General features: G+C 39.0%; 1 protein-coding gene across 1 annotated transcript; it reads left to right on the plus strand.

The window, feature by feature from the left end:
- Positions 1–25,848: 25,848 nt before the first annotated feature.
- Positions 25,849–95,613, plus strand: cntn3a.2 (contactin 3a, tandem duplicate 2). The gene is made up of 23 exons (XM_056237674.1): positions 25,849–26,266; positions 40,522–40,659; positions 44,812–44,941; positions 53,660–53,835; positions 58,367–58,459; positions 61,465–61,668; positions 62,624–62,726; positions 63,200–63,384; positions 66,774–66,910; positions 67,120–67,249; positions 72,489–72,639; positions 74,579–74,706; positions 79,000–79,169; positions 82,127–82,244; positions 83,587–83,745; positions 84,115–84,264; positions 86,131–86,201; positions 86,500–86,734; positions 88,505–88,614; positions 89,033–89,219; positions 90,127–90,239; positions 90,596–90,761; positions 94,878–95,613. Exons 2-23 carry the CDS (start codon positions 40,605–40,607, stop codon positions 94,976–94,978), a joined length of 3,072 nt encoding a protein of 1,023 aa, XP_056093649.1. The 5' UTR covers positions 25,849–26,266; positions 40,522–40,604; the 3' UTR covers positions 94,979–95,613.
- Positions 95,614–144,179: the final 48,566 nt, after the last annotated feature.

Consider the following 144,179-nt stretch of genomic DNA (forward strand, 5'->3'; position numbering starts at 1 on the left):
CTCGGACAAATATAGATAGCAATTAAAACACATCAATCACAGCATTCGAAAAAGTCTCCTCTACATTTAACAACACCTTTTGTCTTTACATATTTCTGCATTTTGAGTATCTCTCAGATGTTGCTTTACGACTGGCAAGGACTGTTTTGCATTTCTTTGAACTTTGACCTTGAGTGAGCTACTTCCTTTTAGTGAAGTTTCAAAAGTAAATGGAATGGGAAATTTTGTTCATTTAAATGAAACCGTTTGAAGATTATTTTATAGGATAACTAAATGGTTCTTATATTCCACTGCATGTAATATTTCTCAGGACAGGTTTATTTTTGAAAGTCGATTTGTGTATAGACATGCTGTCACACTATATAGGGTAAGTTGTTACAATGGAACCTGCCATTAAAGGGGTAGTTCACCCTAAAATGAAAATTAAGTCATAAATTACTCACCCTGGTGCCGTACTCCCCTTTTTTATGGACCACAAAAGGAACACTTTTAAACAATGGCTGAATCCCAAATGACCCCTAAACCCTCAATCACTATTCCCTACGTTAGTCCACTAATACAGTTCACTTGGTGTGGGGTGAATGAAAACAAGTGAGCGAATTCGGACAGTCGTTGAACTTATATTGGCTGTACATTCGGTGTTGCGGTGCAATGTGGGATTGAATGAGTGCACTCGATAATGTCCACTATGGTTTCAGACATCATTACAAATGTCTGTCAGCTCAGATAATGCCCTAATTGAGGGTATGGGAGCGATTTTCTGATTCAGCCATTGTGTCTCTCTTGCGCATAAAATGGCAGTGAATAGAGACCAGCATCAAGCTTTTTTTTTAAAAGACACAAAGGTATCACAAAATTATCCCATGGGACACCTGTCGTATATTCCAAGTGTTCAGGGGTATACGATATGAAATTTGATATATTATTTAACGAAAATTCTGACCTTGGTCGTTGGTCTTCTGTGTATGGCCGTACAACGTGTTCATTCTTATATTAGCGCTGCAGTTCACCCAGAAGAAGCACACAAGTTGTGAGAAATCAAGATTAAAAAAATAAAAATAAAAAAAACGACACAAAATACAACGCCTAGAAATTCCCAAAAAAGTGTCTGTGTACTTTCTTTGTATGTTGTCTCTTCTGTTGAACTAAAAAATGTGAAGAATGTTTGTACCCATTGACTTTCATAGTAGGATACTATGGAAGTCAGTGGGTGCTGTCAACTGTATGATGACTGACATTCTTCAAAATATCTTCTTTTGTGTTCAGCAGAAGAAAGAAACTCATACAGGTTTGGAACAACTTGAGGGTGAGTAAATGATGACAGAATTTTAATTTTGGGGTGAACTGTCTCTTTAATGACATGCTTTGCCTCCAGTAATATAGTAGGCCTACTGCCCTCTAGTGTAAGTGTAAGAGACAAACCACAGGAGCAGCATGGGAGCACTTGAGCATGTACAGCACATCCTGGACGCAGCACTTCCATTCAATATCAACAATCACACACGCCTCCAACATAGTAGAAGTGCTCGCGGCTTTAGTAAGACCAGGCTGCTGTTAGAGATAACACAGTCAGGAGACTCGTGATGCCTGCAGAGTCTCTGATGGCGGTTGGCACATCTCACTCACTCACGTAGAGAAGGACAGACTGAATGTGGGTTTAGACAAAACTGTTGAAGCTTTTGAAACCTCAAGCACTGTGATGAGGCAGAGAGGGGAGGCACAGCATTGAAAAACAGTATAAACAAGGTAATACACTGAACAAAATTATAAACGCAACACTTTTGTTTTTGCCCCCATTTTGCATGAGCTGAACTCAAAGATCTAAGACGTTTTCTATGTACACAAAAGGCCTATTTCTCTCAAATATTGTCCACAAATCTGCATGTCTAAATCTGTGTTAGTGAGCACTTCTCCTTTGCCGAGATAATCCATCCACCTCACAGGTGTGGCATATCAAGATGCTGATTAAACGGCATTATTATTGCACAGGTGTGCCTTAGGCTGGCCACAATAAAAGGCCACTCTAAAATGTGTGTGTGTGGGGGGGGTCTGTGGGGGTCCCCCCAGCTCATCTGCATGCTCGTCGTCCTCATCTGGGTCTCGACCTGACTGCAGTTCGTCGTCGTAACCGACTTGAGTGGACAAATGCTCACATTTGAAGGCGTCTGACACTTTGGAGAGGTGTACTCTTCACGGAAGAATCCCGGTTTTCACTGTACAGGGCAGATGGCAGACAGCGTGTATGGCGTCGTGTGGGTGAGCGGTTTGCTGATGTCAACGTTGTGGATCGAGTGGCCCATGGTGGCGGTGGGGTTATGGTATGGGCAGGCGTATGTTATGGACAACAAACACAGGTGCATTTTATTGATGGCATTTTGAATGCACAGAGATTCCGTGACGAGATCCTATACAGTAAAACTGCACATTTTAGAGTGGCCTTTTATTGTGGCCAGCCTAAGGCACACCTGTGCAATAATCATGCTGTCTAATCAGCATCTTGATATGCCACACCTGTGAGGTGGATGGATTATCTCGGCAAAGGAGTAGTACTCAGTAACACAGATTTAGACAGACTTGTGAACAATATTTGAGAGAAATAAGCCTTTTGTGTACATAGAAAAAGTCTTAGATCTTTAAGTTCAGCTCATGAAAAATGGGGGCAAAAACAAAAGTGTTGCGTTTATAATTTTGTTCAGTGTATTAAAAGTGTACACGAGTCATTTTTTTCAGTCAGCTATAAATAATAGACATTTCTGCAACAAAAAAAAAAACACTCATCGTGAGATGAAGACTATCTGTGTTCACATACTGTATAGCCAAATGTCCAATAAGGCTGTTCTATTTTCTGTTCGACAGCGACATGTTAACCAGCAGTGCAAAAAGTTGTTTTGTTGAGATTTGTTGCTTTTTAAAAAAAAAAAATGTAGGGCGGGACTTGATTTTGTCTATGGGGAATTAATTGGCTGGTTGTGGTTTGCTATTGCTGTGATGTCCTGTGATTGACATGTGATTGACAGGTTGCCCCGCCCTCACAACAGTTAACACATTAGGCTTGTTCGACTTGAACGGGCACTGCACAGACCGATCGGTTTATGACATCAAAGTAACGCGAGAGCGATTGAAAGGGATGCCGTCTGCTCTCTAATCGCTCTCGCTGTTTTTTGATGTCATTCACCGATCGGTCTGTGCAGCGCCAGTTCAAGTCGAACAAGCCTAAAATCAGAGAAGAGATGAGCTACAAGAGGGAGGGGAAGTTATTTTGATAAATGATGTAGAAAAAAATCTTATCAAACAAATTATAAAGTGCACAGATAAATCATTTCTAAAAAACACTGCAATATTCCATAAAAAATGTGAACAAGATTTGATTTCAAGTTTTTGATTTGGTGACTTTAGGTATTATCTTTCTTCTAGTCATGGCCAGTTTAGTGCAGCAATAGTAACAGAGTGCAGTGATCACCTCTTCTATAATCCTTTTCTCTCCGTTCCAGTGAAATCACAAAATGAAGTGCAACTACTATACTACATCATTTTTGATGTACAATTATAGCCTACCGATATACAGATGCAATTTTGACTTGTTTGTTTATAAAAAAAAACTGTCAACATTTTTCTCTTTAAAAAAACTCCATTCTAGTGGTGATAAGGGAAGAGTAAGTGATAAGGGGTGAATGAAAATGAAGTAATCAAGACAGCTTTACTTAGAGCTGTCTGCTCTCTTTAGCTGTCATGTATCTCAGTCTCTCACACTCTTACATCATGCTGCAGAAGGTTATCAACTAATTTAATTCCAGGCAATGTGTTTGTGAATTCCGAGCTGTCAATAACACAGAACTCGGCACAGGCACCATGGGCGAAGTCATTGCACACTAGAGGGCACTAACTTGCTTTGAGTTGGTCTTTGACAGTCTTATGCCTATATGCTTAGATGAAATGAGATTAAATATACATTATTGAAGCAAATCCAGAACTTACCCTAAGATAAGAGGAAAAAGTGACCCATATATATATATATATATATATATATATATGAAGGATTATTGCATGAATACTGCATACTTTGGTTTTCCGTTCTTTATTTTTGAAAACTATTAGATGTTTTAAATATATTATTTTCTAAGTTAACTATGTTACTCAATACATGTCCAGCTATAAATTATTATTATTATTATTTATTTATTTTTAATTGAGGCTGAAGGCGAGTTGAGGACCTATGTGCAGTTTAATTGACAAATAGTGAGCCAGATGCACAACAAACAAATCTAGGACATGAACTAGAGCAGACTTGAACTTGACTTGAACAGCCGGTTACAAAGACAAAGCTAAGGCACAATGGAAACATAAGGGATATATACTGTATACACACAAGTACTAATGACTTATCAAGACACACCTGAAAGTAAAGAACACAATGAACCAATAAGAACATGACGCAAGAAAAAAAGGAACTAATTAAAACAAGAAAAATGAAGCAAGGAAAGCACATGACAAGACAACATGAGGGAATTATTTTCAAAATAAAAGACATGACAACATGAATGTAAAAAAAACAACAACAGATGTGACATTTCATTTTAGTCTGTTTAATATTGATATTTTATTTGGCTTTGAATGGTACAACAATACAAAATGATCATGTTTTAAATATTGTGTTTTAAAGTGTTTTTGGACTGTCCCAACATTTTGTTTCAGGGTCCCTTAATATTTTTCATGCCCTATTTTGTCTTCAAGAATGCGTGCACGGAAAAAAAAATTATTATTCACGGCACAGCAGAACACAAATATATAGTCAGACAGAGCCGACAAGTTATTTAATAAAGGATTTTGTGTGTTAATAATTAATCTACAATTAAAGTACACCAGATGAACATTCAAGCCGGCCATTGTGCAGACCTCAGCCCGCTCCTTCTGCAAGGCGCTGAAGCATTTAAGACTGGCTTCAGAGCATTCGTATTAGCTGCATGCTGATGAAACAAAAGCACTCCCGGAGAGTGGTCTCTGATCTGCCTTTCCGCTATTGTGTTTTTTGCTGAACAGGACCTCCAATGCTGCTCGTAATTATTTTAACAACTAATTAATTAATTCGTTCCATTGTTCTAATTTTAACCAATCAGAGGCCCGGAAAATCATCAGTAATGATGGCAACACTCTATATCTTCACCTAAAATTTTCGTAACCGTCTCTGAAACAGAAAAGAGAATAATTGTTTTACTGATGAAAATTAATTATATTAGTGCCACAAATTTCACTGGCACTTGTTCCATCATTGTGTATTTGCAATGAAGTGCTTGTAACCTTCATTTTCAGCAAATAAAATGTTTGATCCAGGCCATCTGTTGCTTGAAAGACTTACAATTCAGTATTTGTTTAATTCATAGCACTTAAGGGAAGAAACCATGGTTACAAGTGTTTAGGTGGCAAATATGATTATCTCTTCAATCCTGCATTATATACTATTCATTGGACAAAAAGCTTATTTTCAGAGCTTGCTAGCATAGCCTATATTAATTATTTCTTCTCAGTAATGCACTGTTACACTATAAAGCATGTTTACATTCGGTCATTGCAAATTATAGTAGTTTTATTTTCTGTTCATGGCTTTCATAAACTGATTTACATGAGAATTGGTGGTGCTCCAGTGTTCCAGTGCCTTAACAACCACCGCGATACAGCAAACAACTGCATTGAGGAGGCCATTCATGATCTTATGTGACCGATCATTGCTGCTGTCAAAAAGCTTTTAGTGTCAACCCTTTGGTAAATATGGTGAATGAAGCTGCTCTGAACATGTAGGCTAAGTGTGTGGCAGGATGATTGACAGCTCTCCGGCTGCCTTGTAACCTCAGTTTGATGATCGGTTGCTCCAGCATGTAGGGAATAGATCATGTGTAGCCTTGATCTAGTCTTTTCAGAAGAAAACTGCTTTCATGTCAAGTGGGTTGGATGAGACTTTAATAAATTGTAGCTTGAACAAAAGATTTGTTACATAAAGAATAACTTTAAGTATAGAATATTCCTTGGTTTGAATAAGCCAAGGCATCTCAACTCTGGCCCTTGAGATCCACATTCCTGCAGAGTTTTGCTCCAACATTGATTAAACTCAACTACCTTTCTAGGGCTGCGTCCAAAAGCTTAAAAATGCTGCCTTCGAAGGGTGCGTTGCAAGGAAGGCATCAACGTCCGAATCCAATGTTAGCTTTACTTCCTTTCTCCTGAGATACCCTCATCTGATCGATTTTTTGAAGGCAACATAGATGTATCCTTCGCTGCCTTTGATATCCTGTGCTTTCCATTCTGTGACAGTTGAGCTAAAAAAATAAAGATGGTTGGTGATCAGTTTGTGTGTAAATGTGTTTTTGACCAACATTTTCCACTTTTGATGTCATTTCTAGCGAGAAATTACTATTCTAGTCTAGCCTGGGAAAACCCAGACAACTTCCGGCAAATTTAGATTTGCTCTGAAAGTTAGTCTGGCAAAGAGCTCATTCAAGCCCATTTCCAATCCGTCGAAATCGAGGCACCAATCAGAAACGTTGGGGCGGGCTTTACATGATGACGACAGCGCTGGGATTTTTAAGCAGATTTTAGCCTACATTACAAAGATGGATGCCGCCGTCGAACATCACTCGTTCGAATCAGCTATCGCATCTGTTTTAAGCGATTTGAACGTTTCCTTTTTGTTAAAAACCGAGCAAAGAACAACACTGCCGCTCTGCATACGTCATCTCCTTCATCGCTCTGATTGGTTTTAGGTCTATCCGCGACGTCCGTTGGTGACGCCCCTCTGGAAATGATTTGTCTATGACGCTTTGCCAGACCATAACTCAGTTATAACTGAGAATGGTCTGGTTTTAACCAGGCTAATTCTAGTCATTAAAAGGTCATTAAATACAGCCCGCGCTATTTTGTTAGATCATTATATACTGCCTCAGTCAGCTGCCTAAGCTTTCGGACGCTAGGAATCCCGAAGACCTTTGCTGCGTACTACCAAAGACTATAGAATTACACAAGACGCGTCAATCGTATTGTTTTGAATGGGGAAAAGTGCAGCGCTCAATATGGCGGAATAAGTCCCGCCTTCTAAATAAGAGCCAATCCCTGATTGGTGAAGTCATCGCGACACTGCAGCTGCCGTTAGAAGCTTCGTCAGAGCCGTTAGAGTCAGTCAGACGCGCGCTTTCACTCGTTCCAGCTTGATCCAGCCTGAAAAATTTTGTTTTCTGTCATGATTTGTGCGTTTAGAAACAAAATTTATGACACAGTTGTTGTCAGATTTCATTGGTGATATCAAATAGGAAATTTAATCATAAGCTTGGCGAACAGTTTTAGAAAGATGGGCGCCGAGTGAAATGACTTGTCTTAAAGGGACTTTGGTACTACTCTCTTGAGGTACTTATTTTGAGTAACAATTGCTTCACGACCACTAAAAAAGTAAGTTCTATATAGTATGAGTGTGTGTAGTATGAATGTAATTCGGACGTACAACATTCACCATGTTGTCATTATCATGTGACGTACCAGCATCAGTTACGTAGCTTCACTGCCATTCATAAATCCTCTCCTATGGCCTCATGGGATAGTAAAGTGTCCACCGTATCAGAATCTCGCTGGAAGACGTAGGTCATCCAGCTACTATTTGCCTACTCTTTTATGAGTACTGTGAATTCGGACATACATCTTTTGTCACATACTGTTTTTCGCCTTCTATATAGTAGGGAAGTACTGTATGCGATTTCAGATGCAGCCCTTTATTAGCTTGTTCAGGTGTGCTTGATTAGGGATGGAGCAAAACTCTGCTGGAAAGTGTTGAGATCCCCTGGATTCACACAAAAATAGTGGGATTTTATGGGAGTGTGACTTTAACGAATTAAACCCTGTGTTTGTTCTTTTCCTTCCTTTCATCACATTCAAACTGAAAACAAACAAGCCTAAAGACCATATCATCTTCTGCTTATATGAGTAAACATTTCATTTGACTCATACGCACAGAAATGAAGTGGACTTTAAAGAACTTTAAAGAGATCTCAAACCACCAACTAAATCAAATATATTTTTTACATCCTTAGAAGAAAATGTGAGTGCTGTTCGCGAGTACAAAAGTTGCCCTACAGTATAGGGTGTTCTGGGTAGTTCTAAAAAGTCTAAAAGTGTGGTCGCATTAATACAATTTTGAGGACAAAATTTTTTATTCGATGGCATTGTCTATTGACAATAGTTTAGTGGTGTGTTTGAAGCAAAGCTCACACAGAAGTTACTTTCAAACCAAGCAGCTTTCTTTTGGTCAATGCGGCAAATTCGCTCTATGCTAAATTCTGTGTGTAGAAATCTTTTACCCACATGTGCAATTCCAGATCACATGGATTCCTATTATAATGACTTAAGGCCTGTTCACACCAAGGACGATAAAGATAAAGATTTAGTTCTAAAAATCGTTCTCAATATTAAATAATGCAGAGTTCACACCACACCTAACGATAACGATAGAGAAAGGATATCGTTGGGGTCACTTTCGGAACGATTTTTTTTTCCCAGCTGTTGGACGATAAAACACTGACAGCCAATCAAAATCCATTCGGGCTCGCACATTTATAATGGCAGACGACATTGCAGAGAAGTTAATCGCCGAGGTCCAGAAAAATCCACCACTGTTTGACAAGTCAAGCCCCTTTTCAAGAGAATGGATATGGAAAACAATCGTTCATACTAGGGGTGCACGCAATTTAAATGCAAAAAAATCAAAGCGTTTCAATCTTCTGTATAGTATGATTCCCGATAGGGATTTCCTGGAAAGACGTGCGTTGTCTACTTCTGCGGGGCATATTTGGCGTGTCTGTGTGAGCGCCCTCTGGCTTTCAGATGGAGCAGCATTTACTACTGATCACAGAGCCGTGCTGCACTGACAAGCTGCACATTAAATAATCGCAGCCTTTGCCAAATCGTTCGCGGTTTCATTGCGATTAATCGTGCATCCGTAGTTCATACCCTCTGAATAAATGGTGAGAAGTATTACCTCATGTATCCAGCACTCGTTTCAACAACAATGTCTTGCTTCCTTCGAAGTTGCAGTGAAAAAGACTAGGTGTTGTTTTTTTCTACTATATTGACTACGTCAGCTAAATTCACTGATAGATTATTAGATCGATTACACTTGCTTCACTCAAAACATAGCATGCTGAGGACAAATGCAATTAGAACAGCAAAAACATGTTCAATGGCGTTGTACACACTTTGAAACCGCCGCTCGCGAACTAAGAATAAACAAACATTTACTGTTCGCTGGTGTGGATGCAAATATAGTTATATCATGGTTATCTTTATAGTTATCATTCTTGGTGTGAACGGTCCTTTAGTCCTAAAAAATTCGCTGAACAATGGGAAATGTGACCAAGTGGTTTTTATCATGTTGCTATACAGTTGCTAGGGTGCTCTTGGTGGTTTCTTACTGGCCCAAGTCAAAAGAGCCCACCCCAAGTCTATTAGATTTTTTTTTTTTTAACTACAATAACTATATATATTTATATATATATTCTTACCATTTATATCAAATGTATTTCCAGGATGTTTCACATAATTATAAAATGTAACAGGAGGACCTTGCATTGTGACAGCAGAGATATTATTTTTGGAGAGCTTTCCAGAACAGCTCACCATACATAAGAAAATAATAAAACTATTTTAGAGAAATAGATGCAATACAGTCTTTCCTCATGCAAGCCTCAAGCAGCTCAATGCTTGCACCAGTATCCCAACCTTGCACCTCTCACTGAGCCCTTGGGTCATTTAATATGGAGATTATTCACGTAATTAATCTCGACTAGAATTTAATCTTGTGTGTATCAGGTTACTCAAAGTTGCATCACACAAAAATTGCGGGCGATAGACTTTTGCACCAGACAATATACAATTTCCAGCTGTGAATGCTTTTATGAAACAAAAACTCCAAAGCTAGATTTAGCTCCAGTGAATGCGATCTGTGAGGCCTGTTATTGTTGTAACACATTAGCATATTGATCCTACGGTCTCAACACTTTGTGCTCTACAGCCTCATTGTTTCGCTGTTTAGAAATGCATCCACAAACATCCTGCCTCAGCAGTGAAGTGGGGAAAAGAGCAGTCTGTTGAAAATAAGTGCTGAAATATTTATCCATGATGCATATTCAGCTTTTTTGACCACAATTTGACTGTGATCCATCTCCATGAGCAGGTGGATTAATAATTGAGCCCTAGTTAAATAACTGACAAATGAGATGGCCACGTGAACAAGGGAAGATATTCTCGAGGACGAGGTGCAGACGGGAAAAGAGAAAGAGAAAGGCGGATTTCAAAACACGAGGAGCAATATAACTGCCAAAATTAAAATTAGTCGCATCCAAACCGATCCAGCATTTATACCAACTAAATGTGTTTTTTAGAGCACATTTAGAAGCGTCCCAATTGCAGAATTTCTGTTGGTTTAATCGCCCATGTTGACTTAATGCAATTCCCCCAGTCATTAACACTCAAATGAGAAGCTTATTGTTGCAATTAAGGCTGATTATTTACTGGTTTTAATGAAAAAGCTGGTTTTATATATAAAAGTCCACCATTCTAAAGGTTGGCGTTGGTAAGATTTTTTAATGTGTTTAGCAAAAGTCTCTTATGCTCACAACGACTGCATGTTTTGATCAAAATTATAGTACAAACAGTCATTACAATTTAGTCTTCAGCAGTGTCACCTGATTCCTCAGAAATCATTTGAATGTGCTGATTTTGGTGATTTGGAAAATAATGTTGAAATGATGATACTTTTTTTGATGAATAGAAAGTTTAAAAGAACAGCATTTATTTTAAAAAAAAACTTTTTCAACATAATACAAGTTATTACTGTCACTTTTTCTCAATTTAATTTTTTTCTCTATTTCTTTCCAAAAATTATATTATATTATATTGACAATTGAGGCATGACTGACAACTTAAATTTACAATGATGTGCATTTCTACTTTCTAACCATGTTAGAGCCAAGCACTTTGAGCAATTACTGTAGAAAACAGCTCTGGTTTTTACAAAACCACGACACCAGGTCTGAATTAAACAGTGTTTGGAGAAAAGATTTCAATTAAGAGCGGTTTGATTAAATCTCAATTTACTGGAGTCAACGAAGCTTTGCCTGACTCCCAATCATGTTGTGCCGTGAATCTCAAGGCCAGATTGACATTTGGAAGTGTTTAGACCCGCCACCTGCTCCCTTCTCATTTCCCTCCTCGTAACGGGAAACGCAAGCACAGACGGAGCCGCGGTCTGTCTGGGATAAGTTATCGTTGTCATGTGCCTCCGCGGGCCACGTGGTCCGACTGTCATCCAGCATCCCACCAACTCCACGGACCAAACCGAATAAGGATTTATGTCTAGGATGCTGTCCTCTCATTAAAGTCCACGATGGACTCTCTTGGAGAAGGTAAATTCAACCTGCTCAGCCGTAATAGACCCCTCCACCATTGCAGAGCACTGCGCAATGAGAGGCAGAGAGGGCCATTAGTCTTATGCGGCCCGACTAGCAGCAGGCAGGATAATGAACTAAGGAGAGGGTTAGGGCACCCAGAGGAAATAAGGCTCACACTGCAGAGGTAAATTCTCCATAAGAGACAAATACTGTGAGGAGCATGGGCCTCGAACCGACAAGGAGAGACATAAAAAAGTTTCTCACTGCTTATTGAGTGGGAATATATTTTCACATACTTATTTATTTGTTTGTTTTATTCCTTCATTTAGGGGGATTTCAGATGTTTTACCAGGGAAAAAAAAGCTTCGTCTTGAGAGCATATTTTCATTTAAGAGCGTATAGCCTCAAGGCAAGGCAAAGGCAGAGTGCTGTGACGGGAGTTTTAAATTGCAACACGTCTACAGTGTGTAAAGTGTCTTGCTCGGTTTGTTTATGAATGTGTATTATATCGGCACTTAAAGCCGAAAGTTGTACCTATGACTTCGCATTTGGGAACGTTATTAAATTGCTGTCATTTTTAATAGGGTAGGAAGTGATATGGGGGGCGCTCATCCGGATTCTTCAGATTTAAGGCGTATTACGCCCCCCCCCCCCCCCCCCCCCCCCGAGAAAATGAGCTATATCTTTTACTGTGAAAATAAAGAACGGTGATAAAGCAAGAGACTGGAATTTAGGAATATATTCACACTGTACTAAATATGATGCATGATGTTTTCCATTAGGCAAACCCGTCTGTGGAAGGAATACGACTACAGTCAAACAGCGATTCAAAAGGGAAATTACCATCTAAACCCATTTTCAGAATACATATCCGCCTCCGGCGTGTACAAATAGATAGTTGCCGCAGTGCTTTGTGGGTTCCTCGAGAAATGGTCCTCCTGTGGTCATAACCTAAGAGGCAAAGAACAAAAATGAGATGTATGGACAGGATTGCGCAGTGATGACCTTACGTGCATTTCCTTCAGTGATGCTGAGTAAGCTTTGCCTGGAGCGCGGAGGTTTCTCCATTCCCTTCCAAACTGGATGAAGACCAAGTCCCTGTCTGCGTTTGTTTTTGTCACCCTGTTCTCTACGCCAGATGGTTTGACAGTCTTGCCAGGAGCTGTTATTGCCTTCATAGATATGCTTCTCTTGACAGCACGTAAGTAAACTTAAGCTAAAGGCAAGAGAGGGTAATTACACATAGACTAAGCTGAGCTCCATTCCAGTGATTATGGCACTTGGCACGCATTGCTGCGAACTGGATTTGATGGGATTGAGCTACAGAATGTTGCAGTTGTTTCTGTATTTTGTAGCGATGTCATTGGTTATGCTTGTGTATGCGAAAATCATTAATCTTTAGAGAAAATGATCCCCCTCCACAGTTCATGTCATGTTGCACATGCAAGTGATTAAGGTACTGTTGTTGCGATTTATAATAGATGTGTATGCTTACTTAATTCCTCACTATTCTACCACATTATGTAGTGTGAGTAGTGTGTTTACTCTAGGTATGTTTCCATTCACTTATTTTTATGAAAAACGCCGGATGGAAATGCCAAGATACGCATTAATTCTAAAAAATGCCCTTAAAGGTGCCTTGTGTAAAAAAATCAATTCAAAATCCACATATTCCATACCAGATGGGGGCAGTATACCTCCAGAAAGTTGGCCTACTCTTGTCTGTTTTTTAGTTTCGGGTTGTTAATCTTCTAAAACCGTCAAATCGTCCGCTTTGTCCCGCCAAAGCCTATTTTGATCGGTGAGTGATGTAGAATAGAATGACTGCTGCGCTTGACAGGGCGCTCATAACGAGCAGAGAGAGAGAGAGAGCGCCCCGGCCGCGCGCGCGCACTCTCACGTCTTCAAACAACACGAGCGCAGTCCTCCTGCTCTCTCTCTCCCTCGCGCATATTAATCAAATCAATTGACACGATCGTAAGACCGCAGTTCATTTGGAGATTTTTAGAGATTAGAGACTCAATGAACAACATCTCAACACTAAATTATAATGGCCGGTCTCATATAGACGCGATTGACATCAGGTTCAAGTACGCCCACAAGCCGTGCGAGTTATTCGTGTATTGGAGTTTGGCTGGTGGTTATGTATGTTGCCCGCATACCGCCTCCCATGGCCGAAACTGGTATTATGACACCGGTCGGGCCGGGGCTAGTAATTTAGCATGCTAATTCAGGTTTATATCTCGGCAGCACTATAACTTGTCATTTTTTTAATGACATCATTGCATTTATTTCTTCTCATTCTTTTGATACGTGTAGCTCATTTGTTGGATATTTTTACCTCAATTTTTACATATGGCACCTTTAAAAAATGTATGCGCTCAATTGAGGCACATTTTTTTATCTGATAGGAAGACGTGCATAAACTACGATGGAAACGCATTTACAGAGTAAGTCCCTCGATGCACAACAATGAACTCACGTGAATTTGCCTCAACAGTGGATGTGATTGGATAACTGGACTAAAAAATAAACAATGCACACCAGAAAATGCTCCTAAGTGAATTTAATAGTTGCTCACCACGTGTAACGTTTCGGGCCCAAGCCCTTCATCAGACACGTCCAAGTGATCTGAGGGCGCGGGCGCTTCGGTCTGCGCAAGCGCCGGAAAGCGCCGGAAGTGATCTCTCGTGCGTGTACGTCACTCATTGTTTACACAGAGATTTCGGAAGTGTTACCTTTCATTGTGAAGATCTAAACATATTTAGATATACAGGAAATCGCAATGGAAGACGATTTCGATATATCAACAGACAATGTTGAATTTTTTTCGCAAACGCACGAGAGATCACTTCCGGCGCTTTCCGGCGCTTGCGCAGACCGAAGCGCCCGCGCCCTCAGATCACTTGGACGTGGCTGTGGTTACAAGAGGTAAAAACGATATAAATACTGTTCGTTTTCTCACACAAACCGCTCGTTTCGTGTCTTAGGCCATCAATGTGTGCTTACATTTACGAGTCATTAAATCATGTTTAATTTGGACTTCTCTGTGCATGCTCTTTGAGGTGGTGACCATAGACCTGCATTATATGACTGATAGACAAGAACGGTTTGACCTAAAAATATCAAAATTGAAACTTCTGCGGAAACAAAGACACCTACATCTTGGATGCTCATGAGGTAAGCTAAAACATACCAAAAATTAATTTCAAAGTGAACTATCCCTTTAAGGTTAGGTTTAGGGTAGGTTATGGGTTAGTACAGTTAATACCCAGTTATTTCAATTACCATAATAAGTGTATATGTACATGGGGAACAGGACTGTAAAATAAAGAGCTAATTCCCTGCCAGAAGCATCTCAAATGATTGCATTTCCAAACAGCAGGCATCTGAACGGAAGATAACATGACAGTGATTATATTGTGGTCAGTCATTTATGATGTAGGGTAAAAGAGCCAAAGTGGCTTTCTCGATTGCAGCAACTTCCCTTTTTTATTGGAAAATGGCTGCTTTATTTGAAAATGTTTGGTGATATTCCAGTTTTGACCGTAAGTTAAATTTGCGAAAGGAGAGGAGCTAAACATGCTTAATCTAGCAGCAACACAAGAAAAAAAAAATCCCTAAACTGGAAAACATTCGAAAGCTTTCATTGAGTAAAAAAAACGTTAATTAGAGATTATATTACCCTTATGAAATGCTTAACTATAGATTGCTGAGTACATAAAGCGCACAGAGTACTGTACATAAATTGGGAGACAATTGTTTGGAATTTTTATTCTATTTATTATCTCCTTTTTTATCTTTATTTGTTGTCTTCCTAGCCTTGTTTCGGGAAGCAGACACACCCTGTCAGTTTAAACCTATAGACTAAAAACACATCTCTTTAACCTGGCACATTATCCATTTCTATTATTCAAAATCAGTTAAATGATTGTTAGGCTGCATAAATAAGGTCAACCGGAACCAGGAACACTTCCCATAAGACCCGATGTACTTGTTACATCGTATAAGAAAGGCATCTAAGCTAATATTAGTCTGTCTGTCTCATCCTTAACCCGAGGTCCATATCCAGATCAGATGGTGGACCTGCACCTAGACACGACCACAACACAGCCCTGAATGTCAACAGAGACCATGTCTTCTAGACAATCCCCTGTAAAGGCCTCGTCGACATGACAGATCCTCAGCAGAGACCACAAGAACCAGACAGGTCCTCCCCACAGACCCTATGGCCAGCTTCGGCTCCATAATGTGTAGTGAAAATTTGGGTTGAAAAATTGTCGTGTGAATTAAACCTTCGGTGTCAGTTGCGTTTCTTCACCACTTATTCACAGCTCCTCATCTGTGGCCTCAAGGGATAGTAAAGTGATTTAAAACCTTCACCTACTGTTTTTCGAATACTATGCATTTGGAAATACTAATATGTTGTACTGTTTTTTCAATATGTAGGGAAATTTTTGATTTCGGCCTCTGCAACAAAAGTGGTGTTTTGTTCCTGATTGAATCAGCATCTTTGAGTGAGTGAATGATTCAATGATTCACTCATAAAGACATTCACTTTTTTTCGCCACATACAGGAGAAGCAATATAACCAGCCAATAACTTACAGAAGGAGTAACTGAAAACCCCCACCATTATGAAATCAAATTTGAGGACTAGAATTATCTGCTGTAAACAGTGTTGGGGAGTAGTTAACTACAAGTAGCGACGCTACTAACTTAACTACATTTTTCAGTAGCTTGGCAGTAGCTCAGTTGCTTTTTAAACAGTGTAGCTTTTCCAGTAGCTAACTACTTTTAGCAGCAAGTAGCGGTGTAGCGCGAGCAAAAGCTACATTGTGTTTTGTTGAGCCTGCGCGAATCAGCGCGATGCAAGGATATTCTTCTTCTTGTTAGATTACAAACTAATTTATTTTGCCATTACCGCCACCTGTTGTTTATTCACGCATCTTGCGGCTAACGGTTCACTGACGTACAGAAGACCTCAAGCACAAATTTAAGGACGCACATACAGGTGATTAATGGGCATTTTAAAATGTATTAATTATCCTGCTTTATTGCTCTCTATGTTACATCAAATTTCTATTTCTGATTTTAATTACAATGAACCGCCATGATCTGTCCGCGTTTGGTAATGAACATAAAAGATATGGAGCCAGATCAGACTCATTAATAATTCACGCAAAAAATACGATTCACACATGCGTAGACAATTTCACATGCGTGAAACCTAATTCACGTACACACAAAAAAATTCACGTGCGTGAAAAAAAAATATATTCACAAAAAGCAATTCACATGCGCAAAATAAAATTATATATTCATAAAATACATTTCACAAATGCAAAACACAATTCGTAGATATACAACTGTGCACAAAAACCTTTGAATCTTTAAAATGTACGAGTGTGTCCTTGAATTTGAATGTGCAAATCGTCATTCACATACGAATCGCCTTGGATGTGTGTGTGTGTATTTTTGAGACTTTCCTGGCAGCGCTTACTCGTAAAACAGAGCAGTCGTACTCTTCAGCCAATCAGATTTCAGCTTATCAATCGACCAATCAGTATCACATGAGGGCGGGCCTACCTGCATGTTACGTCATCAGCTTTCGACCAGTTCATGGCTGAGCAGAGGTAAGTGCAGTTACTCGTTCATTTCTGTGTTAACTGAAGTTAAAGAAGCTTGAGATCAGTTGATGCAATAGTTTATTAACTGCTGTTCAGTCCACATGTGAACATAAACATTTATTTTTAGTACTGATGGATTTTCATGTCCTGTCCACCACACATTCAACTGATGATAATGTATGTAATGACGTGCATATATAGGAGACATGTTTTGTTTTAAGCATCATATATTATGTAGTTTTATTGTTTCAGATTTCCGAGACAGATGATGTATGAAGTTGGAGACAACCAGAACTGTGATCTTACCATTCCTACTGTAAATCTTTGAAAACAGTCATGTTGCAAGCCAACCATTTTGACAGTTGTTTCAACAAGAGGTTGAAAGTGATGCATTGTTACTGTATTCATTTGTCTCCTGCGGACTATATGTACACGCTCTAGGAATACAGCCTTGCTATGCATGCATTATTAAATGTTCTTGTCAGAATGAAAAGATTCAAAGACATAGTTCAATTTGATGTACACGTTTTATTAATTTTAACGTTTCCGAAATTCTTTGGGAATAAAATATATATAAAATGACTTCATCATGATTAATGTTCCTGTTACATATGAAGATCATGAACATTCAGTACAGAGAAATATACATCTCTTCCAGAGTTGTGAGATCCAGTCAGAGTCTACTTTGCTTTTAAAGTATATAAATATAAGTGCAATACATCAAGTGAAAAGTGAACAAATGAATTGTGTTTAATCCAGTCATCAGTAGACCTCTCTGTTAGGACATATCAGATTTTGTCCTGATATTTAAAATAGTAACAACCTATAGTACGAGAGGTGCAGACAGAGGACGTGGGAAATTAAGTGATGGTATTTGAATAGAGTTTACTGAGTAATCTTAGTCGCATAATCTTAATTGCCTCTCTATGATAAGTACCTTTGTCTTATCAGCACAAAATCAGATTTGCCTATTTTACTAAGCAAAGTAAAATTAAAGCTTCACAATATTGTCCTGTGAGACCTTAAGATGACAATAAAAAACCTTATTTAAAAACCTTAAGATGACAATACAGCACAAAACATAAGGAAATGCATGTTGAATATTGGTAACACTACAATTGTCACAGTCTGTCTTGTCTCCGCCTCTTCACTACACTTCCCAGCATCCCTCTTGTCTACACACCTGCTTGTCTTCATCGTTGTCACCTGTGGATTGTAATTATCATCATTTGTGTCACCTGATTCTGTTCATCAGTGTGTGTATTTAGTTCCTCCTGTTCAGTCTTCCTTTGTCGGTTCTCGTTAATGTTACCCGGTTTTGTGAGTGTGTACCTTCTGCCTGTCGTCCTTGTATTTGTATCCTGATATATTCACTCAAGTAAAGAAGTTTATATTGGATCTTCTGCCTGCCTCGTCTTCCTCCTACACCACACCGTGACAGAAGAACCGACCACTCTAAAATGGATTTCCCCGCTGTCCTCCTCCTGTGTTTAGAGCAAGGGAAACAATCTTTGGAGGAACACACACGGACCTTTCTAGAGACTGCTCATCTAACTCACTACCCGGATGTCTGCCTCTGCACGTTTTTTAAGGTGAGCTTGAATGACGTATGCAGAGAGCAGTTAATCGGAGAAGGTCCACGGGATAACTTTGCTGCCTTCGTGGACTGGGTGCTGGCGAGCTGTAACTCTCCCTTCACCATCTGCTTGGGAGAAGATCTCGTCAGCGCTCTCCCGGAATCTCATCCCGCCGAGATCGTTTCACCGCTGGTCCCGTCCAGCCCAGTCAAGCCTTCACCGCTGGTCCCGTCCAGCCCAGTCAAGCCTTCACCGCTGGTCCCGTCCAGCCCAGTCAAGCCTTCACCGCTGGTCCCGTCCAGCCCAGTCAAGCCTTCACCGCTGGTTCCGTCCAGCCCAGTCAAGCCTTCACCGCTGGTCCCGTCCAGCCCAGCAGAGACCGTCCAGCCAGAGACCGTCCAGCCAGAGACCGTCCAGCCAGAGACCGTCCAGCCAGAGACCGTCCAGCCAGAGACCGTCCAGCCAGAGACCGTCCAGCCAGAGACCGTCCAGCCAGAGACCGTCCAGCCAGAGACCGTCCAGCCAGAGACCGTCCAGCCAGAGACCGTCCAGCCAGAGACCGTCCAGCCAGAGACCGTCCAGCCAGAGACCGTCCAGCCAGAGACCGTCCAGCCAGAGACCGTCCAGCCAGAGACCGTCCTGCCAGAGACCGTCCTGCCAGAGACTTCTTCCCCGCTGGTCCCGTCCGCCCTGCCAGAGACTGTATTCCCACCCAGCCTCCCTCTCCCACCTCCCTTCATCTGCCACCTTTCAACCCGTCCACCCCTGACTACCAGCCCTGCTGATCCAGCCTGGTCGGTGGATCCCTGGCCTCCGCCTCCAACCTCCTCTACCAGGACTCTACCTCGGCCCTTCGTCCCATCTGCTCCCCCTTGGCTCTTACCTCCCTCAGCTCCACCATGGCCCCTCAGTCCCCCAGTTCCGCCAGGCTCCCTCGTCCCCCCGGATCCACTTTGGTCCCTCGTCGGCCTTCCCTCACCTTTGGACTTCTCTCCTCTGGCTACGCCTCGTCCTTTCGTCCCCCCGGTTCTGTTGGACTCCTCACTCCCCTCAGTATCCCTTTGGTCCTCACTCCCTCTGTCTCCACCGTGTCCTTCTGTGTCCCTGTCTACCCTTCAGTCGCCGGAGCCTACGGTCTCACCATGTCCCTCCAGTCCCTCAGCGTCACCCTGTCTCGTCGGCTCTACGGCTTCACCCTGGTCTCCTCTCTCACCTGCTCCGCCGCTGTCAGTCGGCCCCCTGGTGTCGTCAGCCCCGCCTCCGCCTTGCCTCCTCCCTCCATCTGCTCCGCCTTGGCTCCTCCCTCCATCTGCTCCGCCTTGGCTCCTCCCTCCATCTGCTCCGCCTTGGCTCCTCCCTCCATCTGCTCCGCCTTGGCTCCTCCCTCCATCTGCTCCGCCTTGGCTCCTCCCTCCATCTGCTCCGCCTTGGCTCCTCCCTCCATCTACTCCGCCTTGGTTCGTCTGCAGCGCGAGGTCGCGCTTTCCGGAGGGGGGGTGTAATGTCACAGTCTGTCTTGTCTCCGCCTCTTCACTACACTTCCCAGCATCCCTCTTGTCTACACACCTGCTTGTCTTCATCGTTGTCACCTGTGGATTGTAATTATCATCATTTGTGTCACCTGATTCTGTTCATCAGTGTGTGTATTTAGTTCCTCCTGTTCAGTCTTCCTTTGTCGGTTCTCGTTAATGTTACCCGGTTTTGTGAGTGTGTACCTTCTGCCTGTCGTCCTTGTATTTGTATCCTGATATATTCACTCAAGTAAAGAAGTTTATATTGGATCTTCTGCCTGCCTCGTCTTCCTCCTACACCACACCGTGACAACAATATGGTACAATAACATTACTTAATGTATATTAACTAACCATGAGCAATACATTTGTTGCGGTGTTTGATAATCTTTGTTAACATTAGTTAAAAATATAGCTTTTTATTGTTACTTTACAGTGCATTAACTAATGTTAACAAGATTTTAATTAAGTATTAGTAAATGCTGAAATTAACATTAACAAAAAATAATTAAAGGCTGTTTACGTGCAGTTCATTATTAGTTCATGTTAACTAATGAAACGTTATAGTAAAGTGTTACCAATTAAGACATAAAAACAAAAGTATAAAAGAGAATAAAGAAACAACATGGATTAAGATGTTTGTGACTGCTATCCAGATGTCACACCAAAGGTGAGTAATCCTGAAAAATGCAGGGAAACAAGTGTTAATAATAATTTAACAACATACACAAATAGCAAATAAACACTGGGTGCTCATTAAAAAGGTCTATTCACCATTATAAGAACAATCTCGATGAGGCCAGTGCTGAGAGAGCTAGGGTGGGTATTGACCACAGATGATTGTTTTGCAATCATTAGCGTGATGATTGTAGCTGAGAGCTGTCTAAAATACAACAAAACAAGCATCATCCTTCTTCATTTTTGACACGATATGGGACATCTGATTACAACAACACTTGCTTACATCAGTTAATAGTTCATAAACTATTGCTTCAACTGATCTCTAACTTCAGTTAACACCGAAATGAACGATTAACTGCACTTACCTCTGCTCAGCCATGAACTGGTCGAAAGCTGATGACGTAACATACAGATAGGACCGCCCTCACGTGATACTGATTGGTCGATTGATGAGCTTAAATCTGATTGGCTGAAGAGTACGACTGCTCTGTTTTACCATAGACAGTAAAAGAAATGGACAGAGCGATCTCATTGGAACTCAGTTGAGACAGTTGAAGCCCACTTTTAGCGATTTTTGAGAACTTCCGTTCCTGACGCGCAGACTCAGACCGACTCAAACTAAGCTTGATGACGTGAGCAACCTGTCTGACAGACGTTAATCTTCTAGTAGCTGTGCGTGAAAACTGCCAACGTTAATCTTGCAGAGACGGGGAACTTGAGCAAAGAGTTCTTTGGCGTGAGTGAGCAGGAGTAAGAATTCCGTTGCTTTTATGGACTCATTATCTATGGGCTTCTCCCTTGACGGGACGTCCCCCCGATTGCCTGCGAGCTTCTCCTGCTGTCTGTACGGTAACTTCTGTACAGCGCGACAGAGAGTCGAGTGGTTATGACGCAATCGTTAGCCTATTTTTACTAAATCTGTTTCTACGGGGCCATAGTGTAACATAGAAGGTAATGGAGCCCTTTATACATTGTCGTGTTTCTTTAGAAATAAATAATGGACAAATGGAGTCTTTAAACGCCTCAGATGTAAAGTTATTCGCTGTCAAAGTGACGCAAAAATGAATGGGAGTCAATGGAAATGCTAACGCAAGTGAAGTTCTGCTACAACATGGCGGCACCCGTCCGGCTTCAACTTCCGGTCGATGGATTACCCCCTTGTGTTTTACGAGTAAGCGCTGCCAGGAAAGTCTCAAAAATACACACACACACATCCAAGGCGATTCGTACGTGAATGACGATTTGCACATTCAAATTCAAGGACACACTCGTACATTTTAAAGATTCAAAGGTTTTTGTGCACAGTTGTATATCTACGAATTGTGTTTTGCATTTGTGAAATGTATTTTATGAATATATAATTTTATTTTGTGCATGTGAATTGCTTTTTGTGAATATGTTTTTTTTTCACGCACGTGATTTTTTTTGTGTGTGTACGTGAATTAGGTTTCACGCATGTGAAATTGTCTACGCATGTGTGAATCGTATTTTTTGCGTGAATTATTAATGAGTCTGATCTGGCTCCATAAAAAGACCACTAAACTAAAGTTTGCGCCATCGTGTTTCAGTTGAACAAAAAATGTAATCTTAGTTTGTTTATCGCACGACAAAGGCTTTGATCTAATTAAATTGCTGTATAGATTTGTTGTGACTGGATCCGGAGCGAACCGAACTGTGCTCACAAGCAGCTTGTGATTCAGGTTCTTCTTTCACAGTAAATTCTGCGAGCTCCATCACTGCATGTGAGCGAGTTTAACGTGCATTGTCAGTGCCACATGTGAGCTGTTGTTCAATGTATTTTCTTGCCAAAATGCAACCATCTCACAATCACAATCGGTATTTTTGAGAAAAAGTCTATACATGCAATTTACGTTGGATGCAAGGGCGTAGATTTGGTTTGAACATTGGGGGGGTTGAAGTTTGGGTATGCCTCCTGATATTGTGATCATGGTATAAATAATGGGGGGGTTGTAATGCATAGATTTAAATATTGGGGGGGTTATATCCCCCCCATCCCCCCCACAAATTACGCCCCTGGTTGGATGTATAGGCCTATTTTGTTCTTGCAATGTTGTATTTGTTGCAATTTTGCACTTTTGACAAACAGTCTGAGATATTTGAGTGTTGTGTGTAATAAAACAATAAAAATCATAATTGTATTGCATTGTTTTAAACACTAAATATTTTACTTAAAACATTCCTCAGACACTTATTCAGTTATTTATAATATGTTGTTCAAAAAAAGCAAAAGTAGTTTCAATGTAGCTAGCTACTTTTTGATCGTAACTTGTAGTGCAGCTAACTCCTTTTCCAAAAGGGTAGCTTGACTGTAGTTTAACTACTTTAACTAACGAGTAGTTTGTAGCTTGTCAAACTACAGTTTCAAAGTAGCTTCCCCAACACTGGCTGTAAAAGCACAGGGTGCTATGCTCTATATTAAAATGATTATAGTGTAGACAATGTTACATCAAAGAAAAATCTGCTAAGTACTGTACATTATAGTCAAGTCACCTTTATTTATATAGCACTTTATACAATACGGGTTGTTTAAAAGCAGCTTGCCACAGTGATAACAGGAAAAATTATGCATTTCGGCTGTTGTTAAGCTGTCAGTTCGAAGTCAGTTCGTGTTGATTCAGTTCCATTGTAAAGATCATCAATTATCTATTTATCTATAAAGCAGTTCTGCAAAAAAAATATGCATCGTTCTGCTCAGGTTAGTTATCATACATCAGCGTCAGTATAGTAAGATCAATAATATCGACAGTGGCAAGGAACCCAAACTCCACCATGTGACAAAATGGAGAAAAAATGTCACCATTGCTTCTATTGCACAACGGCAGTGGTTATAACCAAGAATGAAAACCTAAAAAAAAAAAAATGTCTGACAAAAATGATCTCCCAGCCACACAGATAAAATACTCAAAATATTTCTGACACGGTAACAAATTCGAACCTGTTTCAATTGGCACGTGTAAATCGGGGGCCTAATGGCTTCCCGGCTTAACACGCACAAATAGCAGTCATGCCTCCCAGCTTCCTCATTAGCATAGTTAATCCTGTGTCTTGAAGAGGCTTGAGCAAAATATTCCTCGCAGGCAGCTTCGCACAACAAGCGCCACTGATACAGTACATGAATAAATTACGGAGATAATTAAAGGAAATGTCAACGCGGGACTGGATGGAGCGTTATTAATGATGGCTGGGCTGTGTTAAAGTATCCTGGGCTGAAGTAAGCATGATTAATGTGTGTTTAATGGCAGTGGGGAAGGAACACGGCTTCGGCTTTAATAAAGAGAGCTTATTTTACAGGGGTTTGTCTCTGGAATTGACCTGTTCTCAACACCCGGAGGAGAGAGTTCGACCTTTCCAAAGATCACCTAATCTTCCGCTCTTGTTTCCAACAACAATTATAATGGGGTGATATGGATGGATATGTCTGGGAAGTGCTAATAAAACGCTGTGTTTTTGGTGGGCGAACGTGCGTGTTTTACACTCCAGTGCAGGCCTGTGGGGTCTGCTGATCGACAGTGATGTTTTTATAGAAGTTCTTGACTTGTGTGCAAATGAAACGCAGAAAGTAGCTTAACTAAAGGCTCAATTAAACTCGCTCTCCTCCTTGAATTAGGTTTGTGCGCGCGCTGAGGTGAAGGGACTTGTTTATTGCCGAGACCTGAATAACATCTGCTGGTAAAGCTTGTTAACCCTTCTAAAGTTGTGTAAACGTGGGGAGAAAAGTTCACACAAAAGTGACACTCGTCTTGACACAGGTCTAGTTACACTTGTGGAAGAGTGGCACTCACAGAATCGTGTTATTTGTCTATGAATGGGATTCACTAGTCTCGTTTCAAGGTCAATTTAATCACACTCGGATATGTAATCTTTCTCAAGGCATTGAGCATAACTGCAAGCCTGTCATGTTTCACATAACAAGTTCAGTTGGCTCTCTGCTGCAGGTTTCAGAGATAAATCAGTCAGTTTTTTATGTTAATGAAAGTTTCAAGATCAGTGCAATGGAAGCTATACAGCCCACACTGTAAAACATCTTCTGGAAGGGATCCTAAAAATGGGGCTTCATGTGGAAACATCCCAATTATGCTGCCAAAAAAAAAAAAAAAATTCCAGTATAAATAATTAAACATCCCAACTTAAAACAAAATACATTTACATATTTATTTAAGAAGCACAATGACATACAATAATAATTCATTATTTCAAGGAAATAATTATTTGCCAATGAGATAAGAAAAATTTACATGATTCAAAAGGAAGACACGTTTCTTTTTCTTACCCTGCAAAGCAAAAATATCACTAAATTTCATTCTATTTCTCTGAAAATAAGACTTAATGTTTTATGTTGTTGTTTTTTTCATCTGAAATATATCATCTTTCAGGAACGTTTAGATATTTACATCAGAAATCAAGACAAAAAATACTAATTAAGAAATACTACTAAAAGCTTAGAATAGAATTAAGATCTTTTTTAGGTCTTTTATGCTCAGCGAGGCTGTATTGGTAAAAAAAAATACAGTAAAATGAGTAATATTGTGAAAAATTATTACAATTTAAAATACTGAAGCTATGCTATTCATGCCTGCGATCAATTTTCAGCATCATTACTCCAGTCAGTGTCACATGATCCTTCAGAAATCATTCTAATATGCCGATTTGATGCTCAAGAAGCATTTCTGATTATTATCAATGTTGAAATGTATTTTGTTGATGTTTTTGCTGCTTAATAGTTTTGTAAAAACTGTAATACACTATCAAAATTTTGAGGTATTATCACACACTCAAAAAAAAAATACTCAGCAAAGACTCAATAAATTGATCAAATCCAAAGGACATTCATTCATTCATCAAAAGAAAAAAATCGTTAATATGGAACCATTCTGGAATCAGAATCGTGAAGGGGAATCTAAAACTGTAAAAAAAAAAAAAATCCTAATTAGTCATAACGGCGAATTGTGCGGTTAGGTCGGAAGGTGGCGCTGTTGTTCATACAGTGTCTCACTCCAGTCTTTCGCTATCATTCTGCTGATTTGCTAGACCCAGCGCTGGCTGGACACGCTGAATGTAAATCTGGCCGCAAACAACGTCTCATTCTTTCTCTGTGTGGCTGTGAACCCAGCGAGGTGAGCTTGGCACAGGCGCTGGACTGTCTAGCTTTGAGCGCAGTTTGCAGACACACTGCGAGGGAGCCGTGCTGGAATATTATATTCAGAGGTGAAGTCAGAACCGAAGGAGAAAGGGCGAAACCTTCCTACATCCTGAGCTTTTCTTCTGTCTCTCTCTCTCTCTCTCTCTCTCTCTGGACGCAAAGACTTGGGCAAAATGGTTTTCCCGAAATCCCAGTGACTGCGATGTCAGCATCTCTCATCTACCGCTTGTGGAACACAGACTGAAGAAATACACGTACTGCGAGGAGGGACAAAACACGTTATTCGGGTAAAGTAGATATTTTCAAATCAGTATTTAGTGTTTTATTGTTATAATTATTCTGTCTGCTCATTGTTTCACCTTGCATGGGGTTTCAGGTGCAGCCGTGTGTTTTCATTACATTTGTTGCTGCATTAGAATTCACATCGAATCAGTGCCGATTGAACCAGCAGATGCTTAATCAGCAGGTCAAATAGGAGCAGCTCGTGTTGGTTTACTGTTAAAGTGTGTGTGTGTGTGTGTGTGCTGGATGATGGTGATTGACAGGGTTTGATTTGACAGATAGGGATATAAGGAGCTCTGCAGCAGTGAAGTTCAGGCAGAGCTTCAGCTGCAGAAATGCACAGGTGCTCTGCTGGTGTGTCAGGAAAACCCCTGGAGAGAGCCTGACATTCAGAACAAAAAGTGCCTAACGCTTTACATTACAATGTCCTTGTTACAACAAACTGCATGTAGTATAACACTACAGAGCTGCTTGTAAATAGTATTATTTGCTGTATAAATAATATATATATACACTGTAAAAAGCTGTCTAAAATTCTTAAGTACAATCAACTTGAATGTCATTAAGTCATTTCAACTTAAATTACATTAAACTGACTTAAAAAGATTAGTTGAATCTTGTAGGCTATAACTTACACAAGTTAAAGCAATGTAAAAACAAATGTTGCTATAACGTACTGATCATATTAAAGAATGTGTGTGTATATATAAATATATAGCCAAAAAAAATGTTTCCAAACATGCATATTTCCCTGCAATGAAATATGCATACAAAATAGTACATTTTCGACTAAAGGTATTTTGTTTGTTAGTGAAACCACTATAAAAGCCCATCTAATTTTCAGAAAGGAGGTTACATTGTAGCTTTGTGAAGTTTTTGGAAATAAGGCTAAATGAGTAAGAAACAGAGGAAGAAAAATACACCCCCCCCCCCCCCCCCCCCCCACACACACACACACACACACAATAACTTTTCTGAATCATGTACTCAATTGTCTGATGTAGTGTTGTATTTGCAAGTAGCTACATAGTACAATAACTCTAACTCTCATGTTGGTTACTTCTTATAATCATGCAACATGAATACTGTAAATGTAAAGAGTGGGTTGAATGTGCCCAAAATGCCTGTTTGTGTTTCCTGAAAGTGGGATGAACTTGTATCAGCGAGGCATTTCATTTTTCATTTTATACTTCTCATGTGATGTAACACTTCCCCATGCTCCGTGGTTGAACCGATATCAACCACTTCCTCCCGAAATGATCCTTGTAATATGGCTTTGCATTTTTAATGTGAACTTTTGGTTTTTAATTTCACTTGAATTATTCATCTGAAGCATGCATGCAATTTGAGATGATCATTGAATCGCATGGAGTCAAGAGAAGTCAAGAAACGTCCCTCACTTTTCACACCGCTTAGAAGTGCCAACTGCCAAGTGTCCTTTCATCTCACAGCCACAGATTTAATACGAATCCGCGATAAAATCCAGCCAAGGACTCTATTCCGCATACACATGCTAAATGTGCGTTCTGCATTGCCGTGTGTGGAGAGGAGACTCTTGGATTTAATGCAGCATTTCGCTCATTTCATTCCACACGTGTGGTGTAAATATTCTGTGGACCTCTAATAATATTATAGCTGTGAAATGAAGTCATTCATCGCCACAGTTATGCCACAGACAACTTGCGTAAAATTCACACCATGGAGAATCTTCAAATGACCTGCTTTATATACGTGCGCTCCCCTCAATTTATTCACGCCAAGAACTAAATTGCATTTCTAAATAATCTGTTGCGGAGTGAGTCTATATGGCACAAAAACAAGCAATTCAAGTTATTTGTTAGCGTAAGTGCCCTTGTGGGTTGACATTTTTAAAAACGGTGTTGTTCTCAAAAATCCTCATGCACAGGGAGCAGCCATGATGAGACTTATTAGTCGTCTAGTCATGTAGGAGTTGGAAGAATTCTGTGTCCTGAGACCTCTTTCCAAAGCTGCCATTCGTTATCCTAATGAGTGTCTCTGACTTTGGGCTTAAGGGAGCAAATAAATTAAGGACAAACGCATGCCTTCTCTAATTACAACAGATCAGCACTTAACAACACAATGTGACAGAAAAGTCCTCAAAGACACATATAGACGAAATATGTGTGATTATTATACGATTAAAAGTGTTTAGTTTGTTAGTAAAAGCACTTTTTTTATTTACAGAAAGGAGGTCAAAATGGACATTATAAAATGGATAGTTCCGGTCCTTGTTTCTGATTGGTTGAGCCACGTTTGAAGCCATTGTACATTACTCTGCAATCATACACCTGTGATAAATATTAAAAGAAATACAGGTCCTTCTCAAAAAATTAGCATATTGTGATAAAGTTCATTATTTTCCATAATGTAATGATAAAAATTAAACTTTCATATATTTTAGGTTCATTGCACACCAACTGAAATATTTCAGGTCTTTTATTGTTTTAATACTGATGATTTTGGCATACAGCTCATGAAAACCCCAAATTCCTGTCTCAAAAAATTAGCATATCATGAAAAGGGTCTCTAAACGAGCTATTAACCTAATCATCTGAATAAACTAATTAACTCTAAACACCTGCAAAAGATTCCTGAGGCTTTTAAAAACTCCCAGCCTGTTTCATTACTCAAAACCGCAATCATGGGTAAGACTGCCGACCTGACTGCTGTCCAGAAGGCCATCATTGACACCCTCAAGCAAGAGGGTAAGACAGAAAGAAATTTCTGAACAAATAGGCTGTTCCTAGAGTGCCGTATCAAGGCACCTCAGTGGGAAGTCTGTGGGAAGGAAAAAGTGTGGCAAAAAACGCTGCACAACGAGAAGAGGTGACCGGACCCTGAGGAAGATTGTGGAGAAGGACCGATTCCAGACCTTGGGGGACCTGCGGAAGCAGTGGACTGAGTCTGGAGTAGAAACATCCAGAGCCACCGTGCACAGGCATGTGCAGGAAATGGGCTACAGGTGCCGCATTCCCCAGGTCAGGCCACTTTTGAACCAGAAACAGCGGCAGAAGCGCCTGACCTGGGCTACAGAGAAGCAGCACTGGACTGTTGCTCAGTTTTGCATGTCATTCGGAAATCAAGGTGCCAGAGTCTGGAGGAAGACTGGGGAGAAGGAAATGCCAAAATGCCTGAAGTCCAGTGTCAAGTACCCACAGTCAGTGATGGTTTGGGGTGCCATGTCAGCTGCTGGTGTTGGTGCACTGTGTTTTATCAAGGGCAGGGTCAATGCAGCTAGCTATCAGGAGATTTTGGAGCACTTCATGCTTCCATCTGCTGAAAAGCTTTATGGAGATGAAGATTTCATTTTTCAGCACGACCTGGCACCTGCTCACAGTGCCAAAACCACTGGTAAATTGTTTACTGACCATGGTATTACTGTGCTCAATTGGCCTGCCAACTCTCCTGACCTGAACCCCATAGAGAATCTGTGAGATATTGTGAAGAGAAAGTTGAGAGACGCAAGACCCAACACTCTGGATGAGCTTAAGGCCGCTATCAAAGCATCCTGGGCCTCCATAACACCTCAGCAGTGCCACAGGCTGATTGCCTCCATGCCACGCCGCATTGAAGCAGTCATTTCTGCAAAAGGATTCCCGAGTATTGTGTATTAAAGTATTGACTATTGAGTGCATAACTGAACATAATTATTTGAAGGTTGACTTTTTTTTTTTTGTATATTAAAAACACTTCTTTTATTGGTCGGATGAAATATGCTAATTTTTTGAGACAGGAATTTTGGGTTTTCATGAGCTGTATGCCAAAATCATCAGTATTAAAACAATAAAAGACCTGAAATATTTCAGTTGGTGTGCAATGAATCTAAAATATATGAAAGTTTAATTTTTATCATTACATTATGGAAAATAATGAACTTTATCACAATATGCTAATTTTTTGAGAAGGACCTGCATGTTCATGGACTAACCGTTTTATAAAAGCCCCGTGACGTCGTGGTTCACAGTGAATTTAGAACAGCTGTGTTAATTTCACTGTAAACCACGGCTTCACAGGGCTTATTGCTTTATTGTAGCTTTGAAGGTCTTGTAATAAAAGCTAAATGAGGTCAGTATTTAAGAAGGAGAGGAAGAAAAATAGTATTGAAAGAATGCCTTTTTTTTACATTGATCAAAAGAAAGAAAACCTTAACACTGGTTAAGATTTACCCTGTAAAGCCTTGCATATGATATGATAGTCAGAAAGTTTTTTTTTTTAATGGAGCACTTTATTAAAAAAAATTTAAAAGTGTGTTGTCATATTTGATACATCAGGCTTTTATGGCTCATATAATATGATATAGGAGAATATGGAGCTCATACTCAAAGAGGAAAAAAACTCATTGATATTATTCAGAGGCCTAAACTGAGCAAAAAATAGGCAATTTGGTGCAGTTGCTGATATTTATTTGGCCAAAAAGAAACATAAAATTCTGATATACTGAGATATTTATAGCAGTATAGCAGACTAAGGACATAAAATGCATGTATACATCAGTTGTGACTGTACCTCTCAATAATATGTCTTATTATGATGATATATAAATACTTAGTTTTATTATCAGATCCCTGTTGTTTATTCTGGGGGGCAAAACATATAATGCAATGCAACTGAGAAATGAACAAATAAACGTTCCTCAAAGCCTGTTGAATTATAGTCCAGCCAATGTTCATTTTGAAATATCAATGTAAAAAAAAGAAGAAAAAAAGTTGCTGCCTTCAATTTTTAAGTACAATCAATATAACACTTACTTTGATGTTTAAGTCATTTAAACTTAAATTACATTAAACTGACTTGAACTGAGTTGATTCTTGTATAACATAACATAAAAGTTGCAATTATTTTGATGACTTTTGATGAGAAAAACTATTTTGTTTTACAGTGTAACAATATGAAAGTTATTCTTACGTTTACTGTTTAAAAATCAGTTAAGATTTCATAGAAAAAAGACGGGTGTACCACAACCTGAGGGGGGACGTTTTTACAATTATACTAAAAGGCCTTTTACTTGTTAAAAAAGTATAAACTATCAATCAGACGACAGGAGGCATGTAGATTGTGTACAACAGGATTTCCAGCCAAGTTTTAATCATGTTGATAATTTACAGGCCTTAGAAATTCATGTATCAAATCAGGCTTTTTATTCTAAGTCCATGCAAATAAAATCCATTGCATCTCTGTTCTTTTGTAATTGGTATAGTTTTGTGTTTTCCCTAGAAACGGGTCGGCCTTCTCTCAGTTGCTAGATTGGTCATCTCACTTGTTGCTATACAATCCAGCTGTTCATCAAACATAATTTAAATAGACATCACATAGAAAAACAGACCTGTTACAGTAATGCAATGATGTGCTGCAGACTGCACATTTATCCCAAATCTCACTCGTATCAGCATTGGCACACAGCAGTTTCTCCGTCGGGAATGGTTTTGATAAGCTGTCTTCTATGCATTTGCTTAAACTAACATGTCACTATGAGATGCAGTTGTCATTTGTTTTGATGTAAAGTGCCTACAGGCAAAGGGACAGAGTGAATGATGATTATCACGAATCTCGCGTCCCTGTGTACCGGTTCCCTCGCCGCCAGCCTCATTTGCTATTTTGATGATGTGCTCCGGTACCCGTAGAGGCCACTCTTTGGTTCGAGAGAAAGAGAAAGCAATTGATAGGCCGTTATTAATGGCTTTGTGTTTCAGAGACAAAGCTTTACTCGTCACCACTGAGATTAATATTGTGAGGTCCACTACAACTGTGCCTCAAATCGGGCCTCGCTCATCGCTGTATCTCTATATGTTGGTGACAGTTGGTGCTAGTAGGTCAGTAGGGCTGACAGATATAGATAGATAGATAGATAGATAGATAGATAGATAGATAGATAGATAGATAGATAGATAGATAGATAGATAGATAGATAGATAGATAGATAGACAGACAGACAGACAGACAGACAGACAGACAGACAGACAGACAGACAGACAGACAGACAGACAGTTCGGACCGTCGGACTGACAGACAGACAGACAGACAGACAGACAGACAGATAGATAGATAGACAGACAGACAGACAGACAGACAGACAGACAGACAGACAGACAGATAGACAGACAGATAGATAGATAGATAGATAGATAGATAGATAGATAGATAGATAGATAGATAGATAGATAGATAGATAGATAGATAGATAGATAGATAGATAGATAGATAGATAGATAGATAGATAGTTAGATGATTCATAGAACTGATTCACAGAAATGGATCAAACCATCTTTAAAATGCCATTTTTGCTACTGATGTTTCAAGTTCCAAGACAGGGGAATGATCTTTTAACTAGTCTTATGAGATAGGGAATGTAATTACCAAATAAAAAGTTCATCTTTTTTTAACATATCTTTAATGTTCAATCCATAGCTTAGCCCTATTTGTCAGTTATTATATGCTGTATGTGTTTTTACATGCAGAAAACGATCAAAATCAGCTCATTCTCACCAACAACAACAACACACACAAAACATTGACATGATGAAATTCAAAGCTACTCTACTATTCTTGGTTATGACATCAAAGCCACGAACAGAAAGGTGAATTAGTCATGCGGCACACACTGAATTAAACACCAGAACATACGTGTTTACATGAAGAGTGAAATCAGAGCAAAAATCCATGCGCACCGGTTTTGCTTTAAACAGTAATGAATAACAACAGTTTGACATGACGGACATGCTGTCAGGTTATTAAGTGTATGATTGTGCATGTCAACACACTTGACTTGAACGTTAATATTAGACATTATAGATTGATCTATTATTTCATTGAGCTTCTATTATTAAAATCAATATCTAAAATAATGACATATTGCAGTTTGATGTCATCCTAACTAAACCAGTCAATTTTTCAGCTGCATTTTTCCCCCCCCCATAAATCCTTGGATAAGTCACACCTGATGCCATTTATATCTGTGTGCTTACGTAAGGGACATAATAGATATTCATCTCTTGTTTCAGCCTCATTTCACATGTCATCCACCCCGTAAAATAATGAAATAAACGAATACAAATATAACATCTGTCCCGCTAAACTGCGCTCAACAGCTTCGTAATTGAGAAAATCAGTCAGGCCGGCCAGCGACACAATAATCCCTCTTAGAGGACCATCATAGCAAGATCTCACCCGCATATTATACAGAATAAAGTGCTGTGCCATGAAGACGTCAGTTAACTAACCTATAAATGCAACGTTATGGGACTGTAACAGATTTATTTGTCACACAAGGACTGTCTGTCTGAGTGTGTTGCTTATCAGAATGCTTCTTTTTGTCTTAATGTCTTTGATATTTCAGTTTTCTGAAGCACTTGAGGGCTTCATAAAGCAGTTTGTTACAATGCTATTGACAGAATATTGTCCTCAGGAGAGAAGAATACTTTACCGTAGTCAATTTACGGCGACACGCATTTCCCCATTACTTTCGGCGTCTCAGCAACATCTGCTGCGTGGGGTTGACGAAGATCTGGACGCATGCGTTTTTGTATTGAGCCCTTATTATGTCGGTCGAGGAACAAAGCAACATAATCAAAGAATCAGTAATGGAGTGGAGATGGCGCTTTGAAACAGTCTTCGCTTCAGAGAGTTCGAAACATTAAGCATCATCGATGGGGTTTTACATCTTGGAGGGATGTTGAATTGTTTGTATAAAAGGCATTAAATTAGGCTGCAAATAACAGAGCTCCTAATAATAAGGCGCACACTTTCATTAATGGGAACGGACTAGAGGGTTCTGTGTGAAGAGAATGTCTCACAAGCTCACTTCAAGACTGCTTAGCAAGACGGAACATGACATGCAGTGTTCTTCGCTCAAAATCCAGAGTATTTAAATCCCATTTTACACACTTACTCCTGCTTAAACCAGCCTAAAACTTGAAAGATGAGAGGAATCCTTCCTGAGGCCCCACGCTCTGACAACTACACAAGATGGCAATAATTATCATTCTTGGAGTGCCCTTATAAGTCTGCAGTGGCCTGGATATTACTCGGCTTTGTGTGTCAGTGAATTGTGTGAACCGCTCCTCTGAAGTGTATTATGAGAAAATTGACATTGAGCAGCATCTTAAAGCAGTGGTTCTTAACTGGTGGCCCGCAACCCCAAAAATGGGTCACAGCCAGGACTGTCCTGATCAAACTCTGCGGTATGTGGGCGCAAATTAGTCTGCCATTTGGTAGAAACTAGTCAAATAAGGCAGATGCCAACATGGACAGATTGTGTGACGTGCTCTTATCCTTGAAAATCATGAACAGAACTACACGGTTCAAAAAATATGACCTGCACAACATTAAATATGCATTGCAGCTAGGATAAACATGACTTCGCGCCGTCCAGAGCATGTTCAGTGAATATTTGATTCTGAAACCATCAAAATTGAGGAGATTATGCAACCAAAGAGTTTGCATCTCACAATTTTTACTTTTTTCTTACAATTGGGAATTATAAAGTCTGAATTGGGAGATATAAACTCTCAGTTCTGAGAGATAAAGTCAGAATTGCGACTCGGGAGATATAAACTCGCAACTCTGAGAAATAAAGTTGCAATTCTGAGAAATAAAGTCTGAATTGCGAGATATAAACTCACAACTCTGAGATAAAAACTTCCAACCCTGGGAAAATAAAGTTAAAAAGAACAAAAAGTCCGAATTGTGAGAGATAAAGAAATTACAAGGGAATAAACTCGCAATTCTGACTTTTCTCACAATTGCGACTCACTTTTTCTCGTAATTCTGACTTTATAACTCGCAAGTGCGACTATATATCTCACAATTCTGAAAAAAGTCAAAATTGCAAGATGTAAACTCAGTGAGATAAAATGTCGCAATTATAATTTTTTATTTCGTGGTGAAAAACAAGCATCCGTAGAATTTTACTGTTCAATTTAAAAACGTAAATGCTAAATGTAAATTGTTTTAATAATATGAACATTTAGTATTTCATTCATAATTATTTGTGTAGTCAATATAATTATTCACACTTTTTTAGAAAGAAATTAATAGTTCTATTCAGCAAAGACACATTCAATTGTTCAACACATTCAAAAAAAAAAGTAATACAACCAGTTAAATGTCCTCTGTCTTGCAGTCTCTCTGTTCTCGCATCAACAGTACTACATCCTTCCTTTTGTCTTGCTTTCTCTGTCTTTGGCTCAATAAATTGATTTAAAATTTTGCTTGGCAGATTGGCATTGTAGAAAATAAGCGAATGAACACCATCCAAACCCCATAACTCACTGGCTCTTGTGAATAGTGTGTCATTTTTACAAAACCAGCACAACCTGCAGACCATCATACTTGTAAAGTGTACATCCTCTGTCTCAACCAGTAGGTGATGGCCAACTGGCTTACGACATTACCATATAACCGGACCAAATCTCCAGACTTTGTAATATTTTTGTAATTGATTTTAGGGTAAATGGATTTAAACACTAAAATAGAGTTCAATAGAGTCGAAGGTATTGAACTTTTATTGATAACTGAAGGTTATCAAACTGAATTAAAACGTTTTTGTGCCTGTCACTGCATGTTTAACTTCTATAGGCTTCTCTTAACATCTTTTTTTTAAGCAATGGATTATTGGAGTATGGAGTACTCCATTGGAGTATAATGGAGTATTAAGCTTTTTTTTTTATCACACGTGCAGTCATGCTTTATACACAGCAGCTTATAAAAGAAGCTTGAATGCTGTTAGTATGAATGGGCAACCAAAGTCAAGTTCATACTTGAGTATCGCCAGTAAGTAACAGTGACAAAAGTAAATATTAATGATGGCGACATCTATAAAACATAAAAATTCATTGCAAATTGTGCAAGTTCATCCGTCAAGTCTTAAAGGGGGCTTGAAATGCATTTTAACATCTTTATATTATGTTTCTAGAGGTTAGCTTAGTATGTTAGCAAAGTTGTTTGCACCGAAAAGTTTAAATATTTGTTAAAAAATTATCCTCATTTTCACTCTCTGTTAAAAACTGTAAATGTTCAAAATCACCCCCTATACCCTCATTCATTATTCCCTACATCAGTCCATTATATAGTTGACTTGAGGGAGTGAATGAAAACGAGTGAATGAATTCGGACACTGAGTGCGCCGGAAGGGCCGCTGCTTTTGCATAGTTTGTGTTTGCTGTTTAATAATCATTTGAAACTGGCAGCTCCAGTAGTGATGAAAAGATTTATCTTGATCTCTATCATGGAAACTATGGATAATCCTTAATTAAACAATTGAATAATCAATTGATAAGGAATTTATACCTGTATGATATTACACTGTACAATATTCAATTTGACTATGGTTTCTTCACACAATATATTAATAGATACAACGATTCAACTCAAGAAAACATTGTTAATCCATGTATGTACTGATTTGATTAGCAACACTCTAACAACAACAACACACTTGGTCTCTTAATTGCATGAGAATAGACATGAGAAAAAAAAGTATTTTCAACATGTCTACTTCAATGTTGAAACTATTTGCAGCCAATTTTTCCTTGCACAGACCACAAAATTGATGGGAAAAAATAGTTTTTTCACATAACTATGTTCTTCTTTTGAAAGGTGATCTGAACATTCATGGCTTTAAAGTTGGCATGAAACGTAAACTGCGATAGTCTTTTTTTTCCCTGTTGTGATGTATAGTTGAAATGGCTTCTCAAACAAGAAAAAATGTAGGGCGGGACTTGATTTTGTTTATGGGGAATTGTTTGGATGGTTGTGGTTTGCCATTGGTGGATCTCGTGTGAGTGACAGGTTGCCCCGCCCTCACGCCAGTAAACACGTCATCAGAGAGGAGAAGAGATGTCTCTTTAAGAGGAAGGGGAAGTTATTTTGATTAAAGATTACGAGGGCACATTAATTAAAAAAAAAAAAGGATGTGCACAGATAAAGCATTTATAATAAATACTGCAATATTCCCCCAAAAAATATAGTCAATTTTGATTTCATGGTGACTTTAAAGGTGTCCTATTATGCCCCTTTTTACAAGATGTAATATAAGTCTCAGGTGTCCCCACCGAATGTGTCTGTGAAGTTTCAGCTCAAAATTCCCCACAGATCATTTATTATACCATGTTGAAAATGCCCTTTTGCAAAAAAAAAATGTTATGCCGTTTTTATCTTTAAATGCAAATGAGCTGCTGTTCCCAACCCTGTTTGCCAAAAGAGGGCAGAGCCTTTAAGGCTCCTGCCTCAGATAAAAACGAACAAAACATCTGTTGCCATGTGTGTTGTTGGTTTTGTTCATGCTTTCATGTCTTTTATTTTGAAATTTGTCTTGGTCTTGTTTCCTGGTTTGTCATGTGACTCCCTTGCCCCACATGTGATCTTTTCATAGTACTTGCATCATGTCCTGATTGGTTCATTGTTTTATTGTTCACAGGTTTTCCTTGTTATGTGATCAGTCCTTGTGTATTTAAGCCCTCATGTTTGCCCTGTTACTTTGTTGGGTATTGAAGTAAGTTGCTGGCTGCCTCATGTTTCAAAGTGCCAGGTCTTTGTTTACTGCCAAGTTAAGTTTTTATGTTCTTGGATTTTGGGTATTCTGTAACATAGCTGATGTCGAGCAGGCGAAGACAATGATGTAGCGAACCAATGTGCAGTTTATTTACAGTGAAAATCCAATACATGAACAAAACTTAACTTGTGGAGGAGCTAAGGGGAAGGAGCTAAGCTAATAGGGCAGATTCTGTCGCCAGTCGTGGGTGGGGCATAAGCATATGTAACGTCACTTTGGATGACAGTCCCGGGGTGCGTTTCCCGTACAAAGACATAACTTTCTGCTTAACTACCATAGTACGTTGTATCGTTGAAGAAATTAACTAGCTAGTCACGGCTGTTTCCCGAAACCATACTGTCGCAAATTGGTCATTCAACCACGTTGGTTAATGATGTCTTGCAGGTGGTGGAGTAATAACTACATTTAATTAGCCTGGGAAAACCCAGACAACTTCCGGCAAATTTAAATTTGCTCTGAAAGTTAGTCTGGCAAAGAGCTCATTCAAGCTCATTTCCAATCCGCCGAAATCGCGGCACCAATCAGAAACGTTGGGGCGGGCTTTACACGATGACGACAGCGCTGGGATTTTGAAGCAGATTTTGCAGCCTACATTACAAAGATGGATGCCGCCGTCGAACATCACTCGTTCGAATCAGCTATCGCGTCTGTTTTAAGCGATTTGAACGTTTCCTTTTTGTTAAAACCCGAGCAAAGAACAACACTCAGAGATGTTTCTCCGCCGCTCTGCATACGTCATCTCCTTCATCGCTCTGATTGGTTTTAGGTCTATCCGCGACGTCCGTTGGTGACACCCCTCTGGAAATGATTTGTCTATGACGCTTTGCCAGACCATAACTCAGTTACAACTGAGAATGGTCTGGTTTTAACCAGGCTAACATTACACAGTTATTGAACCAAAATGAATCAACACTGATCTGAATTGAAATGAATAATGACTGTTTACTATTGTTTTTTTAGAGCTGCTTCAGCAGAATTGAAGTCTGTTTGCATCATTGAATCATTATTTTCCTGTTTATCACTGTAAAGCTACTTTGAAACAGTATTGTATAAAGCGCTTTATAAATAAAGGTAACTTGACTAGTATTTTCAGCATGTCTGCTTCAACGGATTTTTGATAGTTTAGAGATTCCTTAAAATAAAATTGTTGTTGTCAAAATCTACTTCTTTTCCACTGCTGGTACGGCTCGGTATGGCTCAGTACAATTCGGCTCGGCGCGGCACGGTTCGGCTCGCTTAGCTTTTCCACTGCGTGGTACGACTCGGCTCAGCACGGCACGGCTCGGTTCGCTTTAGCTCGGTTTGCTTTTCCACTGCAGTTAGTACCGCTTCAAAGTGGGTGGGATTATAGCAGTACCCTCAGATTTCTGATTGCTTAAAAAAAAAAAACTTGGAGGCAAAATATTTTTTAGTGAAGTAGGCTAATACTACCCACCGGATGAAGAAGGGTTGGCTCTCAGTCTCCACAGTACATAAAATATTCATTTTATTTTATTTTATTTTTCGTGTTCGCATTTATGAGGAAAAAACAATGTTATGGACGTGTTCTCCGTTACGGACGTGAGCGCTCTGAAAGCGACACTAAAAGATGCTTTAAAACTTTCACACAGACATCGAACAGAAAGCACAAAACCTTTCTTTAACCTGAATTTCGTTTTGTATTAATTGTATCTTAATTTTAATAAATGTTTCATTAACCAATTGCCTGGATTTAATAAATAAGAACGAAGCCAATATAGCAGACGATAGATAGGAAACAGAGGCCCCGGCGCGTGAATTGGAGTCTCATAAATGAACCGAAACTCAGCATATAAGGTAGCCTACTTGCCTCACATGTCTACTTTTAAACAGAACAATTCAAAACGAAAGAAAACAGACTAGACTGCTCTCTGCTTATGTAATCCTTATGAAATGTGCATTTCTCTCTGGCACGTTCACTAGGCTATACTGAAGATCGCGAGTCAGCATCGTCAACTTCATCTTAGCCGACAAAGAACACACTTGTTTATTAATAAACAATTAAAATATCTCCTTGCTATATTTTACATATTCATAATCATTACTTTTGCCGGTTCTTTGTGAAGAACAGCGGTGGCTGTTACTGGCTATTTAAATCTAGCGGGTTGATGTCTCGCAAATACAATGACGCTGGTAGTGACGATTCTGTCTGACCAATCCGTGATCTAGAGTGTGTTCACGTCACATTTTAGTATCGGTACGGTACGCTTGGAACCTCGACAGAGGTGGTACCATTTAAAGCGAGCCGTACCATGCAGTGGAAAAGCGCCATAAGTGAGCCGTACCGAGCCGAGCCGTACTGTACCATGCAGTGGAAAAGCGCCATAAGTGAGCCGTACCGAGCCGAGCCGTACTGTACCATGCAGTGGAAAAGCGCCATTGGTTACTCCAATAGATAATTTACATAGCCGATGAACATCTATTTGCGTCATGGAGAGAGTGTTTGTTTTCTGGTTCTGAGTGCAAGAGATCTTCTCACTCGTGATCTTTTAAGCCACATTAGCTGCATTAGTGCTGTAATTTTTGCCCCATAATGTGTATCGTTAGCACACAGCAGCCACCGCTCATTACCTCATGGCTTTCTTTTGCATACATTTTTTTTCCAGTTAATTGAGAAAAATAGACTGTACTATAAATGATTTCTAATTTCTCTCATAATCTGGTCCTCAACAGGTCAAGTGTTTTTCTCTTCGAGGGAGCAGCCGTTCACTCACGGCGCACTGGATTCAAGTAACACCCGCCCCTGGCAGCTGAAGATGACGTTACTATGGAAACAGTTTTTGCTGCTATCAATCATGGAGTATCTTGCAGGTAAAATGAATTGGCAATTCCTTCCTTGTGTGGCTCTTGTTGCGTATTCACAAGTATGTCTCTATCAACTTTAACTTAATCATTTTATAGGAAGACTATACTGATGTTTTGATGCTCAGAGTTAATATAAATGAGAAGTGCTCCTCAAAGAGCCACGGACCGTTGCATCCGATGTTCTCCTCTAGTTCACTGAAGCATTATGTATGTGGTCAACTTGTCTGGTCATTTATTGTTTGGGTGTGAACTCACAGCAGAAAGGAACAAATGTGATGTTGCAGCATTTGTTGCTATCAGCCCATATCTTGATTATGAGCAGAAGACAGTAATAGACCCTGACGCAGAGAATCAGGCTTACAGGAGCAGGACGTGTTTTGGATGTGGTGGAAGAGCTTTCAATTAAGCTGTGCAGTCACTTTGAAAATGAATTGTGTTGCGCCATAGAAGGTTTTGGAGGCTTCGATACAATGTGTCCTCCAAGGAAATTGAACTAGTATGTCACAGTTTATGGCTTCACTCCCTATAGATGTGGGAGGGGAAATTATTTCTCTGAATATGAATTCACTGGAAATATACAGATTTATAAATACCAATTCAACCTTGAAATTCGAATGACGATATTCTGAATAATTGTACTGGTTGCTCTTTTCCCTTCTGAGTCTTTTTAGCTTGGAACAGGAAGAAAAAGCACCATAAAAGTGGTCTGTACAACATGTGTGCTGTATTTCAAGTTTTCTGAAGCCATACGATAGCTTTGCGTGAGGAACAGATTGCAATTTGAGTCATTCTTCACCGCCTGTGAGCTGTTAATGGCTGTGACGGGATCATTGAGTATGTGAGTTGAACTCGAGAACCAATTTGATTTATGAATGAATCATTCAGACTGGTTTTGCCAACTGAATCAACCGATTCGTTGAAAAGATCCAACTTAAATATATTTTGCTCATCGAAGTCCTATTGAATCATGCAAGTTATCCTTTGTCAACTGTGGTAATTCCAAGTACTTACACTTTATGTTTGGCTGAATTTCACCGGTTGCCATTTTTCAACATTGGAAGTTCTCATAACAATTCCACACGTCAAATTATGTTAATATGCAAAACTGTTATCCAGTCATAGCAGTGGGCTTTTACATCCAAATCTTGAATGCAGCATACCCATCATAACGGAGCGTTTTAAAAACAGGATAGAAAATAGCCTATTACTTCTAAATGATCAAGTTTTTTTAATGCAAAAATCATTATAAGTGGACCTCAGAAAACATTATAAATGTATTTAAAGTCCCCCTGTAGTCAATAATTGAATCCCTTCATCTTTGATCATCAAAATGACATATTTAAAAGTTTTTCCTTGAAAAAATTAATTGTTCATGTCTTAAAATAGCTTGAATGTAACTCTACACCCTTGCTTCATTTAGTATTCGTGATTCTATGAATATGTAAATTAGCCCCGCCTCCACTCACTCACACCAGCACACGTTGACGTGATTGGTTACAAAGGTAATTTGTGACGTCAGAAACACCAGCGATTTCAAACCGTGTTTTTGTGACTGTCTTTGGTCCACTGCAGTTTTAAGGAGAAAATACAATGGTGTTGACTCATGAATTTGCACATGGTTTGTCTTAAAGCACATTAAAAACACCACATAGACATATAAACAACATTAAAAGCTGGATTTTCACCTCAGGGGGACTTTACAAAATGCAGTTCATGATCCCTTTAAAATCCCAAATACTTAAAATGAATAAATCAGTGTGTAAGAATCTACTAAACACACATCACATTCAGTTGCCTTTTGCTTTATTTCTACAAAATAAACACATGCATGCAATTCTTTAAGGTAAATCATATTTTATAGTAAAACATTTCTGCAGTAAATAAATCTGAAACACTAAACATTATGCTCTATTCCACTGTATGTTATTTTGCAAGAAAATATTGTTTATTTATTTGTTTCACATTCATTTATGGTTGTATAAACATAGCTGTTTTGGTATAGATACTTTTATTACGTTTATTTTCTTTATTTTATGTTTCAGAAATGACAAAATATTTTTTGAAAACCAATATAAAACTGAACGGAGACGTTCAGTTTAGCTTACACAGTTTAGAAATGGATAAGAAACAGAAATACACTCTATTGTTAAGTATAACTTCATTGTGCACAATGTAAATGTCATATTAGAGCGCCTTAGTTCCCATTTTCTAAACAAATATCACACGTAAATGTGATTTTGCCGCTATGAAACCATCTTAAGTAGAAATTGAGTGATGTGAGCATAGCACTTGATTAGAACCCCACCTGGTGTGATCTCTCCACATATGGTCTGTGTTTCTGCACTATGTATGTGTGTTGCTGTGCAATTCTGTCATTTGCACAATATTTACCCTCAAAATAAAAAATAAAAAAAAAGACTTGAAGTCACCATGAAATCAAAAATCTAATTTTTTTCACAGAATGTTTTTTTTAAACGATTTATCTGCAAATATCTTTTTTTTTTAAGTAATACACCCTCTTTAATCAAAAACATAATTAACCTCCCCTCCTCAAAACAGCATCTGTTCTGTTCATGACGTATGTCTCGACTGATTAAATCATCCACCCGCCACACACCCGAACCTATGATTTTCTCTGATTTAGATATCCCCACCTGATCGTCACATTACAACTATTCTAATGATGGTATGGTAACATATTACACTGAAGTAGGCTGTTCTTAAATGTAATTCTTCTTTGGCAAAATTACATTTCCTTAATAGGGGCTTTACTCCCTTCAAACTTAAATTGGAATGTCACTGTTTCCGTCACTGCAACTTCCCGAACACACACACACACACACAAGAAATGAAATATGTTCAGCCCAAGCAAAGGCTTTTGCTTCACAGCCGTTATACATCACATACCCAGCGCTTGATTGGTCCTGGTTAACTACTTCAGTAAAACGCTCCCACACGGTTCTTTCCTTTCCTTCCATTTGGTTTGTTTTAATTCTCCTTTTTGAAATTTCTCTCAGATCTGTTGCCTCTAAATTGCTGCTTAAACAACTGGACCCCAATCTGCAAATTAGTGCCTGATGAAAAATTAAGCTTTAACTGTTCATATTTCCATCATTATGTTGAAAAACACAATTATCAGACAAATTTCTGTTACACCTCGTGGTGTTGATTACGTGGGCACATGCATAAAAAAAACCCAATAGGAATTAAAAGGAATTGTCAATTTTCAATTTACGGAGACTTAGACTTTTTACACGAGAACGATTCCGGGTGAAAACGTAAAAATATTTTATCGGATGTGCCTTTCGTTTACACGGCAACGGCGTTTTGGGGGCTCAAAAACGCAAAAGAGTGAAACCACCCTCCAGAGTGGAAATCTTAAAAACGCTCCACCGTCGCGTTCCCGTCTAAACGGTATAAACGCAAATCTGCTCACGGTGGCTCTCGTCGCGTACGCGTTTACGTCACATGCATGCGCCAGTACAGGAAAATAACAACCAACATGTCAGATTATTTCCATACGTCGGACCTTCAAGTTGCCCTAGAAGCTCTGAAAAACATACAAGAGTCTTTTTAGCAGTTGTACAAAATATTCTAAGATATTGGTGTTGTTGTGTGGCGGTGCTTCACATTGCCACCTAGCCGCCTGGAGTGCATACTACATCGAATTTCACACACTTTTGCGTCACCATATGCACGCAGATTTCCCAACCATAACGCTCGTCTAAACGCAGAATAAAAAGTGATAACGCAACGCCACTTTTGCGTTTTCTCTTCAGATCGTTTCCATGTAAACATAGCCTTATTCTCCCCCATCAGTCATTGGTCAGACATATTACAGACATTCATCCTGCCAACAAACTCACACCACTGGTTGAGCCAGCGTCAATATCTCTGGCTGCTTGACATACTCAAACAAACAGATCAATGTTTTGAGAGCATTACAGAGCCACAATGTTTAGCAATCTTTTAAAGGAATAAACCTACAGTATGGCTTACATATAACTGTCTCTCCTTATTAAAGGAACCGGCATTGTGCTGTTTAAACTATTCCATTAATATGAGATAGGAAAAGGTATATTAACATGAAAAAACTGATACACTCCAGCTCAAACTGTCCATTAAGATAAAAAATTGTATTCTGTTGTTTGCTCTCAGAGTGTCTGGATTATAAGTCTTTTAATGGCCCGAAATGGCGAATGGAGCCCAGTGATCTGACAGTGGGTTCACTGGAGGAAGAGGCTACGCTGACCTGTGACGCAAAAGGCATTCCTACCCCTCAGTACAGGTATGGGACTTTGCATTTTCTGCTTCTGTTTTTCGCACTCTAACTCTGTTCCTTTGCTTTCTAATGCCTTCATAAGGGCTTACAAATACTGTTTGTTTGCTGGTACCAATGTTGCCAACGATTCCACACTCTAAAAAACATAAAACTACTGGTTCAAATATAGTGTGAATGTGAAATATCCAATTTTATTAGTTGGTTTATGGTTTGTAATGGATCATATTTTTGTAGTTGACTTCTATAATCTTTTATAATCTCCATGTCCGCCATCTTGGGTAGATTTTTTAAACTGCTCTCTCTCATCGCATTATTAGCTTTTCTATGAAGAAATAACAAGGATGCTGCTTTAGAATTTGGCCAAATGAAAGTATCTGGAAGGGAAAAGAAACGCCGCCTACCATTTGGAATGGTCTTTGCATCCACAGTAGATCATGTCTATAAATGATTCTGCAACACCAATCATGCATGATGTCATGTTTATTCATGCTGCATTGTATGATATTATTAGAATTTAATGACCAAGATGTACAGAATTCAAAACGTTCACTCCCTCGCAACGGTGAGAGTTGCCCGCGACAACAAAAGTATCTTTCATTTTGGTATGTCTCAACAGTCCATTAATTTTTGCTGTATGTTCAGATTAGATATATGCTGGGGAGCGGTGTGTCACTTTTTGACATCTGCATTATCTGATGGCAATGGTTAGTCAGGAGTGTTCCTGTAATTTAATGGATTATGGATTTCACATCTCGAGGCTGTACCTCATAGTGTCATCCTGGGGCTCCATCTCAACAGAAGAGCCATAAAACTGCAATATTTACACCGGCTTCATGCTGGCAGGACTCGGTGAATGCATTGACACATGAACATCAATTAAACATGTGGCACATGTTGCGTGCCATGCATCATTCAATCTACTGAATGCAATGTGTACATCTTTTATTTAGAAGTGTATTTTGAAAACTTGCTTGAAACATGCTTCCTGTTTGGGATCTGTTTCTGAAAATACGAAAATAGCTTTTTCTCTAATTTATAATGCCCTGACTGAGATTTTGAGGTTGCCAGGTCGCTGTGCTGTTGGTTGCTTGTAGGCATTCCTCTCTCTTCCTAATCCTAACCAGACAATATGGGATACTATTCCAGCAACAAGCAATTTTTTTGCACACAACAGAGGCAACACGGCTACAAGATGCAGCAAAATCAATCACAAAATCACAGCCAATCAGAAGAGCGTGTGGGTGGAGCTCTCTCTGCAAGTGCACTGCTGTCTTGCACTCACATGCACAACTCGCCTATGTTCCTTGACAGGTTTCTGCATCCCTCAGGGATACGGGGGGAGTACTCTGGGTTCGGGCCAAATTCCGAGCTCGTAGCCCTCTCCTCGGACAGCACCTCAAATACGTATACTCTCTTTACTCTATCGGATTATTTGTTAGCATGAACTCGTGAAATATTATAAAAAACGCAATCAGTACCTGAACTGTCAACCACAAAGTCGCATAAATAGAAAGCATTTTAAAATAGGCAAACTCTGCTGATTAGGATTGAAAACTCTGACATAGTTATGAAGAAGTGCCTTTTATAATATTTTGCGGCATCACGTCCTGTCTAGTTAGGACATGGTGTTAGAGTTGTTGGTGCTCTGCGTAACTTTTGAAAATCTCACAAATTAGATGTATTTTTGGTGCAAATATATGTAATTCTATTTTCTCCATGAATCAGTTTCCTTACTGCTAAAATACGTGCATAATAAGTGACTTAAATAAACAACGCTAGTGAGTCAAAAGCAAGCACTGCTGACCTTGTAGTGCGATTCTCATACCAATGAATATTTGAATCAGTTATTTTAAGGCCAATTCATACTGAACCGACAGATGCCAACATACGGCAACAGACACTTTGTCCAGTTTTGTTGGATTCTGTTGCCGTTTGTCTGCACTTGTTTTTGCCAATTGAACATGTTGAGTCGGTGTTTGTCGGGTCATTGATGTACTGTAATCTGATGATTGTCTGCATTGGTAGGCGGAATTGGCCTTTAGTGAATCAAATGCAGATGGCGATTCCGATTCCCAATCTAATGATCCTACTGATTCAGTTCATTTTAGTGAATCAAACACATGTAGTTTACAACTAACAGTGAGACTTAAATCAGTGAAGTTACTGACTGGTTGTTCATTTGACAATATGTACAGTAGGTAAAGAAACGCATTATGTATTTTGTCAGTAGTATTTTATATTAATTGTTAATCAATGTTACCATATTTTTAGTTTGTTTAGTATGGTGGCCAATTATTGGATTGCACCTCTAAAAAAACTTAGAAGAATTTTTTATTATTTACTTTTTTATATATACTGTATATTCAATTGTTTTACTTTTTAATAATTCAGTCACTCATGTCGCCGGAAAGCAACAATGTCAGGTCTTTTTGTCACTGCAGAGTGCTTTATATGACATTCAGGGGCTGTAAGAGTATCCAAAATCACCCGGAAAGATATCTTAAAGACACAAATTCTTTGATCACCATCCAAATTGGCTGCTGTGCCCACCTCTGTTAAAGTGCTCTTTGTAGGCCTTTGCGTTCCTCACTTTCTTCTAATCATCTTTTTGCTCTTTCTCTCACTGAGCCGAGCATCACGCAGAGCGGTGCCTTAACCTGCACACCTCTCTTGATGTGCAAATAGGGCTGTAGCGCTTCTGCTCTGGCTCCTTCCTGGTATTGAGTTGAGTATATAAGTTGTCAGCTCTCTAGAATAAATTGCCCTGCTACAACTATGAGGTTCATAAAAACTGAAGCTAGATGCACTTTTAAATTACTCTTCCACTATCTCACCGGCCAGTGCGCCACTTGCTCCTAACTGTCAAAATATCATTTTTACCACCCAAGTTTCCTGACACCTTGGCAAAAAAATATTGACTAAGCAACTCCAAAGAATAAAGATTTGACAAACTTTATCAAATCCCAGTACTTACTGGCAGCATGAGATATCAACGGCAAAAGACTTGATTTAATCCGTGTAAATTCTTCAATGAACTGTGGTTGAAGACAAAAAATATATTTTTGAAGCGAGTCAGTCTGCGGAGTTTAAATGAAGCGGGTGCTAAAAAGATTTGTGCGAACGACAAGGTAATTGCTTGAAAGAATAGATCAAACACTGAGTTCTTTCAAATTTATATTGGAAAATCCAAACTCCTGTCCTGCTGAGGCTCGCATGAGAAATGAGTTTCCGTATTAGTATGCATCCTTCCTCAGTGAAAAGAAATACTGCTAAATGCCACAGTAAAGACCAAATAATTGATTCAGCTTCAAGCATTAAGAACAAAAATCTATTAGGTTTGGTGAATACTAGGGTTAATGATATAGCTTACTAAAATATATTTATGTGCTTGGAAAAAATTTAAGTAGGCTATATATTTGGATTAGAGGAGCCATCATTTCAACCAAAAAGCATAGGTGTCATTTACAGAGGGAACATTTCGCAATTTGTCCTTCAACTTATTGAAATAGCTTGCAGCAAAAATGTCTCTAATAAAGAGGAAGCATTTTCTGTTGTTGAGCAGAATGTTTTATTAGTGCGTGTGCCGTGTGATAATGATGGGCGATTGTTTGCTGGAATATTTTGCTGGGTGCTCTTTGTGGTTCATTGATGGTGGAAAGTGTTTCTTTATATTACTTCTTTTTTTGTGGCCACAATATATTCCAGTATAAAACTAAATGCAAACAAAAGTTCTGATTTACATCCACTGACAAACAGCAGCAAATTTGATTTCATTAGGATGGATGGATTTGGATTCCAAATTCATATGGGACACAGAAATAAAAAATTCTGTCAATTATTCACCCTCAAGTTGTTCCAAACCTGTATGAGTTTTGTTCTTCTGTGGAACATAAAAGAAGATATTTTGAAGAATATGGGTAACCAGACAGTTGATGGGCCCCATTGACTTCCATAGTAGGAAAAATATACTCTGAAGTCAACTGTTTGGTTACAGAGCTTCTTCAAAATATCTTCTTTTGTGTTCAGCAGAAGAAAGACTCATACAGGTTTGGAACAACATCAGGGTGAGTAAATGATGACAGAATATTCATTTTTGGGTGAAGTATTCCTTTAAAGATAAAACAACAAATAAGTAACAATTTATATAGGAATGCTATATTATCTACTGTAAGTCTGTTAAGATCTATTCACACACCAAGGACGATAACTAAAGTAATAGCTGTACCAATTCTACTGTATGAAAATAGGGAAGTCCACACCACAGCTGTAATGATATAATGACACAGACGAACAATATCGTTGAAATCACTTTCAGAATGATTTTTTTTTCCAGCTTTTGAATGATAAACACATTTTCACCCAATCAGAATTGAGAAAATCCACATTTTAGCAAAGTCAGACTAACTACCCATTCGCACTTAGAAAGACAATCACATTCTGTTTATTATAAGCGTGCACTGAAATTTTGTTGTCTGCTGCTTTAAATGCTGGAGATCTTTTGAGGACACAACTAGTTTACAACTATGTTTTTCATTTGTACTGCAACTATATTATATTATAGACTACTGATAGCAGCGGCAGGAATCCCTCCGTCACACACACAGACAAAGATCTGGTGGGAGGAGACGTGGTTCTGATGCCTTTACCAAACTGTGATGGCAACATCACGACTTGGACGGGAAAAAATCCTTTTAAGGGTCACATCTTCCCGGTTTTGGTTTGTTTACATGCTTTTGGTCTGTTGCGTTCATATATTATTTTGAACCTCACCAGAGTTCAATTGGAAGTGGACCGAGACCCATCTTTTCAACGGTCTCGGTTCGCTTGTTTGGTGCGCACCAGGGTTCAGATGGCAGCATTCACACTTATTCAAATTAATCGGTCTAAATGAGAGCAATCGAACCAAACATAACAAGTGTGGACACACCCTTAATTACACAGGCCAAACCAATCAACGCAATGAATACCAGGTGTGCCAATCAATCAAACAATGAAAAACCATAGTAACTGATAAAAAACCAAGGAAGTTGAACTAAACATGAACAAAACCCACCGAAAACCGAAGCAAACACAGATAAACCATGACATTATGAAAGTACACTTTGAAATATACTCTCAGTAAACTACTAGTTTAGTAGTTTTATACTGCAAGTACACTTAGAATACCTAATTATACTTCCTAAGTATATCTCGATCAAAAAATGTTGTAGCTACATGTATAGGCCTAATATACTTTTCTGTCAGTATAAGCCAAGTATACTTAAGTGTAATATTAAGGATATTTCTGAGAAGTACATAAAAAGTAGACTGAAAGTATACTTTCTTATTTTTAGTTTAAAAGAAGTATACTAGTAGCACAGCTCATTTTTTTGTAAGGGTACTATATAGTGACTTTCAAGTTGAGTTGTGTATATTCATACTGTGTATATTTTGGGTCACTGTAACTACATAATTTTTTACAAAAATTATATAAATAGGCTACTTCCATGATGTATATCACTTATTTCTGAGTGAAATACATTTTTGAATCAGGTTCAGTTGGTCATGCAATTTCACCACGCTGACCAACAGACAGCTGCTCGGTTTGATTGTGACTTTTTGTGTGAGCGGTGCTTCATGTCCATGAAATTTCGCTATTGTGATCACACCTTAAGTTTAATTCATAAGCTTTATGAAAACATGTCTTAATTCTCTCCTACTCAAAAGTCAAAAGGAATTTTTGATTAGTCCAATGACACAATCTGAGGTTGCGTCATTTTATATTATCAGCATAATCATCATGAATTTGGGTAATATTCAATATATCACTCAGTTCTAGTGTTCTAGCTCAGTTCATAAATGTGTGTGTGTCTGTGGAGGCAGAGATTGCTCCCCTGTAACATACACTGCTCGTCACAGCCAGAGATTGGTCTCCAGGGCGGTCCACAGGTGTTAAAGGTCTCAGCATCATGAGGAGAGCAGAGAGATGAGCAGATGAGCCTGGTGCTTTGGAGCCCATACCAGCAGTCATATCAATGATGCCACCCCCACCTCATACAAAATTGATATGAACAGCAGGGTCGAGTCAAGTTCAACCGGTCCGGAGACACAGCACTTTCCAGAAAAGCCCTGAGGCAAACGTAACCCCACTTCACAGCTCCCTTCACTTGATCTCCGTTTTCTTCTGCTATCACAGCCTGCGCGGATGTCACCTATTTGCCACTGTGTGTCAAGTGCCCTTGATCGGGGCTCACTTTCCTATTTTTACCCAACTGAAAACCGCTTATTGACGTCGAACGGCTCTTATTTGCATCTCTCGCGAAAGGTTTCGCATTAGAAGCCGCTGATTATTTGAAAAGAGCAGGAAAGCTATTTCATTCTGAGATGTCAAGAGCATTTTGTTCTTGGCCCTTACCCTGATCCTTGCTATGTTCCTGACATATACAGCTGCTCTTAGAGATAAACATGGTGAAAAGAAAAGATAATAAATATACATGATTGAAAACGTTAAGAAGCTGTGACTGGAACCAATGCATCAAGTCAAGTACTATTCCGTCATATATGCTCAGTTATGGATGTGTGGTTAACCTGTTGTGCCATCCTCTAAAGCCGCACTTGACAGCAAATGTGTATTCTTAAGAATAAATTTGTGAATTTCGGAGTGTGGGTGGTGGTAACCAGCTCATGTCCTTCCTTGTCAGTAATTTTCCCTCTAAACTGCTCCTTTTTTCTGTTCCTCTCATGGGAAAAAGATCCGTGCGGAAGGCTAAACAATGTTTCCATCTGAAATATTAGTTGTTGTTGGTTTGCAGTATGGAACTGAAAATATATATGTACCCTTACATACCCTGGAATCTTAATACTGTGTGTTACCTGAATGTTTTTTTTTTTTTTGTGATAGTTGTTCATGAGTCCCTTGTTTGTCCTGAGCAGTTAAACTGAGCACTGCTCTGCAAAGAAAAATCCTCCAGGTCCTGCACATTCTTTGGTTTTCCAGCATCTTCTGCATATTTAAACCCTTTTCAGCTGTGGCTGTATGATTTTGAGATTCATATTTTCAGACTATTGAGGGATTTATACACAACTATTACAAAAGCTGCAAATAATCACTGATGCTCAAGAAGGCAACGCAGTGAATTAAGAGCCAGGGGGTGTCAACTTTTGAACAGGATGATGATGTGTACGGTTTCCTTATTTTGCTTAAAGATCAAAAAAAAAAAAAAAAGGGGTACTGCCCTCCAGAAGCTCCAGAAGCTGCTTACATGTTTCTCAGAAGACAAAAGAAAATTACGCTGATCACCCAATTCAAAAAGTTTACACCTCCCAGCTCCTAATGCATCATGTTGCCTTCTTGAGCATCAGTGCATCAATGCTTCATCTGAAGATATTTTTTTTTATTCTTATCTGGGCCCTGTGTCCAAAGCATTTTCTCACGCAGCTGGCCTATTTTTCCAGTTGTTTTCAAAGGGAGCGCCGCATTTCTAGAACACCAGGATCGTGACGAGGCGTTGAGTGTCTATTTCACGCTGAAGCTCATCACTGTGACTTTTTACCGTCCAATCACAGTGTAGGAAGGGCGGGACAAATACCACACCGACCAACCGCCACATTCTGCGCGTACAACGTCAACAGATGACAACAACAAGCATATTGACGGAACAAAATCATTTAAAACAAGAGACAGAGCAAATCATTTACATTGTATCGACATTTTTATATAGAAACAACACAGAATCAAACTCTGTGAAATGAGATATTAGTAATACTTCTGCGAATATTCCCTATCATAAGCGAAGCGTCTCAACTGAAAAAAGAAACCTCCCAAAACGCTTTTAAACGCCTACAGCTAGGCATTTTCAGCTGGCTAAAAACGCTTTGGTGGACACGCGGCCTTAGTCTTTATTTAGTAAATCGTGAATAACTGGAAAGGTTATAGGGCCTTCAAATATTTTTGTGGACAATGGGGGGCCCTGGAGTCAAACACATTGAGAACCACTCATATATAAGACTGTTTTATTATTTACACCTCCATTAGCGTTTGCTAGTGAATTAACGCATAACAGTTGGCCCTTTTTCTCTCAGCATCTGTTCCTGGGGTGTGCAGACACATGGGAGTTCAACCCAGCTGACGCCCTGTCAGAGTAAATGACAAGCGAGGCCTCAGGATCCTCAAATGATCTTGCGCCCTTTGAAAATCTGTCCGTATTAGTGGGCTGGCCTCTGGATTGCATGCTAGCCGTTAGAGCCTCAGGTGGGCTTGGGTCTTAATGATAGGCGTAGATGAGGTGTGAGGAAGTGGAATTGATGATACTCTCCGGCGCTAATCATCACACAATGAAAAGGACAGCAAAAGGAGCTGCAGTGAAATCTTTTAGCACAAGAAGTCAACACGAATTTCCGTTTGCAATTCCTTTTACCTCCATAATATGATGCATTTCCTAGAGAAACAGGACACATTCAATGAGAAAAAATGTAGATGGGTTATTCTATACCACAATGCAGCCGGATTTTCATAGGCAGTTCGGGTTTTGAAATAGTTCTTTTCTTATTGAAATGAATCAGGGATGAAATGTAATACCAATCTGATTCAGCTTTGTAATGATACATTGATATTCCACGTGACATTTGTACATCCAAAACAAAATCAATTTCAAAGGTTATCACGAAAAATCACTCAAAATCAGCAGTTATCATAACACATTGAGTTGTGTGTGCACTATTATCTGTCTGTTTGTGTGTCTGTAGGTGGTCTCTGAACGGCACATTGATTAATCTCAGTACTGATTCCCGTCGGCGGCTATCTGGGGGGAATTTGGTCATTAGAAGTCTGGACCGGGCCCAGGATGGAGGAATATACCAGTGCACTGCCTTCAACCCACAGGGAGCAATTCTTAGCAGAAGATCTAGCCTCCAGTTTGCATGTGAGTCATCGACTGTGCGTTAGCATGCTATATTATTGCTTCAGCCGCTCAATGCAGGGTGACAGGTGTTAGAGTGGACGCTGCCAATACTGGACTAGCTTAAAGAATGAGTGAAATGAGTTAACAACACCTATAATGCAGCAAATGCAATCATAAATATAGATTCTACAGGAAAATGAATGATTATGAAGATAAAAGGTTGTTATATGGATTATATCTTTGGCTCTAGTGCACATACATTTTTGTATGTTTGTATAGACACTGAAAAATACGTTAGTAATATTAACGTGCATATAAACAACTTTAGAATTGTTAATACATTTTTTAGATTCATAATATATGGAATTTGTGTTGGTTGATTTTTATTGCATTTTATAAATGACACTAATTAAATATGTTCAACTCCATTACATTTAACACATTTAACTAATTTGACTCAAAATAAAAAAGTATATATAATATTATACTGAAACTCAAATTGTCGTGTACATTTTAGTACATGTCATGTACTAAATTGTGTGTACATTTATCTCCCTCTAAGGTTTTTTTAACATTTCTGAAGTGTATACATGAAAGCTTTTACATTTTAGTTCTTTTGCATATATCCAAAAGTAGAAAAATGTATGTTTAAACATTCTGCACACATTCGTTTGAGATCGATTGCTAGAAATGTATATATATTACATTTGCATATAACATATTTTTCTGCATCATTTTAAAGATGTCGCTGTGTGCAAACAGTGTGTGATTTCTGTGTGGCACTGACATTACTGAATGAAATTGCAAAAATAATGAGGTTTTCTGTCATTGGTAGTACAAACAGGTAGCATACAGTTATTCAATACATAGTTTAGTCATGAAACTCTAACCAAGTACTGATTGGTTCCTCTAACACCGTGGCATTAGCCATCGAGACGCACTTCCTATTCCACACAGCCACATATATTCGTACCCTATCCTGCAATCGTCCTGCTGCGCAATTATGAAAAATTCTGTTTACCCCTCCTCCTCCCCAGTGCCACATGTAGAGATCTGCTGTGGGGGGAGGGGCGGGGTTTAATATATTCTTGGAGCAGGATGTTCTTTATGCATGTTAGTTTATTTAACTAAGCTGAACAAATTCTTGTATTCGCTAAGCAGCAGCATAGCAGATCTCATCTGCCAAAAATCGAGCATATGTACATTCCATGCCCCATGCCAATAAATGCTGGTTAAATAATTCACTCCGAGAGTTGACATGATTGAACTAATAGTAATAAAAATAAACAAATGTTGTTATTAATTAATCAGGTCTGTGCGCTGTGTATGGACAACCTCTGCCAGTCATATAATTTTACAGCCGTGAATAATTCATTTTAATGGATAAAATGCATCTGGAAAATAGCGCAGGTCACAGTGTGAGCAGTATGGGGGAAAATTTCACAATCCAAGCTGCCCAAACCTTGAGGATGCGTCATGTTAAGTGTTGCATTAAGCGCTTTAAACACACTCTTTAAGCATATTGTTTAACGTGGCTTGCTCTGTAAAGTGCTTTGAGTGGTTACGTTTTTTTTTGTCCAAACCTGTAAGTATGAAAAGGGTGGGACAAGTATCCTTGTTCAAAGAAAACCTTCATTTTATAGTTTATAGCCTAAATGACTTCAATTGTTTACCGAAAGGTTATAACAAAAAGTTTTATTTTAGCAGGCTCTAGAAGATTTTCTGAGGCTCATAACAGCAGTAGTTAAGACGGGATATCAGTTTTTACTGACTTCTATTGAAAATAGCAGTTTTGGCTATTGATTAAAGTCTAGTTGAGATGAATCATGGTGACTCTTTTCATGGGGCCGCCTTCCACATTCGTTTATTTTTTTAATTTCCCCTACAATCTCATTTTTCCTTGCTTTGTTGACTTTGATGATGAAATGCTTATGGACAAATATGTGATTAATTTAGAGCTTGTTGGTGAGCATGACCGGATGACTCTACGAATACGCTTTCTTCATCTCTTGGGACGTGACCTCTATGGTTTCGGCCACCATTTGTATATAAAATGGAGTCAAGAAAATCTAAATCAACTCTTTTAATATCTCCAGACACCTGGTGCTCAACACAATCCATTGGTCTCCATGCTGGCCTTGAATGCAGATGTCTGGTCCTTCACTTTGTATGTGTCACCCCTTGGAGCTTGCATTTTATCAGTTGTATATACTGATAATAACCCACTGGCAACACATAAGGAGATACCTATGGGTGGGCCAAGCACAGATCATGAACAATATGAACCATCTCACTCGGTCAACAACAGGGAGATCAGAGCAGAACACCAGCTGACCAAAGCTCTGGCAGTCGACGTTGAGATGAGAGAGGGCGTTAAAAGAAAAAGAAAGACTTCCGGCAGGTCAGAAAGCAGAGAATGGAAAAGGAAGAGATCAAACCACCACTTCGATTCTGATTCTGTAAGTGATTCCCTCAGCTCAATGTTTTCGCATCCAGCATCACTGGAGAAACATTCAGAGATGATGACCTGAGGTGAGGTCAGATCTGCAAGATAAAGAACACCTGCTGACCTTTTTCCTCCATTACTTGGAGAAAAATTCAGAGATGATGACTGGCCTGGACCTTCTCACAGAAACAACAGTGAGGTCAGACCATCTAATGACCAGAGCAGCCAAGATGAGTCGAGACAAGGAGGGAGAAGAAAAAGAAAGACTTCTGAACCCCAAGACACTCAAAGCAAAAAGAAGATTCAGGCCAAAACATAGAGATGACTGACAAATTGAAGATATCTCTGGTTGGTCTGTTATGCTGTGGAGGGCATTTTGCTGGCATGGTTTGGGTTCACTTGTCCCCTAATGCCCCGATATACTGTACTCACGGTGAAGTTCTTTTTCATTCTTCACTTGGGGGTAAAACGAAATTTGAAATATGTGACCAGCGATATCGAACATCCGATGCCGCCCACACTGCTGAAAGCAGTGTTTAGATGAATTAGTAAAGATCTTCTGTGTGCTTTCCTCACAATAACAAAATAAACACACAACAAACATGAGAAAACAGAGAGCATCTGATCATAGCAACATGGATATGTTTGCACGAGATCTGCAATTCGGCACTCTAGTAAAGTCACGTCACGTTCATTTTTATAGCACTTTATACAATAGATTGCTTAAAATCAAGCAGCTTTACCGTATTAAACATAAAAAACAGTGTCAGTTTTCTCGGTTCATCATTTTTTTATTCGCCGACATCTGACCTCAATGGACTGAAAAGAAGAAATTAACTGGAAAAGATTTCAACGTGAAAGAAGGTGTTTACCAGCCATAGCAAACTTTTCTGGAAAGTTTGGTTTGGCAAGCTTTTTCTAACTCCCAAAACAAACTCCAAACGAAGTTCGTCTTGCCCTGATTTTGTTCGAAATTACGTTACATCAGTTCGTTCTTCGATTTCGCTTGAAGTATATTTGAAGCCTTTAGAGGGAACTTTATCCTCTGATGAACAATATCTATCCTGATGGGAGTGGACTCTTTTCAGGATGGTCCCCACTCATAGGGCATAAGGTTACTGAATGTTTTGAGGAGTATAAAAAATGGTGCGAATCATATGCTATGGCCATCGCAGTCCCCGTATCTCAACCCAATTGAACACCTTGGACCAGCGTGTCAGACAGCGTTCTCCACCACCAATGTTAAAACACCAAATGAGGGAATATATTTTGTACTATATCCCTCCAGTAGAGTTCCAGGGGCTTGTAGAATCAAAGCTAAGGTTCATGGAAGCTGTTCTGGCAGAACATGGTGTCACCTGATGTTGTTTTTTCCTTTCATTTCATTTCACCCTCTGCATCTTACATTTGACAGTTGTATCCTGATATGTAAATTTTGAAAATTCACACAAGTATTTCTACTTTGCATAAAGGCAAATCCAGACAGTGATTCACCATTAAACTTCACTGTTTGCATGCACGCCAAACAGATGGATCACAATAGAGAGAAAACGCAATTCATTTTGAGTGGGAAAATATTCATCATTGATGATTTGAAATATTTGTTGTTGGATGGTCAATTTAAAACATGTAAATTAACATGTTACAAGTCTAGCATTAGCAATAAAGAAATGGCAAGAACTTGTTACTATGATCAGAGGTGTACGTTTTTTGATTTACTTAATCATAATCAGCATCCATTTATGTTTTACAATGTAAGAATGTATAGCCTACATACATTCACTTTTTTTATATATATATATTTTTTAAATAAAATTTGGCTTTTTGTATGAATAATTGACAGAATAATCGACTATTAAAATGATCCTGTTGAAGCCCTAGTCCCACGACAAACTCATGCCATTGGTTGAGCCGATGTTGGGCTGGTCTGGATGCTCAAACAAACTACAGAGCTGCAGTGTTTGAACTTTTGGGGAGAATTAAGTTATGAATGGTTGTCTCTACATGTTAAGCTGATATAAAATAAATCAGCTCTGAGGTATTTTCATTTTCATGCTCACGTCTAGCACTGCTGTATCTTCTGACTTTTTTTTTTATACCTTTCAGACTTGAATTTAAAAACTCAAACAAAAAGCGCTGTCTCTGTGCGAGAAGGCCAGGGGGTTGTTTTACTTTGTGGTACACCATCATATGCAGGAGGTAAGGCTTTTATAGTATTACTTTTTTGCCTTATATTTCAGTCTAGCATAAATATGCTACACATATGAAATAAAAAGTTAGGACTCTTATCCGTGTGCTCCATGGAATTTAATATGTGTTTTGAATGGGAAGAGCTTGCACACTCTGTCCTTGTAGTCTCTTGAAATGTTTACAAATTCGCAGGACTTTAAGTGTGGACTTTCAAAAGTTTCAAAAGTTCATCTCATTTGATATTTGAGTCTATGCACCGGACAACTATTGGGTCCATATGGACCAAATAGGTGTTAGCTACATGTATGTTACCGGTGTGGTCGGAATTATTGGCACCCCTGGTAAATATGATCAAATATGGCTGTAAAAATGAATATTAATTGTTTATCCTTTTGATCTTTCATTAAAAAAAGTGCAAAACTGCAACCTTTTATTGAAGTAAATGAATTGAAAGTGTGTGTGTGTGGGGTGTGGGGTGGGGTGGGGTGGGGTGGGGTGGGTGGGGGGGGGGGGGGGGGGGGGTCACATTATGAAATAAAAGTTTTTCACCAAAGCACGTTGGCCACAATTATTGGCACCCTTTATTAATTATTGCCTTTTTGCAACCTCCTTTTGCCAAGATAACAGCTCTGAGTTTTCAACATCAAAGATCCAGCAGTATATTTAACCGTGGGCATGGGGTACTTTTTATCCCTGTTAGAACCAAACCCATCTGGTGGGTTTGCTGCCAAAAAGCGATTTTTTTAGTTTCATCTGACCACAGAACCTCATCCCATTTGAAGTTCCAGTCGTTTCTGACAACTGAATATGCTGGAGTTTGTTTTTGGATAAGCGAGGAGGATTTTTGTTGAAACCCTCCCAAACAACATGTGGAGATGTAGGGATTGTTTGATTTTTTTTATGTATTTTACCCCAAGACTCAACTAATCTCTGCAATTCTTCATCTGTGATCCTTGAAGAGTCTTCGGCCACTCAAACTCTCTTCCTCACCGTGCATTAAGACAATAGACACACGTCCCCTTCCTGGCAGATTCGTAACATCTTTAGTTGATTGGAATTTCTTAATTTTTGCCCTGATGGTGGAAATGGGGATTTTCAATTCTTTAGCTATTTTCTTACAACCCTTTCTATTTTGTGAAGCTCGACAATCTTTTGCTGCACATCAGAACTATATTCTTTGGTTTTACTCATTGTGATGGATGATTTGGCCTTTGAGTTTCCTCAAATGTATACGTCTTCCTCATATTAATACGTCATATTTATAAGTCATAGCTAGACAATTTAATGTTAAGTCACCCTGGTGTGATTAAAAAATGTAAATATTAATGGGAATATACTTCTCAGATATTTTACTCATAAAAAATTATAGGGCTGCCAATAATTGTGGCCAACGTGTTTTGGAGAAAAACATTTATTTCATAATGTGATTTTTCCCCCACTTTCAATTCTTTTACTTCAATGAAAGCTTAGAGTTTTGTGAATTTTTGAATGAAATCAAACAATGCAGATTTATTTGTACAGCCTTTGATCATATTTACCAGGGGTGCCAATAATTCTGACCACAACTAAACTGTATATACACTCACCGGCCACTTTATTAGGTACCCCATGCTAGTAACGGGTTGGACCCCCTTTTGCCTTCAGAACTGCCTCAATTCTTCGTGGCATAGATTCAACAAGGTGCTGGAAGCATTCCTCAGGGAGTTTGGTCCATATTGACATGATGGCATCACACAGTTGCCGCAGATTTGTCGGCTGCACATCCATGATGCGAATCTCCCGTTCCACCACATCCCAAAGATGCTCTATTGGGTTGAGATCTGGTGACTGTGGAGGCCATTTTAGTACAGTGAACTCATTGTCATGTTCAAGAAACCAATTTGAAATGATTAGAGCTTTGTGACATGGTGGAAGTAGCCATCAGAGGATGGGTACATGGTGGCCATAAAGGGATGGACATGGTCAGAAACAATGCTCAGGTAGGCCGTGGCATTTAAACGATGCCCAATTGGCACTAAGGGGCCTAAAGTGTGGCAGGAAAACATCCCCCACACCATTACACCACCACCACCAGCCTGCACAGTGGTAACAAGGCATGATGGTTCCATGTTCTCATTCTGTTTACGCCAAATTCTGACTCTAACATCTGAATGTCTCAACAGAAATCGAGACTCATCAGACCAGGCAACATTTTTCCAGTCTTCAACTGTTCAATTTTGGTGAGCTCTTGCAAATTGTAGCCTCTTTTTCCTATTTGTAGTGGAGATGAGTGGTACCCGGTGGAGTCTTCTGCTGTTGTAGCCCATCCGCCTCAAGGTTGTGCGTGTTGTGGCTTCACAAATGCTTTGCTGCATACCTCGGTTGTAACGAGTGGTTATTTCAGTCACTGTTGCCCTTCTATCAGCTCGAACCAGTCTGGCCATTCTCCTCTGACCTCTGGCATCAACAAGGCATTTCCGCCCACAGAACTGCCGCTCACTGGATGTTTTTTCTTTTTCGGTCCATTCTCTGTAAACCCTAGAGATGGTTGTGCGTGAAAATCCCAGTAGATTAGCAGTTTCTGAAATACTCAGACCAGCCCTTCTGGCACCAACAATCATGCCACGTTCAAAGTCACTCAAATCAACTTTCTTCCCCATACTGATGCTCGGTTTGAACTGCAGGAGATTGTCTTGACCATGTCTACATGCCTAAATGCACTGAGTTGCCGCCATGTGATTGGCTGCTTAGAAATTAAGTGTTAACGAGCAGTTGGACAGGTGTACCTAATAAAGTGGCCGGTGAGTGTATATATATATATATATATATATATATAAAGCATAGTCTTTAACATACTGTAGCTTAGGCTTCTCATACCCTATGATAATTTTGGATGCACCTGGATAAGATTTCTGAAGTGCTACTGGGAGAGAAAAGTAGGATTGGTGCCCTAATGATAATACCAAAAAGTACAAAGAATTTCTCATTTAAGTTCCCTAAGATGATATATGTTCTGTGTCCCATCTCCTTTCCAGATCTCTCATTTGCATGGGTCTTTAACGAGTACCCTTACTTTGTTCAGCAAGACAATCGTCGCTTTGTCTCTCAGGAGACGGGAAACCTTTACATCGCCAAAGTGGAGCCTTCGGATGTGGGTAACTACACGTGCGTGGTGGTAAACCGCATCACTAAAGGCAAAGTCCTCAGCTCCCCGACCCCTCTGGTACTACGAACGGATGGTAAATATCAATGTTTTTTTAAGTGGGCAGAAGCTGAATCATTAAAGCTTTATTTTTTTTGGACATGGGTTTCATTCCCATGGTGGAATATACAAATGTTTTTGTTTTTTTTTATAAATAGAGTAGCGGGATAATTTACAGCAGTGGGATTTCATTTGGTTTCATGTTAGATTTGACTGATTCAATTCAAAGCATTGATGAACACCCCACCCCCTGACTAAAACTAAAGAAAAAGTATATATACATATGCCCATACAGTAATTATTACATCATAGTAAATGTTTTACCTGGTACAAATTTGTAGAGGGCTCTTAAAGTTATATCTTTCCTTGTCAGATGCCTAAAATCTGTTGATTCTTCAGCTGATTCTATAATTACAGAAAAATATGAACTAACTAAAACTAAACTGAAATGTGAAGTGTATTTGAAACTAGCATTTAAATCAACAAAAACAGAAATGCATTTTTTGACTTTGAATACAACACTAATTTAAATTGCTTAGAATTTGATAGCAACACAGAAAACACTTTCTTTGGTTTTGAATTGACAGCATGCAAACACTTTCTTTTTTTTACCATAAGACAGTGTAAATTAGTTTTACATAGCATTTTTAGCAGCCATAGTTTCATGAACGGCCCAGTTTACTCTCCAAGAAAGGCTTTCACAGTCCTAAACATACTTTGTCATGAAGTAAACATAAACAATGGCTATATAAAATATTTACAGACACTGTAAAAACTGCAGCAAACACCACACCTCTCTGCGTTGTGTCAGACTCCAGATTGGTATGAATTATTTGTTGCCTTTGTTTTAACCGCTTGTTCTCGGGAGAAGAAGCCGTTTACCTACTAACACTGTTTCGTATTTATCATAAAATATACAGTAGTCTCTCTTATTATACATAATCAGTGAATGAATTATGAATGGAAAAATAACACTGTTTTTCCCCTCATAGGCGTAATGGGTGAATATGAGCCGAAAATAGAGGTTCATTTCTCTGACATGGTTCCGGCTGCAAAGGGATCAGTTGTGACACTGGAGTGTTTTGCTTTGGGGAAGTAAGTGGAATTCTGCACCCTTTTGTAGTTACTGATGCCCGACTTTTAATGGTACTCTGTCATTGAGCTTAATGTGTTTTTCAACTTGGCCCTTTTCCACCTCTTCTCGCCACCTTTTAAACATGCTTGTCAAAGTCTGTTTGGGAAATACCGTATAACAGTCTAGTTTTTGCCTTGAGGCAATTTTTCTGTCTCAATTGATCCCATTAGTGGATGAGCCATATACGTTTCCCTTGCAAAAAGAAATGAGATGGTGTCTTATGAGGAAATGTTTCTCATTTAGTATGTTAGAGCTGAGATATGAGTAGGACCGACAGTAATCTACAAAATAATGAAATTATACAAAATACCCATTCTTTATCTTCATCTTTTCTGTTTCCCTATCTCTCTTTCTTTTTTCTGCTCTGTGTAGCTTTTTCATTTTTCTCTTTTGCTATTGCAAGATTACTCACCATAGTTTCTCATACGTTCAGCCCAGTTCCAGAGATAACGTGGAGGAGAGCGAATGGAGTGCCGTTTCCCAGCAAGGTGAAGATGAAGAACTCAAATGTAGTCCTGGAGATTCCCAGTTTCCAGCAGGAGGACGCCGGAGGCTATGAATGTGTGGCAGAGAATAAAATGGGAAAAAACACTGTGCAAGGACGACTGTCTTTCCACGGTATGATTATTTCACTCATAGTTTTTGTACTGCATCTTTAGTGCATGTGGTATGATCATTTTTTGCTATAAAAATTACAAGTGATGCATAATTACAATTAACTAACCTATGGTTAGTTAGCTAAGGATAAAGTTCCCAGACAGCACTATGGTGCTGTCTGGGATGTAGTCAAGTTAGTATAATGTAACTACATCACCTTAAAATAAAGTGTAACCGCAATTTCTTGCAATTAAAATAATGTATTCAGAATTTTACAAATAATTCGAAGCAAGCTAGGTCATTTTCTGCCATGACACAACAATACCTCTCCATTGTGGTATAATGACGTAAAAGGTATCATTGTGGTTGTGCAAATAGTACTGTAAAAATGACTGAAAGAATGGCAATGAGTTGCTAAGAATATTTTGTAAATACAGACTGAAAATATAGTGGACTAAATATACAGTTTAGTGTGTCTATGGTGCTGTTGTACACATGGTTTGGTTGTGTAATCCATTGTACTAATCCATTTTATTATTTCCTAGTACTGTTACACATTGGTTGGATATTAGTAGGAGTTACAGAAGCTGTTGTCTCTGCCATATTGTTTCTTGTGTTGTTGAAATTAATTCTTGCTAATAATTTAAAACACTTAATGTTTATTATTGTTGTCATAACCAATCAAATTCTTGCCGGCGTTTACTATGAGGAACCCTGCCAGTTCAGTCACTTCACAATTGCATTGAATTTCTTTCTGATTACTTTCTGCCCTGTCTGGACTTTCTTATATTTTCCATAACCGCATAGTAAAGATCAAAATAAACTGAGCTCACGTAATGGATTTGGCAGAGTAATGTTGCGTCGTGCCAAGACTCAGCAGTGCTAAATGCTATAATTTGAGACACTTTTGTTGATCCAGAAAGGTGTCAAATGGCAAGAGTTACAGTTTTATAGAGCCAAATTAGATAGATAGATAGATAGATAGATAGATAGATAGATAGATAGATAGATAGATAGATAGATAGATAGATAGATAGATAGATAGATAGATAGATAGATAGATAGATAGATAGATAGATAGATAGATAGATAGATAGATAGATAGATAGATAGATAGATAGATAGTTAGAGATAGATAGATAGATAGATAGATAGATAGATAGATAGATAGATAGATAGATAGATAGATAGATAGATAGATAGATAGATAGATAGATAGATAGATAGATTGAGGATGGATGGATATTTAGTTAGATAACAAACATGCATGAAGAACTCTTTATCTCACCTCTGGTGTGTTATCATTATATTTTAGTTAATAACGGTACTCGTTATTATCAATTCAGACACTGCAATTAGGTCAGCTCTAATTATCAAGCCATTTTACTCTCCAATTTATTCATTATTTTACCTTAGTTTTATAAGATCAAACTTCAGTTCCAAATCTAACACCAAAGTTTGTTTCAAAGAGACATCGTTGGCAAATTGTAGGTCTATCTGGAGCTCAAGCATTCATGGACCCATTTTTGGAGACGAGATATGACTCAATGGATTATTAGGCACTAGAAACGAGCATATGAGAATTATTACCTCCATTGGGCCTGCCATTTTCCAACGACACAACAAGAAGAACAGGCCTCGTCCTAATGATGTGGAGATCACCAGATACACGCAGAATTACAGTGTGCAGTGGCTGCCGATTGAATAGCAACATGAAAACAGCAAACAATTCCCGTGATAATTGATAGCAAAACAGCTACTCGATATCTTGGGAACCTTTCACATGTCGTGGGTTATTGATTCAAATAAAATGGATATATATTCAAAGAAGGAAAAACCCATTAGGGAAATACAAAACTCTAGCCCAAATCAGCACTGGTCTATTGCACTGGACAGATGGGATTTCAAAGGTGTTCTTTCCACTCACATCTGTGTACACACCATTTCTAAGTTCAGCTCCCTGATGAAATATTGTTATCGGGAATGCGAGTTCAAGGTTTATATATGACTTATTGAGAAGGTTAGAGGGGCAGGTGCAACTCCGACCTCCTGAAAAGACCTGGCCTCCACGAACCATACAAAACATGATAGCTTTTCTTCCCTGTGCTTTCAGAGTGCAAGCGGCCTTGTATAATGCAGACTCTTTGAAAAAGGCCAAAGCTCGGAAAAAATGAATTGGTAACAGTTGCAGGGTTAACTCGTGCGTTTCAGAGATGCTTTGCTTTAATTAATTCTTGAAAACCAGAGCTTCAATCGGTTTTCTCAATTAAGTGCTTAGTTGCCACAAAACCTGCAAGCGTTGTTCGCAGGAATAGTGATTGATGATTAATCTATAGGCATGCTTACATGGGCCTTGTGTGATTGGTGTGAATCTACGCAGAACATGGGGAGAGTGTCACATTATAGAACCGTGTGATGGTTCAATCATGAATTCAGACAGAACTGGCGGCATGAATGGAAACCTGTCATCTTTTCCATTGGCAGGAAGACCGATAGATCAAGTAATTATTGACATTTTGTGCTTTCAGTTAATCAGATAAAAGAGTGCACATGCCTCGGTAAGGCTAAACTCTGAAATCATTGTATATTTAGGTAGTTGCTGGATCAAAACAGCACAACTCTAAGTCTCTATGATATTATTGTCTCCATATATAAATAAGAAAACTTGAGCAATTTAAAAACAGTGCTTGCCTTAACAATTGTTTGTATTAAGCTTGGCAGATATATTTTAAAGATAGACAAAGCAGAATGTTTTTTTTTTTTATTGCTAGTATAATGTTTTCTTCAGACGTCAACTAAAATGATTGTCGAATTTTATTGTATTGAATTTTAATAATATCAGTATCATAATATCACTTAAGACTGTTGAGTTTATACATTACAGTTTAAAAGTTTGGTGTTATTAAGGTTTTTTTCTTTGTACTTTATTCAGCAAGAATGCATTAAATTGATGAAAGAGACAGTAAAGACATTTATAATGTTACAAAAGATTCTATTTCAAGTAAATGCTGCTTTTGAACTTTCTATTTGTCAGAGAATCCTGAATGTGTCAGTTTCCTCAAAAACAATAAGCAGCACAACTGTTTTCAACATTGATAATAATAAAAAAAAAAATTCTTGTACAATGTACATCAAATCAGCATATTAGCAGTATTATGATTTCTGAAGGATCATGTGACGCTGAAGACTGGAGTAATGATGCTGAAAATTCATCTTTACCATCATATGAATAAAATACATTTAAATTTGTGATAATATTTCACAATATTACTGTTTTTACTCTATTTTTGATCAGATAATTGCTGCCTTGGTGAGCAGAAGAGACTTTAATAAAAAAAATTGTTTATATGTAGTATAAAAAATATTAAAATATGCAATAAAATGTACCTTTTTTTTCTTCTCTTTTTTAGCAAAACCTCAGTGGGTTCAGACGATGCGAGACAACGCTTTGTCAATTGATGAGAGATTGTTTTGGGAGTGTAAGGCCAATGGCAAGCCCAAGCCTTCATACAGCTGGCTGAAGAATGGAGAACTGCTGGCAGCCGAGGTAAAACTCGGAATAGTGTTGTAGTCGTAAAAAGATCTGGGTTGACAGTGCAATGATCCTCAGTTTAAACCTCAGCAGGAGAGCTCTGTTAAATGTATATAACAGTTTTATTGATCATATAATGACTAAACTACTTCAGTCTCTGTTGTTTGAGTTGAATGCACAGTTTTTTTTAAATGCTTTTCATTGCTTGCTCTTCTGTGTCACAGGACAGGATACAGATCGAGAACGGAGCCCTGACAATCAGCTCTGTAAACCTCTCCGACGCTGGCATGTATCAGTGCGTCGCTGAGAACAAACACGGAATCATTTATTTTGGTGCTGAGCTGGTGGTGTTGGGTAAGAGAGCCTCCTGTACTTCCTCATTTCCAATTATCTTGCGCCTTTGTTCACTTTGCCGCTCCATCCCAGCAAACACAAAAACATTTTTACATTTAAAAACATTGCTTTTTGGTTGCAGTTGGGGAGCGTTGCAGTACAACATTTACAATCGTTCTAGAAACCACAACTAAAATCAAATAATTTATATACTGTATATATATATATATATATAAAATAATTTCTAAGTTTGTTTTTATTTTTTTATCATGACTGCTATTCATTTCCCTTAAATAAATTGTGATTTTTTTCATACTATTGTTTCAAGACAATGTATATGCCATACATTTCTCATTTGCAAAAAAAAAAAATTAAATGAAAGACTTCTGAAGCAACTTTCTTTTACCTTGCAACAAATGATATCAGCCTCTAAAAAGTATTATAAAAACTATTATGACATTTCAAAATGTTATTTACGTGTTGGTTACCCATTTAAGACTAGATTAGATGAAATAAATTAAGATGTGTGGCAGATGTGCTGCTATAAAGATTGCGTTATTTTAATATCTTGACAAAGCAGTTGGTGAAATATTAAAATATTCAAAGGTGGAAAAATGTGAACAATATTAAAATTGTATTTTATTTTATCATGACTGTTATTCCTTTCCCTTATCATGGCCGTTATTCACTTCCCTTCCTACATTTTCAATGTGTTGGTAGTCAAACTCCAGCTCTGACAGCATTGTGGGGAAAATGAAACGACACTTTTGTGTTACTGTGCTGAGGAAACACACACTTACAGCACGTTTCCGAACGCAACGCTGAACATGCAGAGTTGAAGGAACAGCGCTGAAATGACGTTTGAATTCTCCACTGTAATGCGATCTCATGCGTAATACAGCGCAGTGATTGAGTTAAGAGTTCCTTTTCATGAATAAATGCAGTGAACCAGATGGCGTAGAATCGTGCCTCTCCAGCGCCGGCAGCCAATCACACACTCCGGATGCACACTTCAACCTCAGATGTGTCGACTTTGCTTTTCAATCAGGAAGAGCGAAAAGCGCAAAAATAATCAAATTTACGAATGCCTTTAGTGTTTTCAGTTATGTGCAGCCTGTACATATCAGTTCAAAAAAGATTAAGATTAGCTTAGATGGAGTAAAATAAGACTAGAGTTTAACAAAAGAAATGTTTCGACAATGTACTTGAGTTTGACTAGTGTAGTTTGCACAAAAAAAACAGAAAAAAAAAAAATGTTCAAACTGCAATATGGTTCATTATAAATATAAGAACACAGGAGCTGCTCTGAGGTCTTCACAGGCAAATAAACTCTTGAAATGGACTCCCACACCAAGGAGCTGCCCTCTTTTCAACGTTTCCCATAAGAGCATTGATTTAGCAGCATTTAGAGTGGAGTGGCGTGGCACTGTGACTTTTTAGTAATGTTAATCCACTATTGATTGGCTGGTGGGAGATGAGGAAACTGTGGCCGCTCTGTTGACAACATGACAAAGCCACGACTGAGGGGTTCACTAGTGGAAAAACATTTAAGTAGACAGTGACAAAGACCAGGGAAAGATCTTTGTCATCAGCTCATACACAGACACGGGAAGAGAGAGAGAGAGAGAGAGAGATGGTGTAAAGTGGGTAGAGGTCATTAAGGACACCTCTGATTTCTGACTGCAGCCAATTCCTTCACTGGCCTTCTCTAATGATATTTGTGGAGGTGCCAGGAACCCTCCACGGGCTAATTAGGTAATAGAGATGCTATTTAACAATGCTTTAGGGCACAGCGTGTTCGCTATGACAGTGCATGAGCGGATTTCCCATTCACAGCATTGGATAAACGCTGCTTCTCGGCAGAGGAGATACATTAGACCCAATTAGCGCTAGTCTCTTAGTGTTACGTCACCGCTTTCGGAAAATGACTTGCATATAAGGGCTACTTTAAAAGCTGGATAACTTATATCAACACTGGTGTCAGCTGTCTGGGAAATATCAGCATGGCTTGATGTCATCCCTTGTTTAAACGCGTTTAGGGGGATTTTATAAAAAAAAAACAATTCATTTTGAAAGGGATGGTACACTCACAAAGAAAAGCTTTTAGCAAGTTATTTTTCACACAAGGACATATTTTTATTATTTATTACATTTACAATTTTGGGGTCAGTACATTTGTTTTTAATGTTTTTGAAGGACGTCTCGTGTGTTCACTAAGGCTGTATTTATACAGTAAAAAACGGTAATATTGCGAAATATTATGGTAAATGGACTGCATTTATATAGTGCTTTCAACAGACCCATGGCCACCAAAGCGCTTTACATTTTGCCTCACATTCCCCCATTCACTCACCCATTCATACACCGACGGCGGTGTCAGCCATGCAAGGCGCCATCCAGCTCGCCGAGAGCATCTGGGGTTAGGTGTCTTGCTCATGGACACCTCGACACTTGGTCAAGTGGAACCGGGGATTGTAGACAACCTACATGAACCACTGAGCCACTGCCGTCCCAGTTTATTACAGTTTAAAATATCTATTTTCTATTTGAATTAGGCTTGGGCGGTAATACGGTAATATCGTATACCGCGGGATCTAAAAATAGCAACGGTATTAGTTTCAATATCGTCATACCGTCATAAAAAAAAATCCAATGCACTTATATAGGAGACAAGGATTAAATATAATTTATTTAATGGCTAAAAATGCTTATGTGTGGTTGTCATCACGTGACAGTGTGGAGGAGAAAGAGTGGGGGAGAGAGGGGGAAAGATGACAAGTTGCGCACCGAGTAACCTGGTCTCGAAGAAGAACACGACTTCTGCAGTTTGGCAGGGATGGGCATTTCAAGCAAAAATAATATTTGAAGATCGCCTGGTATTATTTGATTATTATTCGAAAATCGCACCCCTCCACCATATGCACGCACACATGCATGTAGGCTACACAGCTATACAGCGGAGCGGTGTGACACTTAAATAGGCTATAAGTAAAAAAAAAAAAAAAAAAAAAAAAAAAAACGTATTTCTTTTCATATTTATGTTTAATAATATAATGTTGTTATTTTTTTTATTTCATCTATGTTGATTATATGAAAAGGAAACTGCATGAGATGAATAAGATAGGATCATAAGATGCCCAATATCGGAAAACATTTGGAATGGGTCAGACATGATTTTTGACCACTTATTACGTTTTGTTTTGTAGAAAGCCTTTCTTTAAAGTGAATTTCGTTTTGTATAAATTGTATCTTCATTTTAATCAATGTTTCATCAACGAATTGCCAGGATTAATAAATAAGAAGCATATATATTAGACAATATAAGCCAGCGCGTGAACTGGAGCGCGTCTCCTAAAAAAAAACGAAACTCAGCGTATAAGATAGAAATATCTGAGAAGTGTATATATATAGTATATATATAGTAAGCTTGAAATGTCTACTTTTAAACAAAACAATTAAAAACTAAAAGAAATGGCCTGCTCTCTGTAGGCTAATTCATATGAAGTGTGCATTTCTCTCGATGCGCGTTCACTACTGCGAAGATGCGAGTCTGCATCGTAAACTTTTATCTGTGCAGCCACTGACATAGAAAGTTTTTCATTAATAAACAATTCAAATGTTTCATGCATAATAATTACTTTTGCCGGTTCTTTGTGGGAAGCTTTATGCGTGCTTTGAGATGCAGAATAGGCAATATATTACGAAAACGCTCATTATGGTTTAGCATTCTCTCCTATATATATTTAAGTAATTTAATCAATATAAATATGTGATTAGACTAATGGCTTAAATCAACTACTACTAGTCAACTAGAAAAAAAAAACTTTAGTCGTGCACGGGCAGCCCAACTTCACATGTTTTCTAACCAGCATGTCACTGCGGGCATTCTGAGCGCGCGACGCTGAGTGGACTGAGCACGCGGCGCGTGATCTTCAGAAATGCGCTCTCTGCTCTGGAGGAAATATTACCACTCCGCTCACATGCTCTGGTGTGAGACAATGTGCATCTTCTCCTGTTGTCTGAGAGTTGATTGACAGCTTTTAGATGCATTATTGGCATCGCCACCCTCTGGTTGAACGTGTCACCACCGCATCAGAACGGAAAACATGGGGATTTTTTATAGACAATAATCCCACAACCTATTCCATATTCTATAATAAAATCAATTAATTGAATATTCGAAAATTGTGACTCATCCCTGCACAAACCAACAGTTTGGTGATGCCGTCTGAGCCTTATGTCATAATTTTTAATTAGTCACGCGGTAATACCATATACCATGGTAAAATAGGGAGGAGGTTTGACGGTATCAAAATTTGGATACCGCCCAAGCCTAATTTGAATATATTTCAAAATTTAATTCATTTCTGTGATGGCAAAGGTGAATTTTCATTCTAATATGCTGATTTGGTGCTCAAGTAAAAATATTATCAATGTTAAAAATGTATATTTATATATATATGTGTGTGTTAAAAATAAATATTAATGTTTGTTAAACTGTTAAACAGCTATTAACATTTTTTTTGTGGAAACTAATAATTTTTTTCTGGAATTATTTGTTTAAAAAAAGTTCAAAAGGACAGCATTTATTTGAAATAGAAATCTTTTGTAACAATGTTTCACTTTTGATCAATTTAAACCCCAGATTATATATGTGTATATATATATATATATATATATATATATATAATCTTAATATATCATTTCAATATATATATATTCTGTTGATAATGGCAGCAGTAATTCATCAAATACACCAACTTCGCTCAGTGAAAAGCACAACAATTATATCTCATTTCATTAAACACATTAATGCGAAATAAAGTGCATGATTTATCCTAAGAAAAGGTCAAATAATGGGAAAAATTGTATCCCAAAAAGTAAGATTTAAAAATGTTTTGGACTATCCCAATAAAGAATTGTCGACTGCATCTGGCAAAACCTAGCGCTCAGAACCACACAGCATGATGGGAAACTGCACCGTGCAAATTGCATTCATCCCTAATTTTCTTACCTGATTTGCAATGCATAATTCCTACTGAATCGCTAAAACAACACAGAGCGCGTGCAAGCGAAGTCCCTCCAGAATATCCAATGAACTGTTTCTTTAAGAGAAAATGCTAAGGTGGTCCTAGATCAGAAGAGCACACACACACACACAACACTGCTTTCGGCCCTGCTGTCCATTAACAGTTATGTGCGCGGGGCATCCGTGCCTGAGGCGGCAGTTTGACTCTCTTTGCCCTGTGTTTTTCCACAGCCTCGCCCCCAGACTTTTCCAGAAGCCCCCTCAGAGCTCTGCTTAAAGCCAAGACGGGCAGCACAGTCACCATGGAGTGCAGACCGCAGGCCTTTCCCACAGCAGCCAGCCTGTGGAGGAAAGGCAATGAACCGCTGCAGAGCACCGAGAGGTACGGATACAATCTTTCTCTCCCTTTTCTTGTCCTTAATTCCTCGTATCCCTTCCTCCCAACCATCTATTCATACAAGGCTTCACCCCAGGAGCCCTGCTATGTTCACACTATCTGTGCACAGGCTGCAACTTAACAGTTATCAAAAGGAAGCTGCATTGCCAATTGTGGTAGCTCACTGACCATAACACTCATGAATTATGAAGCAGGCCATTAGGCCTGGCCAGCAGGAGGTCGCTCGTCATTTTGGGTTTAGTCTGTCAAGGGTGAAATGAATCCTGGTAGGAGGCCACTTGAGGAAGCACAGCGGATCGCAAGCTTGGCTCTTTTTATAATGAAGTTGGATTAAATAGTATGGGGCGAATCCTGTCAAGGGTGGAGAACTGTTGTGGGAAAACAATAGATTTGCATTAAGCCACAGTTGTTTGTTTTGAGAGCGTTTGGTGAGACAGCCGCAGTCCAATTTAACTGTAAGCGCCTTGACGGGGAATTGTGCATTAGGACATTAACATTCCAGTACTGGGATACCAGCGTTTGCTCTCTGGTACTCCAGATGATGCATTGTGAATCGCTGTTGATATGTAGGGGAGACCAGGGGCAATTGTAAGATCTTTAAAATGTATAGCAGTGTGTGATATATGAAGAAAAAAAAAACAAGTGCCATCAGTAATAGTACCATTACATTTTTACATTGATAAAGATTTGAGCATTTTTTTAATATATATATACAATAAGTTACCATTACAGGGGTGATTGTAACATTAGAAAAATGCTGGAAAACTATATTTGCACTTATCATAGTAATATTTCATCAAAATAATATAATTGCCTTAGCATATATTAGCATTACTTATTAGTCGTCTTTTTTTTTCTTTTCTTTTTTGGTGTACATTGCTAATTCTTTTAGCTCTCAGGAATACTATTCACTATCATTCACAATTTTGAAGTCTGTACTTTTTTTTTAAAGAAGTTAATACTTTTCTTGAGCAAGGATGCAATGAATTCCTCAAAAGTGACAGGAAAGACTTTTACCTTGTTACATCAGATATATATTTCAAATAAATGCTGTTCTTTTGGACGTTCTTTTCATCAAAGAAAAAAACTGTATCACAGTTTCCACAAAAAAATTAAGCCGCACAACTGCTTTCAACATTGATAATAATAAGAAATGTTTCTTGAGCAGCAAATCAGCATCATAGAATGATTTCTGAAGGATCATGTGACACTGAAGACTGGAGGAATGATGCTGAAAATTCAGCTTTAACATCACAGGAATAAATTACATTTTAAAATGATTAAATTGTAGTAATATTTCACAATATTACTGTTTTAACTGTATATTTAATCAAATACACTTGTGCGTCAGGCAAAGCTCTAGATATACTGCACATCCCTAAAAAATATACCTTGAAATCATTGAAATATTAATGTCTAGATGTAAACTACAGTTGTTATATACAGTTATTGTAAAGGGTTAAAGTGTCACAGATGGCAGTTACAGGTAAATAGCAATTCAATAAAATTGAAAGCACTTCAAATGATAGGCACTTAACATGCACATGAGGACAATAAGGTTTGTGTTTTTTTTAGATTAAGAGTATGTTCAAACTGTAGAAATAGTCATGAAGGGTCTCAAGGTAATCTGATTCAAATAATGAGCCCGCTGTTATAGCTTGTCGGCTTTACGTTTGAATGTCTGTTTGGTGTGAGCGCACATTCTTCAGCTTCATCGGCTCTCGGGCAGCTGGATGCACAGAGACACGGAGAGTGTCCGATGTACAAAGATTTATGTGCCATTCAAAAGAAACGCATTATGTTCTTTTTAACACATTTCTACTGTTCCCGAAAGATAAAACACATTTGTACTCGGGAATGTAGCTCCATTATGAGTTAACCAAGTTTCAATTTGATTTGATAGGATTGTGGTTCTCTCCTTTAGGATAACTTTTCTCCCTGATGGAACACTTAGAATTACAAATGTGACCAAGATGGACGGGGGAAACTATGCATGCTTGGCTAGAAACCAGTTTGGTGCGGCCAGCACTACGGGAAGACTGCTGGTCACAGGTAAGGATTACTGTAACCGTGTTACGGTTTGGGCTTTATCCTTGCTTTTCCTGCAGATACAAGTCATTTTAGAGTGTCATTCAACTGTGGGAAGTGGTGATTTGTCTGCAAACTCTGGGGGCTTCAGGCAACTGTGTTCTTGGTACGGCTGGACAATTAATCAAAATCATGACAGTTTCTTAAAGGCATAGTTCCCCCAGGAATGGAAATTCTGTCATCATATACTCACCCTCTTGTTGTTGCAAATGTTTCTTCTGTGGAGCACAAAAGAAGATATTTGAGGTATGTCTTTTTGTCCATACACTGAATAGTCAATGGGATCCAACAGTTTGAAGCTCCAAAAAAGGAAATAAATGTAGCGTAAAAGTACATCATACAACTGTAGTCTTCTGAATGTATACACTAGCTGCGTATGAACACACATACTGTATAGTAGGTACTTCATTTGTTTTGACACTTGCTTCACAAATGTTAAAAACATGCATTCTAGTATAAATCGGCATAGAATGCAATTCAGACGTACTACATCCGCCAATATTATTGATCTGACTGTACTGACGCTGTTGCATGAGAACTGAACTGAGCTGGATGATGACATCATGTTTTGCAGAACTGCTTTAAAGATGAAATGAACTAATTGAATAATTGATGATCTTTACAATGGAACTGAATCAACACTGTACTGACTTCAGCTGTTATCACTGTAAAGCTGCTTTGAAACAGCCTGTATTGTATAAAGCGCTATATAAATAAAGGTGACTTGACTTGAATGTCATGTGACCTCCATCAGTTGCGTCGCTTCACTGACATTCACACCTCCTCTTATGGCCTCATGGGATAGTAAAGTGTCCTGTGAATACACACTTCAGAATCTCGCCGTAAGCAGTAGGTCATCCAGGTACTTTTTGCCTACTATTTTGAGTACTGTGAATTCAGACATACTGTTTGGCTTACATAATATTTTTCGCCTACCATACAGTATGGAAGTAGGCATATTCAGGTGCAGGGAATCGTTTAGTATGATGAACAGAGTGAAATTTAAGTTGTTAATTTCTTCCAAATCAAGTTTTTCTGTGAAGGCGTCAACATGTTCAGTCATGTTATTGAAGTGACACCATTTTTGATTTCGACTCTGTATACATTAATTGATCAATGATTTACTTGAAAACTTGGTCACACTTTAGTTTAGGGTCCAATTCTCACTATTAACTATTAACTATGACTTCTGCCTCAAACTCCTAATTGCTGCATATTAATTGGAAGAAAGGTAGTTAAAGCTGCAGTCCGTAGTTTTTCCTCTTTGTCGCCATCTCCGCCATCTGCCATTGCAGTCATTTGCGGAATTATCAACTTTACGTGGGTTGTGCCTCGGCACGGCACGGCGCGGATTAATCCAATGTTTTGGGGAGAATGTGCGGCTGTCAGTCGCCACGCCGGTGTGGATCCTGTCATTCAGAATCACAGATTATACTTTTTGGAAGTATGACGAACATAAGAATTTTCAGAAAATGTCATCTGGGGGATTAAGGGGGGAAAAGCATTGCAGTAAATCGCGCTGATTAAATCTAATGATCGCTTATCATATCACGTCAAACCGTGCAAATGATACTTTGTTCTCAAATTGTTAATGTTAACAACATCAGCATTGTGTGACTATATTTAATGTGTATTAGGGCTACCTGTAGTCCAGTTTCCATTTCTGTCTAATTTCTAATTGTCATACCAACAAATTAATGTTCCTTAGAACTGGTTCTCTTTGAAATACAAACATGCATATCTGTAATCAGATGCATATTTAAAACTGGAATCTAATACAATTTTTACCTTTCAAAAGCCCTTCCAATATGTAGCCCGGTTGCAGTGTCTTTTTCTGTAGCCACTCCGAAGTCCGAAGTCTTTTGCATTTTACAACGGGTGGATCTCTAGTTGTTTTGGGGTATATTTGGAACATATATTGTTATATTTTTAAATTGACAACTCATCAATTAAATATTAACCATCGTATATTCTGCATAATTGGACGTTTTCAAATAAACACTGACAAAAAATCACCCGGATTTAGACATATTGTATTTATATAAAGCGTTCACAGGCAAATTAGCTTTGTTTTCCCCGGCGTGGAAATCAGGCACATATAAATGTCAGGAAACAGGATTCCTGGCTGCATGTCAATATCTATGGATCACTCGATCTTTGGTAAGTTGTAAGGAACACTATATTGAGTCCAACCTCAGTTTAACTGATAAAAGTGGTTGTTCTACTTGCGTATTCGCAGTTTCCCCTATTTTTCCAGTCATGCAGCAGCTCTTTTGCCACTCAGTCCAGCTAAGGGGGGCGTTTTCCAGCGGGAAAAAAAGTGACGTCAATGCATTACCTCTAGTGAGAATTGGACCCTAAAGGAAAGTAATAGCAAAACTTTAAACCACTACAGTTTAATGAATTACTTTTACACTAACTTTGTGTCCTTTTTGTAGCTTGAATCTGTTGGACCCCATTGACTTGCATTGTATGAACAAAATCATTCGACAGAATAAAGAAAATAATACGAGTTTGGGACAACATGAGGGTAAATGAGGAATGAATTTAAATTTTTTTGGTGAACTATCCTATCCTATCTTAACCTGGCAGTTACGCCAGAACAACAAATAGATTCAGCTGAAAGAGTAAATACAAAGGTGTTCTGCACAGAAGGACTTCTGTTTCATGTAGTTTGTTCTGTTTTATACTGTATAATGCATTCTGACAGAAAAGTTGTTTGCTTTCTGGGGCTTACATGCTCCTCTAGTATAACGCGATGGGTTGAGCGGTTCAGCTCTCCAACTGGCAGGGTTTTTTTTCTTCTCAGCTCAACTCAACAGGGATGGGATACAGTGGCTTTTTTTTGTGTGTTGTTATAATTACCCATTTTTACGCTCCGCTTATGGCATTGCAATTACCCTGGATTACACTAATGGACTGTGTGAGGGTGTAGGTTATAGGTTGAGCGTGCACAATTTAGAGAGAAAAATATAGAACGCTGCATTTGCACTCTGGGTTTTACTGAGATTACTACAGTACATCACCGTATTTTACAGCTAACTCCGCCCCAGCAGATTTGAATATGAATCTGAAAGGAAGCAATTGGGCAAATGTAAAAACATTGATGTAGTTAAAAGGGTTATATCAATTAAATAGAAATAGTTTTTTCCTTGATTGTTTGAAATGAGAGTTCATCACGCTATTTAAACGTTTTAATTTACAGAACAGAAAAATTCCCTCCCCAAATTGCTCCCCTCCTCTACAGTGAGAATGCCCCTCCCCTTCATGTCACCTGCAACTGACTAGCAAGTTGTAGACATAACTAAACCCCATTTTTTTAAAGGACAATCTCTTCTATATGTTCCGCCAAAAAAAAAAAAAAAAAAAAAAACTTGCTATGGAAGCTTGTTTTCACCACAGAATAAAAAATAAAAAAGCTAATTGCGACTTTTTATCTCGCAATTCTGACTTTTTATCTCAGAATTGTGTGATATAGTCACAATTGCGATAAATAAACTGTTTATATGTTTATATCTCGCAATTCTGACTTTATAACACGCATTTGGGAGATATAAAGTCAGAATTGCATGATGTAAAGTCGCAATTGCGTATTATAAAATCAGAATTGCGAGATAAAAAGTCGCAATTATCTTTTAAAATGTTTTATTTTGAGACAGAAACAAGCTTCCATACAAATCGATACTACAATCATAACAGTAATTCTGTTTTATTTTAATGGTTTATATTTTTTTATAAATAAAAGAGTGTGTTTAGTTATCTTTTAGCTTCTGCCGTGAGAGTGAAGAGTCTTTTCTCTAAAATAATAGATAAAGCCTTATCATCCTACCAAGTGGGTGGAAGTAAAAATCCCATTCATTTTCTCCATAGAGAAATGGGTTTTTAGCGATATTGTATAAACCTTTCAAGACAGACCTACTTTGAGCTCCACGGTTGTTAATGTGCTTCTACAGAAGTCCATCGCAATGATTCATCATGGGATTAGTAGATCATTCATGTATACAAACACTGTCTCTTACCTTTGTCTGTTTCGCATTTTGTTGTGATTGGTTGGTTTGGTTCCAGGCTCAGAACTCTTGTGCATAGAGCAATATCAGGTTTTACAACAATGTTTTCCTTATGAGATCAGGTTGAAAAAAATACCCTTTTAATTTTGTGGATAAGCAAGAGAATTTATGTATTTATTATTCATTTAATATTCATTGAATCAACCTTATGACTGGCAATTGAGTAAAGCTGAGTGTGATTTTTGAGCAGATCCCACACAAATCACCCAGGGTCCAGTGGACATGGAGATCATCGTCGGGGAGAGCATTGTACTGCCCTGCCAGATCTCCTGTGACCCTGCTCTGGATGTTTCATTCTCCTGGGCCTTCAATGGGCAGCTCCTCAATAAACTGGACCAGCATTATGAGCATGTGGGAGGGGTAAGTCATATTTTATTAGATATCTTCTCTGTCCATATTCTGTTCTGTCTACTGTTGTGTCATAAAACTGGAGAAAGATTTTCCACATATATCAAGCATTTCAACCTCACCAAACAGTCTCTTAAAGGTGCACTCAGTAAGTTTTTTTTGGTTTATGTTGCTGTTTTTGTTTATGGCAGTTGTCTTGAACTAATTTTAATTCAAAGTCAGCATGAAGTGGAAGTTGTTTTCTTCCCTCTTGTTACATATATCCAAGTGAAACGGCTTCTCAAACAAGAAAAATATAGGGCGGGACTTGATTTTGTCTATTGGAATTGATTGGATGGTTGTGCTTTGCTATTGGTCGATCTCATGTGAGTGACAGGTTGTCACGCCCTTGTGCCAGTAAACACGTCATCAGAGAAGACGTCACTGCAAGAGGGAGGGGAAGTTAATTTGATCAAAGTTTACGAGGGCACATTAATAAAAAAATCGTTTTGAATTAATACTGCAATATTCCATAAAAACAAGAATTGTCAATTTTGCTTTCATGGTGACATTAATTAAATTCAATTGGGAAAAAAAACTAGTTTGGATGCTCAAATGAATGTCTGATTCATACTCAATGTAAATTCACATTATTTTAAATAGATTTACCAAAAGTAATATCAATTTCTTTGTGTAAAACCTTTCTAATGAGATCAAAAATACTGAGTGCACCTTTAATGTCATGGTACCGTATACTAACTCTTACAACAAATTCATTTATTTTTATACTCTAATATCTGATTCTAAACAGATGCATCCAGTAGTTTACTGTGCAATACTTCCATTGAGCTATGAGCCAGACCGACTGTTAAAACGTGGAAGACTTCAGGAATCAATTTATCACTTTCCTTTCGAGTTTTTAGCTGTTGCTTCCACTGCTTAGCAGCCCACTATGTTGACTTAGAACTTCGTTTCCCTCCTCTTCACAGAATAAAAATCAATCCATCAAAGTTATGCCTTCAAGGATCTCAAGTGTAATATCCTCATAAGGCTTTTGAATGGTCAGATCTCAGATTGCTTTTCTCTGGGATGTAATGACGTCTTTCTGGAAATAGTAATGACTGAGAGAATGCCCTAATGAGGACTCACTGGTCAATATTGGATGTGCATGACTCAACTGAGCAATCCTTAAACAGATTCATTAATCACCACCCCCAAAGCCATCAAAAAGATGATTTCTTGCATAGTTTAAGGATCTAAATGAGTTTGTTTTCTGCATTGTGGAAGCAATGTTAAAATAAAATTATGTTTGACTATTATACAATTATGATAACTTCATGATAAATCTGAACATGTTAAGAAAATGTGGGGGGTTTCGACATTTGGACACGCACATACTGTAGGAAACGCGCTCATCTTCATTTAAGCCGGTGATTCTTTCTTGGTAATTATATTCCGGTTCTTATGAATTCTCCGATGCCACCCGTCTTGTAGGATTATCAGCATGAAGTTCACAGCTTGGATGAACTCATTTCCATAATGAAACTAAATTTGTAGCCTAATGTCCTTACTGCTGAAATTGCAGATTTACCTCTTGTTTGCCAACCACAATCTCACCCTTAGATAAGAGCGCACATCTCATCTCATGTAATTTAACTGATTTGAAATCTAAGCGCCTTTTATTAAATTAGTGAAGTTGTCCGTGCCGAAGACTTCACAGACAATATCAACATCCGAGCGAATCAGCGTCTATGAATATCAATAAAGAATCCATTCTATTCAAATGAAGATTTTTGACAGATGGGGAAATAAAGTAGGTATTAACCCTTAAATGCATGAGTGTTTCTGCCAATCATTATTACATATTTGGTGAATCTTTTTTTTTTTTTTTTGAAATAGAAATAGAAGCACCTAACCTTTGTAGTAAGCCTAAACTTGGCATGAACTTAAACTTGTCCTTCATATCTTCATATATTCCAGTTCACTGGTAATTATAAGTTAAACGTCACGTCATCATTGTGTATCAGACATAAAGGTGAATTGCACTTATTGATTTATTAGAGATTCAATGATTGTTGCGTAGACAAATTATACTTACACTATTACATACCTCGGGTCGCTAGCGACCCTAGACACGTTTTACACAAAAAAAATGAATGATGTAGATGATGCCCCGTGTGTCTAAAGACCCGAGGTATGCGTTAAGGGTAAAATGTACCCACTGATAGTGCTGTTTATTTGAATAAAAGTTAGTTTATCGGAAAGTACTTTACAGTAATTAAGGTGTTTATTTTGATTGTAACTACTAGTAGTAGTAGTAGTATACTTTATTGTCCTCGAAAGGACATTTGTTGTGGACTGCATGTTGCTGCATGGACATATTAAAGACAGTATAACTATAATGTATGAGAATTCTGATGCTCTTTTTACTTGATATTTACATGTATCATCATGATTATATATCATTATTACTTTAAAAGTAGTAAATCAAGGGAATAGATGAAGTACAGGTAAAGTTCACCTCCACTCTTATGAACAACTTTCTTTATCTTTATTAGATTAACAAAGGCATTTAATTGTCGTGTGTGGATTTAGTATTCATCACTTGCACAGTTTCGTATCACAGGGTTTCGGCACACTGAATCCAATCACACTACCTCTTAAATGTGATTAAGCTCTAATTAGCCAATTAGCGAGTGAGTTTGGTAGCTGGGTTCTGCGCGGTGCCGAAGGAGCCTAAGGGTTGGCCAGAGGGAATGTTTATCCATGACGGACATTTCAAATGTAGCAGCGAACAGGCTTTGCCAAAAGTCATCCATTAGCTGTGGAGTTGGGCCACATTTTCATTCCCAAACCCAGCAGGGTGTCTACACTTACTGAATCACTTGCTGGGGAATATAGAAAACAACTCACACATCTTCCCGTCGCTTTAAAGTCTCTTCTGATAGAGTGGATAGTAATGCGTATGTGTGTGTTGTTTATATCTCTAGAGTACATCTGGAGATTTGATGATACGGAATATACAGCTGAAACACGCCGGAAAGTACGTCTGCGTGGTCGACACGGATGTCGAGAGTTTATCGGCTGCGGCTATTTTAATCGTGAAAGGTAAGAGAACGACGGTCGGGTATTTTTGGAGCTTTAAATGTAGGGTTGGGAATTGGAAGGAAAATCTGATAGAAAGACAAAAATGCTGTCCTTGCTTTGCCATGGAAATGTATCTGTCTGTTGAATTGATCCGTTATTACACGTTACATTAGATGTAATTAGAGGAACATATCAAAGCTGTTGATCAAAGGTCACAAATGAGTTTTAGCCGGATCAATAACTTTCAATTGAAATTAGATTGGCATGCCAGCTTTTACTGCCAGAGCCTATAATAATGCTTTATAACAGCATCACATGGTGTAAAAGTAACAATCGCTGCAAGCACAAAACGCAAGTAAAAACTGGCTGTAGTGTGCAAATAAAACCAGTTGGTTTAAATCAGTGGTCCACTAGGGCCTCACTTAAAATGATTTCAATTATGACAAGAATTAATATCAGCTAAAACAACTAAACCTCAAGATATATCCCATTTTAATTAACCCCCTCAACAACTGTTTTTTTGGGGGGGGGGGTTTTGCCAAATTATAAACGTGTGATTTCTATATATGGAAAAGTTCTGTAAATTCATATAATCACAAAACTCCATTGGAATATAAAAGCACTGGATATACATTTTTCTAGTTATGACGAGCTCTAAAATACTAGAATAAAATCAAAAGAAATTGTGAGTTTTCTTTAAAATCACTAACCCTAATCTTTATCCAGTAAATCATGAACAACTGGAAAAGTCATTGGTTCTGAAACTTCTGAAATTCTGCTGCTAAATTACAGAAACTAGGAGTGACTGGCTTTCGAACATTGTTATGGACAATGGAGGGCCTTGTTGCCAAAAGCTTGAGATTCACAGAAGAAAAAATGTATTATGTGACTTCATGTTTTTGTGACGGTGCTTTTTAAGTGAGAAACAAAGACCGTCTGATCTCGTAAGTGATGCTACGAGTGACCCGCGCTGACAAAACCACAAAAGATTATGCTTCACTTCTTTATATTTCCCCCCAAACGTGTGCGAATTTGACAAAGCAAGGCAGCTCTCTGCACATTTTAATTGGAAGAACCAATTAAAGATGTGCAGAGAGAAATGTCTGCTTGCAGACGTGTTGTAGCTGTTAAGAAAACAGCTCCAAGCGCTCAAGCCTCTGAAAAGCTTCACTGTGGTTCTCGAAGAGATCTAGTGTTCCCACAAAAGCAACAGCTTAAAATGTAATAACACCTTTTAGAGACTGGCCTTGTATCACAGAGCTTTAGTGAGGCTTCCTGGCAGGGGGGCGAGTAAGGTTAGATGTCAGTGAAGGTAACTTCATTTCTAATTGCTAATTCACTGCTAATTGTCTGATTGAATCAGGTCCCCCAGGAGCTCCAGATGGTGTAACAGTGGAGGAGATCACGGACAGCACGGCTCAGCTTTCTTGGAGACCCGGCCAGGATAATGGCAGCCCCATCACAAGCTATATCATCCAGGCCAAGACAGCTTTCACAGTGGGCTGGCAAGCGGTGAACACGGGTAACAATACAGGATTAGCTAAAGCTAGTCATGTGGAGCATCAATTCAGCGAGAGGCTGAAATTACCATAGCACGTCTCATATGCTTTTTTAGAAAGAAGCTAATGCTCGCTTTGAGTACATATAAGGGCCTTTAAGTATTAACGCAAAACGACTTAATCTGCTCTCTTGCCCTGCTGCTCGAATTCCAATTCATTGGAACAACATCCCACCCAGAAAGAGACATGGAGCAGAACACGTTTTTTATGTTTCTTGACATTTCTGGCTTACTGTAAACATTGGCTCAAAATTAGGCTGCTGTTGTTGACTTTTCGGCGCTGTGTAATCCAGGTCTTTACGGTTAAACCAAGGCTTTTCTGTTTGCTCTCAGTCCCGGAGGTGATTGATGGCAACACCTTGACGGCAACGGTGGTGGATCTGAACGCATGGGTGGAGTATGAGTTCAGAGTGCTGGCCAGAAACAGCGTTGGCGTGGGGGAACCGAGTCCCGCATCTCTTAAAACAAGAACTGAAGATGCAGGTGAATCACCAACAGTGTTCATTTATACACATTTTTATTTTGATGGTCCACTTTAGATATTCTACTAACTATATGTAACTTTGCAACTACATGTCAACTTCCCGAATCCTAAACCCTAACCCTAATTACACTACATCCTATACAATATTTTATCCATGATAACAGATGAATGCAAAGGCATCATAATCACTGGATTCCTAACATGCCATTCTGCTCTTTACAGTGATAGTTTGTAAATTATTTGTATCTAACTTACTCAATGATTAGTAACGGTACTACTAATACTAGTAGTATTAGTAGACTGTTAGGTTAGGGCTTAGGGTTCGGGTTTGTAGAATAAGTTGTACGGTAGTTGCAAAGTTACTTACAGTCTGTATAATGTCTGTTGGGGGAACCAACACAATAAAGAGTTAGAAGATATTAAGCAGACAGTCTACTATAGAGAGTTAGTTGACATGTAGTTGCAAAGTTACTTACAGTCTGTATAATGTCTGTTGGGGGAACCAACACAATAAAGAGTTAGAAGATATTAAGCAGACAGTCTACTATAGAGAGTTAGTTGACATGTAGTTGCAAAGTTACTTGTAGTTAGAACAAAATGGACTATCGAAATAAAGTGTTGCCCTTTTTTTATTAAAGTCATATCAGAAAATAACTTTTTAAAATTGTGTTTTCGTCATGTCGTTCATGTCATTCATTTATTTTAGGCAAAATAATAGCAACTTTTCTACTAAAATAACATTGTAATGAGTGAACTATGATTGTAATACAGTGTTGTGAATTCTTTATGGTTTAGTTATTTGTTGTCTGTTTTAGTTCATTGTTACAGAAATGGTGTATTCACAACATGACATACATATTCTCACTAGCATGTAACTGCATTCAAATTATTATGGCAGATACAGAGTGTAACGTTGTTTTTAGTTTGGGGTTGGTAAGATTGTTTAAGATTTATAAAATATTGTAGAATAGGTTTACTTTATTGCAAATATTTAAAATAACTGTTTTCTAATATAATCTAAATTGTAATTTATTCCTGTGATCAAAGCTAAATTTTCAGCATCATTACTCCAGTCTTCAGTGTCACATGATCCTTCAGAAATCATTCAGATATGATGATTTGATGCGCAAGAAACATTTCTGATTATTAGAAGTGTTGAAAATGGTTGTGTTGCTTAATATTTTGTGGAAACCATAATCATCAGGATACTTTGATTAAAACTTTTGTTAACTCACTTTTTTATTAGTAAATTCGTTGAACCGATAAACCAAGTGGTCAGAAGCAAACTAGAAGCAAAATCATCATGAAATCAAAATTGACAATTCACACACACAACTGACAGAATCACTCTAAGTATTCTTGATTTGATTTAATGCCACTAAGATGGCAAACTTTGGCAAGTCCAGTGATACATTTCATCCTCAAAATGTATAAATTCACCGTCAGATTAGTCAGCCAATCAGAACAGAGCTTGCCAGATCGAGAAAGCGCAATCCAGTTTTGTGTGAAGCATGGGCCGTGGGTGTGCTGTCTGACGTTGAATCCACCAATGTTTAAGTGCCCGTATTCTTCAAATGACCATTCCTCAAGTGCCTCTTTGTATAATATAGAATGAATTCTTCGAGCATTATTGTTGAGAGACTCTTGGCAAATGGTGAAATTGACTAGAAACAAAGCCCGTTAACTCAGACGCTGCCCACAGAATCTTTTAAAAGCAGTTGCTAAGGGACCGGAGCTCTGTTTCGTTTGATACTTGATAATGAGGCTTTGAGTAAAATGAAAAAGAAAAGAAACAATGAGGAAGGCTGCACTGAATCTGCTGTTCTGAAAACATGGCGGTTTTCTCTTTATTTCCCCGTACGCAGTTCCTGACACGGCCCCCACCGATGTCGGAGGTGGGGGTGGCTCCAAGTCAGAGTTGGTAATAACATGGGAGGTAAGTCATCTGTCTATATTATCACTCCCTCTGTGCGAGGTAATAGTTTTGGCTAATTAAATGGAATTGAATGGGGGTGTTTATTACCTCAGTCAAAGCCAAGCCTGTTTTCCATCTGGGCCCTTTACTCCCGTAATGGCATTCAATTCAGATTTGGTTGTATATTAGAAAGCGGTTCATTTGCGCTCTCGAGAGGTTGCATCGCTTTGTGGGATTGGGAAAGGCACTGGGTGTGAACCTGAGGCCGAATCTGGTCTGTATGTTTTAATATCACTATAGTTTTTTGTTTCCCTCCCAGCCTGTGCCTGAAGACCTACAAAACGGAGATGGTTTCGGCTACATCATCGCTTTCCGGCCGCTGGGAGAGGTCAACTGGACACAGGCCGTCACCTCCGTACCGGCTCAGTCCCGTTACGTGTGCCGAAACGAGAGCATCCTGCCCTTTTCTCCATTTAGTGTCAAAGTGGGCGCCTACAACACCAAAGGCCAGGGACCGTTCAGCCCCGTTACCATTGTGTTCTCAGCCGAGAACGGTGAGACTTTCAGTCGTACAAATGCTCACCTTCTCAGTCATTTCCTTTGCTGTGTTCCTGTATTTGCCTGGCTTTTGGAAGGTGCATAACACTTTCAAAGAACAGGAGCTGGAATTGATTATTTCACCACCAGCACTATGTTATGGGCAGTGCTGAAAGAACATAGCATTTTGCAACAAATGGTCAACAAATGGTTTCTCCAACACGATTGGTGGCAATTTTCTGTTCTTTTAGCAATAATTTATCATTTTTTAACAGGAAGTGTATTTGGTATTTAGCTATAAATGTCCAATGTGCAATTTTCGTTTTGCAGTAACTTCAAAGTAAAGCATGTACATAATGTTGTGTTGTAAATGTCAGGTGGTTTTAGCTCTGAAAGCTCTGAGTATCTCGCTCAGCATTTGAAGCACCACTGCTGGAATCTTTCATCTGGTTAGGATCCGTTTGAGATGACGGGAAGACAGTGGTGTGTGTCAGGAAGCTACAGCGTTAATTGAATTCCCGTTCAGATAATATTCCTTTATGTCACTCTTCTATCCTGTTAAAATAAAGACCAGTCATTTACCATTTTAGAGGCAAAAGATTTAGCATCAGGCATTTACAAATGATTTTCATTAGCCTGAGATTTGTGCTTCTCCTCATCTAGTCTTGTCTCTTCTCTCCTCCTCCTCTTTCAGTCTCCTTTCATTCCTTCTCTTCTAGTCTTGTTGTTTTGGCTTCTCTCCTTTTGTTGTACCCTAGTTCTTCTCTTCTCATCTCCTCTCTTCCCTTCTCTTGATCTTTGGGTTTCACCTCATCTCTTTCAGTTTTGTCTTGTTTACATCTCTCTTCGTTGCATCCTCTTCTCTATTCTTTCAGTCTCATTTCATATCATCTTTTCTTTTTACTGTCCTGTTTCGGCTTCACTCCTTGTTGCATCCTAGTTCTTCTCTTTTCGTCTCCTCTATTCTCTTCCCTTCTCTCGTTTCTTCTTTGCTCTTTTTAGCGTTTTTAGAGTTTTGTCTCATTTCCATCTCTCTTCGTTGTGTCCACTTCCCTTTTCTTTTTGTCTCTTCCTGTCTCATTTCATCGTGTCTCATTTTCTTTTCTCATCACTTTTAGTCTCATCTCGGCTTCTCTCCTTGTTCCATCGTAGTTATCCCCGCCTCCTTTAGTCTCTTCACTCCTCTTGAGCTCATCATGTCTTCTGTCCTTTTATGTCATCTCACCTCTCTCAGTTTTGTCTCATTTACATTGTCTTCTCTTTTTGTTGCATCCTCTTCTCTTCTTGTCTCCTTTCTTTCAAGCTTGTGTCATTTTGGACTGCTCTCCTCATCGCATCGTGCTTCATCTTGGTTTTTTTTCAGTCTTATATATCGGTTTCGCTTCTCTTTTTTTCTCTTCTGTCCCGTTTTGGTTGTTTCTCATCTCGTCTCCTGTTGGTTTATCTCTCTTCTCTTTTAGTTTTGTCTCATTTATTTCTCTCTTAATTGTATCCTGTTCTCTTTTCTTCTTGTCTTTTCTCATTTTGGTCTTCTCCCCTCGTAGTCTTATCCATAGTTATCTCTACTCTCCTGTCTCTTTTCTTTTAATCTTGTCTCGTTTTCTCTTCTCTCGATTTATCACATCTCTTGTCTTCGTTTTTGTCTTGTTTACATCTCTCTTCATTGAATCCTCCACTCTTTTATTTTAGTCTCTTCTCTTTCTGTCTTGTTTCATCTTCTCATTTGTCATCCTCTTCTCTTCTGTCTTTATGTATTCATCTTTTTCTCTTTTTCTCTTTCCCCGCAGAGCCCAGTGGCGTTCCAGACGGCGTGTGGGCCAGAAGCATTTCTGCCACTGAAATTGAAGTGAACTGGCACATTCTCAGCACTTCCCCAGAAAGAGTGTTGGGCTATGAGGTGCGTCCCTTCTTCTAAATGGAAATGACTCTCTGTCCGGTTTTGAAATGCACCGTGGGTTCTGTCAGAGCCTGTCATCTCCCACGCTGCACCTCAAAGTTCCCTCTGTACCCATGGAAACGCTCCATTTGGAAATAAGAATAGGGCACCCTGTTCTTACCGTATGCATGGGGGGGCCCTCTCTGCGGCATGGGCGAAATGGCTTTTCTTCATCTTTTTAAGGGCAGAGAACACATTACACATTCCTCTCTGAAACTCTTCATCCATGTCACCCCAAACCCAATGTGTGGAGAGGAAAAAAGTGAAATACTCCTGTATAATGATTCTCATGCACTGAACATAATGGCGCCGTAGCATTATATCCTTGAGTCTTTACATCCCACAGTCTGTGCTTTCTCTCCGTTGCTCTTGAAATCAGGTGGTGTACTGGGAGGATGATACAAAACCAGAGACCATGGGCAAAGTCAGAGTGTCTGCCAATCAGAACAAGGTTAACATCAGTAGTCTGAGAGGATACACTCAGTATTTCCTGACAGTGAGCGCTTTCAACACGGCGGGCACTGGCCCTCTTTCTCCTACTATCAATGTGACCACCAAGAAGTCCCGTGAGTATACGCTTGTTCAATTTGACCGTTCATTTAGGCCTCTTCTGCGGATTTATCCAAATTAGTAATGTGGCATTTTCTACAATTGTAGAAGTATTGTAAATGTAAAGCTGTCCATTTTATTGTTTAAACAAGATAAAAAAATCTGTCTTTTGACACATTACTGTTCAAAAGTTTGGGGTCAGTACTTTAAAAAAACAAAATTAGTCTCATCCTCACTAAGGCTGCATTTATTTGATCAAAAATACAATAAAAACAATAATATTCTGAAATATGTTTTCTGTTTTAATATATATTCAAATTGAATTGATCAAACCTGAATTTTCGGCATCTTTACTCCAGTCTTCAGTGTCACATGATCCTTCAGAAATCATTCTAATATGCTGATTTGATGCTCAAGAATCAATCATTTTGCTGCTTAATATTTTTGTGGAAACTGTGATGTATTTTTTCAGGATTTCTTGATGAATAAAAAAGCTCAAAAGAACAGCATTTATTTGAAATTAAAAAAAATTGTTACATTATAAATGCCTTTCTCACTTTTGAACAATTTAATGATTCCTTGCTGAATAAAAGTATTCATTTCTTTCAAAACATTATTCTCACAATTTTGAACGGTAGTCTATATATTTAAAGGATTAATGGTTATAACATTCTGTCATCATTCACTCGCCCTTTTCACTCAAACCTTCTTTTTTTTTATGGAAAACAAAAATAGACATTTAAACAAATGTTTTTCGTTTTATGTTTCACAAAGTTTGAAATGACAGAATTTTCATTTGTAGTTGAACTTTCTGTTGAAGTATAATACATAATGAACAAACAGACAGCCAGGCGCCTCTCTTTCTCTCTTTCTCAGTGATGTTGTCACACGTGCACAGTAACTAATGGCTGTGTTTCCCCTCAGCACCCGGGCAGCCACCTTTGAACGTGGAGTGGAACCTGATTGGCTCGAAGCTCACTGTTCATTGGGAGCCTGTCATTTCTCTGGAGATGGAGTCAGATGTTACTGGGTATCAGGTAAGTGCTTCCCAGCAATGTAAACCTCAAAGCCAAACTGTAAGGCATTATTTTCACATAATCCTATTAGCTTGTTCTATTCCAGTGAGCATTTAGGAAACAACTACATTAAAGTGCTTCTATTATTTCTCTTGTTGGACCATTACCCACCTTTGTGGTAACGGAAATTAAAAATAAAACTAATTTCGAACGCAGATCTACAGCATATATGCTAGCGAAAACACCAGGTGTGCTAATAAACACTGCGGTTCCCCACAGTGTATGATAATGTGATTTTACTTCCTTTATCGGCTAAAATAGCTTGTGCTGAATAAATCTTAGAGGTTGTTAGCACGTCTCTCATTTGGTCTCTCCAGGTGACTTACAGAAGAAACCGGCATAAAGAAATGAACTCAATAACAACAAATCTGACCTCAGTGGAGCTCACCCTACCTGCAGATGACGATTACATCATTCAGATACGAGCGCTGAGCGACGGCGGGGAAGGCATGCCAACCGAACCCATCAACATACATAAACTTAGTAAGATCACGCTGTTTTTCTATAATCTCATCAATTCGATACATTTGAGTATGGGGGTTTTCTGAAATGAGGGGTCATTTTAATGTATTTATGTGTTTTGTTTTGTTTTTGTAGTCCTATGTACACTACTTTTCAAAAGTGTTGGGGTCTATATAGTTTTTTTGTTTAGTTTTTTCAAAGAACTTTATTATTTTATTCAATAAGGACGCATTTAATTTATCGAAAATTACATTTATATTGTCACAAAAATCTGTTTCATATAAATGCTGTTCTTTTTAACTTTCTATTCATCAAAGTATTGTGAAAAGAAATGTATCACAGTTTCCACAAACTTATTAAGTAACTGTTTAAAAGATTGATTGTAATGGTTACCTAAACAGCAAATCAGCATATGAGAATGATTCCTGAAGAATAAAATTACATTTTAAAAAATATATTAAAATAGAAAACAGCTATTTTAAATTCTAATAATATTTTACAATATTACTGTTTTTACTGTATTTTTGATAAATAAATGCAGCCTTGTCGAGTATAAGACTTATTTTTCAAAATATATAAAAGCTCAAAGTTTTGAACAGTAGTGCAAATGAATGTTTCAGTTCTATTTAGACAGTTTCCGGGTTAAAGGAAATGGCATATGGCATGTAAACACCGTCTTTTCACCATCCAATCAATTCTCAATGGATCAAATTAAGTCCCCCCTACATTTTTTCTACACAGTTTCACTCTGAAAGTTTAACCTATCTAAAAACTGACTCGCAGATCGTTCTGAATCAGATGTGAACAAAACTTGTGGCTGAATAGTTTACTCTATGTATTCTTGTTGACGTTATGAACATGATACGGGGGCATTAGAGCACTGTGACTTTGCCAAGACATGTTCCTGAATTTTCTATTTTGTTGATCCTGGATTAACATTCCTGTACAAAAATTTAGTCCTAACCCTATCCATATTCCTTAACCTAGCCCTAAAATCAGAGGGAAATGAGACGTGAATAACACTGATGTAGAAGCAGCTAACCCTGTTTGTAAGCCTAAACTTGACATCAACTGTAAACTTGTCCCTCACACCTGATTGGTTGTTCTTGGTGAAATGGCGTTCACCCTCCCTCACATTCACGGTTTAGGACTTCTATGAAAATGCAACAAGCTCAAGGGAGGAAAAAAAAAAACCTGCCTTCCTGATGTCCCTGTTGGACAGTGTTACTTTGGAAAAATTTGTGATTTATGAATTCGATTGTATCAGTTGTTTATATTTCGGCTCATTTATTTCACGTCTGCATCCTCACACAATATTACATTTGCGTGCATGAGTTAAACCTGCAGGCGTGTGCAAAGCACATTCACTGCCCTCCGCTTTTCAAGGCCCATGATGTAAAAGATAAATATCCAATGCCAAAGGGATATTAAACACACAGGCCCCTATAAAATAAACAATGCACAGTTGACCTCATAATGTTCTCGTCCTGTTCCCCCGAGTGAACAGCGCAGGTGCAGTTTGCAGCGTAGACGTTCTGTTACGGCAGCCCACAGAGTTTAATGCGCATCTCCTAAATGAGTTCTCACTGATTTGATGTGTCCTCCTCGTACACCTTTTATTCTCCACTGGGCTAAGCAGTCTGATCTTTATTAACTAGCCCAAGCTCTCGCCATCTATCTTGTCCCGCTCGTCTCCGTTCCCCCATGGATATAACGTCACAGGCTGATGCAACTGCAAGGGGCGACTCTTCTCTGTGGCTTATTGTTCACATTTTTCATTTAATGGCCTGCAATGCCTCGCTTTCACGAAAAAGCCCTGGCTTTTACGGTTGTTAATGTTGGAAATGATTAGCTGTGCCAATAGCAAGGTTTTCCAACCTGCTTTAGCATTAATTAGTTAGTCATTTAAAACAGGAAAAACTGCTCAGTGAGCGTCTACTGTAAGTCGATGTAATTTACTCAGAGCACAAGACTGTCCACCACCAGATTTAAAGCTAAACACTGATAAAACTATCATTTCATCCTTCAATTCCCAACGACCTTTTTTCCTCACATGTGCTCTAAGTTGAAAAATGTAAACTTTAGGGGCGCAATGAAACTTAATATCTTAAATGACTTTTTTTCCTTAATAAAGGGATACAAGGACACATTTACAAGAATCAAAAATAAAAATACTGTCATTTACTCACTCTCAACTTTTTTTCACTTCTGCAATAATGTGCTGAGTGTCTTCTTTAAAAAGAGACCAACCTTAGGTCTGGAAAGCATTTATGAATTACAACCTTTTAAGTTCAGATCTAAGCTGAAAATGTGGGCGGGGGGTTGACAGTTGACAGCTTAAATATTTCTGCTTCAAGCTGTATTTGATGTCATTATTTAAAGGGATAGTTCACTTTGGAATTAATTTTTGGTATGTTTTAGCTTACCTCCAGTGCATCCAAGATGTAGGTGTCTTTGTTTCCGCAGAAGTTTCAATTTTGATATTTTTAGGTCAAACCGTTCTTGTCTGTCAGTCATATAATGCAGGTCTACGTTAACTTCCTCAAAGAGCATGCACAGAGAAGTCCAAATTAAACATGATTTAATGACTCGTAAATGTAAGTACACATTGATGGCCTAAGACACGAAACGAGCGGTTTGTGTGAGAATTGAACAGTATTTATATCGTTTTTACCTCTTGTAAACATAGCCACGTCCAAGTGATCTGATGGCGCCGGCACTTCGGTCTTTTCCGGAAAGCGCCGGAAGTGATCTCTCGCACGTGTACGTCACTCATTGTTTACACAGAACAGAGATTGTAGGTAAGACGGCTAATTAAAATGGTACTAATTTGCGCTTATCCGGGATGTTTAAACCGTCGTAAAACAAAACAATTTAAAAAAAAAAAAAAAAAAAAAAAAATTGTATGAGTAATGTACACGCGCGAGAGATCACTTCCGGCACTTTCCGGCGGAAGTTTTTTTTTTATTAATTAAAAACTAATTTCAAAGTGAACTATCCCTTTAAACGCTCACACACATATATTTCAATCATGACAACTCTCGGAATAGTTTTAGCATGTTATTAAATATGTTAATGTATTTGGTCTTGGCGGACTAGATCTGCTACGCTGCTGCTGTAGATTATTGCTGCTGCTGAAGAGCTAGTATGGACTTGCTACTGCTAACAGATACACAGACACGCTGCTGTGAGCTTGTAAGATATGCTGCTGCTGCATAAATAGACGTATATCAATCCCTCAGGTGGAGCTGGGGGAGGTGGAGGGGTTCAGAGGAACTCTGATAGCGCTGCACGACTAGCCAACAACAAACACTGAACCAGACTATTTGAATGTTGAGCAAGCAATCTCATTGGCTGTAGGATCAGCAGAGGCCAATCAGCTTGTCCCATGCAGTAATGATGTGATTGCTTGCAGATTGCATGTAAAGGACCGATCAGCTTGGGCTCTCTAGAGTTTCATGACTGAACTATATTATTGTGCTATTAAAATCAGTATTGAATAACGTGGGCTAAATAAAGTTTAGTCGTTCCTTCCTGTTGCGGGGCAGCCCAGACAAAAACATTGTCATAATTCATCAACAGTAGATCAAAAGCAATCTATTGGCATAAATGTGCATTATTCATTGATTGTGAACTGCTCTGAAAGCACGAGCCTTTAGAAAGTGCATCAGCGCCACTTTGCTACTTTGAAACAAGCAGTGCTCATATTTATTAAATCATAGACTTGAAGCTTAATAATCATATTAGACTGTCTCGCGATTCTTGTATTTCCATCCCCAAATTTAAGACCTCTTAAAAGAATTATTGTTTGTTATACCATTTAATAGTTTTATGACCTTCAATTTCCTTGCCTCCAAATATACAGTAGTCAACATTTGGATCAAGAAAGTTCATCAAAGTTGTCCTAAGACAAGAACGGGTATTGTTCAAAATTCATGTATAACTTTGATGAAAGGTTTTGATCCACCTCAAATGTTGACTACTGTATTTTACAGTTTACACACATCTCTTTTTAGTCACAGATGTCAAAAGTCGAGTCCTGATGATGCCTTTCGTTATTGCTTCCGAGTCCATTTGTATTCATTATCACAAGTTAATCCTCTTCAGCGTCTTAAAGACCTGTTTTCCATGTTCCAGGTATGAGCGTACGAGGGTCCAGAGCCTGGCGGCCCAACACCATCCCAGCCTCCTTGCTTTCTATCATCGCATTATCGACACTGCAACCGGCTTTGTGTTAACAGTCTGAAGGATCGAACGTCCTCTGACCGGTGTGATTGCCCGTGCTCTTCCTCGCAGTGGAATCGCTGGAGAGGTGCACCAAAACACTTCTGAGGCAAGATTATTGATCCATCTCTCCGTAGTTATCTGAGGCAATGCCCAGCGAACCGTTTGAGGAGCGTAACGGGAAAACGTCAGCACCACGGTGGTCGGATTTCGTGTGCATGTTATGTACTGTGTATCATTGTCTCTTTGCAAGTGATCCGAGACCCTAACAAGGTTTCAGATGAAGGTTTTTGCAGCAAACCGGTGTATGAGGTGGGATGAGTCATATTACTGCACTAAGATTCCATCTTCTCATTGATCCCTAAGAACAAATGCCTTACTTCCATGTACATGCCAAAGTAGTTAACGTTCTTTTGCTTTGTACTAAGCTTCTGTTGGGTAAAATTGTGATTGTTTTGTAATTATCACATCATTAATTTAAGGATTGGTTGACCCAAAAATCATTTACTTACTCTCATGTTGTTGCCATGTGACTTTTGTTTTTCTGTGGGACACAAAAGAAGGAATTTTGGGTGCTGGGCGCTCATTCCCACGCAACTATAACGAATGGAGATGGAGGGCCCTATTTTAAGGATCTAAGAGCATGTTCTAAAGCGCACGGCGCAAGTGCACTCGTGTCCGAAACCACTTTTGCTAGTTTAAGGACGGGAAAAATGGTTGGCGCGCCCAGCGCATGGTCTAAAAGGGATGTCCCTATTCTCTTAATGAGGAATGGGTGTGTTTTGGGTGCAATAAACCAACGGGAGTCTCATTTCCCATTCCCTTAAAAATCCAGGTGCGCTTGCGCCATGGCGGATTCGCTATTTACATGGCGGAATTTGCAAGCGGAAAGACTGAACGCTTCTCCAGAGCGCAAACGGATCTGCTCGTGCGCGAGGCCTACCGGATTCCACCAAATCTTTATGTACACAATACAAATCTTTTACATTGTAATCCTTGTATTTTGTGTGTAATAAGCAGAGTGTTAAGCGCATAGTGGACCCGCCTTCAGGCGCACATTACTAACACACTCTTTAAATAACAAAAAGAATATTGCGCCATTGACTTTAAACCAGGTTTCAGTTGGTCAGTGGCACAGTCTATTTCAGTTGCCTCAAAATAGAAACGCTCCAACAATGCGCCTGAACACACCTTGTTTTCAGACCAGCAAACTCATGGGCGCATAAATAGGCGCATATGCTATTTAAACAACGTGGCGCAAGACGTGAAAATGATAACTGCGTCAGGCTGAAAGTAGCAAAAAACACTTGCGTTTCGCCACATTGCGCCGGGTGTATGAGACACGAGAACATTACGTGAGAAATAAGATTGTTTTTGTGAACCGGATCAACTGATTGAACTCAAAAGAACAATTTGTTCATGAATCGAATATTGTTTATCTTATTTTCTTATGAACCAGCAATGGAAAAGTACTTAACATCTTACATTACAGTATACTGGTTAAAACTATTGTATCACTTAAGATGACTAGGCATATAGCAAGTCATTTTTCAGTGTTTCATTGTCAGAAGTTTCATTGTCATTCACTTTCATTATAATAAACAGAGCAGCCAGTGTGTTCTTTAAAAATTCACCTTTTGTGTTCCACAGAAGTCAGTCATTTGGAACAACATGAGAGCGAGTAAATGATGACAGAAGGTGTAAACGTTCCCTTTAAGCTACTGTTTGATTGTTTTGTAATCACATTATTAATTAATATTTAGCCCTTGCTTACCATTTCAGTTATTTGTTCAAGAGTCGTCTCTGTGCCTTATCTATGTTTTAGCGTGCACACACACAAGGCTTGTATTTGTTTGCTCCAGGCACCATGCCGCAGCTAAAAGCCTCCAGTATTCATGATGGCCACAGTGCTGCATTCACAGATTTGGTGACATTTCATCTGCGTTAACACTAGGAGAAATTATAGGTAAATGTGTCTACACTCACAACGATATAGTAATTATCATAATGACATGAAGGAAATTATTGGGCTTTTATAAATATGCCAGAGATGTTCAAAATTGAATTAAGCCTTTCGACACTTAAGACTTAAATGCAGTCATAACGATTTGGTTTATTGAAGAAATGCCATCCTTTTTTTATTATCAGAAATGTAATTTTAGTAACAGGTGTGTGAAAATGTAATTCTGAGATGAGCAACCAATTTTTACAGTATTACAATATGAGCGTTATTAGGCTTTCTTTCCACACTAACAGCAAGTCTGGAGTGATAAAGCCACATTTTAATGACCCATTTTTCAGTATTATCACTTTATCATCCCTTGAAAAAAAAGAAGTGCACTTAATAGTATTTAATATGCATTTGTAGAGTACTTCAAAGTATATATTTTTAAAAACTGTACTTTAATAATGATATTATAACATTAATAAAAGGCCACTTAAGTGTACTTAAAGAGTTAACTTAGGCCCTGTCCCAAATGGCACCATAAACTCTTGCTGTCTTCCAACGAGTCCGCACTTTTGGGAAGTTGTCTGTTACAGAGCTGATGGGCTTGCAGACTTGGCAAAAGTGCGCATCGAGGGCAGATATCAACCGCAAAGGGGGCGCTCTCGAGCATCCTTTTGAAACCTAAAATGACAAATGGGACACCCTATATGTTCTGGTGGACTTCACGATCACGCGAACGTGGCGGCCATTGTAAGTCCACAAGGCTGTAAGTACATATGAAGTGTGCCATTTGAAACAGGGCCTCTGTTTCTTGACACACTTGAATACACTTCTATAATGCAACTATCAAATTGAAATTTTTACTTGATACATTCGGTAACACTTTATTTTACAGTGTCCTTGTTACACGTTACATGTAGTTACTATAGTAATTACTATAAATTGTACAGGTCCTTCTCAAAAAATTAGCACATTGTGATAAAGTTCATTATTTTCCATAATGTAATGATAAAAATTAAACTTTCATATATTTTAGATTCATTGCACACCAACTGAAATATTTCAGGTCTTTTATTGTTTTAATACTGATGATTTTGGCATACAGCTCATGAAAACCCCAAATTCCTGTCTCAAAAAATTAGCATATTTCATCCGACCAATAAAAGAAGTGTTTTTAATAAAATAAAATAAAAGTCAACCTTCAAATAATTATGTTTAGTTATGCATTCAATAGTCAATACTTGGTCGGGAATCCTTTTGCAGAAATGACTGCTTCAATGCGGCGTGGCATGGAGGCAATCAGCCTGTGGCACTGCTGAGGTGTTATGGAGGCTCAGGATGCTTTGATAGCGGCCTTAAACTCATCCAGAGTGTTGGGTCTTGCGTCTCTCAACTTTCTCTTCACAATATCTCACAGATTCTCTATGGGGTTCAGGTCAGGAGAGCTGGCAGGCCAATTGAGCACAGTAATACCATGGTCAGTAAACCATTTACCAGTGGTTTTGGCACTGTGAGCAGGTGCCAGGTCGTGCTGAAAAATGAAATCTTCATCTCCATAAAGCTTTTCAGCAGATGGAAGCATGAAGTGCTCCAAAATATCCTGATAGCTAGCTGCATTGACCCTGCCCTTGATAAAAACACAGTGCACCAACACCAGCAGCTGACATGGCACCCCAGACCATCACTGACTGTGGGTACTTGACACTGGACTTCAGGCATTTTGGCATTTCCTTCTCCCCAGTCTTCCTCCAGACTCTGGCACCTTGATTTCCGAATGACATGCAAAACTGAGCAACAGTCCAGTGCTGCTTCTCTGTAGCCCAGGTCAGGCGCTTCTGCCGCTGTTTCTGGTTCAAAAGTGGCTTGACCTGGGGAATGCGGCACCTGTAGCCCATTTCCTGCACACGCCTGTGCACGGTGGCTCTGGATGTTTCTACTCTAGAGTCAGTCCACTGCTTCCGCAGGTCCCCCAAGGTCTGGAATCGGTCCTTCTCCACAATCTTCCTCAGGGTCCGGTCACCTCTTCTCGTTGTGCAGCGTTTTTTGCCACACTTTTTCCTTCCCACAGACTTCCCACTGAGGTGCCTTGATACAGCACTCTGGGAACAGCCTATTTGTTCAGAAATTTCTTTCTGTCTTACCCTCTTGCTTGAGCGTGTCAATGATGGCCTTCTGGACAGCAGTCAGGTCGGCAGTCTTACCCATGATTGCGGTTTTGAGTAATGAAACAGGCTGGGAGTTTTTAAAAGCCTCAGGAATCTTTTGCAGGTGTTTAGAGTTAATTAGTTGATTCAGATGATTAGGTAATAGCTCGTTTAGAGCCCATTTTCATGATATGCACATTTTTTGAGACAGGAATTTTGGGTTTTCATGAGCTGTATGCCAAAATCATCAGTATTAAAACAATAAAAGACCTGAAATATTTCAGTTGGTGTGCAATGAATCTAAAATATATGAAAGTTTCATTTTTATCATTACATTATGGAAAATAATGAACTTTATCACAATTTTTTGAGAAGGACCTGTACAAAGTTACACGCAACTAACCCTAAACCACACCCTAATATTAACCGTAACCCTATAGTAAGTACATGTAGTTAATTATTATTACTCAGTACTGAAATATATAATTACACTGTAACTTTGTTACAGTATAATTATATATTTAAGAACTGAGAAACATTCAGTCCTTATTATAGGGTTAGGGTATAATCAGGGTTTGTTTGAGGGTTAGTTGCATGTAGTTATGCACAATTTACTGTTAATACTATGGTAAGTACATGTAACGTGTAACAAGGACATTGTAAAACAGTGTTACCAAATAAAATGTAACCTAAAGTACAATTTAATTGTGTTTTAATAATATTTTGTCATGCTTTGAAAGAAATACACTTATTTCGATGTGTTGACTAACATACTAAAGCACATGTAAAGTACTTGATCAATTTAACTGTAGTGTGTTTGTTCGATACTACATTTAAAGGTAATATTTTTTAAATGTACTTAATTGCAACTTCATTTCAAATACGTGTTTACGGATATATTTAAATACATGACATACAAGTTTCAATAGAAAGAACATTAAAGTATCGACAAATGCTTGTCAATACAATCGGCAGTACACTTTAACTATATTTACAAAGACGATAGAATATTAAGTAATTATGAAATTATTTCAAAGTGAAGTCATGCTTAAGTGTACTTCTTTTCCACAAGGGATAGCTCAAGTATTATACTATTTTGACACATTATTTTTGAAATATATTTTGATCTCCTCCAGTCCCCAATATTTGTAATAGCGCTGCAATTTTCAGGTACAGTAACGTGAGACTGATCGATCGGGCATGTTTAACGCATTAATAATCGGTTTCAACTCGTTGTTAACAAAGCACTACAGCATAAACTCAATTCCTTCCTGACTCCATTTAAAGTTGTTTTTATATATAACAGCAAATCAGATGTCAGCTTGTGTTATTTTCTTTGCCCTCTGGTTATCTGCAGGCTGTTACATCTGAGCGAGCACAGATAGTACAGATATCAGCGCATCTCTGTTTTTTAAAGCGGCGGGCAGCGCTGGATACTGCAAACGTCTGCCGCATCTCAAACCCAAAATGCTGAACGGCTGCAAAATGCCACTTTGTTTTTTTCCTAGCCATGTACATTGTGACTTGTTCTTCTGTGACTGTTAAAAGTCTGGTACTTTTTGTATTTGAAGCTTGTTTTAGCAAAGCTCTGATAAATAGCTTGTGTTTTATTTGTTACGTTCTCGCTTTCTAGGCCACTCAACCAGATGCTCCTCAGGGCCTTTATCAGCTGAATCAGATGCGTTTAGGAAAGTTAAAAAACCTGCTTACGCGGATCGCTTTAGACTCTTTCAGTCCCGGTAAATAATTCTTATAATTGTGTATCACAATACTGTGGCCTCAGACTTTGCAGCCACAATATATAAAACACAAGAATAATGAAAAATTGAGAGACGTGACCCGAAAGCACACGATTTGACTTATCCTTCCCGTGATGTAGAAGCCATTAAAGCGCGCTAATAAATTACAGAGCGCCCTGCGGGGGCTTTTGACCAAATCTGCAAGGGAATAATGGTTATTAGGACAGACGAGACGAGATGGATGTGAGGCGAACAGCACGAGTGATCAGACAGCTGACGAGGAGCAGGTTTGCTTTTCCTCCTTTTGTTTCTCCTCACGAAAGGGACGTAGCCACCTTCTTTTCGGTGTTATTTTGGGATGACCGCACTCAAAGGGCCTTCGTACAACTCTCACTCACGCACGTTTGAGGAGACTCTAGGGCCGCCCCGCACACTCGGCCTTGGTTTTGATATGCAAGGTCAAATAAGAAGCAGTCTGAAGTGAGAGTAAATGAAAGAGCTTTGCATTGTCCCCACAGACTTGCCGTACAATATAGATGTCACATCAAACTCTGTTGAAGCTCTTGGATGTGTGTTTTTTGTGTGTCCGGGATGAAGGCCGCTGCATGATTTTGATTTAACCTTTGATAATGGCTGCTGACATTTAGGTGACTGTTGGGACTTGTGTATTTTGTTCTGGATTGTCAGCCCCCATTTTGTGGATATTCTTCATATTTATATTTTGGAGTTGCTTCGGAGTACTTCATCTGAGATCCTTAAGTGGTTATTATTATTTGTCAGGCCATTTTGTGGATATTATTCATATTTTTATTCTGGAGTTGCTTCAGAGTACTTCATCTGAGATCCTTAAGTGCTTATTATAAATGTTAAAAAAAAAAAAAATTGGTTTATGTGATTGCTTCAGAAAAAAAAAAAGTAAAAGTGTTTTGTATTTTGTACGTATTGTTTTGTTGGTTCAGTTTTATGACATCAAACTTGTAATAGGTTTTTTGTTAAAGGTCAAGTGTTGTCCTTTGAAAGTAAAGCAATTTGATCGTGACTGTCACTGATTGATTGGCGGCAACATTATGTAGTGGAATGCAAGATGATATTTTGTTTCGTTTTAGTTGAAATGACAAAGAGATCAAGATTAACTTTGTGTGTTAGATTTCAAATACATCAACCTTCCATATGTCGAATACGTGTAACAACACTTGACCTGATGTTGTGATATTTCTGTATTAATGCATTGTTTAATACTTATCTCTGTGAGATGATGTACTCAAGCTGAATACCGTTTTCATATTGAAAAGAATTGGACTGTATATAGTAAAGCTGTGCATGTTGATTGTTTAATGTGTGTACATTTTCTAAAGCAAATTTAATAATAAAAAAAACACTTATTGGAGATTTACCTCTATAATGTCACAATACTGAGTCCTTTTGTTCTGTAATATGTTTCACTGCCATTTAAAGCCACACGATTTTCCCCAGCATTAGTTCAGGATGTAGAAATCACTCCGAATCAGTGTCGAGAATCTTTCAAAAGCAAGCATTTTTTATGCAATATTCAACTACATAATTAAAAGCTTGTTTGACAGTTTGGTGGGTGGGTGGATACATGTCTTGGCAAAACATATTCAGCTAAATAGAGAATTCACAAAATGTATCATTTTCTTTTTACAAATATACTTTATAAGAACATGTTGTTTTATATATAAATGTTTTGTGACTTTTTGTAGGGGAAGACCTTTAGTGATTGCTAATGTGACCATATATATATATATATATATATGTGTGGATTGGATCAAAAATACAGCAAAAAGTAATATTGTGAAATATTATTACAATTTAAAATAACTGTCTCAAAAACATAAAAAATCGTACTGACCACAAACTTTACACAGTATATTTAGTGCACCACTACAAGTGAGTGTGATTCTCCCATAAAGGTTTACCAAGTTTATCCAGTGCCTAATGCGATCATACTGCCTTCTATAATATATAAAATCAAATCAGTACCTTAGTCCAAAAGCTCACATAAAAACACAAGAGCTGTAACAATATTAGCACATCCTAGAGTCACAATCGCTGGATTTCACCCTAATTTCATCACAAATATCAAAATAGTGCACATGCTTTTAATAATTAGGTCTGTTTTGTCAGGGAAATAGTTTTGCTCAAACAGTTTAACTGTACTAATATTTTTGAAATATCTGTCACAAATGCTGAATTATAAGTTGGCCTTGCACCACAGCTGCCTTTGTCCTTTGTCCTATTGTTTCACTATTAAACCAGTTCGAAATAATGCATGAGCTGTTTAGGCCTGTTACATGACTAATAGATTGGAGTGGAACTGCACTATTCATCTTAGCAGTTCTCTGACAGCCTCTAACCCAGGGGTGTCTCACTCATTTTAGATCAATGGCCGGACTGGATTAAACCATTTTCTTTTTTTCTGGTGTACCCATGTTGCACACGGTCTCTGTGGAGACTTATAAACAATTAAATTGCAGATTTAGATGCACAGAGAGAGATGTATAGTACTGCTGATCTCACCTGAATTAACAGCTGATTTTGATTATAGGGCATGTGAGAGGATAATACACAGGTTATGTGATGTGATTCATACATTATAATGGTTCTGGATGAAGGGGGACGGGGGATAATTGCGATAGGTTTTAGTTTTTGCTCATTAATTGAGAAAATGTTTAGCTTATGGCTTTGAAATCTAGGCTCAAGTATCTCTGACGTCAGCAGTTACCAGTGTCAATTAAATAAACTTATCTGGGTCTGATTTAGTTTGACTTATATGAAGGCCAAAGACATTCAGAACACCCATGCTGTATAATAGATCTGTATTTGGTATTTGATAAATATAATGTGAAGTGATACATTTTATGGAAAGGCTACAAACTAATGTCAGTAGGTCCATATACACCATTATTATTTAGTGACATCCAACTATATGTACACAAACAGTGATACTAGACAAAGTATCCAAGGAAAATCCAAACATCCGCCTATCATTCATCGACCTCAAACGTGGCTTATCGTTTGAAACGTGTAAGTACAGTAGTAGCCTAACTTTAGAAACGTTACATGGCCGCTCGCAGTCGACACTTAGAAATGATTCAAATGTTTAGACATTCTCCTTGTTGTTTTTTCTGACATTACACAAAACACGTTCAAGGGCACAATACCAATGCTAATACTAATACCGAAACCAAAACGCTATCAGACGTGAGCAATGGAATGGGGAAAAAATGCAAGATATCTAGATCAAGATCATGAGACGCTGCCAAAAAACAACTGTCCGCCGACCGAGCGCATGTTTACAATGCAAAAGCAGCGCAGTGGAATGCACAAATATGGGAGTAGAGCTGAACTGTGCTTGCATACAGCTGCATATGACCACTGCGAGCGCGTCGTGCATTCAGAGTTATTACTGAGATTTATTGAGCGTTGCAATCATCCCTGCTTTTCCCCTATGTGCTGTTCTTGAGGAGTCTCTATTGGTGTCAAAAGCCGTGATGTGCGGAAGGATTTACTGCAGTCCATTCTTACGTATCTTGGGGTGAACTAAATTTTTTTAAAGTGTTTTTTCTCCTCTTTTCCTTTTCTGTGCCTTTGCTTTGGCAGTGATTCATGCCGTGCCTTGCAAACTGGTAGCCCCTGGAATTGCTCTCCTGGCTATGTCCTGGCTCCCTCTGTGATGAATGCTGTATGCTCTATGCTCTGTCTATGATAAACTGTCCATAGTGCCCTCATAAATTGCTGTGTGGTCGAGTCCGAAACAGCTGTCACGGGGAAAACAAACAAACAAAAGTCCACCGTCAACCGCAGTGAAACGCTCCGCGTGTCAGCCAGAAAACATGCCTCCCGTCTCAGCCAATCTGTTTGCTCCTAATTTGCTTCACCCTGAAATGAACACATTTATGAGCACTGGGAAATATTGAACGGCGCGGGCCTATTTTATGCTAAATATAAAACGAAATGTTATTACAAAGTACAGTTATTAAAAATGACCTCATTATATATGCATATGCATTTCCATTTTCATCCAATTAATTCATAAGAAAGGCCTATATGTGGAAAAAGCCTTGAGGGTTTATTGAAGAGTCTCTCTAAATTTAACAGTGACAGCGGCCTCTAGAACCACCTGACATTTAAGTAAATCTTTCGGATCAATATCTCCACCGAGTATTTTACAACCTCTTGGCTCAGGTAGAGGTGATTTAAAGGGAGAAAGCCAGCGGCGCGCAGAACCTTATTAGATAAAATTTGTCAATTAAAAGTGTCTCCTGAGCCCTGATCTAAACGACCCGTGGCTTTAATACAGCCGTTGCCATGCATACTTTTCCTTACGCTGTCCGCTTCACTTGGTAACTTCAACATTATCTCTTTTATATGTGAAACACCCGCAGTTTCCATGCGTCTTCTGCGTAGCATAACGCTGTGTGTTTAAGAGTGTGTGCTGCTGCTCGCAAGTGCTAATGTGTAATGGGCCTGAGCGGAAGGATGAAAGGAAGAACATAAAAGGGATAGATAGATAGATGGATAGATGGATTTAGATAGATAGATAGATAGATAGATAGATAGATAGATAGATAGATAGATAGATAGATAGATAGATAGATAGATAGATAGATAGATAGATAGATAGATAGATAGATGATAAGATGTATGGATAGATAGATGAATTTGGATAGATGGATTTGGATGGATGGATGGATGGATAGATAGATGGATAGATAGATGGATGGATAGATGGATGGATTTGGATGGATGGATGGATAGATGGATGGATTCGGATGGATGGATAGATAGATAGATAGATGGATAGATAGATGGATAGATAGATGGATAGATAGATAGATAGATAGATAGATAGATAGATAGATAGATAGATAGATGATAGATAGATAGATAGATAGATAGATAGATAGATAGATAGATAGATAGATAGATAGATAGATAGATAGATAGATAGATGTATGGATAGATAGATGAATTTGGATAGATGGAGATGGATGGATGGATGGATAGATGGATGGATAGATGGATGGATAGATGGATGGATGGATAGATGGATTTGGATGGATAGATAGATGGATAGATGGATGGATGGATGGATGGATTTGGATGGATGGATGGATGGATAGATTGATAGATGGATAGATGGATAGATAGATGGATGGATGGATGGATGGATGGATGGATGGATGGATGGATGGATGGATGGATGGATTTGGATGGATGGATGGATGGATTTGGATGGATGGATGGATGGATGGATGGATAGATGGATGGATAGATAGATGGGTGGATGGATAGATGGATGGATGGATGGATGGATGGATGGATGGATGGATGGATGGATGGATGGATGGATAGATAGATGGGTGGATGGATAGATGGATGGATAGATGGATTTGGATGGATGGATGGATGGATAGATGGATAGATAGATGGATGGATGGATAGATAGATGGATAGATGGATAGATGGATGGATAGATGGATGGATAGATGGATAGATAGATAGATAGATAGATAGATAGATAGATAGATAGATAGATAGATAGATAGATAGATAGATAGATAGATAGATAGATAGATAGATAGATAGATGGATATATAGATGGATGGATGGATGGATGGATGGATAGATAGATAGATAGATAGACGGACGGACGGACAGACAGACAGACAGACAGACAGACAGACAGACAGACAGACAGACAGACAGACAGACAGACAGACAGACAGACAGACAGACAGACAGACAGACAGACAGACAGACAGACAGACAGACAGACAGATAGATAGATAGATAGATAGATAGATAGATAGATAGATAGATAGATGGAAGTGTTAAAATGATCATCCTGTGGGAGGAATATCATCAAATTCAAGCGGAGCAATCTTTGTTGAGGTCTTCAAATAAATGCTCTGTCTAGAGAATAAGTGTCTTCCTTTATATAACTGGTCTCTTATTCAGACGCTCTGGTGTCAAAGTCAGCTCTTACAAGTGACAAGGTTTTTTTTACATGTCAAATGCTTTATTCAGTTTGCATCAGGAAAAAATAAAAACATTTATATCATATAAAGCCGCAGATCTCGACCGGGGGGTGGGGCCTAGGGGGCCTCGGGATTACTTACAATTATTTAAAATAATAAATTAATGTTAATATATCAAAATAATCTACATTCAATCTAAATTAGAGTTAGATTATAAGGTGTTTTAGTGAAGAACATACAGTTTTTGGTAATTCAAAATTAATTTGTTAATTTAATATATCAATACTCCCAGCTTCAGTTGATATAAAGTTTGAAAACGGACACATTTGTCATAATTTCGGCAGAAATAATACAAATATATTATAAATAGCATATCCAATGTGTTATTTGGGTCAATGACATGAACAAACATGAACACACAATGACCAGCTGTATTTTAGGAGTCACAACACATGACATTTTACAACCTGAACTAATCAAATAAAATAATTTTTTTAAGAGTCTTATTAATCTTCACACACAGTGATTCATGGGTCCTCTCTATGATCCCAGCAGCAACATAGTGTCGGCCCAGATCCGGCCCACACCTGGGCCGAGTGGAATCCACGTGTACCAGATGTGGACCGGATCAGACACTATGTTGCTGTATGGGATATAATTTCCTGTTTTATGTTTGTTTCTCAAAATAAATTGAAATTCAGAAATTAAAACATCATAGAAGTGATGTATTATTGTAGGCCTATGTACAGTAAGTGTATGCAAGTATGTGTCTTGTATGTATAAGTTAAATGTCTATGTATTTTTGAAGGAATTATTATTTTTGAAGGAATTATTTTTGAAGGAATTCAAAAATACGGTAGATCCGGACAACGATGATAGATCACATTCACAATATACAATTTGTTTTTTTCTTTTGGAATAATATGCACTTATGATTCATGCACAAAGAGACCAGAATGTGTTTTTAAAAAAATAGGTAGGGTCCGTTTGGATTTCATGTTGACTTTAAAGCTGACTAAGACAGCAAAGCAGCCCTGGAGTATATTTGGACAAGAATCCAGTAAGACTCATGGGACACTTTGTCATTCCTGAAGAAACAGGACAAAAATATAGTCCCTCCCCCAGGAGAATATAGTACTAGAATAAAGAAACCCCATGAGAGCATTATTAGACACGACTTTTAAAGTTAACACGCAGGCTCTGCCAGAAAATAAATTACTGGTAAGAAAAAAAGGTTAGTTTATTGTTATATTATCACATTATACATGTGTTGTGTGGGTTTCCCAAATGAGCGTTAACACCAGATCCTCAAAAGTAATCTGCCTTTAGGGAATTTAAATATCATTGCTATGGCAACACATCCACATGAGCACAATCCCAGAAAGTTTGGAATGAAATTTACTTGTTCCTCAAACTATGCTCTCTTGCATTCAAACGTGAAAGTCTGGCTGTTCAGTGTGTGGGATGCTGGAAAGAAAAAAGTCCAAAAACACAAGATGGCAAGATGGAACAAGAAAATCGGATACACATATTCCAGGACAATAAAAGAGCCAATTTACTGTCCAATTCCACACAGCCCAGCACAGTAATATACTGAGAAGAATTACAGACAAAACTTTATTCCTTCTCCAATCAAAGTCCATCAAATCATTTTGTATCTGAAGTACCTTTAGAGATGCTCTTCGGCGACCACTGCATTGTACTTTCAAAACCTCCATGGGAATGAACAGTATGAGTGTCTACAGTCGATCTCCCTATTTATTTATTTTTATCAAAGCATGAGCGATTAGTATCGGATGAGAAGAAACACTGAAGAATTGCTCTTTCAAAGCTTCTAGAGTCCTAACGTCTTAAAACTCATCTTTGATCACCCAAATTACATATGTAAACGTTTTTTCCTTGAAAAATTATTCATGCCTTAAAATAGCTTGAATGTAACTCTACACCCTTGCCTCATTTAGTATACGCAGTTCTATGAATATGCAAATGAGCCCCGCCTCCACTCACTCACACCGGCTCAGAGATCCACACGTTGACCTGATTGGTTACAAGGTAGCTTGTGACATTAGAAACACCAGCGATTTCAAACCTCGTTTTTGAGACTGTCTTTGGTTCACTGCAGATTGAAGGAGAAAATATTTAGCAATGGTGTATCTGCAAATGGTTTGTCTGAAAGCATATTAAAAACACCACATAGACATATAAACAACATTAAAAGCTGGATTTTCACCACAGGGGGGACTTTAAGACAGCCAACAAGTCTCAACGAAACAAAGATCCTCGTCCATCCTCACAGAGCTGTTTCTGTGTGCTTTTTCCACTGCCCATCTAAATGAATGTCATCTTTGTTTTTTACTTTCCTCGCCACCATTTGAGGAGCATTAAACCCTAATTCCAGAGGAGCAAAAGGAAGAAAAGCATCGGCTAGGTGAATCTGAGATTGAGGAGGTCATTGTGTTGTTCGGTTGGTGGTGACTTTTAGCAAGCAAGAGGCTCCATAATTTCATTTGCCTGGGCTGTGATTCTTTAATATTGGCGTGTTGTCTAACATCCATGTCCCCAGCCGCTCTGAAAGAGGATGCTGCTTATTGCTTTTTGGAGACGAATTCAATAACGTGAGATTTGGATCTGAGGGAATAGTGACACCGAAGGACCTTGCAGGTCATGGACTAATGAATGTATCTCCTCTCATCTTGAGGGTTGTAAGTGCCTTAGCACCCTGCTAAAACGTGTTATCTGCCTTCATAGTCAATGATCATGGTTCAAACCCCCACGCCTGACTCAACGGCTTATCTTTAAGCACTACAGTACATCTAGATATCATGGTGAGTTTTCAATAGTTAGGTTTGAGAACTAACTCTGGGTTTAGCCAAAAACATTGAAATTTTCCCACTAAGATGTACAATAGACATATTCTTCTACTCTAATTACTTTCAGTATCCCTTGCAAGTTCAAAGCAACTTCCTGGCAACACAACACCCTAGCAACTACATAGCAATGCCCTGGCAACCACTCACCCACAATAGCAACTGAATAGCAACTCTCTGGCAACCACTCAGAATAACAACTAAATAACACCTTCTTATCAACCACCCACAACAACCTAGCAACTGCATTGTGATGTCCTAATAACCAGAGTAACTTCCTATAAACCATATATAGGGTGTTGTGTGTGGTCTAGCATCCACCCACAACACCCTAGCCACTACATAGCAACACCCTGACAACAACCCACAATGGCAACTGCATGACAGCTTCCTATCAACCACCCACAACAGTGTAATGCTCAGCAGCATAGCAACTTCCTATAAGGCAACTGTACTATGCAGTTGCTAGGGTGTTGTGTGTCAAGTAATCACTCAGAACATTCTAGCTACTTCTTATCAACCACCCACAACACCCTAGCAACTGCATAGCAACACCCTGGCAAGAACCCACAATGGCAACTGCATGACAGCTTCCTATCAACCACCCACAACAGTGTAATGCTCTAGCAGCAGCATAGCAACTTCCTGTAAGGCAACTGTACTATGCAGTTGCTAGGGTGTTGTGTGTCAAGTAATCACTCAGAACATTCTAGCTACTTCTTATCAACCACCCACAAAACCCTACAAACTGCATAGCAACACCCTGGCAACAACCCACAATGACAACTGCATAACAGCTTCCTATCAACCACCCACAACAGTGTAATGCTCTAGCAGCAGCATAGCAACTTCCTATAAGGCAACTGTACTATGCAGTTGCTAGGGTGTTGTGTGTCAAGTAATCACTCAGAACATTCTAGCTACTTCTTATCAACCACCCACAAAACCCTACAAACTGCATAGCAACACCCTGGCAACAAGCCACAATGACAACTGCATAACAGCTTCCTATCAACCACCCACAACAGTGTAATGCTCTAGCAGCAGCATAGCATCTTCATATAAGGCAACTGTACTATGCAGTTGCTAGGGTGTTGTGTGTCAAGTAATCACTCAGAACATTCTAGCTATTTTTTATCAACCACCCACAACACCCTACAAACTGCATAGCAACACCCTGGCAACAACCCACAATGGCAACTGCATGACAGCTTCCTATCAACCACCCACAACAGTGTAATGCTCTAGCAGCAGCATAGCAACTTCCTATAAGGCAACTGTACTATGCAGTTGCTAGGGTGTTGTGTGTCAAGTAATCACTCAGAACATTCTAGCTACTTCTTATCAACCACCCACAACACCCTAGCAACTGCATAGCAACACCCTGGCAACAACCCACAATGACAACTGCATAACAGCTTCCTATCAACCACCCACAACAGTGTAATGCTCTAGCAGCAGCATAGCAACTTCCTATAAGGCAACTGTACTATGCAGTTGGGTGTTTTGTGTCAAGTAATCACCCAGAACATTCTAGCTACTTCTTATCAACCACCCACAACACCATAGCAACTACATAGCAAAACCCTGGCAACCACTAACCCACTATAGCAACTGCAGAGAAGCTTCTTTTTACAACCACCCACAACAACCTAGCATATGCAAAGTAATGTCCCAACAACCATTCACAACACCCTAACAACAGCATAGCAACTTCCTATAAACCATATATAGGGTGTTGCGTGTGGTCTAGCATCCACCCACAACACCCTAGCAACTGCATAGCAAAACCCTGGCAACAACCCACAATGACAACTGCATAACAGCTTCCTATCAACCACCAACAGCACTCTAGCAACTGCAGTGTAATGCTCTAGCAGCAGCATAGCAACTTCCTATGCAGTTGCTAGGGTGTTGTGGGTTTATTTATTATTATTATTATTATTATTATTTTTGTAGTCGTCACGTGTGGTTGCAGCAGGGATAAAAGAGTATCTATTTGCAGCAGTATCTTATGTAACAAACTCAACAAAAAAGCAAAGGTAATCAGGAAATACAGGAATCAAAAACACGATCAGAACAACCAGCTAAAAGCAATGAAGACTGAAAAAGACTAACTAAAAACAGACTCAAACACTGCGTCCGAGATCGAATATACAGTATGCGAAAAACAGAACGCCAAAAGAGTTATATATTCGAAAAACAAAAGTCTCCGGATGCACTACTACTTCCGCGGAGATTCTGAAGTGTGTATTCGATGGACACTTTACTGTCCCATGAGGCCACGGGAAAGGATTTATGAATGACAGTGAAGCGACACAACTGACCCTGGTAGGTCACATGATAGCAACAACATGGCAGATGTAGTATGGATTTTACAGATTCATAAACACATACTACAATGGAATGCTATTTAATGTTCGTAAAGGAAATTCAAATGTAGTACCTACTCACACAGTATGCGTTTGATTCATGTTTGATTCATTTCCACACCTGCCGTTCATTTCTTTAATTAGTTTGGTCTGAGTATTTAAAACCTGTGTTTTGTTCAGTTCTTTATCTGATCTCGTCACGTTATGTTTGGTTGTTTTGTTCTTGTTGCCTAGTTCCTGAGTTGTAAAATAAACATAAAACTGCTCATAAAAAAATCAACCAAAGTGTGACAGTAACAGTAGTGTTCTATCAGCTGGGATGTGTGGGTCCCATCTTCATCTGTATCGGTTTAAAATGGGGGAAAAATTAATGTTGTACACAAAAACACAGTTTTAACATCAAATGCGTGTCAAACAATGTTTATTTATATATATATTTCATGGTACCATGGCCAAATACACACGATTTGACGATATGGAGAAAAAGACAGACAATGGGGAATGATGTGCTGTTTTGTTTCTTCAGGAGCACAGCCAAGCATTTAATAGCAGCCAGTTCCATTAAGTTTATACACGAGAGGTATTTTGAATTAATTGCCTCTAATTTTGTGAGGGTGTAAGAAATTTTACATATTACACTTTATACAACCAGCAAAACTGTGACCAAGAATTCACACCAGAGCAAATGTGATGAATAACACCATGGATTCTGATGATGCCTAAAGCATATATTACTCTTTTTTTTAACTCCCATTTTATATTCCTGTTTTAAAGTCTTATTTGACTTCTAAAATATCTAGTTATTAAATTCAAATTTGTGAGCATGTTAAATATGACAACTGAAATATGTAATTGTTACACATAATCTGGAACTATGGTCACAGAATATTAAAGACACTATTCATTATCAAATAATTTATCATCACATTAAATGTAAATATGTTGAGATGAAACCACTGCTGAATGCTTTATTATTGCATTTTAATACGCTTTCTTCATTATGCATTATTTTATCACCATAACAACTTCACTGAAACGCTGAAATGTTTCATCAGCACTCATTTCAAAATCATTTTACATCAGAAAAAATGTCTCTGTTTAAATTATTTTCTTTTAATTTTATTTCCAGGTTTAAATTAGATTTTGAATCCCATATTTTCAATCTTACAGGGATATTTGAAGCCAAAACACACTTCATTTGATTTCGATCCTGAAGCATGCTTAATTTGGCCTAATTACAGTAGCGTGCTTATTATTCAATTCATTTTTCAGTTCTAGATTAATCTTAGCTTATTTTGACATCTGATTTTAAGTACTTAGATCAGATGAGTTTTATAGTGCATACTGGCTCTCACATAGTGCAAGATGAATATAATAGAAACTGTTGCACTCTCCAAATAATATGCTCAGACTATGCCAAAAAATCTCTCTAAAGTAGCGAGAGGGCTGGCACGTGTTCAGAGCCAACACAATCGGCCAGTAATGCACTAATGACTCTCACTGTAAAAACAGACGAATGGGGAAAGGGAGGGGAGGAGGGGACGAGAGATTTCTCCATATCTTTCATCAGGTGCCTCGCAAGACTGTAGAGTTCCAGCTAATCCTGCTCTGTGGAAGCAGGGGGGTCGATGCAATCAATGCATGATGCCCCGATGCAATCAGAAACAAGCAGGGCCTGTGCTCCATGCTCTTTAAACACCAGGGAGCTCTTTATGATTACACTGTCTGACAGCTGCTGTGACAACTCACTGCATATTAGCCAGAATCATCTTAAAGTAACAACAGGTAACTTTTCAACCTTCATAATATATTTCCAAGTCTCTTGTGATGGTACATCGACTTACAATAGGTTGAATGACACGTCTGCCATAGCCTGACGGGGTCTGTAGCGTTTTTAATCGTACTTTTAAACTTCGGGTTTCGGGTAGTAACCGGCGAACAAAGAGAACTACAAAATTCGACTGCTTTACGGCATATACGTCACTTCCACCACCACCCCCACTTCCTTAAAATCGGACTTGCGAGCCAAATGTTATAGTCATGGCCGAAGCAGCACAGAAAAACAAGAAAGCAAAGGAAAAAGAGAAAAAGAGAAAGTGATCGCGTTAAAGGCAGAACGAGGATCAACATTGCAGAGCTGCCAACTCTCACGCATTGGCCGTGAGACACCCGCATTTGATTGGTTTCACACGCTCACACGCCACACCCCCGGTTTCTCACGCTAAATTGTCAACCCGGTCGGTCAAATGCCTGAAAGATGAGTTTATCTATAGATCTCTACCTGTTGAGCCACTCGTGATCGACAAGTTATACCGCAAATTAGTTCAAATCTCCCGGAATCTAGAGCGAGCGCGCACGCGAGACAGAGACTGTGCTCCAACGCGCGCGGACGGCAGAGAGAGAAAGCGAGCGAGAGACCTTGCGTGTGCAGGGAGCATCGAACGCCCCATCGAAAAAAGAATGCCTCTCTCTAACCTCTCTAATTCGCTAGAGTAGTAGCGAATTATCAATCTGGTAGCTAGTAAACGATATTCTAGTTTTTGATGGTTAGCTATCGCTAGTATTCTCGTTCTGAATGTTTCGTTTTGAATGTTCAAATGTTTGACCTAAAAAGTGTAGTCTGTGGGCGGCAGTGGCTCAGTGGTTCATGTGGGTTGTCTACAAACCGGAAGGTTGGTGGTTCAATCCTCGGTTCCACCTGACCAAGTGTCGAGGTGTCCATGAGCAAGACACCTAACCCCAGCTGCTCCCGACGAGCTGGATGGCGCCTTGCATGGCTGACACCGCCGTCGGTGTATGAATGGGTGAGTGAATGGGTGAATGTGAGGCAAATTGTAAAGCCCTTTGGTGGCCATTGGGTCTGTGAAAGCGCTATATAAATGCAGTCCATTTACCATTTACCATTTAGTCTACTCAACATGTACAAAGAAAGGAGGAAGATTATTAATAAAATCATATTTTAGGATACCTAACATGTCTGTGATATTTGTTTATTTGTCTTGCCTCAAGCTATAATGCAAATCGATTTGTAAAATTTGCAGATTCATTTATGGTAGCTTGATATTATAATATTGACGATATATGGTTATTATCAACCACTCAAACATTGCATTGAAGTGTCATATAGATTCAGTAAAACGGTAACCAATAGACTAGGCTGCTATAATGACGCTGGCTTGTAAACGTGAGCATCGCGATCATTTGTCGTTAGAAAAAAAATAAAACCCATGAAATTATATTCATATGACATGCTGAAATATATGCCACTGTACCTGGGATGAAGACATTTCACACGCGACGCAAGCAGAACACCTGCATGTGACCTCCTCCTACAGTGTTCAGGGCTATCATGGTTGTCAACAATTGCACGTGCATGTAGGATGACAGAGTTTACGACAGTAGTAGAGGACAATACTGTTTCCCAACTGTAGGGGGACCCCGAGAGCAAAAGTTATCTGTTGTTACTTTAAGCATGTCCGTACGGTCCACCATGCCATGCATGAGCCCCACGCACTACCAGAAAACATGAACTCAGCGTTTCAACCTTTTTAGGCTTTCTGATGTTCAAATACAAGATTGATTCTCTCATATCACCCTTAATTGTCTTTGATATTCAATAAATCATGGTATACTACACATTTCTTTTAGCAATCTGAATGTTTCTGTTTCAGCTCTGTTTGGGGTCTTAAAATTAAGATTTTTTTAATTAAAAAATTCTAACACTTCGCAATAAGGTTCATTAGTTGACATAAAGACACTAACATTGAAAATACTTTTAAAGCATTTATTCATCTTAGTAAAATTGCTATATATTTTTTATTAGAGTATCATGCTGTTAGCTTAGAAACATGCTCTATTGAAATAAATAGACTTTAAATGAGTAGAAGAAGAAAAAATCTATCTAAAAAAAATGTGAGTGGTACATTCATTTTCTCCATAGGGAAATGATAACTTATAAGCATAAGAAGTACTGTGAGATCCGAGGTTGTCAATCGATCGAATGGGTTTTTGTTGAAGTTGTCAGCCGGCATTATTTCAACTTCTTTTTCTAAATAATTGCATTTAACAGTGGAATTCCTGAAAATCACACATGGTTATGCAAAGAAATCTCCACCAATCATTCAAAAACAAGCAAATATTGCAAAAAAATACCGGCCATGTGACCGGCCTCTCAAACTACTCAAAGTTGGAATGAAATGGAAGTTGTGAGAGTCTTTTCTTCCCTATTTTGACATAAATGGCTTCTGGAACGAGAAAAATGTAGGGCGGAACTTAATTCCGTCCTTAGGAATTGATTGGCTCTTTGGGTGTTGCTACTAAATGGAGGCAGATCTGAATGCCAGTTTGCAGTCAGTTGTGGGGGTTATTTAGTCTCACCCTCCCCCGAGACACAAGTCATGAGGAGAACAGATATCATATTGAGGTGGTTTGGAGGTTAACACTTTTGATTGAAGATTACGAGAGCATTTTGAACTCATGGTGACTTTAATTATATATTTGTGTATATACTGTACAGTATGCATATTTTGCAATAAAATACATTGTTTCTATGTGTATAAGGAACATTTTTAAATCAATAGTTTTATATTTCTCCTCTGTTTTAAATTTGATTGTCATTAATGCTTTTTCTGATGATTCAAATGCAATGTTGTAATTGACCTCGTTGGTTTGGTTCATGGCTTATAACTCTTATAAGACTTTTGACGTGCCCCTATTATGCTTTTTCAAATATTACATTTAATGTATGTGTAATATAGCTGTTTGTGCATGTAAAAGGTCTGTAAAGTTTGAAGTTATTGCAAAATGATTGTCTCCCAAAAGAAAGAACCGATTCTAAACTGCCTGAAATGAGTCATCAATAATTCGTCTTATAGTCTTTCTTAGTCGTACTTTTAGTCTCACTGACCAATCCGAGCAGAGTAGACCAATCACAAAAGACTGGGCCATCTAACCAATCAGAGCAGAGTAGACCAATCACAAAAGACTGGGCCATCTGACCAATCAGAGCGGAGTAGACCATCTGAAGACTTCAACAGACTATCTGAAGAAGAAGAAGAAGTTTTATTTATATAGCGCCTTCCCGTAGCTCAAAGTCACTTTACATTGTTTATTACAATACATTTACACCCCCGCACACACATTACAATCACATAAGGACACATACACTCACCTAAAGGATTATTAGGAACATCATACTTATACTGTGTTTGACCCCCTTTCGCCTTCAGAACTGCCTTAATTTTATGTGGCATTGATTCAACAAGGTAAAGAAAGCATTCTTTAGAAATGTTGGCCCATATTGATAGGATAGCATCTTGCAGTTGATGGAGATTTGTGGGATGCACATCCAGGGCACTAAGCTCCCGTTCCACCACATCCCAAAGATGCTCTATTGGGTTGAGATCTGGTGACTGTGGGGGCCATTTTAGTACAGTGAACTCATTGTCATGTTCAAGAAACCAATTTGAAATGATTCGAGCTTTTTGATATGGTGCATTATCCTGCTGGAAGTAGCCATCAGAGGATGGGTACATGGTGGCCATAAAGGGATGGACATGGTCAGAAACAATGCTCAGGTAGGCCGTGGCATTTAAACGATGCCCAATTGGCACTAAGGGGCCTAAAGTGTGCCAAGAAAACATCCCCCACACCATTACACCACCACCACCAGCCTGCACAGTGGTAACAAGGCATGATGGATTCATGTTCTCATTCTGTTTACGCCAAATTCTGACTCTACCATCTGAATGTCCCAACAGAAATCGAGACTCATCAGACCAGGCAACATTTTTCCGGTCTTCAACTGTCCAATTTTGGTGAGCTCTTGCAAATTGTAGCCTCTTTTTCCTATTTGTAGTGGAGATGAGTGGTACCCGGTGGGGTCTTCTGCTGTTGTAGCCCATCCGCCTCAAGGTTGTGCGTGTTGTGGCTTCACAAATGCTTTGCTCCATACCTCGGTTGTAACGAGTGGTTATTTCAGTCAAAGTTGCTCTTCTATCAGCTTGAATCAGTCGGCCAATTCTCCTCTGACCTCTAGCATCAACAAGGCATTTTCGCCCACAGGACATTTTCGCCGTATACTGAATGTTTTTCCCTTTTCACACCGTTCTTTGTGAACCCTAGAAATGGTTGTGCGTGAAAATCCCAGTAACTGAGCAGATTGTGAAATACTCAGACCGGCCCATCTGGCACCAACAACCATGCCACGCTCAAAATTGCTTAAATCACCTTTCTTTTCCATTCTGACATTCAGTTTGGAGTTCAGGAGATTGTCTTGACCAGGACCACGCCCCTAAATGCATTGAAGCAACTGCCATGTGATTGGTTGATTAGATAATTGCATTAATGAGAAATTGAACAGATGTTCCTAATAATCCTTTAGGTGAGTGTATAGTCACATTATCCAAAATACATGTTAAATAGATATGTTTTTAGCTGAGTCTTGAATGTAGCCACAGATGAGATATTACAAAGTGTAAGGGGTAGTGAATTCCATAATTTAGGAGCATTACCACTAAATGACCTTTCACCTACAGTAACAACCGGAAACGAGGGATGGACAATAAACCAAGTTCAGCTGATCTAAGGGACCGGGCAGAGCGGTAAGAGTGAAGTAGATCAGACAGATATGGAGGTGCAAGACCATTTAATGCCTTGAACATTAAAAGTAATACCTAAAGTGAACCACGGGTAGCCAGTGAAGGTCATGAAACAGAGGAGTAATGTGAGCAGAACGCCTGGTGGAGGTGAGGACTCTTGCTGCTGAGTTTTGAACATACTGTAATCTTGCAATACGTTTTTTGGGCAGACCAAGAAATTGCAATAATTGCAATAATCCAGACATGATGTGATTAATGCATGAATTAAGGTTTCAGCATCAGCTAAAGTGAGAGAAGACCGAAGACGTGCAATATTACGAAGATGGAAAAAAGAGTTTTTAACAAGAGGAGAAATATGAGAGCCAAAAGATAGAGTTGAGTCGATTAAGAAACCAAGGTTACGAATAGATGACGAAGGCTTAACATGAACTCCATCAATATCAAAGGACAGGTCCATCCTTTTGACTGAGGCAGCAGAGCCAATCACTAATATCTCAGTTTTTTTTAATTATTTCATTTAAGGAAATTCAGGGACATCCAATGCTTGATGTCCCTGATACATGCAGTGAGTGATACAAGCTGGTGGTAAGATAAATTTGAATGTCATCAGCATAGCAATGAAATTGAAGTCCATGCCTGCGTATTATGTCACCAAGTGGATATATATAGATGATGAACAATAGTGGGCCAAGAACTGAACCTTGAGGAACACCCTGTGTAAGCAAAGCAGTGGCAGATCTATACCCTTGTATGGTGATATAGTACTTTCTGTCGCTGATGTAAGAAATGAGCCAGGAAAGAGCGGCATGGTAGACTGTGCAAATGCAACGCTTAGATCGAGAAGCATCAAGATGTTTATTAACCCTGAATCCACTGACAAAAGAATGTCGTTAACCACCCGAAGAAGAGCAGTTTCAGTGCTATGAGATGGGTGAAATCCTGACTGAAAAGGTTCACAAAGACCATTAACATCTAAATATGATCGCAATTGCGAAGCCACAACCCTTTCAAGGATTTTGCTTAAGAATGTTAAATTAGATATTGGCCTGTAATTGTCCATGTTTAGATGGTCAATGCCTGTTTTTTTTAAGAATGGGGGTCACCGCAGCCATTTTTAATTCTGCTGGGACAATGGCAGAAACAAAACTACAGTTTATCATATGTGTTATGAAGGGTGCAACCTCGAGGACACACATCTTAAGCAAAACAGTAGGTGTAGGATCAAGCCAGCAGGATGTGGAATTAGACTTCACAATTAGATCACTTATGGCAGCAGGAGTAGTCAGAGTAGAAGCAGAAAGAAAGTTTGTTGAGTGGGCTGAATCAGATAACATCAAATGAACATTTGAGTCACTTGTATGAGGGGTGTCTTTGGTGATGGATTCAGTGATTGACTTCAATTTGTCTGAAAATAATTGGGAAAAGCTATTTACAAGCACCCCAGAGCCTGAGATAACATGTTGTGGTGGACCATCTGACCAATCAGAGCAAAGTAGACTTTCCGAAAGGAGGGGTTTGGAGAGGGTGAATCCTTGATAGAGCCGTTTCAGACTCTTTGAGTAAAGAGTCCTTGGAAGCATGTAAACCTATTGTAGGAGACCTCCAAAACAAAACTAGGAACCTTTAAAAAAGCATAATAGGTCCACTTTAAAACCCATATGGGAAAAATACTTCTAGAACCAACTCCGCTGAAAAAGTGGGCAATCTGGGCTCAGCTGTTCTGATTGGTTGCTACGGTGTTGCTAAATGGTTACAAGGGCATTGCAATGCAATTTTTAAGCTTCGAATACCATGGTGTTAGCTAACATACTAATCCCAGACTCAATTCCAGACTGAACTGAAATCAATTCCTCTCCTTAACCAGCCACATGATTTGAGGTAACATTTAAGTTCGTAAAACAAACAGTGTGGGAAGTTTAATTCTGAAGAGCATTTGAGCAAATAGAGATGTCTGCCTTAGCAAGAAACACAAATTATCCTACACGATAACACTGCCTTAGCATGCACCAATTATTTTTATTTGGCATCACGGCAAACAGCACCGATAATTCAACAATGTATCAGCATTGTAGTCAGACAGGGATGTTCTCACCTTATCAAGGCCAGTGTTCCATCATGATGCCAGTTAATGCATTTTCATTTGAAAGCAAACTACATTCCTGCCTGGCTGGAAGATAAGGAAATGAATTAGTCGGGGTTTGGGGCACGTCATTAACGGAGGTCCTAGAACATATTAAACCTGAAACATATCTGAGCTGAGTGACCAGGGTGAGAACAGGCACGGGAATCCATATCTGCCTCCGTCTGAAGTTAACAGTGCACAGACCCTCAGGGTCTCTGCTTGTAATGAAGAGCCACTCTTTATCTTCCAAATCAATGCGGAGACATATTAAAATGTCTGGTGCGTGCCCTCTGCCTTGTAACTCATGATTGGAAAAACTCTAAAATGTTCACCTCAACAGAGCTTTTGTTATATTTAAGATTTTGTCACATTCACGTCACATATTTTTTTAATGAAGATTATATTATTTGTTTTACATGACTCTAAACATTGTAAATATGTAAATAAAACAAAGATTTTTGGAGTATGTTTTACAAGAAAATACTATTTCAGTCTTTCTACTTCAAAATTTAACGTTTAATTCATTTAGTACGTTTCTTTGTAATTATTTGTGAAATTTGACCAATCAGAGCAAAGTAGACCAATCACAACATACTGGGTCTTCTGACCAATCAGAGCAGAGTAAACCAATCACAACAGACTGGGCATCTAACCAATCAGAGCAGAGTAGACCAATCACAACAGACTGGGCATCTGACCAATCAGAGCAGAGCAGACCAATCACAACAGAGAGGGCCATCTGACCAATCAGAACAGAGTAGACCAATCACAACAGAGAGGGCCATCTGACTAATCAGAACAGAGTAGACCAATCACAACATACTGGGCCATCTGACCAATCAGAGCAGAGTAGACCAATCACAACACACTGGCCCATCTGACCAATCAGAGCAGAGTAGACCAATCACAACATACTGGGTCTTCTGACCAATCAGAGCAGAGTAAACCAATCACAACAGGCATCTGACCAATCAGAGCAGAGTAGACCAATCACAACAGACTGGGCATCTGACCAATCAGAGCAGACTAGACCAATCACAACAGAGAGGGCCATCTGACCAATCAGAACAGAGTAGACCAATCACAACAGAGAGGGCCATCTGACCAATCAGAACAGAGTAGACCAATCACAACATACTGGGCTATCTGACCAATCAGAGCAGAGTAGACCAATCACAACATACTGGGTCTTCTGACCAATCAGAGCAGAGTAAACCAATCACAACAGACTGGGCTTCTGACCAATCAGAGCAGAGTAGACCAATCACAACAGAGAGGGCCATCTGACCAATCAGAGCAGAGTAGACCAATCACAATACTGGGCCATCTGACCAATCAGAGCAGAGTAGACCAATCACAACATACTGGGCCATCTGACCAATCAGAGCAGAGTAGACCAATCACAACAGACTGGGCCATCTGACCAATCAGAGCAGAGTAGACCAATCACAACAGACTGGGCCATCTGACCAATCAGAGCAGAGTAGACCAATCACAACAGACTGGGCCATCTGACCAATCAGAGCAGAGTAGACCAATCACAACATACTGGGCCATCTGACCAATCAGAGCAGAGTAGACCAATCACAACATACTGGGTCATCTGACCAATCAGAGCCGAGTAAACCAATCACAACAGACTGGGCATCTGACCAATCAGAGCAGAGTAGACCAATCACAACAGAGAGGGCCATCTGACCAATCAGAGCAGAGTAGACCAATCACAATACTGGGCCATCTGACCAATCAGAGCAGAGTAGACCAATCACAACATACTGGGCCATCTGACCAATCAGAGCAGAGTAGACCAATCACAACAGACTGGGCCATCTGACCAATCAGAGCAGAGTAGACCAATCACAACAGACTGGGCCATCTGACCAATCAGAGCAGAGTAGACCAATCACAACAGACTGGGCCATCTGACCAATCAGAGCAGAGTAGACCAATCACAACATACTGGGCCATCTGACCAATCAGAGCAGAGTAGACCAATCACAACAGACTGAGCCATCTGACCAATCAGAGCAGAGTAGACCAATCACAACAGACTGGGCCATCTGACCAATCAGACCAAAGTAGACCAATCACAACAGGGCTGCGTTCAGCCCCGACAAAAAGTTGCAAAACATTTTTTAAACGGAAATGGTGATGCGTTGAACACACTGTTCTGATGACGCAAGAGTTGCAACTATGGCAGCTGAGAAGGCCATTCTTAGTGTGTTTTTTGTGAAGGATTTTCGGAGCCTGATGAAATCGGCATAAATACGTGTTTAATACTGCAAAACACGCTCAGTGTTACAGTCACTGCCCTTGTCGTCCAAAATAAAAGAGAACATCCCAATCGAGTGAAGGGACTTGTGGAAACTGTGGTTTCTAATTATTGTGATCCAACATTTGCCTTGAATTTCAGGATGAAAAGACAAACATTTCAGGTAAAGGATAATCCACTTCTTACCTCCGAGACTGTGTTATGATCTATATGACCTTATTATTTTTATTGTGAGTATTAGGCTTATCATTATTGCTGATGACTGTTGAAATGCAATATTTTCACTATAAAACTCTTATGACAAACATGTCTTCTAATATCTTCAATCGTTGCGTGTAGCGAGCTGCAGCGGACACATTTGTAAATTACTTTCCTTGAACACATTGTGCGAGTTCACTTTAATACCGCGTGCTTTATATACATGTTGCTGCTGATTGGACTGCAGTTCTGACACACCCACCAAACAAGAGAAAACGCATCTCAAACCCCCGTGCACGCCGTTTCAACCCGGAAACCGTAGCAAAACGTTGCGCACCGTTTTGAACTTGAACGTGCCCCTTTATTGAGCCTTTTCAGACTCTTTGATTAAAGAAGTGATGCTGCAATGTATAAATAGAAAAAATAAATAGCAACGTCCTTGTCTAGCAACACCCTAGCAACCAATCAGAACAGCTGGGCAACTGAGTTGGTTCCAGATGTATTTTTCCCCATAGGGATTTTAAAGTAATTTTGTAATTCCTAAATTTACTACCAATTTCTGAGTGAAAATAGTTTCAAAGCCATTTATTTTTCAGTGTACATTTTTCCCCCAGGTAATTTAGAATTTTTAGGCTGATTCTATAACATGAAATAAATGCCTGTGATTTCCCACGAGCAATAAATCACAGCTAAAAAGCATGATTGATGTTTTGTATCATCAGACAACATATTACTCTACCACCATGAAATGTATCTCACAAACCGCTAAACATTCTTGTTCAGATAAGCACTTCACTGCCAAGATTCTGTAGCAGAATAAAACACAATTTGATATATAAATTCATGGCTTGCCCTTTGCTGAAGATAATAATCATACTTGAGAAATGACCAGCATTCTAACACCAACCAGATACTAAGATATAATGTCTCAATGGAGGTTTAGCTATTGCCGAGACTAAAATTGATCTTTGAGTCATAATATACAGTTTCAATGCAATGCTGATCCTGTGATTCAGAATAATAAGATACTTTGTGTGTGTGTGTGTGTGTGTGTGTGTGTGTGTGTGTGTGTGTGTGTGTGTGTGTGTGTGTGTGTGTGTGTGTGTGTGTGTGTGTGTGTGTGTGTGTGTGTGTGTGTGTGTGTGTGTGTGTGTGTGTGTGTGTGTGTGTGTGTGTGTGTGTGTGTGTGTGTGCGTGCACGCGTTTGTGTATATCAGTAAATTCACAGACACATCCTGAAATGTTTTCAGATTAAACTGAGGGCAACCTCAAAGTCCATGCTAAATTACTATTGATTGTCGCTTTCTGTTCCCTTTTAGCTTTTGTCTGTTGATGCAAAACTATAACAGATGTTTGAATTGGTAGATAAATAAATTAATAGGCTACATTTTAGCATCCAGGTTATTTTTAGTATATTCCACCAATCTCTCGCTCTCTCTCACTCTCACTATGAGGTGTGAATTCCTGGCAGCATGATGTGCCTGGTGGATTAAATCTGAGCCGAGCATCTTGTTCCACAAGCCTGTCGCTTTATCACCTTTCCGTATACCACATTTCAAGCCTTTGTTCCAGATTTTTAGCTGCAGCGGTTCATTTGTACAATCAGAGATGACAACCACTTCAGAGAAAACAGTTGGACGCAGAGAAGGAAGAGGCTTGGAAATGTCTTTGTTGAATGTAACTCATGGCAGGATCACTATTCAAACATCACAGACTGTAAGCGCTAATGTAAAGCTGGAAAGGTAGGCCTGATCATCTCTATTTCCACATCAGCACCATTGATTTTCAGTACTGGGCTTGTAGAACCAGACTTTTGACAATCGGCATTAAATCTGGTCCACTTTGCAGCTTATTCTGGCCAAAAACTGGCAACTTTGTTTCCAACAAATTTTCAACTCTAGTTCACATATACTCACAGGATTACATATACAAGAGAGATTTGCGCACATTGAAATATATTTTTTTAAAGGTTTACAACTAGGCTGCATGTTTACATCAGGTACCTACATAACCCAAACCAACAACGAACAATACTTAAGAATGGATTATAAAATGCTCTAAAAATATGGTTATTATGGAATGACTCAGAGAGATTGACAGAGTTCAACAACAGTTCTGTTTTATTGCAGTAATGAGCAAAATGGAGTAATGCAGGTAAGTAAATCAAGGTTATAGGATTTAAGGTGATGATACAACTTTTTGAGCAATGTTGCTGGGCAATCTTGCCGAGTAATTTTTGCTTGGGCACTTTCCCATTGAAAATGGTCAATACATTGCCATCTGGATAATTTAGATCGGTCGTGGGCCCTGTGTCTCATCTGGTTGCCCGTTGACAGCAACATTGCCCAGCAACATTGCTCAAAAAGTTGCCCTATGTATCATCACCTTTAGAGTATAAATGGAGAGGTGTTTATTGTCTTTGCAGGTGCTAGAGAGATCGTAGACGTGAAGATTGGGAACAGTAGGTAAGTATCCTGCCAAACACAGGGAGACACAGGGGAACGCTGGAGAAAAATGCTGGAGACAGGAACTCAGGAGTAACACTGGAGATACGAAGGAGACAGGAATGCTGGAGAATACTGTCTCAAATTAAACGAGACCAGACTGGAGATCGTGACAATGCTTCACTGATATTGAAGCACTCTATGTGTTTAAACCATTGTGCCACCAAAAAATATTTGGACACTTCAATCAACTTACAAACACTTCAACTTAAAAGTCCTAACACAAAACAGGAATCATAACACAGTCACACTTAAAAATACCTGAATTTCATTGCATTCGAAACAAAAATCAAACCAAGTGGCATCAGTTAAAAAATGCTGTTAGAGCTTTTCTCTGAACTGTCATTTTCTGAGCCACTTTTTCAATTATTTGTAATGAAATGATCTCTAGATCATTTTTCGTGGATGTATGAAGTCAAGTGTCCCAACAGAATAACCACCGGTGTAGTTCATTATATTAACAAATTGTTATATTAACAAAGTCGGACAACCAGAAAGTGTCCAAGACATTTTGTCTTCATTTTAAACAATATATCTGTTGGTTCATATTCTGAAACCTGAAAACTTCTTTTTGTGAAATATTTAAATAAAGTGTGCTTGTGTTATATTTAAAAACATCTTTTTTTATATATACACTCACCTAAAGGATTATTAGGAACACCATACTAATACTGTGTTTGACCCCCTTTCACCTTCAGAACTGCCTTAATTCTACGTGGCATTGATTCAACAAGGTGCTGAAAGCATTCTTTAGAAATGTTGGCCCATATTGATAGGATAGCATCTTGCAGTTGATGGAGATTTGTGGGATGCACATCCAGGGCACGAAGCTCCCGTTCCACCACATCCCAAAGATGCTCTATTGGGTTGAGATCTGGTGACTGTGGGGGACATTTTATTACAGTGAACTCATTGTCATGTTCAAGAAACCAATTTGAAATGATTCGAGCTTTGTGACATGGTGCATTATCCTGCTGGAAGTAGCCATCAGAGGATGGGTACATGGTGGCCATAAAGGGATGGACATGGTCAGAAACAATGCTCAGGTAGGCCGTGGCATTTAAACGATGCCCAATTGGCACTAAGGGGCCTAAAGTGTGCCAAGAAAACATCCCCCACACCATTACACCACCACCACCAGCCTGCACAGTGGTAACAAGGCATGATGGATCCATTTTCTCATTCTGTTTACGCCAAATTCTGACTCTACCATCTGAATGTCTCAACAGAAATCGAGACTCATCAGACCAGGCAACATTTTTCCAGTCTTCAACTGTCCAATTTTGGTGAGCTTTTGCAAGTTGTAGCCTCTTTTTCCTATTTGTAGTGGAGATGAGTGGTACCCGGTGGGGTCTTCTGCTGTTGTAGCCCATCCGCCTCAAGGTTGTGCGTGTTGTGGCTTCACAAATGCTTTGCTGCATACCTCGGTTGTAACGAGTGGTTATTTCAGTCAAAGTTGCTCTTCTATTAGCTTGAATCAGTCGGCCCATTCTCCTCTGACCTCTAGCATCAACAAGGCATTTTCGCCCACAGGACTGCCGCATACTGGATGTTTTTCCCTTTTCACACCATTCTTTGTAAACCCTAGAAATGGTTGCGCGTGAAAATCCCAGTAACTGAGTAGATTGTGAAATACTGGCCCGTCGGGCACCAACAACCATGCCACGCTCAAAATTGCTTAAATCACCTTTCTTTCCCATTCTGACATTCAGTTTGGAGTTCAGGAGATTGTCTTGACCAGGACCACACCCCTAAATGCATTGAAGCAACTGCCATGTGATTGGTTGATTAGATAATTGCATTAATGAGAAATTGAACAGGTGTTCCTAATAATCCTTTAGGTGAGTGTATATTTTGAGGCAAAGAAATTTTTTAATTGTTGCTTAAGTGTCCAAATACTTTTGGGGGCCAGTGTATATTGTGAGATATCTCTCAAATAAATACATTGTGGATTTAATGGAATAATTAAAAAAGAAAAAAAATGTAATTGTGACTTTTTATCTAACAATTCTGACTTTTTCCCCCTTGCAATTGCGAGTTTATATTGAACGATTCTGAGAAATAAAGTCAGAATTGTGAGATTTAAAATTGCATTTGCAAGAAAAAGTCAGGATTGTCATATAAGAAGTCGCAATTACCTTTTTTATTTTGTGGCGGAAACAAGCTTCCATTGTATTTTAATGCATTGTGTAATGTTATGTTAATAAACTGAAAGAAAATATGTTATGTGTCAAAAAAAATGTGTTTGAATTTATTGATATGTTTGAAAAAAAAAGCAAATACAACCACTCGTGCATTCGGGCATTCAATTTCAGATTTTACAGGTTTGCATTTTTAAGGCGATGTGCTGGTGTGCAGTAAGTGACATACATTAATAACTGTCTAACAAATTGTTTAATAATGTATAATATTTATTAAACACTGCCATATGGGAAAGATAATTTGATAGCTCCAGCATTCACAAACTAAGCTTTTTTTTTTTTTTTTTACATGACTTTCCACTTCCCCAAAAGAAGCAAACAAAGGAAACAATTTAAGACCTCCAGCATGTCTTTTGTCTTAATTACTCCTTTCCCACACACAGTATACTGTGGTTAATGGGTGAACTGTGATGGCTGCTGGTCTTTATGTCCACCTGCCTGGAAGATGAAAACAGGGCCTTTAAATCCACTGTGGCTCTCCCTCTCACTGAGTCAGCCCGCTTTCAGAGAGGAGAGACCACGAGGGTTGCTGAGGCAGCACATTCACTTTTTATTTGTGTGCGGTGTTCACGCTTTGACACACACCGTCAGATCACATCCTCTTTAATGAGCTCTGGACTGATAACTCCTGTAACACGGCTCTTTTAATTCAGCAGGCACTCACCCTATCATTGGCTTCATAACTAAAGCATGGTGTCGCAGCCCGCTGAGAAAACTCAGGGTCTGCAAGACAGAGATCAAGATCTAAACAGAAGCGTGTCAAACAAGATAATAAAATGTGGATTTTACTAAAGTTTGAAGGGTTTTATTGCATGAAAAGCTATACGGAGCAAAAATCATGATGTCTGCTTGAAATAAAGTATTGTATTCAGACCAAAAAAAAAAACAAGGCACACTTCATTGGCATTGATGGTTCCATGAAAAACCTTTAATATTCCATTAAAAATGTTTTTAGATCATTCGGGCCACGTTCACACATCAGCATACGGTTGTCAGTAGCTATTTAAGCTACTTTCACATACAGTGCAGTTATTTACGGGAATAATATATTCAAATAGCTATATTATATATTCAGATTTACTCAAAAATGGATCACCGGTTAATGAAGATTTGATGAATGCAACTCGTTTCGACTCGTCGTGTCAAAAGTGATCAAACCTTTCAGTTTTATGGATGTCGTCATCTTACTTGGTCACTGTCTGTATGGTGACTGGTATGAGAATACAGGCTTGACTCCCGTTGAACGTTCACACAGACAGTATTCAAGACGGGACACTTCGAGACTCACACCTTTAAGTAAATGTGGTTGTCAATCCCAAAAACTTAGTGTGAACGTAGCCTTAATGTCTTCATGCTAACAAAAAGAAACGGTTGACAGCGCAGTAAAAAAGTCCTGCAACAGCAAGATTTTACATCACTTCACTTATGGTGTGTTCACACCGAACGCGAATAGAGCGTCAAATACGCGTCTATCGCGTCTAGTTAGACGCTTGAACATTCGCTCAGTTAAAATTTTTCAACTTGCGCGGAAGACATTCGCGGCAAACGCGTCGCCCAATTCGCGTCATTCGCAACGCCCGGCGCGAATGATGCGTCTATTCGCGTCTTTGCATTGACTTTGTATGTAATCTACTCGTGCAAATAATTAAATTTGCATTCGGTGTGAACACACCATTATGGTGTGTTCACATCGAACGCGAATAGAGCGTCAAATACGCGTCTATCGCGTCTAGTTAGACGCTTGAACATTCGCTCGAGTTCAAATTTTTCAACTTGCGCCGAAGACATTCGCGTCAAACGCGTCGCCCAATTCGCGTCATTCGCAACGCCCGTCGCCCGGCGCGAATGATGCGTCTATTCGCGTCTTTGCATTGACTTTGTATGTAATCTACTTGCGCAAATAATTAAATTCGCGTTCGGTGTGAACACACCATTAGAGTTCCTACTGCCGGCGCGAATGCAACCAGGAAAATGTCCATATGAGGAAATGTAGTTCTCTGGGAACCGCCCTGGTGGCTAGTTCATATAACTGAGTTACAACTACCTGGTGAGAAAGCCCCTATACTGCAAAAAAAAACTTTTCAGAACCTTCATTTTAAGAGTGCAGATCAATAGCTTTTTCTTACCTCAGTCAGACGGCGCAGCATAGAAGGACCCAGAACACCTTGCCTCAGGTTCACCTCTGAAGGACGGATCATGTTGTCCATTAAGGTGTTCTGCAAGGTGAAGTCTCAAATATTTAGGAGAAATAGGTTAAAAGTGGCAATGTGTCCAATTTCCCGCGGCCTACGGTCCAGTCAGGCAGGTGACAGAATGATGTTTTTGCTGATGAGAAAGGTGTTTAATGAGATTTTTTCCACTGCATGCTATAATGGCGATGATTAGTTTTGGACAATAGACGGTGATGAGAAATAAATAATTGATTATCCTGCAGGCACAGAAGCAGAAATGATGGTTTTATGTGAAGGCCAATAGAAGGACATTGGATGGGAAAAGCCAGTTAGATCAGCTATATTAATCTAAAAGAAAAAAAAACGAGAGTCTTAATTGATTTAGACGTTTCTATAGTGTTTCCTAGTGAAGTTAAATTTTTTGGACATAGAGCAATGGGTGCGTTCAGAGTCCATGAATTAATCAAATACTAAAATCTAAGTACATGTTACAAGGTTTCCTCACCTGGAACAATTCAATAAAAGCAATTATTTTTCCATTGTTCTGTAATTTTCAGTGTCGGAGATATGGGAGGAGCGTACATGAATGTGATTTGCCTGTTTTTCATGTCGACGCATTAAAACTCTGTAAGAATTAGTTTTGGATCACAGTAAAAAAAAAAAAAACTAACCCTAACCCTGGATATTGTTTCAGCATCGAACAAAGCTAAACTGAGATTGAAAATGTAATCTATATCAATGTATAGATTGTGCTGTGTGTTATGTTTGATCTGACTGAAGCCATTACACACATACAATGTGTGTAATTTCTCAATTATTTATGGTAATTAACTTTGATATTTACAATAAAATGTATGACCTATTATTTTTATTTAACTTCTTTTGTAGCAATGCTTATGTAGGCCAGTGTTGAACTAAGACATTGAGTTGAGTGTTCTGGCCATTACATTATTATTGCCCTTACTGTTAAATAAAATATGTAGACCTGGGCCAATAACAGAGGCTCCTGTATTATTTCTGTTGAAGGAACCTCTTGTGTCTGCTAAAATAACAATACAATCAGAGCAGCGGCAGTTTTGTTTGCACGTTCATAAAATAAACATGTATTCCTGCTGGGATTTTAGTCCAACTAACACATAGCATATAACTAATACATAGCCTATATCAAAATCTCTACACATAGCCTATAATGATCAAAACATAGGTGGAGTAGATAGAGTCCATCAACACCCCCAAAGCTTCAGTCATATACGCCCACCTCTTCTTGGGTCATCATTTCATTCTGTAACGTTAGGCAATTTTGAATTTATATGCTGTTTAATGTTTGATGATCGTGCTGTCGTGATGACCGTGTTATTTTAGGCTACATTTGCATAAGCAATCTTCTATCACTTGTTTCTGCTTCTTCTTCACCTGTGTCTTGATCTGGATATTCAGTACTCTTTCAGAAGATGTGTCATATAGCGCCCCCTACCGTATAACAATGAAAACATGGATAGGCAGAAAACTTAGTCAATGGCGGGGAAAGATTTAAAGGGATAGTTCACTTTGAAATTAATTTTTGATATGTTTTAGCTTACCTCCAGTGCATCCAAGATGTAGGTGTCTTTGTTTCCACAGTATCTTCAATTTTGATAATTTTAGGTAAAACCGTTGTTGTCTGTCAGTCATACAATGGAGGTGAAGGGGGTCCTCCTCAAAGAGCAGTCAAAATTAAACATTATTTAATGACTCGTAAATGTAAGTACACATTGATGCCCTAAGACACGAAACGAGTGGTTTTTGTGAGAAAACGAACAGTATTTATATTGTTTTTACATCTTGTAACCACAGCCATGCCCAAGTTATCTGAGGGCGCGGACGCTTCCGTGTGTGACGTGTACGCAGACTGGTGCATAGATATATATCCGGTTGTTAAGTCGTGACGTAACCACTCTCCGATAATACTGTTTCCGGGTCCAAAGGCCGGGTCCTCTCTACCTACCTACCGCTTTCGCCCGAGTTTTAACGTGTTCCCGTGTTGTTTAAATAGATCGGAGTTAAAAAACAAGTGACATTCAACTGTCATTCTACCGCTTTCCCTGTGACGAGAAAGATAAGAGAAAATGGCTGCAGTTGATAAGGTAAGTTACAAATCTTAAACGAATGAAGAAACTTTGGCGCCAGTGGGTGCTATCCCTTAATCCCTAGTAACACCCACTGGCACTGAAGCGAAAAAAGCCCTTAAGAAAAGGGTTTATTTAGTCTAGGATCTGGAGTGGACGAGCGGAGCGCTTGGGCCCGGAAGAGGCTAAACGTCACGCGTGACGTCAGACTTAACAACCGAATACCCTAGATGTCGCCTTGGCTAAGGTTTCGTTCCAATGAACTGCCGTCGCCAAGGCGACATCTAGTTTATCTATGCACCAGTCTGCGTACACGTCACACACGGAAGCGTCCGCGCCCTCAGATAACTTGGACATGGCTGTGGTTACAAGAGGTAAAAACAATTTAAATACTGTTCGTTTTCTCACAAAAACCACTCGTTTCGTGTCTTAGGGCATCAATGTGTACTTACATTTACGAGTCATTAAATAATGTTTAATTTTGACTGCTCTTTGAGGAGGACCCCCTTCACCTCCATTGTATGACTGACAGACAACAACGGTTTTACCTAAAATTATCAAAATTGAAGATACTGTGGAAACAAAGACACCTACATCTTGGATGCACTGGAGGTAAGCTAAAACATATCAAAAATTAATTTCAAAGTGAACTATCCCTTTAAGCAGATTTTAAGTTCCAATTTAAGTGGATTTTAAGATTTTAAGTGGACTAGCCTATCAAAAAATGCACATAGGGCTACTCAGAATTAGGAACATATCTGTTTTCTTTATAAACCAGTATTTTTAAAGTTTTTAAAAAAGTATAAACAAAGTATTTAATAGGCTACTCAATCAAAAGAGTAAACAAGTACAATCCAATACTTGATACTTAAGTCTCGATCAAAATATTGAGTACAAGTATAGACTTATGGTATAAACCAAATATACTTTTCTGTCAGTATACTTGAGTCAAGCATACTTGAGTGCAATTTTAAGTATATTTCTGAGATTTTCAGTAAACTGAAAATATTCTTTATTATTTTTAGTATAAAGGAAGTATACTTACAATAGCACACTTGAATAAACTTCTTGTTTGTAAGGGTTGTTGCGCTTCCTCCATACTTGAGGGGACGTGCAGTTAAAAGCTCCTACTGAGGCCTATGAATTTCCCACATCCGAGGACAAAGGAATGCGAACTGCGATCAGAATTTAATGAAGCCAACTTGTTGACCAACAAATTTTTACTTTGGGAGGAGCTAAAAACCTAGAGGCTGCGTCTGAAATCGTATACTTCCCTGCTATAGTAGGCGAAAAACAGTATGTGACAAAAGAAGTATGTCCGAATTCACAGTACTCATAAAAGAGCAGGCACATGACCTACTTCTTCCGGCGAGATTCTGAAGTGTGTATTCGATGGACACTTTACTATCCCATGAGGCCACGGGAGAGGATTTATGAATGGTAGTGAAGCGATGCAATTGAAGCTGTATGTCATGTGATAAGGGCAACATGGCGAATGTAGTACATCCAGATTATATTCATACTACACACACTCACACTATACAGAACATACTTTTTTAGCATGCTCAACTACTCAAGAGATATGCGATTTTTGATGCATCCCAAACCTGTTGCTTTATCGCGTCGTCGCACAGGACACTGTGTAGAATGTGTTAGCCCACAGCAAATAATGTGTGTTATTAACTTGGTTGAAACCACAAAACCAGCTTGACTCAGATGTTTTAGGTCTCTTAGAATGAAAATGAACATTTTACCCAATAATGCAGCTCTCTATCATTCAATATTGTAAAGAAGAAGAAGAAATACTTCCAAGTCATGCATTGAATTAATTGTCTTGAAATTTCCCTGAGACAAGAGTCATCTTACAGAGTCTTTATTATAGGGTTCCTGCAGGGCTCATTCCTGTGGTGGCGAAGTAAGCTTGACAGTGAGTTAATGACTGGACACAGTGAAGAGAAAATTACACTTCATTTTCACTTATCAACAGAGCTGACTACTAAATAAAGAAGCATCAATCAGGAATACTTCTCGTCATTATAACCTAGCATTAAAGTGCATGTGCTGAATGTACTGGCACTCAAACTCTCATATGTGGGGTCTATAGAGTACACACTGAAAATGAGATTTTATTTGTATTATTATTATAATTTTTTATTGGGAACAAATGATTTTGAAAAATTTAAAACAACTAACAGTTACGAAAAACAGCACAAACAGTTCTAAAATGTAAGGTGCATTAACGGCATTCGTCTTATGAGATACAGGTCCTCGTAGAAATTCGTAATCACAACTTGTAAACTCAAAATATTCTGAAAGCTCCGACTTGTAAACCACCTGACCGCTGCAGCGTCATGCAAAAACCATTTACGATAGAAGCGACCACAACAGTCAAATGGGATTAACATTGTACTAATATTTAAATAAAAAATACATGTTTTTACATCTGTAATTAATTTCTGTAATTACATCTATGACACTGATGACCTTTTCCTTACCCCTTAACTCACACTTAAACCTACCTATAGGCCTACCACTTGATGAAAAAACTAATATCAAGCTTTTATTGTAATTAACAACACTTCAGTCAGTTCATGTTCATATTATTACCTCTCTGGTGCTGTTAGTCACTCCTCTCTTTTGCCAACCACTGGATTTGGAAGTTTAATCAAGTACTTATTTGGAGATTAGTTCTTATTAATGAAGCTAAATTTGAACCCAGGCTGATTAATCAGCTCAATTACATGAGGTTTAAGCATGCTATTTTCCACCATAAATTAGGGCGAGCATCAAGCAAACATGGTTCAGTCAAGGTAAATGAGCTGCTCTCGCTTTGATCGCACATCGTGTCTGAGTGTGTGGTCTTGTGCGTAAAAAAGTGCAATGTTAGCTGCATGCGTTAACCGAACTCACTGATAAATCCTATTACCTCCTCAGCAAGTAAAATACCATGATGGCTTTCAGTTCAAGAGGCCTCATCTTGAAATGGCTCCTTTTTGCGGGGGGGGGGGGGGGGTGTTCCTCCCTGACAAGTGTTCCTCCCTGACACTTCAGTCCCACCTCAAATGGATGACAGCGTGACAGTAGTTTGCCATCGCCCCAAAAAAATCAATACGCTTTCGAAATCTGCTCCAACATGCGTTACGGTGAAGCTAAAACTTCATGATTTATTGCTCGTGAAGATAGGCATCTGCAGTGAAAATATTATCCTTCGTGGCCTGAAGGTCTAGTCGTGCCCTCAAAGCGAGACAGGGATGAGACAGCAAAGAGACACGGACGAGAAGCTTTATAGTATGTATGAGCACTCGGGGCTTTATGAAAAGAAAAGAAAACAAGACATTTTCACAAGATCATGCACATTTAAATATGAATTTAGCTACTGTATATTATTGAGCTTATTAGTTGCCTAGCAATTGTATTTACAGTTATGTTTGAACAAAACATTGCTTTCCCCCTGTGCTAAATCGGTCTACAAAACTAAATGTAGTTCTACAAAGCTCAAATGATCTTGTCTGAATATTTTTGAAAGAATTTGACTTTTGTGCAAAAGTCATGGAGATGAAAACTACATTTCTGAGATTAAATCTCACTGAAGCAGAACTTTTGCATGCTGGCATTTTAATCATAACTCTAGAGCAGGGGTGGGGAACGTCCGGCCCCCGGGCCGTAACCGGCCCGCAAAACAGTTTGATGCGGCCCGCGAGTCAAATCCTCCCAAAAAAAAAAAAAAAAAGAACTTCAGAACCTAAAATCTCAGCAATTACTTTTCCTGTGACAGAAAACACAAAATAGGCAAAGTGGCAAGCAGGGCGAGGCCAGTAGCGCGAGTGTTAATGAGTCACCTGCGCACCGGTTTCAAGTTTCTCACGGATGAGCTTCAGGGGCGCGCGCGCCGCACCGGTTTCAAGTTTCTCACTGATCAGCTTCGGGGCGCGTAAAAGGATCGGAACGAAGACAGCGGAGGACCAGGCATGGACTTTACTTTATGTGTGTGTGGTCGTCGTCCACGAGGAGCTACTGCTTTTACTTTCGTTTTGTCATTTGCGTATTAATGTATTAAAGTGGTTTAAACGTTTGCCGGTTCCCGCCTCCTTCTTCCCTGAACAAACCAACCACGTTACATTTAATATAATAGATAATATACAATATTATAAAATAACATAATATATTATAAAATAACATAAGAGAGTCGACGTTTCCGGGTGGTCGCTTCGCTTCCGACTGTGTCCGGGTCACAGTCAGAATAAACGCAACAGACATGTAACGTTAGCGGTGGTCATCGCTGATATGCATCATGGCGACTGTCAAAAAAAAAGAAAGGTAGATTCGCCGACAGCAAGTGGAACTAGAAAAAGTTCGTCGAGACAAACTTTAAGTTGGCTTGTGAAAGTTTGGACCGCAAAGTTTGAAGAAGTTTAAAGTAGTTTGAAGTTTAAATTAGTTTAAAGTTTAAATTAGTTTGAAGTTTAAATTAGTTTAAAGTAGTTTATAGTTTAACTTAGTTTAAAGTAGTTTAAAGTTTAAAGTAGTTTAAAGTAGTTTATGGTTTAAAGTAGTTTAAAGTTTAAAGTAGTTTATAGTTTAAAGTAGTTTAAAGTTTAACTTAGTTTAAAGTAGTTTAAAGTAGTTAAAAGTTTTAAATAGTTTAAAGTTCAAAGTAGTTTAAAGGTTAAAGTATAGTTTCAAGTAATTAAATGTTGCTAGGGTGTTTGTAGTGGGTTGCTAAGGTGTTGTGGGTGGTTGCTAGGTGGTTGCTAATGTATTTTGAGTGGTTGCTAGGGTGTTCTGGGTGGTTGCTAGGTGGTTGCTAAGGTATTTTGGGTGGTTGCTAGGGTGTTAAGGTGGTTGCTAGGGTGTTCTAAGGTATTTTGGGTGGTTGCTATGGTGTTGCTAGGGTGTTCTACGGTATTTTGGGTGGTTGCTAGGGTGTTCTAATGTATTTTGGGTGGTTGCTATGGTGTTGCTAGGGTGTTCTAATGTATTTTGGGTGGTTGCTAGGGTGTTCTAAGGTATTTTTGGTGGTTGCTAGGGTGTTCTAAGGTATTTTGGGTGGTTGCTAGGGTGTTCTAGGGTATTTTGGGTGGTTGCTAGGGTGTTCTAAGGTATTTTGGTTGGTTGCTAGGGTGTTCTACGGTATTTTAGGTGGTTGCTAGGGTGTTGCTAGGGTGTTCTAAGGTATTTTGGGTGGTTGCTAGGGTGTTCTGGGTGGTTGCTAGGGTGTTCTAAGGTATTTTTGGTGGTTGCTAGGGTGTTTTTGGTGGTTGCTAGGGTGTTCTAAGGTATTTTGGGTGGTTGCTAGGGTGTTGCTAGGGTGTTCTAAGGTATTTTGGGTGGTTGCTAGGGTGTTCTAAGGTATTTTTGGTGGTTGCTATGGTGTTGCTAGGGTGTTCTAAGGTATTTTGAGCGGTTGCTAGGGTGTTCTGGGTGGTTGCTAGGGTGTTCTAAGGTATTTTTGGTGATTGCTAGGGTGTTCTGGGTGGTTGCTACGGTGTTCTAAGGTATTTTGGGTGGTTGCTAGGGTGTTGCTACGGTGTTCTAAGGTATTTTGGGTGGTTGCTAGGGTGTTCTAAGGTATTTTAGGAGGTTGCTATGGTGTTGCTAGGGTGTTCTAAGGTATTTTGAGCGGTTGCTAGGGTGTTCTGGGTGGTTGCTAGGGTGTTCTAAGGTATTTTGGGTGGTTGCTAGGGTGCTCTGGGTGGTTGCTAGGGTGTTCTAAGGTATTTTGGGTGGTTGCTAGGGTGTTGCTAGGGTGTTCTAAGGTATTTTGGGTGGTTGCTAGGGTGTTGCTACGGTGTTCTAAGGTATTTTGGGTGGTTGCTAGGGTGTTCTAAGGTATTTTTGGTGGTTGCTAGGGTGCTCTGGGTGGTTGCTAGGGTGTTCTAAGGTATTTTGGGTGGTTGCTAGGGTGTTGCTAGGGTGTTCTAAGGTATTTTGGGTGGTTGCTAGGGTGTTGCTAGGGTGTTCTAAGGTATTTTGGGTGGTTGCTATGGTGTTCTAAGGTATTTCGGTTGGTTTCTAGGGTGTTCTGGGTGGTTGCTATGCAGTTGCTAGGGTGTTCTGGGTGTTTGCTATGGTGAACTATTTATGAGTTTAAAAGTTCATAAGTGTATGAATTCATGAGAGTTCATAAGTGTATGAATTCATGAGAGTTCATAAGTGTATGAATTAATGAATTTATAAGTTCATGAGTTTATAAGTATATGAATTTATGAGTTTAGAGTTTATAAGTTTAAATGAGTAAGAGTTCAGAGTTTATTAATTTATGAGTTTGAGTTCATAAGTGTATGATTTCATGAGTTTATAAGTGTACGAGTTTATGAGTTTAAAGTTTAAATTAGTTTGAAGTTTAAATTAGTTTGAAGTTTAAAGTGTAATTTAGTTTGAAGTTTAATTTAGTTTAAAGTAGATAGATAGATAGATGGATAAGTGTCATAGATATATGAGTTTATTAGTTTAATTGAGTCTCATTGGCTCATATAGTGTATAGAATGGCAGTTTGATTCAGTCTAGGGTTTCAAGGGATTTACATTTGAATTTTTGACAGTTGGGGAGTTTGAAAATCTGAAGATTCCGCAATGTAAAGTCAATGGGAGTTTTTTCCGAGTTTGATCGTAGTTTTTAGGAAAACCGTAAGTCCGATCAGTTAGAAAAGATATAGCACACTAAGTGAGAACAGTTTGAGTGTCCGTGCCGAGTTTGGAGTATGTGGAGTTAAAGCTCTAGGAGGAGTAGCAGTCAGAAATTTCAGAGTAAGAAAAAGAAGAATAATAATAAGTTTAAGTACAATATCAGTAAGTTGGCTCTCACAAGCCAACTTAATGAGTGGCCGACTAAAAGAGGAATGAGTCTGTGCTGAAAGAGTTGAGCCCAAGCTGTGGAAAGAGTATTATATTATGTGACTGTTTTTGTGCTTTTATCCACCTCTAAATAGCTATAAATTAAGCTTATGTCGTTTTAGTTTCATATTGTTAATTATTAGTTTCATAGGTTGTTAAACCTGAGACGAACTCTTTCATATTCTGCTGCATTACTGTCAGTGTTGTTGACTATTACTGACGGTGGTTGCACTGTTAACGCTCGCGCAGCCTCTCGAGGAGAAATCTACGCAAATGAGCGCACACACACACTCAGGCAACATACTGCCTATAAAATATCTAAATGTGGAGTTTTTATATTTTTAACATATGTTAAGCAACCTCAATTATTTTTCCTGAACACCATCACGATTGAAAATGTGACATTGATTTCCTACAACAGTTCAATAAACAGTTAAAATTAAGTCACTTACATTTTAGATGCAATATTGGCTGTTTTTGTTCTGTTTCAGCAGCGAAAATAGTTCCAAACAAAAATCACAGCAGAACCACCGCGCATCTCACAGGAACACTCAACCTGTTTCCATTACTGAATGATTCAGCATTTTGAACGAATGATTGAGTCAAAGATTCAACGACCCATTCATAAACATCTGTCTCAATCTTGAATGAATCAGCCGTTTGAACAAATCGTTTGAATGAATCAATGAATCACTCATTAAGACGGTCGCCTGCCGCCACCTACTGGCGGTTTGTGTTATGTTTAAAAGTAGATCATTCTTTCCAACGTTTCTTATTTGTAAATTTAAATCAATTTCATAACATTATTTTATGCAATTGTAATTTTTCAGTGTAAATGATTTAATTTGATCAGCCCTATAGTGTCTTATTATTCGAAATAATTTAATTTATTGATCAAATTTAGGAATTTAAAATGAAAGATGAAGCATACATTTAATAATATTGGGGGAGGGGATGCCCTTTAAATGTGCAAATATTACAATATGCCGATTTAAATCAAAGCTAATTGAACACTGATGAGAATATTGTTTCAGAATAAATTAAAAAAAAAAAAAAAAAAAAAAATCCGGACGAGAAACTTTTTTACTCGGACAAGTGAATGACAGATTACTTGTCCGAAGGACAAGCGTATGAAAGGGTTAATGTCGAGCCCTGCCTATAGCAATGTCATCAGGATACACATACACCGGTAGGCAGTGGCCCACCTTACCGGGTGACCACGTCGTGGTCCACCAGAATTTATAGTTTACCCACCTCTTTTTTTACCACTACACCTCTGAAAAAAACGTACGAGTCCCAGTCATGCTCTCTTCTTCCTTCCAAACACTGAACCTCATTACAATGGCCCTTAAAGAATGTTAAAAAATTGTAAATGGCCCTTGATAGGAAAAAGGTTCCCCACCCCTGCTCTAGAGTCTAGAGACGGACAGTTGGTTGAATAAATAATTATAGTGTCATGTCACTCATGACTTATGTGTACTACGAAAAAGAACTGCATAGATTTCATAATTCCCATATAAACCTGTGGATTATTTTAAGCCTATGTGAGCCAATGACTTGCTGTAGGATTAAAACAAAGCAAATTGTTGTTGTTGTTGTTTTTGCAGCATGCATGCATGCAGGTAAGTAATTATATTTAGCAAAACAGCGCCATCCAAAGTACGTGATGAAAATTACACCTACTGTTGCCGTATCAATAGATGGCGCTATTGCACGAAGATTCAGGTCGGTATTAACAACTTGCGATCTGAAGGTGAACTAAAATGATTTCATCAGCATTATCTTTTGGCGCTTTTCCATTACCAGTACCAGCTCGACTCGACTCGACTCGCCTTGGCTCGCCTCGACTCGGCTCGCTTTTCGCTCCGTTTTCCATTGCAGAAAGTACCGCCACAAATAGTACCCGGTCGTCATAGCGACGCATTTCGTTCCTCGTTGCCCCATCAAGCTCTCGCTGGATCCTCTCTTTGGCAACCAAACAAAAGAATGTCTGCACCTCCTCGTTTGACCACGGCGTATTCTTCCGAGTTGCCATAATAATAGTAGTAAGTTTAGTAACTATCTCTGGCCAAACTATTTAAAAATGGCGGGGTTATTCTGGATACTCCATCTGGCGCGTGCAATGATGACGCAGATTCTCTGTGACCAATCAGCAGTCGGCATTGTTTTCACGTCACATTTTAGTATCGGCTTAGCTCGCCTCAGCTCGCTTAGAACCTCGCCGGAGGTGGTACGAAAAAAAGTACCCGAAAGCAGGTACAGGTACAACTTTTAGACAGTGGAAAACCAAACAAAGGCGAGTCGAGTCGAGCTGAGCCGAGCCGAGGCGAGCTGGTACTGTGTAGTGGAAAAGCGCCATTAGAGACCTCCACGTGTGTTTTGTGAAAGGCAGGAAAATTGGTTATCTTGCTTTAATTCAAGCACCCGGTGTAGCAAATCGTCCGAGTTTGCAGTGTAATCAGGAGCAGAAATTACACGAGATAAGAACCATAAGAGAAAAAAATACCATCCTCGAGCATTTGAAACTGTTAATTTAAGAAGTGCACTGTGGGCTCTGCAGATTTTTTAGCTTGATTTACTCATTCTAATGGGCCTTTAGGGAACTAATTGGATCTGAGAGCACTATAAGACCTAAATCAAGCCCAGGCGCTTCAGATAACCAGAGATGCAGTTAGCAGTTTTCCATCTGCAGAGAAATGGAGAGAGTATCAGAAAATCTCCTTTCACACACAAATTCGTATTCTTTCTCTGTCTTTGTCATTTCACACAAAGCATTGGTCATGAGTGAGTGGCTGCGTGGATGTGATGGATATATTGGTTTGGCTGTAATTCAAGGCAGAGGATTTAATGTGTGGCGTGAGTCATCGGGTCACACAATAATTCAGCAGCTGTTTCCTCTTGCAGATGTAGAGGTTGCCAAGCATTAGCCCGTGGCCAGAATCTCTCCTTGACTAGCTGCTTGCATTTCTGTGTTCATATGTTACATTTGTCATATTAATAATGGCAGTGTACAGAACAACATTACATGTTCGGTTAAGAGAAAACAAATTGGTTCCAAGAACTTTCTGGGAGCGTTAGTTTTGGGTTCCCAAAACGTGTATTTGTAACGTTTGTTTTCGGTTATCCAGGAAAGTTTTCGTTATGGAATAGAACGTTTTTTCAGGTTTGCAGAGCGTTCCCCTATTCTCCGGTAACGTTCCCAGAACGTTCCCTTACGTTCTATTAACCTCTTTTCATCATTATGTACAGAGATCCCACCCTGCAAAAACTGATTTCCGGGAGATGGCACAATTTCGTTGGTTATAAAACAAATAACCTGCAGGGAACGTTCTTGGAAGGTTCTCTTTTATAAAATAAATAACCTGCAGGGAACGTTCTTGGAAGGTTCTCTTTTATAAAATAAATAACCTGCAGGGAACGTTCTTGGAAGGTTCTCTTTTATAAAACAAATAACCAGCAGGGAACGTTCTTGGAAGGTTCTCTTTTATAAAACAAATAACCAGCAGGGAACGTTCTTGGAAGGTTCTCTTTTATAAAACAAATAACCTGCAGGGAACGTTCTTGGAAGGTTCTCTTTTATAAAATAAATAACCTGCAGGGAACGTTCTTGGTATAGGTTCTCTGTACCCAGATAGCAAATGACATCTGGCCCAGTTGTGGCCCACATCTCCCACACTCTTCTGGCCCACATACCGCATGGAATGACGTCGATGACTACCGTGGCTGGCAATAGCATACATATCTGGGCCAACTATGGCACATATGGCTCAGTTCTGGCAGAGGTCACATGGGCCACCTCAAGCCCTACACATCAAGCCACAACTCACACTAAAACCGGCTTGATGTGTGTTGCCCAGATACGGCCCATTGGACCTTTGCCGCTGCCAGAACGGAACCATATGTGCCATTGGCGCTTTTCCACTGCTGGTACGGCTCAGTACGGTTCGGCTCGGCGCGACACGGTTCGGCTCGCTTCGCTTTTCCACTGCTGGTACGACTCGGCTCGGCTCGGCACGGCACGGCTCGGCTCGGTTTGCTTTTCCACTGCAGTTAGTATCGCTTCAAAGTGGGTGGGATTATAGTCGGACCGTTATAGTTTATCCGCTCCTCGGCAACCAACGAGACGAACGTCTGCACTTCGTCCACTGACCACGATTCAGCCATTTCTTTTTTATGGAAGTTTTCTTTCTTTCTTTTTTCTTCAAGCAAGTCAAGCAAGTAGTTTTAAAACAGGTGCTACAGCGGTGGCTGTTGTCTACTGGCTATTTAAATCGAGTGGGTTTAGTGTCTCGTGTCGCAAATACAATGACGCTGATAGTGACGATTCTGTCTCTCTGACCAATCAGTGATCTGTAGTGTTTTCACGTCACATTTAGTATCGGTACGGTACGCTTGGAGCCTCAACAGAGCAGGTACCATTTAAAGCGAGCCGAAGCGAGCCGTACCGTACCGTACCATGCAGTGGAAAAGCGCCAAAGCGTGCCGTACCGAACCGTACCGTTCCATGCAGTGGAAAAGCGCCAATAGTTGGCCCAGATGAGGCCCGTATATATGTATGCTATCTGGGTAGGTTATAAAATAAATTAGCAACAGGGAACATTCTTGGGAGATTCTATTTAGGTTATTAAATAAATAGCCTGCAGGGAACGGGGAACATTCTGGGAAGGTTCTCTTTATGTTGGAAAAAAAAGAACCCACAGAGAAAGTTCCTTTCAAACATATGGGAACATTAGGGGAACGTTCTGTGTTTGCTGGGTAGGACCCAATATTAGTGGCCCCCATCCACTTTCATATAGAACGGTGCAGCATGAACTTTCTTCAAAACTTCTCCTTTTTTCAGAGAGTAAAGAAACACAGATGGGTTTGGAACTTGAGGGTGAGAAAATGATGACAGTATTTAAATTCTGTTTTAGCTTTAAGGCATTAAATCACACTAATGAAGTGACAGTTCACACAATTTAAGTTGTTACATGTTTCCTTTTTTGTCTATCCTGTCATGCAGGCTTCATGCAGACAATGGCTGTTAATTTTCACTATTAGCTGTCAGATGTGCTCTGTTGTCAGTTGATTTGTCATCTTTCCCTATACGCTTATTCAACCCAAGTGCTGATAACAACATGAGAACACGGAGAGAAACA

The sequence above is a fragment of the Rhinichthys klamathensis genome, unplaced genomic scaffold (genome assembly GCF_029890125.1).
Source record: "Rhinichthys klamathensis goyatoka isolate OS25496 unplaced genomic scaffold, OSU_Roscu_1.1 h1tg000492l_1, whole genome shotgun sequence".
Classification (NCBI taxonomy): Eukaryota; Metazoa; Chordata; class Actinopteri; order Cypriniformes; family Leuciscidae; genus Rhinichthys; species Rhinichthys klamathensis.

Coding starts and splice junctions, on each gene's coding strand:
- cntn3a.2 (XM_056237674.1), top strand. CDS start 40,605: ATGACGTTACTATGGAAACAGTTTTTGCTGCTATCAATCATGGAGTAT. Junction 61,669..62,623: donor TCTGGTACTACGAACGGATG/GTAAATATCAAT, acceptor TTCCCCTCATAG/GCGTAATGGGTGAATATGAG. Junction 62,727..63,199: donor GAGTGTTTTGCTTTGGGGAA/GTAAGTGGAATT, acceptor TCATACGTTCAG/CCCAGTTCCAGAGATAACGT.